Source organism: Bubalus kerabau, chromosome 12, assembly GCF_029407905.1.
Source record: "Bubalus kerabau isolate K-KA32 ecotype Philippines breed swamp buffalo chromosome 12, PCC_UOA_SB_1v2, whole genome shotgun sequence".
Lineage (NCBI taxonomy): Eukaryota > Metazoa > Chordata > Mammalia > Artiodactyla > Bovidae > Bubalus > Bubalus kerabau.
Genome location: NC_073635.1, coordinates 19789910 through 19926809, shown reverse-complemented (window position 1 = coordinate 19926809; position 136900 = coordinate 19789910). Strand labels below are relative to the sequence as shown.

Sequence of the window (136900 nt, the reverse complement as noted above, 5' to 3'; positions counted from 1 at the left end):
ATCAGTCCTGGGTGTTCATTGGAAGGACTGATGTTGAAGCTGAAACTCCAATACTTTGGCCACCTGATGCGAAGAGTTGACTCATTTGAAAAGACCCTGATGCTGGGAAAGATTGAAGGCTGAGAAGAAGGGGAGGACAGAGGATGAGATGCTGGATGGCATCACTGACTCGATGGACCTGAGTCTGAGTAAACTCCAGGAGTTGGTGATGGACAGGGAGGCCTGGCGTGCTGTAGTCCATGGGGTAGCAAAGAGTCGGACACGAGTGAGTGAACAGAACTGGGGATAGGTCTGGTTTCGGCAGTTAAGAAAATTGGTGAGCATGTACCTGAGTTGAGAAAACGTCTGGCTCTGCTGTCTAGGGACTCCGCTGTCTAGGGACTCCGCTGGGCAGCGGGGCGAGAGGGGGAAGCCTTCTTCCGCCCCGCCCCCTCGCCGCGCAGCCCCGCCTCCTCGCCGCGCAGCCCCGCCTCCTCGCCGCGCAGCCCCGCCTCCTCGCCGCGCAGCCCCGCCTCCTCGCCGCGCAGCCCCGCTTTCCCGCTCCCTGCTCGCGGGGCGATCCCAGCCCAGGTGCGGGCAGTCTGCGCTAGGAGTAGGAAGCATGCACGCGGGCGGGGAGCTGGGCGCCGCGGCGGGCGGCTCGCTGCTGCTGTGCGCCTCGCTGCTGGCGGTGGGCTGCGCGCTGGGCCTGCGCCTGGGCCGGGGTCGGGGGGCGGCGGACCGCGGGCTGCTCGCCTGGCTCTGCTTCAACGCCCTGGTGCATTTCGCGCTGGTAAGTGAGTGTCCTCGCCTGGGCCCCGAAAACGCGGGTGGGCGCCGCCTCTCTTGAGACCCTTCCCCCTAGCTTCCAGGAAAGGACGCGGACGCCAGGGACGCCTTGGCCGCCCCGGGCCTTATGGCGGGAGACCCGGGAATCACCTGGAGGCCGTGGTGCCCGTGGCCTTTGGCCAGATACTGCATCTCTCCGAGGTCCCAAGGCCGTAGCGCAGCTTCCTTAGTGGTGCCAGTTTCTCTACCAAATTAAAACTAGACCAGGAAAAGCCGAACATTGTTATCCCTCTATGGTGCTCTTAGTCGGATTGTAAGTTGTCGAAAGGCCTTGGCTTGCTTGACTTCGTAACCTGCACATAGATGTTTAAGATAATTGAGAGTTTTTGAATGACCCAGAGGCAGCAGGGAGGGGTGATGAGGTACGCTGGGGCCTGAACCAAAACCCCAAACCCTCTCCCAAATACTAACCACCATTTATTGGGTAACTACTGTATGCAGGCCCAGTACTGTGTTTAAAATTTCTGACCTGCGAAAACCCCATAAATCACTTATTATTGTCCCTATTTTACAGAGAAAGAAGCCCTGCAAAGTTAGATGACTTCACAGTGCCACACAGCTGGCGTGATTTTCGGCATAACTTTTATTAATTAGTCTGACTCCAAAGTTTGCACTTTATTTCATGCCAGGCTTTAGGAAACTTGTCCTTAAAACTTCAACTCACTTTTTGTATGGCCAGGACGGTTGTTTTTAAGGGAGTCTATTGAAAATGCCCCACTTCCCATGCACACACTCTTCTTAAAGCCTTTTGTTAAACTAGGCAAAATATCTTTTTCCTTTTTTTGCCAATTTGACCTTGGTTAAATCTAGGCAAACCCAAAGCTAATGTGAAGCCAGGGTCTCTACAATCAGTTCTCCTCCCTATCCGGTGGTTTCAATCAACGGAGGATAGAAAATACAAGAAAAAAAAAATTCCAGAAATTTCCAAGATGAATTTGCCCCCCCCCCCCCCCGCAACTCCCCCTCCTCACCCACAACTAGTTACATGGTATTTACCTTGTATTTACAGCTACTTATGTAGCATTTATATAGTGTTGGGTAGACGCTTACTCCTTGGAAGGAAAGTTATGACCAACCTAGATAGCATATTCAAAAGCAGAGACATTACTTTGCCAACAAAGGTCTGTCTAGTCAAGGCTATGGTTTTTTCCTGTGGTCATGTATGGATGTGAGAGTTGGACTGTGAAGAAAGCTGAGCACCGAAGAATTGATGCTTTTGAACGGTAGTGTTGGAAAAGACTCTTGAGAGTCCCTTGGACTGCAAGGAGATCCAACCAGTCTATTCTAAAGATCAGCCCTGGGTGTTCTTTGGAAGGAATGATGCTGAAGCTGAAACTCCAGTACTTTGGCCACCTCCGGCAAAGAGTTGACTCATTGGAAAAGACTCTGATGCTGGGAGGGATTGGGGGCAGGAGGAGAAGGGGACGACAGAGGATGAGATGGCTGGATGGCATCACTGACTCAATGGACTTGAGTCTGGGTGAACTCCGGGAGTTGGTGATGGACAGGGAGGCCTGGAGTGCTGCAGTTCATGGGGTCGCAAAGAGTCGGACACAACTGAGCAACTGAACTGAACTGAACTAAACACCATTTTTACAGGAGTGACTTGAGCTTTTGTGGGTTTTGGCATGCTTGGCAAACAGTCCCTGTCTGAGGGAGGACTGGAATATTGAGAAAGAGCAGAGTTTTGGATAACCACCTAGGGCTGCAGATGTTTTTCAGTTGGATATGTGCACATATCAGATACTGCTGGAGTGGAATGATGAAATTCCTTCTTTCCTAATAGTCAACTTATGGAGGTTGTAGATAGTAAATAGTTCCCTCAACTCCTTTATTTATAGAATTGATTTTTTTTTTTGCTGTGCGGGGTCTCAGTTGCAACACATGGGATCTTTGGTCTTCGTTGCAGCATGCAGGATCTTTAGTTGCGACATGCGGGATCTAGTTTCCCGACCAGGAATCAAACCGTGGCCCTGCATTGGACCACCAGTGGAGTCTCTAAAGAATTTTTAAGCCGTGGCTGAACACAAGGTGTCCAAGGGACAGGGGCAATAAAACAGGTTACAAGGCCCACATAAAGTGTATTATATTTTAGACACACAAAAAGGGTATCAAAACACTAAAACATACACCCACATGTTCACCACCTGGTTTAAAATTAAAGCCTGCTTTTTAAGCACTGACTGCCAGGAAGCACTGGATACATCTCCACTTGGCACCTTGAGGTGTAGCCCCATGTATGCCCCACTCTCCTTTATTCTGAAGGAAATTCTTCCCCACACCACCACCCATGGACCCATCTTGTGCTATTTACCTGTCTCAGCTGCAAAACATCCCACTGTTTGAGTGTACCATACCATACATACCTTGAAGTGAAAGTGTTAGTTGCTCGGTCGTGTCTGACTCTTTGTGACCCCTTGGTCTATAGCCTGCCAAACTTCTCTGTTCTTATAATTCTCCAGACAAGAGTACTGGAGTGGGTTGCCCTTCCCTTCTCCAAGGGATCTTGCCAACCCAGAGATCAAACCCATGTCTCCTGCATCTCCTAATTGTAGGCAGATTCTTTGCCATCTGAGCCACTGGGGACCTGAATACATACCTTGAATACATACAATAATCCCTTAATTCTAAAAGGCACTTTTTTTTTTTTTTGGTAGGTTACAACAATCAGTGGCATAACTACTGTGGGTTGTTTTATTGATGTATTAAAATATATTTAAAAAAAATATATATATATATATATTTAAGCTTCCTTATGGCTTAGTCAGTAAAGAATCTGCCTGGAATGCAGGAGACCCAGATTCGATCCCTGGGTCAAGAATATCCCCTGGAGAAGGAAATGGCAGCCCACTCCAGTATTCTTGCCTGGGAAATCCCAAGGACAGAGGAGCCTCGTGGGCTGCAGTCCATGGGGTTTCAAGAGTCCGACACAATTTAGCTACAAAACCACCACTAAAAAATATTTATTCATTTGTTTGACTGCACCAACTCTTAGTTGCAGCACCCGGAGTCTTTTACTTGTGGGATTCGAACTATTTGAGCAGCATGTGGGATCCAGTTCCCTGACTAGGATTGAACCTGGGCCCCTTGCATGGAGAGTGCGGAATCACAGCCACTGGATCACCAGGGAAGTCCCTGATATTTTATGTCTCTGGAATTAGGTTGTATCTTTCAGTTGATAATGAAATATGATAAATAAAAGCACACCCATTAATAATGTCTGGTTAAGTTGACTATTTACATACAATGCTTCAACCAGCGTCTTGGTACACATATCTTAGAGACTGTGAGAAGGGCTCTTAAGTGGTTGAGGCCTACCAGGCAAATGCATGTCCATATTATCTTTGAGATGATTGGGAGTTTGTTTTGAGAATACCCAGAAATGTGGGTGGACCTAAGATTTGAATAGAAAGACTGAAGGAGGTCTGAAACCCCAGCTCACTTCTTCCCGCTGGAACCTGAGCTGTCTCTCCTCACCCCTTTTGACTTGACTTCTCAAGTTGAGGCGCTGTCTGGGTCTGCTGGCCAGCATAAAATGCCCAGCTCCCCTGTTGCAAAGAGATTCAACCAAGCATTGCCAGAGATGGTTCAGCTCCCTGATGTCCAATCAGACACTGGTTACCTGGGGCTGCAGCTCAGACCTTCAGTTCATCAGTTATGGCTGGGATGGAGGGCTGGTTGGTTTCCTGTCTGATGGGAGCCGTGGTGACATCCATGAAGAAATCAATGGTTTGGCTCACCATTGCTCAAAAGGTGCTATGGGTGTTTCTTGCCCTGGTGCTTCATGGGTTTTCCCTCATCTGTGATCTAAGTATAGCATTCTAGGCATGGCCAGGGGCTTCCCAGGTGGCACTCATGGTAAAGAATCTGTCTGCCAATGCAGGAGACTCAGATCCAGGTTCAGTCCCTGTGTCAGGAAGATCCCCTGGAATAGGAAATGGCAACCTGCTCCCATATTCTTTCCTGGAGAATCTCATGGACAGAAGAGCCTGGTGGGCTATATCTATGAGGTCGCAAAAAGCTGAAAACAACTGAGTGATTGAGCACAGGCGTGGCCAGAGCTGGAGGCAGGGTGTGTATGCCTGTTTGGGGAACCTGTGGAAGTCCAGATTGATTAGAATGGAAGATTTACATAGGGTAAGACTCTAGCAATATGTCTCTAGCTGATGTCTGCAGACCTAGATGATTATCATCGGCTTTGATTTCTCTCTCTTTGTCATGACTGTAGTCCTCTGTCAGTATTTATGGTGGATTGCTTCCATAACCCCCTGGGATACTCAGATCCACACATTCTTAAGTCCCTTATATAAAGAAGGGGGACAAACTGGAAAGAGAACTTGAATTACAGATACGGCTTAGAGTTTTATTCTGTGGAAGGAAGCCATGGAAGTGTTTCAGTCAAGGAAGTAAGGTGGCCAAAGCGGATCTTTCAAAACATAATTTGTTGGTGGTGTATTACGTCACAGGGTAAGGGGGCTGAGATTTTACCTTTTCAGGTGAAGTTAGCCTTGTTGATTGCCCAGGCTCCACAGGACAAGGCAGTGAGGGCCAGATGGTACTTGCACAGGCCGGGGGCGCATTACAGAGAGGAACAATCCCCAGATTAGGTTCCCATCTTCTGTGGAGCTGCTGGTGACCTGCTCCTACTTCTCTCTAGAGAAAGACCTTATCTTTACTCAGGAATGTAAACAGATCCTCTCTGAGGAAGAGGAGGTGAGGGCTTTATCTTCACTACCCTGAAACGTCTCAGGAAGGAGAGGTCTCTAAGCCCTACTACTCTGGAATGTCTCCTTACGTGCATATTCTTTTTTTTTTTTTAATAGATTATTTTTTTTAATATGTTAGTTTTTCTTTTTAGAATAATTTTATTTATTTTGGGCTGTTCTGGGTCTTTGTTGCTTTGCAGGCTTTTTCTCTAGTTGCAGTGTTAGTTGCTCAGTCATGTCCAACTCTTTGGACAGTCCGACCCCATGGACTATAGCTACCAGGCCCCTCTGTCCATGGGATTCTCCAGGCAAGTATACTGGAGTGGGTTGCCATTACCTTCTCCAGGGGATCTTCCCGACCCAAGGATCTTGGTTGTGGCGCGTGAACTCTAGTTGTGGCTTATGGGCGCCAGAGCCGTGGGATTTAGTAGTGGTTTAGTGCTTAGGCTCAGAAGTCGCGGCACTGGGCTTAATTGCTCCACACCATGTGAGATCTTAGTTCCCTGACCAGGGATCAAACCCACATCCTCTGCACTGCAAGGCAGATTCTTAAGCATGAGACCACCAGGAATATTCTTAAACTAGTGTGGATGCCTGTGCTTAGACACCCCAGCCAGACATTGCAAGAATAGGAGATCTTTATGGAAAATTATCTCCTAACAGATGCAGGGTGAATTGGAAAGGATAGTTCAGGGCAAGAAGATCAGCTAAAAGTGACTGCAGTATTTTAAGAATGAGAAGAAAGCTGAGCCTGGGTGGTGATGAAAGTGAAAATGAGGAGGAAAGCGAAATACAAGAGACTTTGCAGGGAAGAATTTTATGAGTCAGAGTAACCAGTTATATATACATCGGGAGTAGAGATTATCTTGGGGTTTAGAATTTGGCTGGCTTGGATAATGTTGATAATGTTAACAAGGACAAGAAAGTCTGATTTTAGAACTGTGAATCTGGGACTCCAGGGTGTAATTGAGGGGAAATGGTTGGAAGGTGCTGAAAATGTAAGACCCGTTGGAGAGGCAGAGTCAGGGTGGAACAGAGAGTTGGAAGTTCTTCACTGGACTGGAGGAGCGTAGGAAGCCCTGGGGAGAGTGACTTCCGAATAAGAGAAAACAGAACGGTGAAAAGCCTGCGGAGGACAGCAGAGTCTTTTGATATTGCTATTGAACAATCAGGAAGAGGAAGATCCAGGAAGAATCTTGGGGGCAAGGCCAAGAACAAGATAAAGTGCTGGGTCCTGGGAGCTAAAGAAGGGAATTTCAGGATCACAGTGAAATGTGCAACACTGTTACAAAAATAAAAAGTTCAAAAAAGGTGAAGGCTGAACCTTCTGGGACCAGCCATCAGGAAGTAGATGTAGATGGCATTGCTTGAATGGGGGCACCAGCAGCCAGGGGCAAGGGCTTAGCAGGTGGGGCAGAGGGGAAGTATATGCCAGACTTGGAGGAGATTTGGTGGTGGAAGGAAGGACAGTGCAGGAGTGTGCCGACTTGAAGAAAAATGGACAGACTTAAGAGCTGTGAGTGTAAGTTGCTTTTTTAAAAAATTTATTTAATATATAGAGGTATTTTTTTAGCTGCACTGGGTCTTTGTTGCTGCGTGGGCTTTCTCTAGTTGCAGAGAGCGGGGCCACTCTAGCTGGCGTGCTCAGGCTTCTCTTACTGGGGAGCTCGGGCTCTAAGCTTGTGGGCTTAGTTGCCCCACAGCACACGGCATCTTCCCCGACCAGGGATCGAACCCATGTCCCCCGCATTGACGGATGAATTGTTAACTGCGGGACCACCAGGGAGGTCTGTGAGTCTAAGTTTTAATTCAGGGACCTTACTGAGGACTGTGAGTGGCCCAGGAGACAGCCTCTCAGGAGCTCAGAAGAAGCTGCCCTCAAAAGATAGGGGAAAAGAAAGAAGAAAGAAAGTTAGTCACTCAGTTGTGTCCGACTCTTTGTGACCCACCAGGCTCCTCTGTCCATGGAATTCTCCAGGCAGGAATACTGGAGTGGGTTGCCACGAAAGAACATATATATGGGTTTTGGCTAGGGAAGACATGCAGTCAAGCACACGTCCTCGATAAAAAAAATCACTGCTGGTCACAAAAAAACAAGATAGCTCAAGGTAACAGTATCAATGCTTGTCCAACCATACATGTGAAGATGCTTGAATCCAGACTCATGAGAATTCCTCCTGAGACGTGCATCCTACAATCTCGGGGGCCTGTTTTTCTGAAGCACAGTGTGTCTCATGCTGCATTTCACCCCGAGTTCCTCTCAGGGAGCGCAGTCCGTCAGCAACTGCAGCCGCTGTTGACTTCATCCTCACAGAGCTGGGTGCTGAGCAACACCCTTTATTCTTCCTTGTTTACAAAGAAAAGTTCAAAAGGTGTGGCAAGAGCCAGGGACTTGGGGTTTAAGGTGGGAAGGTCTGAGCGCATGTGTGAGCAGGAGCCTGGTCCAGGGGAGGGTGGATGGCAGAGCTGTGTGCGGGCCCACGTGTTGCTGGGGTTGCCCAGCCACATGAAGCGAGGGGAATCGGATGGGCCTGACTCTGCCACTGGTCCTCTGCTCAGACCCCTAGGCTAGCCATTCCCACCCTCATGACTGTGGAGCAGCACTTGGGCTTGTCCATCAGGATGCAGGACGGTTGTCACAGAACATCTGGGCTCTGTAGTCTCTCCATTCATTCTGCCTTAACGCCCAAGCGTCATCTTTCTTCAAGAAATCCTGAGGCTGCTTACCTCCCTATTAATTGGTGTATTTTGGACATTACCCTTTTCTGTTTCACGTTGCCATCTGTTCTTTGCCTTCACGGCAATAACTTCAGCCTCTGATCTTGGGACTTTCTAAAATTGTCTTCCTCCCACTACTTTGTCATGAGGTCTGAAGTTGCCTTTTAATTCGCCGTCTGTTGCTGGCTCCTGTTTTCCTTTCCATTTTTGGCATCATTATCTTCATCAGTTTCGCTCTAAGATAGATATCCTCTCTGGTAAATGAATTCATAGTCCTGTGCTGTTGGCTAAGCCTGGTGAGTCACAGGGGTTTAGCTGTGTGTTAAGAGTAATGGTTCACTGGTTAATTTTGTGTGTCACCTTGACTGGGCCATGGGGTGCCCAGATATTTTGACAAACGTTATTCTGGGTGTTCTGTGAAGGTGTTTTGGATGAAGTTAATACGTACATTGGTAAAGCAGAATGCCCTCCGTAACACGAGTGGGCCTCATCCCATCAACTGAAGGCCTGTTGTCGTCCAGTCGCTCTGTCGTTCCGACTCTGCGACCCCATGGACTGCAGCATGCCAGGCTTCCCTGTCCTTCACCATCTCCTAGAGTTTGCTCAACTCATGTCCACTGATTCAGTGATGCCATCCAGCCATCTCATCCTCTGTCATCCCCTTCTCCTCCTGCCCTCAATCTTTCCCAGTATCAGAGTCTTTTCCAGTGAGTCATTTCTTCATATCAGGTGGCCAAAGTATTGGAGCTTCAGCTTCAACATCAGTCCTTCCAATGAATATTCAGGATTGATTTCCTTTAGGATTGACTGGTTGGATCTCCTTGGTGTCCTGACTGGAACAAAAACCTGGTCTTCCCTCAAGTTAGAAAGAAAGCCTCCTACCTGGGAGACATTCACGCTGGGACATTGGCTTTTTACTCCCTTTTGACTCAAACTGAAACAAGGACTTTTCCTGAATCCCAAGCCTGCTGGCCTTTGGACTAGATCTGTACCATTGGTTCCGTCTCTTCTCAGGCCTCTGCTTGGGTTAGAGCTTCACTGGCTTTCTTGGGTCTCCAGCTTGCTGACTCAACCTCAGGTCGTGGGACTTGTCAGCCTTCGACAATTGCTTAAGCCAGTTCCTTATGATCAATCTAGGTAGATACATAGACATACATACACATAACTTTAGTTACAGATATAATCTTCTGGTGGTTCTGTTTATGATGTCAAAGCCTAAAGAATAGCGCCCAGAATGAGCCACTATCCATTATTTAGGGTGGTAGACAGTCCTCGAACTTCTACAGATCAGGATTCAGTCTGTTTTCTAACATGATGAAGAATGTTCCTTAGCAATTGGGATAGCTGTCCATGTAGCCACATCTCAGAATGACATATTGTTCCTCCTTTCCACAAAATTTGAGTGCCTGCTGGGGAACCTGTGTCTAGATACAAACAAATTAGATGACCCTTGTCCTCTCAGAGTTTATGGATTAGCAGATTTTTTCTTATTATTTCATGTGGAAAATAATATTTGTTAATATAAATATTAATAATATTTATTAATGTCACTTGATATGAGAAATTTCTTATATGAGAAATTTCCTTTGCAGATAAGGGCTAGGAGAAGCTTAGTTTCTTTTTAAAAAATTGATCTCTTTCTCTCTGACGGCAAGAACAAAATAAATGTTTCTCCTTTTCACTTTGGCTGCTTGGATGCTCAGAACCATATTTAAGCTCTATAATAACAAAAGATAGTCTACATATGGATGTTTTTATTGTCCCCGATCCAAATTCTTATGTATATTTTACCATTTAGTGGAATGTTTTGTTGTAATTAACCTAAAATCTTTTGTAAAAGGAGAAAGCCTGTAAATATTTCAAAAAATTTTAATGCAACTAAACTTACTTCCTTTGAAATAAAAATATTCCAGGGAAATATCTTTTTTCTTTTATAACACTAAACACAATTTGTAACTGTTTTGACTTCTTCTATCTCGAGAACCTGGCCTGGTGCCTGGTTTGTAGGAGCTATTCTGGAATATTTGTTAATACTGAATGAATGAAAGAGTGATTCTTTTCATTTAATTTTTAGCAGCATCTACCATTTGCATTTTAAGCCTCTGATTGCTCAGATATCTAAAATGTCAGTTCTGGGACTTCCGTCATGGTCCAGTGGTTAAGACTGTGCCCTCCCAGTGCAGGGGTCATGGGTTCGATCCCTGGTCAGGGAACTAAGATTCCATATGCTGCTAAGTCACTTCAGTCGTGTCCAACTCTGTGTGACCCAATAGATGGCAGCCCACCAGGCTCCCCCGTCCCTGGGATTCTCCAGGCAAGAACACTGGAGTGGGTTGCCATTTCCTTCTCCAATGCATGAAAGTGAAAAGTGAAAGTGAAGTCACTCAGTCATGTCCGACCCTTAGCATGGACTGCAGCCTTCCAGGCTTCTCCGTCCATGGGATTTTTCCAGGCAAGAGTACTGGAGTAGGGTGCCATTGCCTTCTCTGAAGATTCCATATGCCACAAGGCAAAAAGAAAAGTGGTTAAAATGTCAGTTCTTTTTCTATGTCAGACAGTCTTTTAAAACAAAATTTGTTTATTTATTTCCACAATAATTGTAAAAAAAATAACATATCTACAAGGAAGAAAAGTTAAAATTACCTAGAGATAATTATTGTTACTATTCTTAAAAATTTATATGAATATATATATACATACAAATATTTTTCAGGATCCTTTTTGAAAAAATGGGATCATATTATTCATTCTTTGTTGCTTTTTTTCCATTTAGCTGTGTTCAGTGGCCATCTGTATGAGTCTGTTGAACTATTAATACCTCATAAATTTAAATAACTGCTTAGGATTCCATTATACTTCATGTATAATCTTTTTCACCAATCCTAAATTGTTGGACTTACAGGCTTTTCCCAGTTGCTGGCAATTATATAGAATGTTCTCTGTACATTTTTATGCACTTGTTTTAAGTGTTTACCCAGAATGAAGCCTGAAAAGTATAGTTGCTTACTCTAAGGGAAGCTAAGAGTTTCCCTGGTGGCTCAGTTGGTAAAGAATCTGCCTGCAATGCAGGAGACCCAGGTTTGATCTCTGGGTTGGGAAGATCCCCTGGAGAAGGAAATGGCCACCCACTCCAGTATTCTTGCCTGGGAAACGCCCTGGACAGAGGAGCCTGGTGGGCTACAGTCCATGGGGTCACAAGAATCGGACACGACTGAGTGACTAAACCAAGGGAAACCAGTGTTGGAAGATCCCAGAAACGTGATCCCCATTTGTAGTTCCATCAGCTGCTTTCCCCCAGTCGTCCAGTAGGAGATAGCAAGATTGTATCAGGTACCTCTCAGATCTTCTTGGCTTCATCTGACCCTTGACTGTTTGCTCTGCTTCTGCCACCATGACGGCTACCAACTCCAGCTTCACCGGGTCCCATCCAGGCAGCTTCTGCTTCCAGCCCCTGCCCCAGGCCCCTCACATGCCACTCAGGTGTGGGGTCTTGGGGTCCCACTTGGCTCCCACACCCCTGCCCACGGGCTGAACCTTTGACAATGATTTTTGGGAACCACAGAATAAATTCTTCCTCCTCACCCAAGAGGAACTCCCCAAAGAAGCAATAGTTCATACAGTCTTTGGACAAGTGTAAGAATGAGACATCAGTTAGCTTGTTACTAAGCAGCTTTACTAAGTTGCTAAACCCACTAAGGTAGCCTCCTACCTGATTCATGCCTCTCCTTGGTCCCATTTCCCATTTCTCCCCTTCTACCTCCTTGGGATAGCGATCCCCGTAAAAGTAGAACACAGTATAATACTTCCTCGCTTAAAGTGAGGTCATGAGCATGGACCTTCTCCCAATAATGACTGGTTCCTTATAAAGGAGGGAATTTGGACACAGGGAGAGAACGCCACGTGAACTTGAAGGCATCGATCAGAGTGAGGCTCCTTCACACCAAGGCACACCAAAGAGTACCATCAAACCCCTGGAAGGTATAGGGGAGAGGGGTAGGAGACAGATTCCCCCTGCAGCCCTGGGAAGAAGCGGCCCTGCTGACAGGTTGATCCTGCACACCAGCCTCCAGAACTGAGGCACAGTTCAGTGCTTGCGGTTTTAAGCCACCCGATCTGTGGTACTTTTCTGTGGCAGCCCAATCCAACAACTACACCGTGCTTCCTGGCAGCTTGACTTTATTCAGAGTGTTGACTTGATCTGGGCCTCTCCTGACCTCTCCTACATACTCATTGTCAGAATCAGATTGGCTTCACGCCCTCTTTCTGAATTGGTGCTCTCGGAGAATAAGGATGTTGTCACGGGCCCAGGTCGGGTCCGTTCAGGTTGTGATGTTTTGCAAGGGCTGCTTCGTAGGCCAGCCGCCAGCCTGTGCGCTGACTGCCTCCTTGTCGCTCCCGATCCTTGGATCCGGGCACCCGCAGCCAAAGGAGCGGCTGTCGCAGTGTAGACCCTGGCCCAGTCCGTGGCGGGCACAGGGTGCATCGTGCCCCACACATCCAGAGGAACGCCCGGTACCGCGTGTGGAAAGTGAGAATGCTGCCATAGTCTGGGAGCGGCGTTCAGGAGCCAAGTAGCCCAGTCTCCCCCTGAAATAGGACTTCTCTCATAGTCCAGACAGATGTCCTCAGGTCAGCCACCTGTGCTTGAAAACATTCAGTGGGTGCCATCTTTCCCAAATGGAATAGCTCTAGTTACAAGAAAATGTTGCCTTATGTTGAGCTGAGACCAGCCCCCTTGAGATTTCTTTGGGTCCTACTTGTGCCGTCTTCTGTAGCCCAAAGGGAGGCTGAGCCGCAGCTCCGCCGTTTCCCACGGCGTGGTTTCCTGGCTCTTTTCCGCCCTGTCACTCACCTTCACTCACACCACAGGCTGCCTTTCAAGTGCTGGTTACTCGGCGCTGTTCCAGAGGAGCTCTGACTCAAGAAGCCTGGGGCGGAGTGGGAAGGCGGGGGGAGCATGGGCTTTGGGGTCCGACAGGTGTGCTGGTGCGGCTGGCTCTGTCTCTTCCCACCTGTGAAATCCTGGGCAGCGCCCCATTTCCTGCTGGAAATCCTTTCTGTGATGCAGAGGGGAAGGAAGAAAGATATGTGCATTATGAAATAATCGTGGTGGTTTAGTGACTCAGTTGTGTCCGACCCTTTGTGACTCCATGGACTGGAGCCTGCCAGGCTCCTCTGTCCATCGAATTTTCCAGGCAAGAGTACTGGAGCAGGTTGCTGTTCCCTTTTCCAGGGGATCTTCCCAACCCGGGGATCAAACCCAGGTCTCCTGCATTGCAGGCGGATTCTTTACTGACTGCACCACCAGAGTATGTGCATTAAATATGTGTGAGACATACAGGCTGAGGAGGCTTTGCAGAGCATATACCGAAAAACCAAAATTCTCACTACAGTGCTTTCCCCTCTTTACTGCTGCTGCTAAGTCACTTCAGTCGTGTCCGACTCTCTGCGACTCCATGGACTGTAGCCTGCCAGGCTCCTCTGTCCATGGGATTTCCCAGCCAAGAATACTAGAGTGGGTTGTCATGCCCTCCTCCAGGGGATCTTGCCGACCCAGGGATCAAACCTGAGTCTCCTGCAGCTCCTGTATGAAAGGCAGATTCTTTACTGCTGAGCACTGGGGAAATTATTTATTTCATTGTTTACTCATACTTGTATTTTGCATTAAACTCTTTTGGCAGCAAAGAGAAATAAAAAGCAAAATAATGTTTTTTGTTTTTTTTTTAAGGGAGGGAGGGAGAAAGGAAACTTTCTTTCTGGGTTTCCTTATTGTGTTAGTCTCTTTAGGCTGCTGCAACAAAATGCCACACACTGGGTAGCTTATAAACAACAGAAATTTCTTTCTCACAGTTTTGGAGCCTGGAAGTCTGAGATCAGGACCCAAATTTGAGATGTCTACCCCAAATTTGTAGACATAAAATATGGAACTAATGTTTTTTTCGAATGGTTGTTGAAAGGATTAAATAAACTTGGTAATTTAGGGCAGGTCTTCTCAAACTTGACTGTGCCCAGGAATCTCCGTAAGTCTGGGCTAGGGTCTGATAGTCCACACAAGCTCCCAGCTGGTGCCTGAGCTGTGGTCTGTGGACCATATATGAATAGCAAGGATGAAGGGCACTGGGCACAGTGCCCAGAGCTTAGCAGAGTTCAGTAAATGTTCATCCTTCCTCTGTCCCTTTTGTGACCCCTCCTCACCATCCTTCTTACTTGGATTAAGTTTTAATTTTCATCCAATCCCTAAGTAATCATGTAATAATACACATGACCAATAACGATGAGCCTTGGAAGGTTTCAAATCTAAGAAGTAACTGCCTCAGCAAAGGAGGGTATATTCTTTAAAGGGGAGAAGTGGTTTTTAAGTCCTAAAGCAAACACTAAGCTGCCATGTTGTAGGAACAATAGAACTTGTGTGGCTGTGTGGTACCCGAACTTCTAAAAGGGCCAGCATGGTCCATTGTTAATATCAGGCAACAGCCCGCCTGCTAGGACCGAATGGAATGGTTCCATCGAATGGAAGTCGTCGCCTCATTAAGCGGATGACAGCTGGGCAGCATATATTTATGAAGTCAATAAACCTTGTCATTGAGGGGCTGTAGGAGGCTGAAGCAGCTGATCCTTCCAGAAACAATGGTGTGTGCTGTTGCCATGACATGGAAAAATCAAGTCCGATTAGGCTGAGGTTTTATGAGTCAGATCAGTAAATGCTAATACATTTGGACAGGATTTATGTATTGATTCTATTCTTACTCCACTTTATTCTCCCATTCTTAATGCATTGCAGTTTTTCTGGCTCTTCATTCAAACACTTTTTTTTTTTAAACTTTGCAAATATATTTAACTATAAATTCAGCCTTTACAAATACAAACACAAATTACAAGAAGAAAATGTATGTTCTCTTTTATTTCTATAAAGCCTATAAAGGCTTATAAAAATTTTTCTTTAAGGGTGAAATGAGTAAATTGAGCATTCTTTACCAATTGGTCATTGAGTTATAAATAGCAGAAACTTGCCCAGCTCAAGCATGTTTTTAAAATCTGAGCTTTGACTTGTAGCTGTCTCAAAGTCTATAAAATGCATTGTTAGAACTACATGTCTGGAACACATTAAGTGAAAAATGAGATGAGACCAGCCTTCCCTCGCCCCCCCCACCCGCCCCCCCCAACTTCAAGGCACGTGAGATCTTAGTTCCCTGACCAGGAATTGAACATTGGAAATGCAGAGTATTAACCACTGAACTGCCAGGGAAGTCTTGCCTTTGTTTCTTAATTTATTTGCCATGATTCATTTTAGCTTTTAAGTTGATTTTGTTAGCAGCTCAATTAGACGGTATAGTCCAGTCCCATTTTGGAGCATTTAATATGAATTAAATGGTTTTTAAACCAAAATTCCTGATACATTGAACTTAAAATCTTTTAAGTCAATAAACATTGTGGAATTGTCCTCATCACCCTCTAGGTTGATAGTAGGAAAACTAATGGCAGGGAGAAAGTATTTTAAATATTTGTAGCTATATAATAACATATACATGAAGAATTTCCTGAAGGCTACCGTGGAACTCAAGCAGTGATGTCTTTGGCAGGTGGGATTGGGGATTGGGAGAGAAAGAGACTTTTACCTTTTACCTTATAGCTTTTTGTAAATTTTTTTTAACTTACAGCACGTATCACTTCAATAATTTTTAATAGTTAAAATGGTAAAGGTACACCACCAGAAAGGATGTCGGAAGAGTAAAGAAAAGTGTGACGGAAAGTCAGCATGCTGTGGGGGTTGGGAGCACCGATGTGGGGCAAGGACAGGTGAGTTGTAACAGGAAAAGAGCCCTTATCAGGGTGAGCCCTGGCAGTAAAGACCTGGCCTGCCAGTACAGGAGATGCAAGAGACGCGGGTTTGATCCCAGGGTCGGGAAGATCCCCTGGAGGAAGGCATGGCAATCCACTGCAGTATTCTTGCCTGGGAAATCCCACGGACAGAGAAGCCTGGTGGGCTACAGTCCATGGAGGCACAGAGTCGGACGCGACTGAAGCGACTTAGCATGCACACACAGTGAGTGGAAGCCCACTCTGCAGCTTCTCTGCAGACTTAACCGGACAACGTGGAGAATTCACTCAGCCTGTCACCCGGAGCCAGGAGGACAGGGGCCTAGCATGTCGATGGCTGTTCGTTCACCAGAAGGGCACAGGTAATTTGAAAAGGGAATGCAAACACCAAGACCGTTTTCCCTTTCTTTTTGCGGTCATGGTCATTGGCTCTCCTTGCTTTTTATCCTTGTGTGTATGTGTGTGTGTGTGTAGGACATGTTGGGGCTGGTGAGAAGTGTGAGGACAGAGGACCTCTGGGACCATAGGGTCCTGAGTCAGGAACCCAGAAACGCAAGGGACAGCAGTTCATTTTTGACAAAGTGCTGTATGTTGTTGTTGTTCAGTCAGTCATATCCTACTCTTTGCAACCCCATGGACTGCAGCACGCCAGGCTTCTCTGTCCTTTACCATCTCTGGGAGTTTGGTCAAATTCATGTCCAATGAGTCAGTGATGCTATCTAACCATGAACAGTTTGAAAAGGTGCTATATATATATATTTTTTAAGTATTTATTTTATGTATTTGGTTGTACCAGGTCTTAGCTGTGGCACGTGAGATCTAGTTCCCTGCTGCTGCTGCTAAGTCACTTCAGTCGTGTCCGACTCTGTGCGACCCCATAGCTCACCAGGCTCCCCCGTCCCTGAGATTCTCTAGGCAAGAACACTGGAGTGGGTTGCCATTTCCTTCTCCAGTGCATGAAAGTGAAAAGTGAAAGTGAAGCTGCTCAGTCATGTGCGACTCTTAGCGACCCCATGGACTGCAGCCCAGCAGGCTCCTCCGTCCATGGGATTTTCCAGGCAAGAGTACCAGAGTGGGTTGCCATTGCCTTCTCCGCTATTTCCCTGACCAGGGATCAAATCTGGGCCCCCTGAGTTGGGAGCGTGCAGAGTCCTAGCCCCTGGACCACCAGGCAAGTCCCATGTATCTTTTTTTAAATTAAGCTCTACTGTGAAAAATTTTAAACATGCACAGATGTAGAGAGACTAGTGTAATGAGCAGGTTTGGTGTTTTCAAATTTTGCTGCACTTGCTTCATTTGTCACCTTTTCCTTTTTCTCCCTCCCTCTCTTCCCCCTGCCCTTCCTTTTTCTTTCATTATTGCTGAAGTATTTTCAAGGGAACCCAGACTTCCTGTCATGTTGCCCCTGCATCCTGAGTGAGTTTCTCTGTAAAAATTCAGGCTGTGCTTCTTAGGGGACAGGTGTCTGCCTCTCAGACAGTGGTAGGAATAATTGCACTCACTCCGAAATTCTTGGCGACAGCCTCAAGCCCAGTCAGTCAGGGAGTCTGCCCTGGGGGCTGCCACGAGCTTGGCCTTCCCGTGACTGATGACCGGTGGCAGGTGTGGGACGCACAGCCCACTCCTACTTGAAAGGCTGGGGCTTAGAAGGCTCTGACCCCACAACCCTCAATGGGGCCCCCTTCCTCCGTGCCTGGCCCTCCTCTGACGGCACTCCACCCGGGCCACCGCTCAGCGAGGTCAGAGGACCAAGTGCCGCACTCAGAGTTTCCAGTCAGTAAGAGACACTCTGCGAAAGGTGAAGATCTAGCCTAATTCTGCTCATGACTCGCTCATTCATTCAGTTCTTCATTCATCAAACATCTGTTGAGAGCTTTACTCTGTTGCTTTCTATCGATGAGGGAGTTGAAACTCAGAGAGGTCAAGGTAGCAGGGAATATAAGAAATAAAATCTGCTTTTTTTTTTTTTTTTTTTTTGCTCACGCTCACCCAGATCTCCAGCCTGCAGCACAGGGTGCTTACCCCTCCACCTGTTCAGGCCCTCCTTCCCAGTTAAGCAACACCCTACTGATGGCCTTTGCTGCTTACCAAGCACCTTTCATCTGGTCCTTAAAATCTCCAGGTAGCTGTTGAGCTCAAACATGAATTTTGGTTCTGGATGGCTAGTTCTTCACCATATAGTATGATTAAAGACTTTTGGAGCTGATAACCTTCCAAGTTTATTCTGCAAGTTAGTATAAATTTCATCTTCCAGAGCCTGGAAATAATTTTAACAGGGAAGAAAAAGGGCTTTGTGGTTCATTTGATATAAAATATGAATTCATGGGAGGAAGTAAGTCTGCTTCCATTCTCTAAAATTCTACAGGTAATTTTGGCTCTTGGCAAATAGTAACTAATGTTTCCAGTGACTTTGATCTTGATCTTAGATCCAGGTCCCCATCCTGCATTTACCCACAGAGTTCCTCCTGAAGAAAGAACCAGATAGGATGTCAGGGTCCCGGTTTGCAGATGGCTCAGTTGAAGAGGTTGCTCGTGGAAGTCATGAGATCAACAGTCTAATTTTGGGAAGTCCTTTATCTCACAGATAGGTGGACTGAGCCCCACAGAGAGTCATATTCAGCTCAGCTTCATTGCCCCTACTGGCCAGTCCAGCAGATGTATTTTTGTCTAGAAAGTTCCCCAGCCATGCCAGGGAAGTGATGTGGACTTCCTATGGCTCTGCTAAAAATAAAAAAATCAGCTGGTGAGAATAAGGAGCTACAAAGTAGACAGGGAGTACTTCTTGTTTAAAAACATTATCTCATGTTATTTTTTTTATCTCCTTTAAGGAATGGGATTTTCATATATGCTCTGAAGTAAACCACACTTACCTATTAGGTAACTTACAGAATGTTAAGAAAAGGGAAAATATAGGGCTTCCCTGGTGGCTCAGTGGAGAAGAATCCGCCTGCCAATGCAGGGACACCGGTTCGGTCCCTGATCCAAGAAGATTCCACTTTGCCGTGGAACGACTAAGCCTGTGTGCCACGGGTGCTGAGTCCACACACTGCAGCTACTGAGGCCCGTGTGCCTACAGCCTGTGCCCCACAACAAGAGAAACCGCTACAGTGAGAGGCCCTCACACCTCCAGAAAGAGTAGCCCCCGCTCGCCGGCAACTGGAGAAAGCCCGAGCACAGCAATGATGACCCTGCACAGCCATAAATAAATACATAAATAAATCTTTTAAAGGAAGAAAAGAGAAGCCAGCTTCAAGCCTCTGTTCAGCAAAGAGTGGAATGGACAAGAAGCTGTAAGATTATGTTAATGAGATGGGGAGAAAGTAGGGTTTCTTCTCTCAATTAGAGAAAAAGAAAGGCAATTACAAACTGTGGCATAAACCAAAATATAAGAAAGTCCTGGCCCAAAGTCGAAGGAAACTAAAATGTAGCATCATTTTGAGAGATGTATGAAGGTAAGAAAGAATATTCCATTTGCCACATTCTTCTTAAGTGACAGAAATACCGATTTGTAGAGTAAGACGTTGTGGCCTCTTCCAATGAACACTGATTATATAATCACCATATTGTCAATAGAGCATTGATTGACTTTTCAGCTTTGAGAATCTACTTAACAGATAAAATGAGGAAGACAAATACATTTACAGAACAAGAATGGAAATGCGATCAATCTCAGCAGTGTACAAAGTGAACAGAGGCTGAGAGAAGTGGGGAGGAGTGGGAGAGAGCTTGCTGGGGGTTCTCATACTCGCCTGATATCACAGAAGTCCATATACTGCACAGCACTGATGAAGGAGTCAGGTGAGGTTTGAAGCTTATTCCTGAAGTTACAAGTTCAGAATAACTAACAGAAGAATTAAAGAGAACTTGGAACACATGTATACCTGTGGCGGATTCATTTTGATATTTGGCAAATCTAATACAGTTATGTAAAGTTTAAAAATAAAATAAAATTAAAAAAAAAAAAAAAAAAAAAAAAAAATAAAGAGAACTTGGCTACAGTCCATGGGGTCGCTAAAAGTCAGACACAACTGAGCACCTTCACTTTCACTTTTCACTTTCATGCATTGGAGAAGGAAATGGCACCCCACTCCAGTGTTCTTGCCTGGAGAATCCCAGGGACGGGGGAGCCTGGTGGGCTGCCGTCTATGGGGTCGCACAGAGTCGGACACGACTGAAGCGACTTAGCAGCAGCAGCAGCAGCATGTAGCTGTTAAAAGAGTTCAGAACACGCCACTCCAAATTATTGCCACTTTGGCACGTTGATGATTTTGAACAGAAGACAATTGAGAACAATAGATGTGGAAGGGCACTCTGATCTCCCCTCTTTCTAGCTCAAATCAGGTCTTTGAATTTCCCTTGAGAAAGGTGCTCTCCCTTTACCAGGAGAAAAAGAACGTTCATTTCACTGGGAACTGGGAGTCAGTGCTGAAATGGTCTTGTGCAAAGAGCCCGACTCAAATAACCCTTGTCTTCCGTTAGTTTCTCCCCATGTATTTCCTGGGGACAGTACTCCTCAGCCCAAGCCCCCTGGACTCTTCACATCCCTGCAGTTACTGGTCTTTGGGTAAAAAGGCGTATGAGTTTTGGGGCCTGACAGCTTATTCAGGTCATTTTCCTTTTGAAGATTCCCATGTACATGTCAACATAGTAAATCAAATGTGTATGCTTTTCTTTTTAATCCATTTATGTCAATTAATTCTTAAACCAGCTTACAGAACCTAGGAGGGGAGGAAGAAGTTTTTCCTCCCCTACATTATCAAAAATTGGATGGAGGGAAGGGAAGGGGAAACAGTATAATTTATATTGTAATTTTTCAGGATGGGCAGTTAATAGTGGGCCTTCCCCAGTAGCTCAGCTAGTAAATAATCCACCTGCAATGCAGGAGACCCCATTTAGATTCCTGGGTCAGGAAGATCCCCTGGAGAAAGGGTAGGCTACCCACTCCAGTATTCTTGGGCTTCCCTGGTGGCTCAGACGGTAAAGAATCCACCTGCAGTGTAGGAGACTGGGTTCGATTCCTGGGTTGGGAAGATCCCCTGGAGGAGGGCATGGCCACCCACTCCAGTATTCTTGCCTGGAGAATCCCCATGGACAGAGGAGCCTGATGGGCTACAGTCCATGGGGTCGCAACGAGTCGGACATGACTGATCGACTAAGCACAAAGAAATAGTAATAGAAATAGTAATGTAAGTATAAAGATTGTTGCCAGAACTACAGTTAGAAGTGGTTAAAACTGGTAGCCTCTGGGAAGTTTTGTACTAGAAGTGAGCTTAGGGTTTAGGCAGAGACACTGTTTGGATGTCATATAAGTGATTGTTTTGGTAAAAAGAAACAACAAAAAAAAAGTTGTATTGACCAGCAACAAAATTTTTTAAAGGAACATCATCAGATATCTTAGAGAATCCTAGTTAATCCAGTTTTTGAAATTTTAGGCAAAGGAACATTTCTCTGATGAGGAAATGCTAAATATAATTGCAGAGATTTCCTTACCCAAAATTTTAAGTATAGCCTGTAAGCATTTTTAATTTTCCTGAATTTGCTCTTATGCAGGAGGAATGATCTAGTTCCTGCTCTGATAGTGAAACTTAAATGCCACGTTTGTTAAGAGAGATCTTGGGTTTTTTGGAGGTGAAACGCAATGAAGTACTCTGAAGTACTTCTGGATTAATCCAGAATTCAGCTTATTTACTATAACATTTAGACTCTTGGACAAAATTTTCAGCTTACTTTTTTTCCCCATCTGAACACACCTCTGATTTTAGAATGCCAGTCACTGAAAACTAGCACTTCCTATATGAACATTCACTTCGGATGGATTCATTTCCAAGGTCAGCCTTCACCCGCCCCCACCCATACACACTGGGATTGCGCGGTGCGGGGCTGAGGGTGCCGGCCGGGACGTGTGCTCCTGCACGCTGGGCAAGGGGTGCTGCCCGCACAGGGGTGTACCTCCGGTGCCATCCTGTGGGTGTGATGCTGAATTAGAGCATGTTTTCCTTTTCTTCTCTCCAGGAAGGCCCTTATGTCTACTTGTCTATGGTGGGAAACATCACAGACTCAGATGCCTTGATTGCTTCACTGTGTGAGTAATGTAAAACGCTGGCACTGCCACATGTGAGGGGTCAGTTCCAAGTACGGCTGTCCATTAAATGAGTACCTATACCCCACGTTGTGTGATTCTGTTTGCATGAAATGTCTGGAAGAGACAGATCTATGGAGACAGATGACAGATTAGTGGGTGCCTAGGGGTGCAGGAAGGGAGCGGGATTTGGCCAGAAATGGGGAATGACTAACAATGGGTACAGGTTTCTTTTGGGAAGTAGAAACTAACATAAAGTGAGGTTGTGGTGATTCAAATCTGGGAATGTACTAAAATTTGTTGAATTAATATACTTTAAACAGATTTAAGAAAAAACAGACCTGGCACATGGGTTCTATCTCAATAAAGCTGTATTTTAAAATGTTTGCAGTGAGTGCAGAGTGAGGAGTCTGCAGTATTTAAACTGGGTGTTTTCCATACCTTTAACATTTATTTGTATATAAATGTATATATATTGTATGGGCTTCCCAGGTGGCTCAGATGGTAAAGAATCTGCCTGCAATGCGGGAGACCTGGGTTCGATCCCTGGGTCAGGAAGATCTCCTGGAGAAGGGCATAACAACCCACTTTAGTATTCTTGCCTGGAGCATTCCATGGACAGAGGAGCCTGGTGGGCTACAGTTAACATATATACATTCTTGTAGATAATCTCCAGGACTCTTCCTGCTCTACAGAGATATTAACTAGTTTTCCTTAGTGATCCAGTGGTCAAGAATCCACCTTCCAATGCAGGGGACACAGGTCCGACGCCTGGCTGGGGAACTAAGATCCCATATGCCTCAGAGCAACTAAGTCGTGTGCTACAACACAGACCCAGCACAGCCAAACAGAAGGACACAGGTTGCTTGGGGTTCTTGTTAAAATGCAGATTCTGATTCAGAGGGTCTGGGGTAAGGCCTCCTGGATATTGATCTGTGGACTGTCCTTTGATTCACCAGGGTGTAGAACTTGTTAAAGATGGTAAGGAAGACTTGATTCCGCAGAGACCACAGCAGTGGGAGAGAGATTGGCTCAACCCTTAATACAGGGACATGTGTTCATGTTCAGTCGCTCAGTCGTGTCCGACTCTTTGCAACCCCATGGAGTATAGCCTGCCAGGCTCCTCTGTCCATGGGATGCTCCAGGTTAGAATACTGGAGTGGGTTGCCATGCCCTCCTCCAGGGGATCTTCCCAACCCAGGAATCGAATTCACGTGTCTTACATCTCCTGCATCGGCAGGCAGGTTCTGTCCCACTAGTTCCACCAGGGAAGCCCCCAAATGGAATTCTCCGGGCAAGAATACTGGCATGGGTTGCCATTTTCTTCTCCAGCGGATCTTCCCAACCCAGGGATGGAACCCAGGTCTCCTGCAGGCAGGCGGATTCTCTACTATCTGAGCCACCAGGGAAGCCCTAAATACAGGGATAGGTAGGGATTTTTAGGCTGGGAACAGGGTCGGAGTCAGTGGATGGAAAATTATTAAGAAGAAACATCAAGGCTGGGGGACTGATGATAGACTCAACAGGATCCTTGCTAAAGGCAGGCCAGGGTATTGATATAAAGGGTGGGGGGTGAGGAATTAGATTCGATATCAGGAGTGATTGGTAATCTACACTTCTTATTTATAGCAGCAGTATCTATTATACAGCAGCCAAGACATGAAACAACCTGAGTGTCCATTGACCGATGAGTAGATAAACAACTTGCATTGTATTTATCCGACTTTTCAACCGCATGGACTGTAGCCCGCCAGGCTCCTCTGTCAATGGAATTCTCCAGGCAAGAATACTGGAGTGGGTTGCCATTCCCTTCTCCAGGGGATCTTCCCTTCCCATGGATCGAACCTGGGTCTCTTGCATTGTAGGTGGATTCTTTACCACCTGAGCCACCAGGGAAGCAGAATATTATTCAGCCATAAAAAGAAGGAAATCCTGCAGTTTGTGATGACATAGATGGACTTTGAAGAACGTTATGCCAAGTGATACAAGCTAGACAGAAAAAAATGAAAACTACAATATCTCATTTTTATGTGGAATTTGAAAAACTGAAACTCATTTTAGAGAAGGATCAGATTTGTGGTTACCAGAGGCAGGGGCTGGGGAGAGGTGGAATTAGATGAAGATGTTCAAAAGGTACAGACTTTTAATTATACAATAAATTCTTACTAGGGATGTAATGTATGACACAGTCAATACAATTAACACTGCTGTGTGGCATTTATAAAGCCGTTGAGAGAATAAATCACTAAGGTTACTCAGCAGGATTCTTGGGCTGAGCCCAGAACCCAAGGTGCTGGGGCCTTTTGGAGAAAGGGTTTCGGAGGAGGCTGACTTGAGTTTGGTTAAGAAAAAGAGTCGCCGCCCCTCGCGTTCTCATCTCTGCCCTGTGGCAAAGGCCGCGGCCGTGGCTTGGCTCCTGGATGCCTCCTCCAGCTCTGCTTGTGCCTCTTTCTCTAAACCTCTGCCCGAGCCTGGCGGTCAGTCACAGGAGAAAGGACGAAGATCACATTAGGTTTGTTAATGCTCTGCTTGTCCTTTCCCTCCCTTTATAGGCGTTGAACCTGCAAAGAGATGGTCAAAGTTAAGCGGTAGATGAGATGCCAGAGGTCTGATCCACTGGGGCGGGCAGATAGCAGGGCCTGCCGCTCCCTTGGCCCCCACTTTCACACGCACGCACGCGCGCGTGCGCACAGACGTTCGCACGCACGCGCACACATACCCTGTCTCCTTCAACTTGCTGAATTACCTCTCGTTTCAGACACACCAAGCGCGCTCAGCCCCAGGCTTTTGCTCAAACTTTTCCCCTGAAACACCTCTCCCTCCCCTATTCAGGGCTCGCCTCCTGTGATTTAAGACCTGAGATTTTTGTTTGTTTGTTTCTCCATTAAATGCACTTTATTTCTGTAATGCAGATTATTTCTTAGCACAAGTTCCATAAGAGGCCGTTTGATTTAGGGAGTGAGAGCTGTGTTTCAGTTCATACACACTTCCGCAAGATGGGGGCAACTGACGCACCACTCGAGGGTCTGTGTGGGGCTCGTGTTAAGTGACCCCCTCCTCTAACTGGCCCTTGAGACTGGACCGGGCACCTTTTGGGACAGAAATGAATGGTGGGCTGGCCACTGCTCTGTGGGGTGCTTATCCTCACTTCATCGCCTTGATTGCTGGCGGTTGGACGGCATCCTCGACTCGATGGACACGAGTGTGAGCAAACTCCGGGAGATGGTGAAGGACAGGGAAGCCTGGCGTCCTGCAGCCCGTAGGGTCGCAAAGAGTCGAGCGCAACTGAGCGACTGAACACCAACAGTGGAAGGTCTGGGAGTACAAGAAGAGCCTGAGATTAAGATCCAGGGTTGCATGTGCCTTGACTCCTGGTAAAATCCAGAGGCCCTCAAATGCCCTCAGCGCACGGTCCCTCCCCACCCTGCTTGCCCATCTAATGGAAGTCTAGACAAGCAGCCCTCACCCCCACGCCCTCCGGGCTCGCGGACCAGCACGGCGCCTGTGTGTTCCTAAGGAGCCGGCTTCAGTGCCCTGCCAGCGCTCAGAATTACTCCAGCAGGCCAGCCACGTTGCCCGTGGGAGCAGGGCTCACCCACCCTTAGTGCAGAGCCCGCCTCCCACGGCCCCTCCCTGTTCCCTCTGTGTCCTGGTGCGGCCCCCCTATGGCCCCCCGTGGCCCCTGTCCTCCTCTCCGAGCCTGTGAGTCTCACATCACCGAGGAGCGGCCGTCAGCTTCATCCGTCCAGGGTCGCCCGCCTGTTGTGTGCTGAGCCGCCCCATGAGCCCAGGGTGGACTCTCTCCCTCCCCTGTAGGGTGAAGAGGAGGTGATCCGAACCCCTCATCTCCTGGTCTGTGCAGTGCCTCCCTGGCCCCATTCTCTGCCCCCATCACTTACTGCGTGAGCCACCAGCAGGCAGACTTTGTGTTCTGTGCTAGGCATTCTTGAGGTCTAGCACAGAGGCGTCTATATGCTACTTCCTGGTGGTCCAGTGGCTAAGACGCCCCACTCCTGATGCCCTGGGTTCAATCCCTGGTCAGGGAACTAGATCCACATGCTGCAATTAAGAGTTCCCGTGCTGCTCCTAAAGATCCTGCGTGCTGCAGCAGAGACTGAAGATCTCTCGTGCCACAGCTAAGACCCAGCACAGCCAAATAAATAATTTTTTTTTTAATGAATGAATAGGGTTATTTTTGTGAATGTCTGAATACCGACTAATCTCTTCGCTCCTAAAGCACTGACCTTGCACTTGTGATATTTTCTTAGATTTTGGGTACGCTAGGAGCTGTATCCCACCTGTTGTATCTCTGTTTAAAGGGAAAACTTTTACTTTCGCTGTTAGCTGTTTTCTGGTGAGGTCACGGCTGGCAGTCAGCTAAGGACAGGCTGGACACCTCTGCCAGTTGCATCTGCCTCTAACAGACTCTCCGCTCAGCGTGTCCCTCTGTGTTATCTCATTTAATAGCTCACTCTGTTTACTGGCCTGTCCTTTCCCTGAGGACAGCCTTTCATCAGAAACCTCTGTCCCCAGCCCCGGAGGGACCCTAACTCTAACCATTAAGAGACTGTTGTTTTGTGCTGTTCAGACCAATCAATCAGATCATGTAGCTAATTTAGGACCATTCATAGCTTTCCTAAGTTATGTGAGAACCATAGTGGAAGCAAAGAGGTGGGGGCTTTGGGGTATTTTTTTCCCCCACTGGTTATGTGAGATCTTAGGACCAGCATGTATTACTTTGGCAAACAGAAAAAGAAAGAAATAAAGACAGAGAAAAAGAGGAGGGAGAGGAGGAGGAAGGAAAGAAGAGAGAAGGAGGGAAGGAAATATGACTTCATGCAAGGCCCGCGGTCCAGCACTAAAAAGACTCTCTGACCTCATGGTGCTTTCTGGAAGAAACCATCCTGATAATGGGGTCTGAAAAGATTTCTTAGTGCACACCTACCCCCGGGTCAGCACAACTGAGGCTTTTGTGGTGGCTGTTGTTAGTGAATACTGTGTCTGTAGCAGACTGAAATGCCCCCTTTGTCCATTTCAGATTCATTCTGTAGTCCAGGCTGTGTTGCTCCCCTCCCCTCCTTGCTGGCCCCTCAACAATCAATTCCTCTTCAGTTATTAATAAACGTGTTTTTATAAACATTTCCTGAACAGTAATTTTCCCACGTCTGACTAATACAAACTTTATATTGAAATTTTAAAGTTAGGAATTATAATGCATCTACCAAGATAATTATTAAAGATTACTTTGCAAAGTCTGACTGTGTCAAATTGGTTTAGAATTCTGCTGCTTATGATGAAAAAGGAGGAGGTGAAGAAGCCACACCTGTGAAAGCACTTTGGAAAATGCGAATCATTTTACAAATATAATGTGATGTTGTTATCATTACTTGTGTCCGGTGGTAATGGGTTTTTGTCTCAGGACCCCTCTTTCATTCCACTAAGGCATCATGAAGATTGTAGGGAGAATGGCAGTTCAGTTATTCTTTTTACCTCCTCCAAATGTGGCAGGGGATGGTCATTTCCACCTACTGTCGTAAAAATAATTGCCAGATGAGTAACAGAGTGTTTTGTTTTTAGGGAAAGAATATGGCAAAGCTGATGCAAGATGGCTTTATTTTGATCCAACCATCGTGTCTGTGGAAATTCTGACGGTTGTCCTGGGTGGATCTCTGGCACTGGTCCTCGTTTATGCCATCGTCAAAGACAAACATTATCGGTAAGTGCTCTTCCCTATCCGGCTGGAAAGAGGAGAAACACCAGCTGTCCCGATGCCAAAGTGACATGTGGAGTGGATGATGACCACCGTTCTTTGTTAGACGAAAAGTGGAGTAGACAATCATCTGATATAGTTTAATTTGGGATCGGTCAAAATAAAAAACACTAGAAATATGATGGTAGTGACAACCTCGATCCTGTATAGACAAGCACAGTGTTAGCAGCTTTGGGTGACTGGCCACCAATATTGTGGAAAATCAAAGAGTAGTTATTTTCATCCTCCACCCCCAAATCATTCTAGAAACTTCTCTTCCACGTGTCACAAAGAGAAGTCTCTTATGTAATTCTGAGCTGGACATGCAAGATAAATAAGTCTTTTCAGAAGCAGCTTATAGAAGGTATGAGGAAGGCAGAAGAGCGGGGAGATGGAGGAGAAAGACGGCAGATTAGCCATCCATCAGTCAGGCCCTGAAACTGTGGACTGTGCCCCCTCCCTCCATTTCCTTCCTCTCCTCCTTAGGGACAGAGTGACCTGGAACGAACAGATTGCTTTCCCGGGAATGATTCCCAGGGAATGGTTTTAGACTCATGTCAGCTGGGCACAGTGGCATTCCATTTTCTACCATCTTGTATCAAAGAAGTCTGTGTAAAACTTCGTCATGAAATTTCAGACTTGAAAGAAACATCAAAAGTCATTTAATCCACTTGCCCCCACCCAATTTTACATAGAGAGTTGGCAGGAAAAATTTCCTTCTGGGTGCCTTGTAGTTGTTCAGTCGCTCAGCTGTGTCCGACTCTTTGTGACCCCGTGAACTGCAGCGTGCCAGGCTTCCCTGTCCCTCACCATCTCCTGGAGCTTGCTTCTGGGTGCCTTACATGTCCACGATCGTGGCTGTGGGTCTGCTACGTTTACCCATGCGTTTGTTATTTCAAACACTTTCACACATACGCATGGCTGAATATGCACCAGCCACAGTGCTTTATCTATATATCTCATTTAATCTCCACAGTATTATTTGAGGTGGTTGTCGTTTAGTCGCTACGTCATGTCCGACGCTACAGACCCCATGGACTGTAGCCCGCCAGGCCTCCTCTGTCTGTGGGATTTTCCAGGCCACAGTATTGGAGCGAGTTGCCATTCCCTCCTCCAGAGTATCTTCCCGACCCTGGGATTGAACCCCAGTCCCCTGCATTGTCAGGTGAATTTTTTACCACCGAGCCACCAGCGAAGGATTATTCAAGGAAGGGTCTATTATTAGCCCTTTTCCAACAGGGGAGATTGGAGCTCATAGGTTCACATCCAGGTCTCTCTTTCGTGACTTCACTAAACCTTCCAAGATACCCAAGAGACCTTCTTTAACTCCAAGCATAATCTAGAGAGGACACTGTTGCTTCTCCAAGGAAAGTGTCTCTTCATTGTGTCCGACTCTTTGTGACCCCATGGACTGTAGCCCGCCAATTTCTCTGCCCGTGGGGTTCTCCAGGCAAGAATACCAGAGTGGGTTGCCATTTTCTTCTCCAAAGGAAAAGGAAAGCATGGGTCTTCATCAGTGATCAACTTGCCCCATCAAGGGAGCTCCGTGCGAAACCTGAGTTCCCACTTGAGGGAGGTGTTCTGCTGTGGGAGATGATGTTGGTACAGCTGGCAGTTTCATCACTGTCTCTTTCTCTCTAACAGGCATTTCGTACAGATAACCCTGTGCGTGTGTGAATTGTATGGCGGGTGGATGACCTTCTGCCCAGACTGGCTTATGGGAAGCCCCAACCTCAACACCAACAGTTGGCTCTACTTTTGGGTCTATCTGGTATTTTTCAATGGTGTTTGGGTTCTGATCCCAGGCCTGTTACTGTGGCAGTCATGGGTAGAACTCAAGAAAATGCATCACAAAGGATCTAATTCACGCAGAAAGTTTCAGTGAATTTTCAAAGTCATAAACACTGTCAGCTTGCTTTATGAGATTGAATCCTTTTTTGTTGGGCCAAAATGGAATGCATTCCAGTCTGTGCTTTTCTTTTTCTATTGTCATTTTGGAACAACCTAATTGATTTCAGTGGAATCAATTTCAAATGGACTGTAAGCTTGACGAATTTTTGCTGTTGTTGTTTTTTCCAATTAAATGGCAATACAGGGAACAGAATAAATTTTAAACAGAATAAAACACATTTAATTATATCCTTTTATGGCTAACATTAATTGTTCTACATTAATAAAGCCAATTATCGTGAAATGCCGTAGAGCATGTTATATTAATTTTTTATTTCAAAGAACTTGTTGCTTCCACTTCTGATCTTCCCACCAGTCTTTTGGTTACTAAAGTGAAACCAGAAATGAAATGAATGCTTCTGTTTTGTGTTTTTACTGTATCAAATTTGTGAAGCCAACAAAAAAGTGACAGTAGAAGGAGTTTATGAGTGGGTTAACTCCTCATGGGTGAACACTGGGGTTTCACTAACAGCTGATTAATTTATATCTGTTCTCTTGCAAGGAGGAAGATTTGAAATAGCTTACAAAAATACGATAAAAAGTAAATCAGGAAATAGGAACATAGGGAAAGTAAGAGTGAGAAATAATAAGATGAAGGTAAAGTTAATATGCAGAAAAGCATGCCATGACGTCGTGTGTCATTGATACAAGTGATACATTTACCTTCAGTACCAAGAGGGAAACACTACCACACGCGTTGCAGGAAACACTTGTTTTGGCAGATGTAGCAGTTCTGTCAGAGGTGGCGGGCGGGTACCCACCTTAACTCGTTCAGCACCTGCTTTTCTTAGAGTCTCGTAGCTCACGGATGTATTCTCTGCCTAGGAGGGTTGCCTGGCACATACGTACGCCGGGCACTGGCTCGGCCATTGTGGATGCTGTCGCTCAGCTCAGCCTTCGTTCTGCCTCTGCCCAGGTTTCCCCTTATCGTGCAGAGAGCTGCAGTTATGGTCCTGGAGGCCAAATTGGTTTCACCTTTGGAGGTATTTGTGAGAGGTTTGAAGGGTGAAACACGGAGACTGTTTTCAACTGTTCCTTTTCGTTGTTGTTTTTCTGTTTTCCGGTGACAGGGAATGTCTATGGAATTCTCCTGTTTAAAATACCTAGAGTAATCGCTGTTTTCTAGGCTTATATCTTGAATGATACTTGACTATGATATTTGTTGAATACTGAATGAATATGGGCAAGTACGCTTGAGGAATATTATATTAGCACATTAAAGACTTTAGAAGTTCTGCAGTAAAGAAGCGAGATTAATTTGTTAAGCCCAACTTTCCCCAACATATATCAGACCACTTTAACAAGTGGGATGGTTGTTTCATGGAACATCAGGTAGGGGGAAGCTCTGAGTAACAGAGTCCAATTTTCATGGGATTAAAAACAAACCAGTAAATAATTAAAGTACCATTTTAAAAAATGTCATTTGGTATAGCATTGTAATATTTAGGGGAAAACAGAAAGATATTCAGGTCTTACACAGAAAACAAAGACAACTATAAAACACTGAGAGAAGTTAAATAAGACCTAAATAAGCAAGAGAGATATGCCATGTTCATGGATTGGAAGGCTTAATATTGTAAAGAAGTCAGTTCTCCCCAAATTGATCTATAGATTCCATGTAATCCCAATTAAAATCCCGACAGATTTATCTGTTTGCCATTTTTTAAATAAGTTGATTTTAAGATATTTTATGGCACTGCAAAGGGCCAAGAAGGCTAAGACAACGTTGTGAGAGCTCAGAGCTGGAGGACTCACTCTACCAGACATTAAGTCTTAGTGTAAAGCTGCAGTAATTATGGCAATGTGGTGCTGGTACGGGAAAACCAGTGAGTAGACAGACCCATGAAGCAGACTAGAGAGACCAGAAACAGACCTTCCTGTATGGACTCTGGATTTAGGACGAAGGTACCACTGTAGAGCGATGGGGAAAGGATACTCTTTTCAGTAAATGGTGCTGGGTCAGTTGCATATCCATGTGGGGAATATGAATTTTGATTCTTACCTCACACCATGCATAATATCAACTCCAGGTGAATTGTTGATTTTAATATTAAAGGCAAATAATAAAGCTTCAAGAAGAAAAAATAGAATATATCCTTTAAAAAGATTCAAAACCAGTGATAAGTTTGACTACTTTAAAATCAAGTGTTGATACTTTGGATTATCAAAATCCACCATTAAGAGAAAAAAAAGGAAGCCAGAAGGTGGAAGACATTTGTAGTACATATAGCTGACAGAAGACCTATCCCAATGAGTAAATCAACTAGACAAAGACATGCAGTTTAATAGAGAAAAGTTGATGAGATAATCTGACTAAATACTTCACAAAAGAGAAGGGATTTGGGGGAATGATAATTAAGGCCACAAGATGTTGCTCTGTGCTGCTGTGGTTGGCCACTCAGTCGTGTCTGACTCTTTTCAGCCCCATGGGCTGTAGGCCACCAGGCTCCTCTGTCCATGGGGATTCTCCAGGCCAGGATACTGGAATGGGTTGCCATGCCCTCCTCCAGGGGATCTTCCCAACCCAGGGATCAAACCCAGGTCTCCCACATTGCAGGCGCATTCTTTACCTACTGAGCTACCAGAGACCTGTTAAAATGGCTAAAAATGAAAAGACTGAAATGATGAGTGTTGGTGAAGACGCAGAACCACTGGACTTCTCATACCCTGCTGCTGGAATGTAAAGTGGAAAACTGTTGTGAAGTGGAACTGAATGTGTGCATGCCCTAAAACCCAGCTTAGGTATGCTTCACAGAAGTGCTTACTCTGTGCACCAGAACGGCAGCATCATTCATTATGACCCCAAACCAGAACCAACCTAAATGAATAAACTGTGGTATATACATATAATGGACTGTAGGTACATACAGTGAAAATTCCAATATGAAAACTTAACAACCTACTTCTCATAATAACATGGATGCATTGCACAAAAATAGTTATAAGTAAAAGAAGCCAGAGCAAGAGAGTACATATTGTATGATTCAACTTCTGTAAGCTTCAAAAGCAGATAAGTAGGGGAATTCCCTGGCGGTCCAGTTGGTTAGGATGCCTTGCTTTCACCGCTGAGCTGGAGGGTTCAGTTCCTGGTCAGGAACTAAGATCTCACAAACCACACAAGGAAAAAAGTGTTAAGAAAAAAGTATAAAAAGAAAAAAGTGTATACATGTCAATTCCCATCTCTATGTATAAAAGAAATAACTAATGAGAACAAAGAACTCTATCTACATAGAAGGAAATCCTGAAAAAGAGGGGATATATGTATGTGTATAGCAGATTCACTCTGCTATACAGCAAAAACTAACATTGTAAAGCAACTATATCCCAATAAGAATTAATTTTTAAAAAAATGGATAAAACTGTGGTATTGGAAATCAGGACAGAGGTTGCCTCTGGGGAAGAGGGTGGAGATAGTGATGGGGAGAAGTCACGAAGGGGCTTCTGAGATGCTGGTAATGTTTTATTTTTTTCATTTGAGTGGTTGTTATAATTTGTGATAGTTCATTCAGCTGTACCTGTATGAATGGTGTACTTTTCTCTATGTATGTTATACTTCAACTTAAAAAGTTTATTTGTTGAGATTACTGGTATAAAGACCTGAAAAATGTCTCTCCCAGGTCCTCGTGAAGAGAATGCTGTGTCCTTGACAGCAGTTTGAGAACGACTAGGGCTGTTCTAACAGTGTCCCCCACATGGGCTGAAGGCAGGATGCCAGAGAGAGTCTGGATCAGCCTTTCTATGAGGGATTACTAGTTGTTTCCAGTACTTTGCTCTCTGCTGATCTGGCTCAAGCCACGGGTAAACAGAATAGAGAAAAATGGACGGGCTTACATATGATGCAGGCAGTCCTAAAAATACAACTTTTCTCAACTGAGCTTTTGCTGAGTATTGGATGGGAGAGAAATGGAGGTTATAGACTCTGACAGGACCTTGGGGGACAGATAACATTTTACTGCCAAGTAAGGACCTGAATCTTTCAACCCTTCAGTGAATGGGAAGGATTGGTGTCCCCCTATGAAGTCTTAACAGGTCACTGAACACAAGTCTGTCTCCCTGTGACGGAGCTAGGGGCACGGTGCCACAGGTAATACTGTATTTCTAACTCTAAGATAGATATTTTCCACCCACATTTTAACATTTTAAAAATGAGAATGCATTTTACAGCTCATGTGTCATAATTGAGTTGGCCGTGTTTTTTGTTTCAAAAATATAATCATCTATAATTGATCGCATCTTGAAAGTGAAAGTCGCTGAGTCATGTCCGACTCTTTGCGACCCCATGGACTATCCAGTCCATGGACTTCTCCAGGGCAGAATACTGGAGTGGGTAGCCATTCCCTTCTCCAGGGGATCTTCTCAACCCAGGGATCGAACCCAGGTCTCCCACATTGCAGGTGGATTCTCTATCAGCTGAGCCACCAGGGAAGCCCTATGGCATCTTAGAGTCAAATAAGTCACTACCTTCAAATTGTTCCTCTCTTCAAGTGTGAATATCTCCAACTACTTGGATTCAAATATGTCTTAAGTCTAAATTTTACTTGGGACCTTAGGAATCATTTACTCCAGTATCTGCCCCACCCCAGCACCCCCGTTCCATCACATTTGTTCCCTAGGAGCTGGCCACAGAAGGCATATTTTGATGATTTGCCTATCAAATGATTTGCAATGAGTTATGAATTGCTTATATTAAAGGCAGCTAGATTCCTGCAAACCCTAACCCTAACCCTTTCTCAGTGTTTACACCATAAATTTCCTATGCTCACTCTTCCTTTCCATGCTGAGGCAAATATCAGCATAATCCATCCAAAATCAGAGTCTAAATGATGACGTTTTCTTGTATTTAATTATGTCAGCTCTACAATCCTGAAGTGCTAGCCCTGAGGCTTTAGGAAAGGTCTACAGGCTGCAGCGTTGTTCAGTCGCTGAATCGTGTTCGACTCTTTGCAACCCCACAGACTGTAGCCCACCAGGCTCCTCTGTCATCCACTGTCTCTGAGATTGCTCACGTTCACGTCCATTGTGTCGGTGATGCTATGTCAGTTCAGTTTAGTTGCTCGGTCGTGTCCGACTATTTGCAGCCCCATGGACTGCAGCACCCCATGGGGTCGCAAAGAGGCTATCTAACCATTTCATAAAACTTTGTCCAAAAAAGGCTTGACGGAAACCAAAATGCACAAAGTTTGGAGAAGAATCCTTTGTTTTCTTTCTTTTCAAAGTATTCTTAAAATCCATGTACCGTTGTTCGTTATGAAAGCTTGGATCTAAAAATAATTTTTAATGAGAATAATTGGATAAAGCTTTGAATGAGAAAGGTTAACTGTTGCTGTCCTTACTCTTGTAAAACTCCCTCGAGGTCAATAAACACCCTGGCAGGCCTCCTCTACTCACTGTCCTTTTAGAAACTCTACATCTTCTCTCCCTTTCCACTGCCTTGACAGTCCGGCTGACCCAACATAACAAAAACACTGCTTCACTGTAGGATGCAGATTACATCCATTAATTCATATTAAGGTGCTAGTAACTGATAGTGGTTAGATGTATCATCCTTCCCAGATGTTTTTGCATTAAAAAAAATACAATTGATCCATGCCTGTTGATAAAAATGGAAAATCCAGATAAGCAAAAAGAAAAATAACCCCCAGTATCATCAGACAGAATTGCTATTACAAATTTAGTTTCCATTTCTCAAGCTGTTGCCTGTGCATGTATTAACATAGGTGGGAGAGGATACTTTTAACATGTGAAGAAGGGTTTTAACCTCCCCGCTCCCTTCCTCTCTCTCCCTTGCCCCAGATTTATCATCCAGGAACTAGCAGGATACTATACTTGTCCACACAGAACCAACTGGATAGAATTACAGAACATGCCCCCATCCTTGAGAAATTCATGCGCTCACAGAGGCTGATAGGTAGCAGTTATCATTTATTTTTGGAAACCAGTTTCCTTAGATGTTTATGTCCACACAGATCAAGTTGACATCTTAAAATATTGGATTGGCCACCTCCCAACTCTTCAAGGGAGGGATCAAGTGTGCTGAGTGTGCTGCAGTGCTGGGTTTTAGGTGTTTAATCCCTTCCCCTTTGGAAGCCTCTCTCAGTCCCCCAGTCAGAAGAGGAGGACTCTGCGTTCTTGTAGCCCTTGTCTGTGTCACTTAAGTGGCCTCGTATTGTTTTGTTATTTTTGATATCCACCTTCCCAGCTGCACATGGGCCCTTCAAGGCCACGCTTAGAATCCTAGAATCATATATTGTTTAAAGGGGCCTTGAGCAGGGAGTAGGGGAGGATGAATTGGGCGATTGGGATTGACATTTATACTCTTCTATATATAAAATAGATGACTGATGAGAACCTACTGTGTAGCATGGGCAACTCTACTCAATGTTCTGTGGTCACCTAAATGGGAAGGAAATCTAAAAAATGGATGTGTGTATATATATGTGTGTGTGTGTGTATATATATATAACTGAATCACTTTGTTGTACAGCAGAATCTAACACAACATTGTAAAGCAACTATACTCCAATAAACATGTTTTAAAAGGGGGGTGGGGCCTGGGTAGGTTCAGTTCACACACAAGGAGACTAAGGCTCAGAGAGGTTGGATAACCTGCCCAAGTCCATATAGCTTTTTAGTGAACTAGAACCTAGGTCACTTAAAAGTACTTTTAGGGACTTCCCTGGGAGTCCATTGGTTAAGTCTTCACCTTCTGATGCAGTGGGTGCAGGTTTTATCCCTGGCCTGGAGCTAAGATTCCATGGGCCTCCTAGAAAACATAAAATGAAGCAATTTTGTAACAAGTTCAACAAAGACTTAAAAGATGCTCCACATCAAATAAGTACTTTTTCAAGTCCAACCTGTTAGACATGTTGCTGGAAGCCTGCAAGCTATGAAAACCGTTCAGTTGTGTGGATTTTTTTTTTTTAAACACTTCCAAATTTTAGTCCCAGTTTTTTTTTTTTTAATTTAATTTTATTTTTTAACTTTACAATATTGTATTGGTTTTGCCATATATTGAAATGAATCCGCCACAGGTATACACGTGTTCCCCATCCTGAACCCTCCTCCCTCTTCCCTCCCCATACCATCCTTCTGGGTCGTCCCAGTGCACCAGCCCCAAGCATCCAGTATCGTGCATCGAACCTGGACTGGTGTCTCGTTTCATATATGATATTATACATATTTCAATGCCTTTCTCCCAAATCATCCCACCCTCTGGATTTTTTAATGGTCAAAAAAATTCAACCTCAGTACATTTTTGATCATCTGGGTCTATTCATTATACTTGAGGAGCCTCTCAATTTCATTGTTCTGTGTTTGCTGATGATGCATTTTAGTTAAAAAAATAAGTATTTTGTCTTGGCCTATCATTTTCTGATTTGCTGTTTTGTGCTGAAAGGAACCATGCACAGATTTTTGGCATTTCTTGGTTACATTCTGGGGGTCGGACTGCTTTTGGTCCCAGGGGTGCTGGAGGTGGGGTTGGTGCGATCTAATCACTAACAACTGGAAGCAGGGTCTCACCCAATTGGGTCGCAGGAATTGGGTGGGTCTCATGTGCATCTGAGCGCCCACAATTTGAACTGTCTCGGTAAAGTCATTGCCTGTAGGGAGATGGGACTGCAAATTCATGCTCCCTGCAACAGCGACATCTGGTGGCCGTGGGGTAATTTGAGGGGCTGATCTGTGGGTTCTGACGGGATGCCCTGATTGTATTTATTAATAGTAAAGCAATTGTCGCTGTGGAAGCCACTGCCCTTTCCCAGGGAACCCCGTTTCCTCCCATGACACGCCCACCTCTAACCACCCCACACCCAGGACGCACCTGCAGCAGCTTCCTGCCTCCTGGGGGCCTCTCTCCTCCTAGCCCCACTGGCTGCCTGGGTGCGAAGAAGTGGACTTGGGCCATCTGGCAAGGGTCAGCCGCCCACAGCCATGGTAGGCCAGGCCTGGCCTGCATTCTGGAGCTTGAAGGCCAGTGATTTACTGCCCACTTGGGCATCAGGTGGCTGGGGTATTTTTAGTGTCCCACTCTGGAAAGTGTCAGTAGTTCACTAGCCCGAAGCTCTGTGTAGAAAGGGTTCCGTGATCATGACTGAAATCTGTACACTCTAATCCTGCCTGCCTTGCTTTTGTTGTTCCGTCGCTCACTCGTGTCCGACTCTTTGCGACCCCATGCACTGCAGCATGCCAGGCTACCCTGTCCTTCACCATCTCCCGGAGCCTGCTCAAGCTCATGTCCATTGAGTCAGTGATGCCATCCAACCATCTCATCCTTTGTCGTCCCCTTCTCCTCCTGCCCTCAATCTTTCCCAGCATCAGGGTCTTTTCCAATGAGTTGGCTCTTTGCGTCAGGTGGCCAAAGTATTGGAGCTTCAGCATCAGTCCTTCCAATGAATTTTCAGGGTTGATTTCCTTAAGGATGGACTGGTTTGATTTCCATGCAATCCAAGGGACTCTCAAGAGTCTTCTCCAACACCACAGTTCTTGCTTAAGAGCCTGGCTATTCCTGTCATCATATTAAGGGCTTTGAGATGTCCTGCAGTGGAGAAACCTGTGTAATTTCATTAAACCTAACACCTCCCAAGCTTGTTGGACCATGGAACCCTCTTTTCAGGCCAACAGCCCTTCACAGCCTTCAGAACCGGTGGTTTACAGATCCCAGCTTGGGGAGCGCTGGCCCACATGCCACAGCCACATCGTGAGAGCTGTCAGCTGCCTTGACTCGTGGCTGCATCCGCACCCCAGATGGCATCTCCTTGGACGCCAATTGCTCCCAAAAGTGAACCTGAGCTCATCGTGAGTCAGCCCTGCCTGGACCATTGCCCCAGTCCTAATCCCGCTCCGCCCTAGCTCTCCACCACCTCCCAGCCTGCCTGGTAGCTGAACCATTGGGAGGCAGCAGGGGAGAGAGGGGCCCCCCCACGCCTCCACATCTGTTGCAATCCTCTTCCTCGTGCCCCCCTCCCTGCCCCCGCCCCAGATCAGCACCCAGAGGGTGCTGCTTGCTTTGAGGCCAGAGCCCCTTAGACAACAGTCTTGCTTTTTCTTGCTTTCTGCCTTCCGAGTCCTCATCCTGTGTTCCCCAACATCTGCTGGGAACGCCCTGGGCCTGGGAAAGAAAGTGAAAGTGTTAGTTGCTCAGTCACAGCTGACTCTTTGTGACCCCACGGACTGTAGCCCGCCAGGCTCCTCTGTCCATGGGGATTTTCCAGGCAGGAATACTGGAGTGGGTTACCATTCCCTTCTCCAGGGGATCTTCCCCACCCAGGGATCAAACTTGGTTCTCCTGAACTGCAGGCAGATTCTTTACTGTCTGAGCCACCAGGGGAGCCCCTGGGCCTGGGAGGAGACTTTTATTACGTGACTCAGTCCCACAGTCCTGATTTGGAAGACTTCAGCCCTGGCTACCCTGGCTGGCATTCTGAGAATGTATTACCCTGTTGTTTTTTTTTTTCCATTAAATCCAAGCAAGATGTGAACCACAGCCTTTGAATCTGTGAACTGGTCCTTCATCCCTGGTTTCCCTCCTCTTCACATCCCCAGACCCCCATGTTTTTGGTTGAGTCCCTCCCACTTGGCAGCCCCATTCCAAGCAGAGATGGTTCTTCAGGAAGAGCGAAGGTGGTTTGCTACAGGACTGAGTGCGATTAAATCCCAGGGGTCCTCAGCTGAGGTACATTCCCCCTCTGCTGTGTGCTGTCTTCCTCCTCTCTGCTTTGATCAACATTGTATAGGAATCTCTGTTTCCAGAACCCATTGCCTGCTCTCCATTCTTAACTAAAACCTGCTCTCAGCATAGCATCTAATCTGTATGTTCACATTAAGTTAGAATCAACTGAACACCCACAAGATGGAAGACAGTTTTATGGCCAGGCACTCCTCCTGGGAGCATGTGAAATCGGAAAACCAAGGAATCTTAAGAATTCCAAAAAGCAGTTTCACACAAAACTGAGAAGTAGCCGTTATCACTGCATCTTCCCTCTCAACATCCATATGCCCCGGGCGTGACCATGTTTATGTCAGACTGTCCTCTGTAAAAATGTCAAAGCACACGCCAAGTTCGTAGGACATTTGTCATCCACCACCCCTATCTGAGGTTAGTTCTTTTCTTAGCTCGTAAATGATTCAAGACTCAAGCTCTTTTTATGATTCGACCTTGGGATACCACCCTTGAGCATTATTTTATAAACCAGTGAAATCATGGTATAAAACTATAGATAGGTGGTTTCCAACATTTAGTGCCTGTATTAGTCACCCAGCACCACAAAGCAAAAACACACAACAGTCTTCTTAGTGGCATGCAGTGGTAAGCGTTTGTCTTCGGAGCCCTGTGGGGGACCAGAATCTGGCTGATCCCAACTGGCCTCAGCTGGCCATCTCTGCTTGGGCTGCAGTGGCTTCAGGTCTCTGGACTACTTAGTAGGTTTTTGTTTGTTTCAAAATTATTTTATATTTGGCTGTGCTGGGTCTTTGTTGCTATGCTCAGGCTTTTTGCCAGTTGCAGTGAGCAGGGGGTACTCCCTGGCCGTGGTGTGAGGGTTTCTCACTGCGGTGGCTTCTCTTGATGCAGAGCGTGGTCTTGAGGGCACAGGCTTAGGAGTTGTGGTCCATGGGCTTAGTTGCCCCTTGTCATGTGGGATCCTCCCGGAACAGGGATCGAAGCCACGTCCCCTGCATTGGCAGGTGGACTCTTAACCACCAGGGAAGTCCTTGGCGGTTTTGCTCTCCATGCTTCTCATCCTCTCCTCCTCGGACAGCAGGCTAGCTGAAGCTTGTTCTTCTGATGGCAGAGTCAGCAGAGGGAAACCCCCGCGTGCAAACACTATTCAAACCCCTGCTTGTGTCTATCTGCTGACAGCCCATTGGCCAAAGAAAGTCACATGGCCAACCCCAGTGTCGACAAAGGACACTCCATCCACGATGAAGCCATAGCAAACGTGTGGATGGAGAAAGGAGTGAAGAGTCGGGGCCAAAAATACCACCATGCTCACCGGTGGCACACAAGAAAACGATAAAGGGCTTCTTCAGCCAGTTGCTGCCAGCAGCGTTTTGCAGCAAAGGTGCGTCAAGGAGCCCAGCCAGTCCTGAGAAACTTCTGAAGGTTAAACAGCTCACAGGCTCCCTGTGGTCAGAGAACCAGGTGACCACCCTGCTTAATCCAGGTCAGCTTCTGGTGGGAGAGGGCAGCCCTGGAGGCCAGATGAGGAGGGAGCGGTCAGCAGAGGTGTAGAGAACAGAGCAGACAACCAAAGAACTCTTCCACGGCTCAAGGGTGTAAACCTGTATGCTCTGAGGCATGGAAAAGCAGAGGAAAACAGAGGGCAGAGTCTTTGGGCCAGCCAGGTGAAGGTCAGCGCTAGCCGAAATCTGGACAAGAAGGAATACCAAATAGGCAGGGTTAAGACCCTGACTCGAGCCCTACAGTTAGTTGGGTTTAGATGCTTAAATTAAGTGGCTGACTTTATTTTTGGGGGCTCCAAAATCACTGCAGATGGTGACTGCAGCCATGAAATTAAAAGACACTTACTCCTTGGAAGGAAAGTTATGACCAACCTAAACAGCATATTAAAAAGCAGAGACATTACTTTGTCAACAAAGGTCCGTCTAGTCAAGACTATGGTTTTTCCAGTAGTCATGTATGGATGTGAGAGTTGGACTATAAAGAAAGCTGAGTGCCGAAGAATTGATGCTTTTGAACTGTGGTGTTGGAGAAGACTCTTGAGAGTCCCTTGGACTGCAAGGAGATCCAACCAGTCCATCCTAAAGGAGATCAGCCCTGGGTGTTCTTTGGAAGGAATGATGCTAAAGCTGAAACTCCAATACTTTGGCCACCTCATGTGAAGAGTTAACTCGTTGGAAAAGACCCGGATGCTGGGAGGGATTGGGGTAGGAGGAGAAGGGGACGACAGAGGATGAGATGGCTGGATGGCATCACCAACTCGATGGACATGAGTTTAAGTAAACTCCGGGAGTTGGTGATTGACAGGGAAGCCTGGCGTGCTGCAGTCCATGGGGTCGCAAAGAGTTGGACATGACTGAGCGACTGAACTGAACTGAACTGAAACAAAGTTATCCGTGATGTTCTGGTTGCTCTTGCCTTATTTAGTATTTAAAATGTAGTTTTCATTTTTATAAAAAGCCATACAGGTGTCTAGTTTAAGAAGTGAAATAAAACCCAGAGGCCTATAATGGAAAACAGCAGTCTACTGCTTGGGGCTTCCCTAGTGGCTCAGACAATAAAGAATCTGCCTGCAATGCAGGAGACTGGGGTTCGATACCTGAGTTGGGAAGCTCCCCTAGAGGAGGGCATGGCAACCCACTCCAGTATTCTTGCCTGGAGAATCCCATGGACAGAGGAGCCTGGCGGGCTGCCGTCCATGGGGTTGCAGATAGTCGCACATGACTGAGCCTCTAACACACACAGTCTCCCAACAAAGTCTTAATTACTTCTCCCCAGAAGCAGCTATTTTAGCTGTGTCTTGTCATATTTTCTATTTTCCCCCAAATTTATGTTGCTGTTCCTTGATTTTTCAACCTTACACATCTTTGGAAGAGAATTATTTAACCCTCTCACACTCTCCCCCATGCTCCACCCACACACATATTTTCCTTCCTCCATCCTCCCAGTAGAGCCATTTTGGTTAAATGAATATTTTAGTACTTATATTATTACGACTTCCATTGAGTATACTATATTTCCTTATGGTGCAACTTTTGTTTCCCCAAGATTTTTTTTTTTTTTTTTTTTTGGTCTGTTTGCTTGGTTTTCTCTTGATAAATGCTTATCAATAATACAGCCCTAAACTGTCAGAGCTGTGGATTTCACTGATGCGATCGAATAGATAAGAGGAAGCCACTGGGTTTTTTGCTAGGTTTATCTGCAACATCCTTCTAGGAACCACGCATTCTCTCGTTCCCTTCTATACTAATTGCTCTGGAGGCCATCACAGAGCTGGTTTCTCAAAACTCCTCTGCTTCCCTCTGGTGGTGAATCTCACAATGCCTACATCCCTGGTCTTCATTTCAGGTTATTCTCTTGAAGGAGCGTGACGACCAGTACCCTTCCAATAAAAGACGCACGCATTCTCGTTTATCTGAAAATGACATTCTGTCCTCATAAATGATTGATAGCTTGATTGGGTGTAAAATTCTAGGGGGAAATAATTTTCCCTCTGTTTTCTCTTAACTTTCCATTTTGAAATAATTTTCAACTTACAGAAAATTGCGTAAACATTACAGAGTTCTAGCTAACGCCTTTACCCAGCTTCCCCTGATTCTAAGATCTTACACAGCCGGGATGCACACCAAAGTCCACATCCAAAAAAAAAAAAAAAAGGCAGCTAAGCAATTAACTTCAGTACACTATGTTAACAAAGTGGCAGACTGTGGATCTCACCAGTTTTTCCAATAATGTCGTTTTATTTTCCAGGATCCAATCTAGGACCTCACGTTATACTGAGTTGCTACATCTTCTTAGTCTCCTCCATCTGAACCGGTCCTCAGTCTGTCTCTTTCATGATCTTAACAATTTTGAAGAATACTGGTCAATTATTTTATAAAATGTCCCTCGGTTTGGATTTTTCTGATGTTTTATCATGATTCGGTTGAGCTTATGGACTTTGGGCTGAGAATGCCACCGAAACGACGTGCCTGTCTTCCTGCCTCATGTCAGGGCTCCATGCTGATGCTATACTCTCTCCTCAGGATGCCCACCTTCATCACTCGGCTAAGTAGTTCATGCTAGGCTTCTCATTCTCATTATTATTTTTCCTTTTATAGTTAGTAAAAATATTGGTAGACATTCTCAAAGATAACACAAATATCCTGCTTGTCCTCAAACTTTCTCTTATCAAATTTTAGCATCCACTGGTGAATCTTACCTATAAATAGTTATTAATATAATGTACTTAATAGTAATTTTCTATTTGCCTCATTCCTTTTACAGTCATTAATGAAATTCTGTTGTAAGATGAAGCTGTTCCTTCTCCTCCATGCATTTAGTCATTCATTTAGTTATCTGTCTCAGCATGCACTCATCGATATTTCTTTGATCCTGGGGGTTATCATACCATTTTATTGTTCAAATTGCCCTCTGAATATTGAAGGCTTTGTTCCATTATCCTTCCGGTTTCAGTATTGCTGTTAAGTTTAATGCTATTCTGGTTCTTGACCTTTAGTATGTGACCTGTCTTTTTTAGGATGTTCTGAAATTGAACAGTATTGTGCTCATGTTTATAACATGCATTTGTATTGGGCAACTCCTTAGACTTTTTCAAGCTGGAAACTCATGTGTTCTGAAAAATGTTCTTGTTTTATTTATTTATCTGATAATTCACCTCTCTGCTTTCTCATTCTCTCTGAGTTTTCTGGGGCATCATTATCCCGATGCTAAACTTTGAGACTAATCCCCTAGTTTTCTTATGTTTTATTTCCCAATTTTTCCTCCTTTATCTTTTTGTTCTACCTTTTAGGAGATTTCTACTTCTACTCTGTCTTCCAACTTTGTATTGGATATTCAGTGTAGATTTCCAAGAGCACTTTCTTGGTTTCTAAATGTTTATTTATAGCCATCTTGCTTCATGGATGTGAGATCTTCTCATATTTCTAAGGAGATTTATCATTTGGGGGAAGTTTTCTTTTACTTCCTGCAATGATCTCTCTCTCCTCTTTCCTCTGAGTTTTTTCCTTTCTCTCTCTCATACTGGAGACTTTTTCTCAGATGTCCTGTCGTCCTTTATTATCTGTTCCTATTTGAGTAAGGCATTATCACTTCTTCCCACTGGAGCGATCCATCACTCACTGCCTTCAGCAAGAGATGGAGCTTTGCTTCCTCACTAGTGAGATAATCAAACGTTGTCCCCTGATGAGATGCAGCATGAAGTAGAGAATGTCACCTCCCTGTGTCACCAAAAACATTTGATCTGAATCTCATCGCACCTTTAGACCTGACTTCCACTTGACAGCATTTACAAGTGATATGGGGACCAATTAAATGATGCACGACACAGTCAGACACATCAGCTCTGAGATGCTTCTTTAATGAATGACCTGGTCCCTTCAAAATGTCACCATTGTGGGGCAAACAAATGGAAGGAGGGCTGTTCTAGGAAGGAGAATAAAGAGACATAATAACCAGATGCAATGATATTCTAGGGACAGTGCTGGATTGAATATCAGAATGTATTTGGGAACTATTTTAAATTTTCTCAGGTGTGATAATGCATGTGGGTTAGAGCTGATGAGATCCTTATTCTTTGAATAGAGATACTGAAATACGTATAGGTGAAATATAATGTCTGCAGTCATTTTCAAATGGTTCAGAAATATACTATATGTACATACCTTTATCTAAAGATGAAGCAAATATGCCAAGGTGTTAGCAATTGTAGTACTTAAGAGGTGGGCATATGGGTGTTCATTATAGTATTTTTTTTTCAGCTTTTCTGTATGTTTACATTTTCCATAATAAAAATGCAGGTGGAGGAAAGAGAAAGATACCAGAAAGCTTCCAGAAGCTCGTATGAGTCCTGGCTCATGGGAGGCAGGGCTGATCAACTGGTGAGCCAGCTGGTTCATCCGGGGACCTTCAGATGCCAATGCTGTATCTTCTCTCCAGCCAGCCAGTTCCGAGAGGGGGGCTCCCAGTTCCCACTTCCCTGTGTAAACCTCGCTGCCAGCCCCTGGGCACTGGAAGCGGGAGGGTCAGGCAGCCTCACTAGTCCATTCACACACTTTCAAGGAATTTTTGAATAGATGTCTCATCTCATCCTCAACTGGTAACACCTCCAGAGAATAAACTGAAAGCATCCAGTTGTCCAGACTGAATAAAATAGCAAAGGAGTCTGAGGATATATCTCTCCATACAGACTTTCCACAAATTATGTTCCCTTTGTTGCTTCATGAGAGCCGAAGTCCTGAGATGTCCTGGGGTTTGTGTCAGAAGGACTTGCTTGTGTGAGGCTGTGTAGACCAAGGTTTCTGGGCCACACTTCTGCAGAGGTTCAAATTCTGCTGTGTGACCTGGGACAAGTTGTTTAACCTCTCTGTGCCTCATCCCCCAGATCAGGTTGGAAACTCTCACATTGTTGGGGGATTATGTAGGTTAATACACCTTCAACACTTAGACCAGGGCAGTACAGAGTGAGTCCTTCGACTGAACACACACACACACACACACACACACACACACACACATACATACATCCCAACCCCCAGCAACTTATATTTCCACTTTCTTTGGTCTGTGAATCACTTTCTGTCTTCTGTAATCTTAGTGCTACCTCAAGCCTGCCAGATTCACTTCTGCTTTCTTTGTCCCTATGGGCTTTGGAGTTTAAAAAAAAAATCCCTTTATTGTCCCTCCTGTCAGGTATGGGGAGACAGTAGAGTCACGTGTCTATGCATTTCACAACGTGGAACCACAAGTCTCAACAGCTTGCTTGCTTTCTTTGTCTCTCCTGAAGCAGCCCCCCCAGGTAGTACATTCGTCATAGTCTGGCCTGAGCTCCGAGTGTAGCAGGCAGAGCCGGGGGAGCAAATGCCAGGCTTCTTACTGATGTGGATACAGCTCTTAAAGTTCTGTCTAGAAAACGCTGAGAAGCGCCTCGGGATGAACCTGCTGGTTGCATGTCCCATGAGCTCCTTTCTGAAATCCCCTGAGTCAACAACACTGACTGAGGGGAAGGAAGGGTGTGTGATGGGTCCAGCCCGAAGCTTGTGTAAAAACCTCGTGACCCATGGCTGTGACAGAACCTGACAGCCAGCCATCTGCTCCGCCCCACCGCCCAGAGCTCCTGATTCCTGGGGATCACCTGATCGACCCAGAGAACTCGATCTTGTCTTCAAAGTAGTAGAAAGGGGCACCTCTGCACATGACTTCTTGAGGAGTTTGGAATGCTCTTTTAATAGAATTTCTCCCCAGGCAGGACAGTTGTTAAGTCACTAAGTCGTATCTGACTCTTTGCAACCCCATGGACTGCAGCACGCCAGGCTTCCCTGTCCTTCACTGTCTCCCGGAGTTTGCGCAAACTCATGTCCATTGAGTTGGTGATGTTATCTAACCATCTCATCCTCTGTCACCCCCTTCTTCTCCTGCCTTCAATCTTTCCCAACCTTGGACTTTTCAAATGAGTTTGCTCTTCTCATCAGGTGGCCAAAGGATTAGGCCCACAGAATTTTGATCTTTTTCTGCTTGGGTCATGACGTTATCCTTTTACACGCAGAAGCCCTGCTCAAAGTGTACGATGTGCTAAGTTGCTTCAGTCGTGTCCAACTCTTTGCGACCCTCTGAACTGTAGCCCACCAGGCTCCTCTGTCCTTGGGATTCTCCAGGCAAGAGCACTGGAATGGGTTGCCATGCCCTCCTCCAGGGGGTCTTCCTCCCACTCACTCAGGGACTCTCCCATCTTGGCTCAGCCTCTGCAATGAGAGGCGTGGCCTGAACAGTCTCATCATTCCTGCTGTCTGACTTGCATCTGTCTGTCTGCAGGGGCGGGGGCTTCTGTGTGGGTCTTGAGTTGCATCAGGTGGGCTCTGAAGGAAGACAAGTCTTTATAGAGGCAACTGCACCGCATGACCTGAGGTTGCAGCTGGGACGCTGGGGGTGGCAGAGGATGAGAAGGAAGGCAAGATCCCGGCTCATGCATGTGCTCAGAAGGGGGGCCTGGCCCACTTTAGAGGACACAGCTGCCCCCAGCCCCAGCAGGAGGAGGCGAGTGCAGAGATCCTTGAGGATGGACAGCCCCAACCTTAAAACTCAGCAGAACCAAATCAAAACCCAACTCCCATGGTTTGTAACTTTCACCGAAGGATCACTTCTGTCCAAGAGGGGAGGGAGAAACATCTTCAGAATCTGAGTCAGAGAGGCTCCCCTGACGACTCATTGGTAAAGAATCCACCTGTCAGTGCAGGAGACAGGGGTTTGATCCCTGGCCTGGGAAGATCCCTCCTGTCTCGAAGCAACGAAGCCACAACTGTCGAGCCTGTGCTCTAGAGCCCATGATCCATAACTAGAGAAGCCCTGCAATGAGAAGCCCGTGCACCACAACTAGAGAGTGACCCCTGCTCACCACAACTGGAGAGAAGCCTGCGCAGCAAGGAAGACCCAGCACAGCCATAAATAAACGTAAAAATCAGTGAGTCAGAGAGGGAGAAGCTCAACCCATATTCAAAGAGGTAATCGGCTCTCCAACATGAAATAAATCTCACTGTATACAGTGTTTGCAGAAAGAAAAAGTTCATTTATATATAAGAAGGCAATAGACATGTGCTTTTCAGCCATATCAGCTCCTGCACCTCCTTACTCCTGCTCATGGGTTAATGGAAGGCAGGTGGATCTGAAAGGTGTGGGTGATTTGAAACACGCAAAATACCTCTCCCATAAGGAGAATACCTTTTAAACAACAAAATAAAACAGAAGGCACAGTTTGTTTTTTCCTAAGGTTCCCTGTGTTGTAGCTCTGTGGTGTAAGTACATGTATATACCCATATGTGTATCTGAGCAGAAGATCAGGAGGGAAGCCCCTCTGTCTGCCCTCTCCACGTCCCTGGTGGGCTCCAGCCTGACTTGGGAGGGGAGCCAAAGGCTGAGGCCATCCGACTGGCCACACTGCCCCACCTTCCAGTTGCCAGCAACCAGGAGAGTAGAATCCCCAGTCCTACCGGCAAGATTCTAAAGGAAGAGGGGGTTCCACCCTCCCTCCAGACCCGCCATGGTTGGAATGGAAGCAGGGGGAAAGATGGGTAAACCTGGAGAAGGCAAAGCCAGCCACCACCTGTGTGCCTTAGGCCATCCTGCTCTCCTCTCAGCCTTTACTGGGACCCTGGCAGGTGCCTAGCAACATGGCAGATGTTTTCCACTATGGAGTCATAAGTGTTGGGTAAACTGTAGTCAGAAAAAATGTTTTAATGTAGCCTATCATTGAACATTAAAAAAAGAGAGAAATCCAAGTGGTAGAAATGAAGGGGAAAAACCATAGCCAAAGCAGTTAAGTGAAGCCTGGAGTCCAAGAGCATCTTAGAGAAGCCAAACCGAGATTCTAGGGACTGGGCTGCAGTCGTAGCATCTGCATGGGGATGGGAGATGTGGCCTCACTCTTGTTTGGAGGGGAGAAAATTTTGCTCTGAGCTCAACAGAAAAGCAAGAGCATTAAAGTGGCACCCACCTCTTAAAAGGAGATTAGAAAAGTCTGCTCACCAGCTCAGCCAGGCATGTGAAAGCAGATGGTCTTATCTTGGGATATGAATGCAAAGAAAAACAGTCGTCTGTCAGAAACTTCATCTCTGGGGCCTGGCTTGTGAATGAGTAGAGTTCAGATTTCTACTGCCTGGGAGGTCTGTGAGCCCTAAGCGGAGAAACTAACATAATATCTGGTCTCAAACAATCAAAAGCCCCAGCATCTAGTAGACAGCTGATGGGGAACCCCTCTGTGTAGAAACCCTGTCACAACCCAGAGCACAAGGCAGTCACATGGGAAAAGCACACCCTGCTGAAGATGAGCTCACAATGAAAACAGGACAAATCACCTGAGGAGATGAGCTTCCATGAACAGAAACCAGCAGATACCTCCAGGGGGTCCTGGGTGCCCCAGGGTCTGCAGATAATGACAGTGTGAACAGAGCTATAAACACATTCTGACCCAGCAGAGCCCAGCGGTTCTGACCCCTTCACAACCTGCTCCTCCCGTGTCCACCTTCTCAGTTCATTCCAATCCCACCTGCCACATAGGCTCAAAACCTTGAATGTCTTCGAGTTCTTCCTCTCTCAGCCTTTTCTCTTAAAAATGGCTCTCAGTGTTCTTGTCTTCCTCTCCTCTGTGACTATGACAGGCACCCACCGGGTTTCCCTGCCTCTCCATTCCCAGTGTTCACGCTTCTCTTTGTTTCACCCCTACACTGCCACTAAATTAGCCTCTTAAATGGAAGCCAGACAGTTTCACTTCTCTGAGACCAACTCCTGATGATGAAAGTCTAAGCCTTCTCGTGTGTGTGTGTTAGTCACTCAGTTGTGTCCAGCTCTTGGTGACTCCCTGGACTGTAGCCCACCAGGCTCCTCTGTCCATGGAATTCTCCAGGCAGGACTACTGGAGTGGGTTGCCATTTCCTTCTCCAGGGGATTTTCCCGACCCAGGGATGGAACCTGGCTCTCCCACATTGCAGGTAGATTCTTTACCATCTGAACCATCAGGGAAGCCTTCTCAACTTGGATCTGAAATTTCTCTCCATTAAAAAAAAAAAAAAGTAACATGTATTCATTTATTTGGCTGTGCCAGGTCATCGTTTCAGCATGTGGGATCTAGTTCCCTGACCAGGGATAGAACCTGGGCCCCCTGCATTGGGAGCGTGGAGGCTTAGCCACCGGACCACCAGGAAAGTCCCTCCTTTTGGTTTTGTTTCCTTTTATAATACATACCACCTTTCACCCCCAACCTCCTGTTTCTGTTTTGTTTTGTTTTGTTTTGGCTTATTCCTCATGCCTCCAAACAATCTCTTTCCTCTGATTAGACTGCTCCCCCATCTCATCTGCCAATCAAATGTCAACCTTGGCTTAAACCTCCTAGAAGCACAATGTCGTGGAAGAACGCAGGCATCATCAAGGGCTAGAACATCTGGTTCAAATTCCAAAAGTGTCACTTAAGAGCCATGCCTCAAGCAAGTCACAACCTCTTCGAGCCTCAGTGTCTAATTCTATAAAATGGGAAGGATACCTACTTGGCAGAATTGGGAGAGTTAGAGATCATCTCTTGTAAGGGACTGAGCACAGAACTGGCCCCAGCACATGCACAGTAAACTCCCATCCTCACCTTTTCAAGGGAATCATGTCCTCTGCTTCCCCACCCAGAGCTCCCTGAGCCTGGAGGTCTTGTTCCCTTTCTCTTTGCATCTTTGTACTTTCCTGTGTCCAACACAGGAAGTCTTGAAACACATCAACTGGCAAGAGGTGGAAAAGGCCAGGCGCATCTAAGCTGCTGTTAGAAGGGGAGACTTTGGGTAGAGGGACCTCTCAGACATCAGAGGGGTGTCGAGGGCCAGTTGTCACGTGTCATTCCACAGGGGGCAGAGCCACTGTCAGGAGCTCTTAGGAGTCTGATGGAACCCAAGAGGGAAAGAATATCCAACATTTAGAGCTGTTTAACACGAGAGCAGGTACCAAATGGAAGCAGCTTGCTTTTAAAAAACTCAGATTATAGGAAGTATTCCTGGGTTGGATGAAGGATAAGACCAGATTGGTGCTTCTTACCTTAGGGAGTCACAGGTGCCTTTGAAAATCTAATGAAAGTTTCTGATCTTTTTGGAAATAATTTCAGGAGCTTCAAGGATCCTAGGTAAAGATCACCACCCCCTCTCCGAGGACCCTTCTAGGATGCTATGTTCAACTTCCTCTTTCCCTGTAAATAGGGAGAGGTACATTGCTGCTCTTCATATCTTCAGAATTCACGCCTCCCATCTGGAGGCCCCGCTTCATATCTAAAACTCATTGCCCTTTGCCACAAATTCCATGCTCGACATATTTTTGATTAAGTGAATGAATAAATGGATGAATGAAACTGATTGATCTTTAAGGGAATCTATACAAGACAAGGAGAAGAAAGAAGGAAAACAGAAAGAAAACAACGAAGGGTTCTGGAAAAAGACCAGCACAGGATAACAAAAAGGTGGAGAAGGGCTGTGCATCCATGCATTCATGCTCAGTCGCTTCAGTCATGTCTGACTCTTTGCGAGCCTATGGACTGTAGCCCGTCGGGCTCCTCTGTCCATGGGATTCTCCAGGCAAGAATACTTGAGTGGGCTGTCACGCCCTCCTCCAGAGAATGACTAGTCAGGGTCAGAGAAGGTGATTGATTTTGGAAGGTCTGAATTCCCAGCCTCTGTCCAGGGCTGAGTGCCCCAGCCAACTTCTAACCCGAGGTCCTTTGGAAGCAGGCTTGACCCTGCTGGCCCTGACTGCTTGCGATTTAGGGGGCTACTAAGGACAATAACTCATAAGATCGTGAACATGTCCAAGTCGGATATTCTGATCTGATTTTGAAACCTCTTTCCCTCTGTGAATTTAGGTCTTAATTATTCGGCAGCCACTTGTTCTGTTATTACAGTTTCTCAGTTCACACGTGGTAATGATGAATTACTAAACAAATTATGTTGAGGTATTTTTTTTTTCTTTGTTGTCGTTTAGTCGGTAAGTCATGTCCGATTCTCTTGTGAGCCCATGGACTGTAGCCCGCCAGGCTCCTCTGTCCACAGGATTCTCCAGGCAAGAATACTGGAGTGGGTTGCCACTCCCTTCTCCAGGGGATCTTCACGACCCAGGGATCAAACCCATGTCTCCTGCGTTGCAGGCAGATTCTTTGCTGCTGAACCACCTGGAACACTTAGAGTATCATTATTCCAAGAGTAGCTGATTTGCAACAGAAACACCGGTGACAATAAGTCCCAAGACTTAAATATTGTGTCTGAGCCTAGGAGGGTTCCTTGTTTGATAAACAGAACTTGAGGTTCTCTCCAGGATTAGCTGGTGTTCCAGTCTGTAAGAGCAGAGAAGACAGGCTGCTCTGCCCAGATCGAGGCTCTCAGGTCTCCCGACGGCCGCCCCCTGCACTCACCTGGAGACTCGGGGGGCTGCGGTAGCTCAGGAGACGCCTCAGGCTCCCCAGGGCCTCGGGCAGCCCCTCGCCGGTGAGGGCACTGCAGGCCCGCAGCTGCCAGCAGAGTCCCGGGAACCTCTGCAGGCCTAGCCTGTCTCGGATCTCGGGCAGCGGCAGGGCGTGGGGTGCCTCCTGCTTGTTGGCCAGCACCAGGAGGGGGACGCCGTCCAGGTGGGGGTCCTCCAGGACCTCCGTGAGCTCAGCCACTGCCTCAGGCAAGCGGGCCTCGTCTGTGCTGTCCAGCACAAACACGAGGACGGCCGCACCCTCCAGGTAGTCCTTCCAGCTGGTCCTGAGTGAGCTCTGCCCCCCGACATCCCAGAGGGTGAGGCACACCTGCCCGGGGGCCTCGAGGGGCTCCACGTTGAAACCCACGGTGGGCAGGGTCTCCACCAGCTGGTGGCCCTTCAGTTTGTACAGGAGCGTGGTCTTGCCGGCCGAGTCCAGGCCCATCATCACCACCTGGGCTTCTGCCCTGTGACTTCGGGAACTCACAGACCCCATGGGGGCCACTGCCAGACCCTAGGGGAGAAAGGCCAGGTGCACTCGTCGGAAGGAACACAAATCCGTGTGGGCCATGGGAGAAGGGCTTCTACACCCAAGGTAATGTCCACAGTGTCATCTTTCAAACCCCCGGAAGTAGGGCTGTGTGAGTCGGCATCAGCTGACCTATCTCTGGGGGTCGGGGGGGAGGGGTGCCCGCTGCAGAGAAGAGACCAGGGTCTCCCCCTGAAGACATGGAACGTCAGCTCCCATTCCTATGTAGTTAAGGCAAGGAGGCACAACCCACTTCTGTTAGACAAACCTGGTTGAGTAGAAGTGACTGAAGGATGTCTTCGATTCTTGCTGGTCCGTGGCTTCAAGCCTCTGGTGTCCACCTGGAAGCCTAAACCCCAAGGGGAAGTTATCTCGGGGTCAGTGCACTGAGAAAAGTGGGCAGGGGGCTGGTGGTGACTTCTGCAGCCTTTGGAACATCCGTGCCCCCGCCCCACCCAGGACCAGGCTGCCACCCCGTTAAAAGTGCCTATTTATAAATCCTGCTGACTGCAGGCAAAGGAAGCGGTCAGAGCAAAGTGGTTTCCTCCAGTGGCTTACCGACATAAATCACCTCCAGAACATTACACACGTTTTTGAAGAATCTCAAGTGTTAAGACCAAGGCCTGTCCCCACCTTAAGTCCCAGGAAACCTTGGCTGGAACAGGGGAAGGGACATCTCAGGCCCAGGAATAGATTTCAGCTGCCCCGTGGAGGAAAATGAGATGCCCTCAGTTCAATCCTCAGGCCAGGGGTAGAAGCGTAAAAATGACAATTACCTCAGAGTTTCTAGGCTGCCCCTCTGTGTGGTCCTCCCAGGGCAGCGGCTTTCAGTCCTGAGAGGCTAGTTTAGTGTGAGAGGATGGGCCGGTTCCCCTTTTTCTTCTTCCTTCCCCTGGGGGGCGGGGGCGGGGCCGGCTCTGAGCCCCTCCCCCGGCGCTGGGGCTCCCGGAGCTTGGCACCCTGGGTGCCGCCAGGATGCTCTCTGCCCTTCAGCTCTGCCCTAGGAGCCCCGACGCAGCTCCCGCGTCTCTGCAGCTCAGACTCCATAGGCAGGAGGGCGGGCGCCTGGCTTGGAACCGGGTCGTGTTCAGCTGCTTCTCTCCTGCTCTTCCTCTCAGGATCTCAGATCCCCTCCAAGCAGAAAGCTGAGAACTGGACCTTTTCTTTCAGCTCATGCCTCCCTGTGTTTCTGGTGCCTGGAGATTCTTTCGTTTGCTTGGAACCATATGTGCTTAAGAACTGCCTAAATAGTATTAAAACAGTCTTAAAAAATAGGTCTAAAGTGTTGAAAGTAAACCTATATATATATATATAATATATATATTTAAATATATAAAATATAAAATTATATACCTATAATTTATATAATATAGATATATAATTTTATGGTTTACCTTATATGTGAAAGTGTGAAAGTGTTTAGTCACTTAGTTGTGTCTGACTCTTTGCAACCCCATGGACTGTAGCCCACCAGGCTCCTCTGTCCATGGAATTCTCCAGGCAAGGATCCTGGAGTGGGTTGCCATTCCCTTCTCCAGGTTTAACCCAGGGGTTAAACCCGAGTCTCCTGCATTGGGGGCAGATTCTTTACTATCTGGGCCACCATATATATATATATGCATATATATATAAATGAGTTTGAGCAAGCTCCAGGGGTTGGTGACGGACAGGGAAGCCTGGTGTGCTGCAGTCCACAGGGTTGCAAAGAGTCAGACATGACTCAGTTACTGAACTACTACTACTATATTAAAGTTAGAAGTTTAAAATTTTATTTAAAAATTATAAAGTTAAAATTAAGGACGATTAAGCAGCTTTTTTAATTTTTTTTTTCCTGAACAGTGTCACTATATTTTTCCCAGTAGAAATGATGCCCCCGGAAAATAGAATTTTCAAAACATTGGCCAGTCAGAAGCCCTTGCTTCTGTAGCAGATCCTGATTTGGATCTGGAGCATCAGTGATTTGGCTCTCATAATGGGTGACAACTCGGCTTTCCGGCACATTCTTTCATTAAAATGTCAGGAACCAAGCTGGGGGTTGTGAGTCTCTCATCTTACCAATGAAGAAACAGGCTCAGACGGGATAAATAATTCGCTCATGATCTTGCTGAGGTTTATAATTCATCTCTTTCTTTTTTATCACATCGTGTTACTCACCAAGGAAGTGCTTTGTAAATGGCAAGCATCTTATTGTGATGACTGATGTCATCAGGCTGCTCTATTTAATAGGAGGAAGCAACTGGGAAAAATGAGAAAGCTAGGCAGCACTGTGTTGTTGAGGTTACTGTTGTTTTGTTCGTTTGTGAGTCTGTGGTTGTGGCTACCGTGGTCTTCATGGGCTGTGTGTGTGTGGTAAGGGGTACCACACCTTCCTTGTATCAGGAAGGAAATACTCCCCCAAAGCCTCCCAGTCAGTTCTAATATCTCATTGTCCGAGAGAATGAAATGACTTGGTTGGGCCAGGCAGGGTTCACCTCTGAACATACTGTCTCTGTTTCTCAATAGCTGAATAAAGTTGCACTATTCTAAGCAAGAAGGAAGTGAGAATAGTGTTCAGTGAGCAGCAGTGTCTGCTGTATTTCCCCAGCATTCCACGGTAGAAGGTTGTCTTCTTCCAGCACATGCTTTGTTCCAAGATTGTCTTTAATGAGAATTATCAGTGTGTGTGTGCGGGGGGTGGGGGGAGGGCATGTCCCAGGTGCTCATACTTGGTTGCTTAGGTAGCTCGGTCGTCAAGTCCAAAGAAAAGAAATCAGAGGAAATGCTGCAGTAATTCTTGCTTGCTGTCTAGCAAATGAGAGAGAGCAGAAGAGTGAGCCTGGAATCGTGAGGCACCATCATATAGTAGGAAGAAGGCAGATTGATGAACTAGAGATCTGAATTCGGGGCCCAGATCTGCTGCTTCTATCTATGTTGCCTTGGGTCAGTTATTTAATCTTTCTGAACCCCATTTTCTAATCTGTAAAGCAAAAAGGTAGGACTAGGTCATCTCTAAATTTCATTCTGCTCTAATATTCTATAAATACAGTGCGATTTTTTGAACTTTTTATTTTACATTGGCATGTAGGTGGTTAACAATGTTGTGATATTTTCAGGTGGACAGCAAAGGAACTCAGCCATATATATACATGTATCCATTCTCCCCCAAATTCCTCTCCCATCCCGGCTGCCACATAACAGATTCAATGCAACACTTTACTGAGCAGCTATGAGCAGTGCTCTGTATAGTCTATCAGGGTTTTTTTTTGTTGTTTTTTTGGCTGTACTGTTCAGCATGTGGAATCTTGGTTTCCTGACCAGGGATCAAATCCAGGCCCTTGGGAGTGAAAGCATCCTAACCACTGGACCGCCAGAGAATTCCCCAATTAAAAAAAGTAAATCTTTCAAAATGCATCTGCATGCTTTATGAATGGGAGAGGTCAATGTTACTCATGCTTATGGAGACTAGGATATCATATAATAGAATTAGATACAGAGTATAATATTGTAGACTCTTTAAATGTCTGTATTTAGCATCACAAATTGTACTTTGAGTTATTATCACTTTGGCTGACTTGTGTTTTACATTTACAGCACAGCTCATCTTCCAGACCTTTTCCATGTTTCTAGTTTCCATTTTACTGAAAACACCATCTCTCCACCATGGTGGAGCTGGGGGAAATTTTTGTGCCTGTCTCTCTTTGCTCTCTCTCGTTGGCTCTGAACAGAAATAGTATCTTGGCAGTGGATCTTTGTCACTTAAAAAACACACAGGAAAAGGAAACAGCAGTGGGTGATCTGCTCTTTGAAACTGAGAAAGATCCGAAGAATGTTAGCTTTGCACTCAAGCTCCTTCAGCTTCTGCTTTTACAATATTTGCAGGAAGTTTCCTGACACAGTGGCCAGAGGCTGTCTTGTGAAAATACACAGGAAGGCTAATGTGGAGGCCAAGAGAGACGTGTGTGATAAGCTTCAGCCTTGTTCAAACAGGAACTGATGACAGGGAGGTTTTGCTACTTTTCTTCTAAGGTTGTTTTAATATGCAAAGTAGGTCCTTGGCAGCAGCTGCTATTCAATCAGCCACATTTCCTGAACTGGCGAGTGTATTTTTAGTTGGCAGGAAAAAAATCACTTGATTAGAAAGGAGTGTGGAAGGTCACTTCTCAGAAACTCCAATCAGCACTTGAGACTTTTCTCCATTTCCCAGATGACTTTCTGTCACTCTGGGCAGTAAGCAGCAAAGTATTTACTTCGATTTTCTTCTTTCTTAAAAAGCATTACCTAAGTGATGGTGAATATATTCTTCTGTATGAGAGTCAAACAATATAAAAGTCTACAAGGTGTAGCTCCTAAATTCAACCCCCAAATCACTACTCCCCTTCTCAGAGATCATTAGAATCCGCAGTTCAGTGTACGTTTTTGCAGTTATCTTTCTATGATATGCTTATGTGTTTTGGAGCACACTTCTATTTTATTATTTATTTTTGTTTGGTTGGGTCTTTTGTTAAATGTAATTGTGATGTCTGCAACTTATTTATTTCATCTAACAGTGTGCCTGTGATTTCTCCATGTTGGTACATGTACCTAATTATCTACTCGTTAGTCCATATACCTAGTTGTCTGCCTAATTATCTTCTGTTATTATTTTAAATAAGAATTTGTTAAATAATGAGAAGGCTGTAAGAAGTATAAGACGAAAATGCAGGAGAAATTATGTGACTCTGAGATTTGCTTGTCAAAGGAGAAGAAGTGGCTTGGAATATAAATATAACAAGATTGGCCATAAATTGAAAATTGTGAAGCTAGATAGGTCAGGGGTATACAGTATTAGTCTTTGCATTTTGCATACATTTGAACTTTTCCATAGTAAAATATAAAAAAAATAGAAGAGGTATAAGTTATATAAAATTATATAAGAGATACAAAACCTCTGATTCTGCCATAGCTCAGAAGCTTCTGGGACCTTGTCAGTCTCACAGTTTTTTTCTGCAAGAAATTGAAAGTTGCCCTGTCTGGAAGCCTCTGTTACCTGGGCAGATGCACATTGCCTTTGCTTTTCCCTCATTGTGCTTTGTATGTACAACCCTAAACACACACAGCATAGTCACTCATATACTCACACCTCAAAGGAAACATCGTCTTAAACTGAAGTTTTTTAAAAAAGAGGTATCACTGATTAAGCCCCTCACCTGTATCATACATGATATCTACATTAGTTTATGAAACAAGCGCAGATCTCACTAAGAAGGAACATAGATGAGGGCTCCCAGGGAAAGATGAGCTATGGAGTTTCTGAACCTGACTTTAGCTCCCTTGGGAGTTTTGTAAGAGCCCCTTCTGGGGCAGCTGGTGGGCACAGCCCTTCTTGGGAAGCATACGACTCACTGTGGTTGGGGTAGCTGGCAGGCCTTAAGTACTGGTCATCCGTGGTCACTAGGAATGGACTGCTCTGTAGTTTGAGTTCTCAGGAGCTGGCGAATCAGAATGCCTCTTGGGGTAGGTCCTCAGGGAGTGTCCTCAGCTGATCCTGCCTGCGGGGCGTAGAGAGAAGAGGAGAGAGACTTCATCAGCACGCATTTGAGCCTAACAGGTACAGACATGAATCTGAGCCAGGGTGGCCTGGGAGCGTTTTCCTCCAGGTAAAGAGAGTGTGATGGCTGCAGAGAGCTTGATGGAAACAGCCCTCACTGAGCCTCTAAGTAACGCCACCTCGGTTGAAACTGGTCACTCTCCACATGGTCCACACATGCTCTGCGAGATCCCCTTGAACTCACTCCTGTGTTAATCCTCTGCTTTGGATTCTAGGTTTTCCCCTTTCTTGGGTCAAGTCACTCTGTTGTCTTGATGGAGCACATTTTCTTGGATGCGTGGGAGGTACCATTTTATGAGACCTTGAATCTCTGAAACTATCTTTATTTTACTCTAGCAACCGATTTGACAGTGTGTCAATGGGTATGAAAGTCTAGGATGGAATTATTTCTTCTCAGGACTTTGTTTTTTTGGTTTTTTTGTTTGTTTGTTTTTGGCCACGCTGTATGGCATGTGGAATCTTAGTTCCCTGACCAGGGATCAAACCTGCGCCCCTTGCATTGGAAGCAGAGTCTTAACCACTGGACCACCAGGGAAGTCCCCCTCTTAGAACTTTGAAGGCATTGCTTCTTTGTGTTCCGGCATCCACTGTCACTGTTGAGAATCTGAAACCAGACTGACTCTTGATCCATTAAGTGTGACCAAGATCCATTAAATGTGACTTTTTTTCTCTCTGGAGATTCATAAAATCTTCTCTTTGTTCCAGGAATTCCAAGATTTCATAATCGCGTCTGGTGATATGAGTCTCTTTTCATCCATTACACGGGAAACTTAGCAGGTCCTTCACTCCGCTACCTCCTCCTACAAGTGAGTTACTCTTAGTTCTGGGACATCTTCTTGAGTCTCCTCGCCAGTTTTTATGTCTCTTGCTGGAAATCCTATTATTTAGTTGTTGAGCTCTGACTTATTCTCTAATTAAAAAAAAAATTTTCCTTTTCTACACCTTTGCTCTTTTTTTGGCCGTACCACGTGGCGTTGGGAATCTTAGTTCCCTGACCAGGGATGGAACCCGTGCTCCCTAAAGGGGAAGCTCGGAGTCTTAACCACTGGGCCACCAGGACAGTCCCTTACACCTTTGCCTTTCCATTCTACTTCCAGGAAGATTTCTTCAACATTATCTTTTAACCCTTCTGTTATATTTTCTGGTTTTATCCATGATTTTTAAAAATATTTTCAAGGGCTCATTTTTGTTCTCCAAATTTTTTAAAATAGCGTGCTTATTTTGCATCATCTCTCTGAGTTCCCATGGAACCAAGCAGAATGACAACAGGAGACCCTGAATCAGAAGACAAATGGGGTAACAAGCAGAAGGATCATGTTCTTATTTTTTGAGTTGGGGTCTGATTCCTTTAAGGGAGCATGCAGTCTGTTTCCTAGCAGGGAGCCTGCTTCTACCTGGATCCTATTTGCCACTTTGGAGCAGAATGCTGTCTTGCCAGTATGTACAATAATTGCATGCGGACCAAGTGAAGGAGCACAGAACGCTCACCAATGTAGCCTCTATGGTGGGCTATTAGAAAAGTCTCAATAGTTATAAAAGAATTGGAGGCTTCCCTGGCAGTCCTGCCTGGGAGAAGGCAATGGCACCCCACTCCAGTACTCCAGTACTCTTGCCTGGAAAATCCCATGGATGGAGGAGCCTGGTAGGCTGCAGTCCATGGGGTCGCTAAGAGTCGGACACGAGTGACTTCACTTTCACTTTTCACTTTCATGCATTGGAGAAGGAAATGGCAACCCACTCCAGTGTTCTTGCCTGGAGAATCCCAAGGACGGCGGAGCCTGGTGGGCTGCCATCTATGGGGTCACACGGAGTCGGACACGACTGAAGCGACTTAGCAGTAGCAGCAGCAGCAGCAGCTGGCAGTCCAGTGATTAGGAGTCTGCACTTTCACTGCCGAGAGCCTGGGTTCAATCCCTGCTCTGGGAACTAAGATTCCACAAGTTGTGCCTTGCAGCCAAGAAAAAGATGATAAAAGAATTGAAATCACACTGAGTATACTCCTTAGTGTGACCACAGGGGAAGTAAGGTAGCATTCCAGGTGGCTTAGTGGTAAAGAATCCACCAGCCATCGTTCGATCCCTGGGTCGGGAAGATCCCCTGGAGAAGGAAATGGTAACCCACCCCGGTATTCTTGCCTGGGAAACCCCATGGACAGAGGAGGCTGTCGGGGCTACAGTCCATGGGGTCACAGAAGAGTTGGACACAACATAGCGATTGAACAACAATAAGAAAGTAATGGGCGGATATGTAGAAAAGCACCCCCCCCACCCGACATTTTTGGAAATTAAATAATACACTTCTGGGACTTCCCTGGTAGTGCAGTGGATAGGAATCAGTCTGATCCCAGATCTAGGAAGTTCCCACATGCCGAGGAGTAACTAAGCCCCAGCGCAACCACTTCTGGGCCTATGCTTGTGAGCCTGCAAGCCGCAACTACAGAAGGCCATGAGCCCAAGTCTGCTCAGCAACAAGAGAAGCCACCGAAATGAGAAGCCCATGCACTACAACCAAGAGTAGCCCCTGCTTGCTGCAACTAGAGAAAAGCCCGCGCAGCAGTGAAGACCCAGTGCAGCCAAAAATCAGTAAATGAATTTTTTAAAATGGAAAATAAATAAATAATTCTAAAAAACCCATGGACCACCTAAGAAAGTGCAAAAGAAATTAGAAAATATTTTGAGCCAAATGAAATACAATATATCAGGATTTGTGGGTTACAGCGAAAGCCTTGGAAAACTCTTACACTTAAATGCTTATATTAGAAAAGAAAGAAAGATGTACAAATCAGTGATCTGAGTGCCAATCTCGAGAGAAAAAAATAAAAGCAAGCTAAATACAAAATAAGTAGGAGGGATAATAAAATTAGAATGGAAATCAATTAAATGGAAAAAACAGAAAATTGAGAAAGTTGAAAAGATTAATAAAGTAAATAAATTGCTGATAAGACTGATGAAGAAAAAACAAAATTATGAGGAATGAAAAAAGAGACATCACTGTAGATTTTAGACATTAAGAGAACTGATGAGAATTTTTTCTAATTTATTTTTAATTGAAGGATAATCCCTTGGGCTGCAAGGAGATCCAACCAGTCCATTCTGAAGGAGATCAGCCCTGGGATTTCTTTGGAAGGAATGATGCTAAAGCTGAAACTCCAGTACTTTGGCCACCTCATGCGAAGAGTTGACTCATTGGAAAAGACTCTGATGCTGGGAGGGATTGGGGGCAGGAGGAGAAGGGGACGACAGAGGATGAGATGGCTGGATGGCATCACTGACTCGATGGATGTGAGTCTGAGTGAACTGCGGGAGTTGGTGATAGACAGGGAGGCCTGGCGTGCTGCGATTCATGGGGTCGCAAAGAGTCAGACACGACTGAGCGACTGAACTGAATTGCCTCACAATGTTGCGTTGGTTTCTGCCACACATCAACATGAATCGGCCATTGGTATACATATGTCCCTTCCCTCTTGAAGCTCCCTCCCACCCCATCCCACCCCTCTAGGTTGTTACAGAGCCCTGGTTTGAGTTCCCTGAGTCATAGAGCAAATTCCCACTGGCTGTCTATTTGCATGTGGTACTGTATATGTTTCCATGCTTCTTTCTCCACTCGTCTCACTCTCTCCTTCCCTGCCATGTCTACAAGTCTGTTTTCTATGTCTGCGTCTCCATTGCTGCCCTGCAAATGGGTTCATCAGTACCGTCTTTCTAGATTCCATAGATCTGTGTTAATATACGATATTTGTCTTTCTCTTCTGACTTACTTCACCCTGTATAATAGGCTCTTGGTGCATCCACCTCATTAGAACGGACTCAAATGCTTTGATGAGGAGAATATTATGGACAACCTTATGCCGATAAAATCAACAACTTAGATGAGTTGAATAAATACTATTTAATGAATAAGCTCTCTTTTTTTCCTGGCTAACTTAAGTATCACCTTTGCTGCTGCTGCTGCTGCTAACTGGCTTCAATTGTGTCCGACTCTGTGCAACCCCATAGACAGCAGCCCACCAGGCCCCGCCGTCCCTGGGATTTTCCAGGCAAGAGTACTGGAGTGGGTTGCCATTGCCTTCTCTGAAAGTCTCTATCGTTTTCTAATTCATATATTGACATGGAAACATGGGTTTGAATGTTTCTGCCTTCTGTATTCCATTCCATCATTTGATTTCTTCCAAGACCCAGAGTTCCAGGGAACAAGTAGGCAGCTGTATCACCCTTTCTAACCCAGCCTGAGAAGTCACACTAGGCCACTTCTGCTTTTTATTGGTTACAAGCAAATCATAAGCCTACCCAGTTTCCAAGTGAGGATACACAAACTCCATCTGTCCATAGGAGAGGTGCAAAAACATTTGTAGCTTTTTTTTTAAATCCATGCTATCTTTAGTGGTAATACATCTAATGTTTTCATTCACTATAATATTTTCTGTCAGTTTTGCACAAATATCCTTTTAGTAAAAAATGGAGGACCTCTCAGATTAGATTATGGTCAAATATATACATAAAAATGGTTATCATTTGTTTTTCTCATAGAGAAGTTAGCGTAATTCACAGAGAATAGGTTTTTTTAACCATCTTATTTATTTATTTATTTTTGGCTGTGCTGGGTCTTTCCCTAGCTGTGGCACGTGGGGGCTACTCGCCAACTCTGGTGCTCAGGCTTCTCGTTTTGGTGGCTTCTTTTGTTGCAGAACACATGCTCTAGGTACACAGGCTTCCGAAGTCGCAGCTCGTGGGCTCAGTGGTTGGCGCTCCCTGGCTCCAGAGCATGCAGGCTTCAGTATTTGTGATATATGGGCTTAGTTGCTCTGATGCATGTGGATCTTCCCAGAGTGAGTGAAGTCACTCAGTCGTGTCCGACTCCTTGTGACCCCGTGGACACCAGGCTCCTCCGTCCATGGGATTTTCTAGGCAAGAGTACTGGAGTGGGTTGCCATTTCCTTCTCCAGGGAATCTTCCCGACCCAGGGATCGAACCCAGGTCTCCCACATTGCAGACAGATGCTTTACTGTCTGAGCCACCAGGATCTTCCCAGACCAGGGATCAAACACTGCACTGGCAGCCCAGTTCTTACCCACTCTACCACCAAGAAAGTCCTAAACAACTTTAGATATCATTTTTTTAGATATCACTTTTATTTTGATAAATGCAGGGACAGGGCAGGGAAATGTCTGCTTGGCGAGTTACAACATATAAAGCTTGTATACTGCTAAAACTCTAGGAAATGGTGAACTCTGTCTAAATTCTGGCATTCCTTCTTCCTAGGGATGTGTTATCCATATTCAAAGAGTCTTTAGAAATCCCCATTGCATGATCGGGAATTCTGTCTTCTGATCTGGCTCATCGATTCACTTCTGAGTTGTTGTTGTTCCCTTGCTAAATCGTGTCTGACTCTTTGCGACCCCATGGACTGTAGCACACCTGGCTTCCCTGTCCTTCATCATCTCCCAGAGTTTGCTCAAACCCAAGTCCATCGAGTCGGTGATGCCATCCAACCATCTCATCCTCTGTCGTCCATCCCCTTTTCCTCCTGCCTTCACTCTTTCCCAGCATCAGGGTCTTTTCCAATGAGCCGGCTCTTTGCCCCAAATGGAGTAGACTGAGATAAATTTTCCTAGTTGTTAAATTTGTTTCTTTGTTTGTGAACACCAAAGTAAGTAATCCTCTTGTGAGAGTGCCTAGGCCATGTTTTAAAAGTTGGTCACCCCTGTGGTAGGATCAGAAATATTGCAGTGGTTTTTAGAATTGAATGAAGAAATGTATCCCGAAATTAAAAAGTACTTAAACCTATAGCATTGACAGAGCTGAGTGTGAATTTCTTATCAAAAGCATCATCAAATCTAGGTTGGTTAAATAAACTAGAAGCAAACACAGTACATGGGAATAAAGTGTTTATTTAACAAACGTTGAGTTTGGGCCCGTGCCACACGGTGGCAGGCTTACTCTGTGTTATACTTCCTGTTCATGAAGCAAATCTCAATGTTTGGATTTAAGTCCAGGAAACCACATCTTCTGGAGAAGGCAATGGCAACCCACTCCAGTACTCTTGCCTGGAAAATCCCATGGACGGAAGAGCCTGGTAGGCTGCAGTCCATGGGGTCGCTAGAGTCGGACACGACTGAGCGACTTCACTTTCACTTTTCACTTTCATGCATTGGAGAAGGAAATGGCAACCCACTCCAGTGTTCTTGCCTGGAGAATCCCAGGGACGGGGGAGCCCGGTGGGCTGCCGTCTATGGGGTCGCACAGAGTCGGACACGACTGAAGCGACGCAGTAGCGCAGCAACCACATCTTCTAGGAAGTTAACTTTTAGAAAGAATGGCATAAGTTATTGATTTGTCAAGACTATGTTTTCTTATAAAATGTTCTTTACAACCTTCCACAGGACATTCCGCCTCTAGACCTCAGTTTCTTCATCACTAAAAGTATGGGTTTGGGTTACTTACAGTTCTAAAATCATCCTTTTCTTTTCTTTTTTTTTAAGTCTTCATTGGATTTATTCAATATGGCTTCTGTTTAATGTTTTCGGGGGTTTTTTGGCCACTAGGCATGTAGAATCTTAGCTCCCTGACCAGGGATCCAACCTGCACACCCTTGGAAGGCAAAGTCTTAACTGCAGGACCACTAGGGAAGTTCTAATCAATTGCCTTTTAAACAAATGTAGATACCTTTTTTATTTTGATAAATGCAGGGAGAGGGCAGGGAAATGTCTGCCCTTTTATAACCTCTCTTAAAACTAAAAATAGCCTAAACATTTTTAATTTCATCCATATTGTCATGGGGTTCTCAAGGCAAGAATACTGAAGTAGTTCGCCATTCTGGAAACAGTGACAGACTTTCTTTTCTTCGGCTCCAAAATCACTGCAGATGGTGACTGTAGCCATGAAGTTAAAAGATGCTTGCTCCTTGGAAGAAAAGCTGTGACCATTTTAGACAGCATATTAAAAAGCAGAGACATTACTTTGCCAACAAAGGTCCATCTAGTCAAAGCTATGGTTTTTCCAGTAGTCATGTATGGATGTGAGAGTTGGACCATAAAGAAAACTGAACACTGAAGAATTGATACTTTTGAACTCTGGTGTTGGAGAAAACTCTTGAAAGTCCCTTGAACTGCAAGGAGATCAAACCTGTCACTGCTAAACGAAATCAGTCCTGAATATTCATTGGAAGTACTGATGCTGAAGCTGAAGCTCCAAAACTTTCGCCACCTGATACAGAGAACTGACTCATTGGAAAAGACCCTGATCTGGGAAAGACTGAGGTGAGAGCAGAAGGGGACGACAGATGGTTGGATGGCACCACCGACTTGATGGACATGAGTTTGAGCAAACTCTGGAGTTGGTTATGGACAGGGAGGCCTGGGGTGCTGCAGTCGTGGGGTCGCAAAGAGTCAGACACGACTGAGTGACTGAACCGACTGAGCGACTGAACTGACTGAACTATGTCATTTATTAACTGTGAGATAAGGGACCTGGCCTATCAAAATTCCAGCTTCCTCATCTTTAAAGGACTATAAATTATACTCCTTTCGGGTGGATTTGTTAGGATTATATGGGGGGAAATGTATGTATGGCAGAGACTGGGCAAACTGTTCATTAAATCATTCTTTTTGTTCCTGGGCAACCAGCTAAACCACATTTCACATCATCACCTGCAGTTAATTGTGGTTGTATGACCACATTCTGGCTAATGGAATGTAAGAGGAAGAGGTTCCTGCTACTTCTAGGCTCAGCTCACAAAACCTCCCATTGTGATCCTCACTGTACTTTCAACTTCTGCAGTTTCCAGGAAGCTACTTCTTAGATGACAGAGCTATCGCCTTTAGGAAACGGGAGGGAACTTGGTCCTGAAACGGCGTGGAGGAGCGCTTCATGCCTATTACCAACACTCATTAAGGACTTTACGTGACTGAGAAATAAACCTCGATTTTGTTCAGCCACTGATATTTCTCTAATCTGGCAGCTGTCATTAACTAAAATAGCACTTAAAGCACTTATCACAATACCTGCTTAATTAATATTCAGTTCAGTTACTCAGTCGTGTCCGACTCTTTGCAACCCCATGAACCGCAGCACGCCAGGCCTCCTGTCCATCACCAACTCCCAGAGTCCACCCAAACCCATGTCCATCGAGTCGGTGATGCCATCCAACCATCTCATCCTCTGTTGTCCCCTTCTCCTCCTGCCCTCAATCTTTCCCAGCATCAGGGTCTTTTCCAATGAGTCAGCTCTTCGCATCAGGTGGCCAAAGTATTGGAGTTTCAGCTTCAACATCAGTCCTTCCAGTGAACACCCAGGACTGATCTCCTTTAGGATGGACTGGTTGGATCTCCTTGCACTCCAAGGGACTCTCAAGACTCTTCTCCAACACCACAGTTCAAAAGCATCAATTCTTCAGCAGTCAGCTTTCTTTATGGTCCAACTCTCACATCCATACATGACCACTGGAAAAACCATAGCCTTGAGTAGACAGACATTTGTTGGCAAAGTAATGCCTCTGCTTTTTAATATGCTGTCTAGGTTGGTCATAACTTTCCTTCCAAGGAGTAAGCGTCATTTAATTTCCTGGCTGCAATCACCATCTGCAGTGATTTTGGAGCCCCAAAAAATAAAGTCTGACACTGTTTCCATTGTTTCCCCATCTATTTCCCATGAAGTGATGGGACCAGATGCCATGATCTTCGTTTTCTGAATGTTGAGCTTTAAGCCAACTTTTTCACTCTCCTTTTTCACCTTCATCAAGAGGCTCTTTAGTTCTTTTTCTCTTTCTGCCATAAGGGTGGTGTCATCTGCATATCTGAGGTTATTGATATTTCTCCTGGCAATGTTGACTCCAGCTTGTGCTTCCTCCAGCCCATCGTTTCTCATGATGTACTCTGCATATAACTTAAGCAGGGTGACAATATACAGCCTTGACATACTCCTTTTCCTATTTGGAACCAGTCTGTTGTTCCATGTCCAGTTCTAACTGTTGCTTCCTGACCTGCATATAGGTTTCTCAAGAGGCAGGTCAGGTGGTCTGGTATTCCCATCTCTTTCAGAATTTTCCACAGTTTATTGTGATTCCCACATTCAAAGTCTTTGGCATAGTCAATAAAGCAGAAATAGATGTTTTTCTGGAACTCTCTTGCTTTTTTGATGATGCAGTGGATGTTAGCAATTTGATCTCTGGTTCCTCTGCCTTTTCTAAAACCAGCTTGAACATCTAGAAGTTCACGGTTCACGTATTGCTGAAGCCTGGCTTGGAGAATTTTAAGCATTGCTTTACTAACGTGTGAGATGAGTGCAATTGTGCAGTAGCTTGAGCATTCTTTGGCATTGCCTTTCTTTGGGATTGGAATAAAAACTCACCTTTTTCCAGTCCTGTGGCCACTGCTGAGTTTTCCAAATTTGCTGGCATATTGAATGCAGCACTTTCACAGCATCATCTTTCAGGGTTTGAAATAGCTCAACTGGAATTCCATCACGTCCACTAGCTTTGTTCCTAAGGCCACTTGACTTCACATTCCAGAATGTCTCACTCTAGGTGAGTGATCATCACACCATCGTGATTATCTGGGTCATGAAGATCTTTTTTGTACAGTTCTTCTGTGTATTCTTGCCACCTCTTCTTAATATCTTCTGCTTCTGTTAGGTCCATACCATTTCTGTCCTTTATCGAGCCCATCTTTGCATGAAATATTCCCTTGGTATCTCTCATTTTCTTGAATAGATCTCTAGTCTTTCCCATTCTATTGTTTTCCTCTATGTCTTTGCATTGATCTGTGAGGAAGGCTTTCTTATCTCTCCTTGCTATTCTTTGGAACTCTGCATTCAAATGGGTAGCTTTTCACAGCTATTTGTAAGGCCTCCTCAGACAGCCATTTTGCTTTTTTGCATTTCTTTTTCTTGGGGATGGTCTTGATCCCTGTCTCCTGTACAATGTCACTTACCTCCATCCATAGTTCATCAGGCACTCTGTCTATCAGATCTAGTCCCTTAAATCTATTTCTCACTTCCACTGTATAATCATAAGGGATTTGATTTAGGTCATACCTGAATGGTCTAGTGGTTTTCCCTACTTTCTTCAATTTAAGTCTGAATTTGGCAATAAGGAGTTCATGATCCGAGCCACAGTCAGCTCCCGGTCTTGTTTTTGCTGACTGTATAGAGCTTTTCCATCTTTGGCTGCAAAGAATATAATCAATCTGATTTTGGTGTTGACCATCTGGTGATGTCCATGTGTAGAGTCTTCTCTTGTGTTGTTGGAAGAGGGTATTTGCTATGACCAGTGCGTTCTCTTGGCAGAACTCGATTAGCCTTTGCCCTGCTTCCTTCTGTACTCCAAGGCCAAATCTGCCTGTTACTCCAGGTGTTTCTTGACTTCCTACTTTTATTAATTAATTTTATTATTTTTAATTTATTTTATTAATTAATATTAGATATTATTAATATCATGACTCTTAATAATCGACCAAGTGGATTCAGGGGAGGAAGGGGAAGGTTCTTCTGGAAAATGCCTTTTCTTGGCTCCAACATTTGTGATATTTTAATGCTTTTGCTCATGCCTATTCCCAGTTTTCTCTAATGAAATGCTATCTATCTTAAAGTCCAGATTAAATGTCGCATATTCAGTCAAAGACTTCCAAGGCATCCTGGTTGGAAATGATCCTAGTTACACTGAACTGTAACAGTTATACAATACAAGCCTCTTCACCTTTGCTGTCTTCTATAGTAGGATGGCATCACCAACTCGATGGACGTGAGTTTGAGTAAACCCCGGGAGTTGGTGATGGACAGGGAGGCCTGGCATGCTGCAGTTCATTGGGTCACAAAGAGTCAGACATGACTGAGCGACTGAACTGAACAGTAGTGTTCGGCATCCCTGGTGGCCCAGTCAGTAAAGAATCCACCTGCCAATGCTGGAAACATGGGTTCCATCCCTGGGTCAGGAGATCCCCTGGAGAAGGAAATGGCAACCCACTCCAGTATTCTTGCCTGGGAAATCCCATGGACAGAGAATCCTGGCAGGCTACTATCCATGGGGTCGCACAAAGTCAGACACGATGTACTGACTGAACCTCTACCACCACAGTAGAGTTTATTTTCAGGTGGATTTATATAGCTTCAGTTCAGTTCAGTTCAGTCGCTCAGTCGTGTCTGACTCTTTGCGACCCGATGAATTGCAGCACGCCAGGCCTCCCTGTCCAACACCAACTCCCGGAGTTCACTCAGACTCATGTCCATCGAGTCAGTGATGCCATCCAGCCATCTCATCCTCTGTCATCCCCTTCTCCTCCTGCCCCCAATCCCTCCCAGCATCAGAGTCTTTTCCAATGAGTCAACTCTTCACATGAGGTGGCCAAAGTACTGGAGTTTCAGCTTTAGCATCCTTCCTTCCAAAGAAATCCCAGGGCTGATCTCCTTCAGAATGGACTGGTTAGATCTCCTTGGAGTCCAAGGGACTCTCAAGAGTCTTCTCCAACACCACAGTTCAAAAGCATCAATTCTTCGGCACTCAGCTTTCTTCATAGTCCAACTCTCACATCCATACATGACCCCTGGAAAAACCATAGCCTTGACTAGACAGACATTTGTTGGCAAAGTAATGTCTCTGCTCTTCAGTATGCTTTCTAGGTTGGTCATAACTTTCCTTCCAAGGAGAAAGCGTCTTTTAATTTCATGGCTGCAGTCACCATCTGCAGTGATTTTGGAGCCCAGAAAAATAAAGTCTGTCACTGTTTCCACTGTTTCCCATCTATTTCCCATGAAGTGATGGGACCAGATGCCATGATCTTCGTTTTCTGAATGTTGAGTTTTAAGCCAACTTTTTCACTCTCCTCTTTCACTTTCATCAAGAGGCTTTTTAGTTCCTCTTCACTTTCTGCCATAAGGGTGGTGTCATCTGCATATCTGAGGTTACTGATATTTCTCCCGGCAATCTTGATTCCAGCTTGTGCTTCTTCCAGCCCAGTGTTTCTCATGATGTACTCTGCATATAAGTTAAATAAGCAGGGTGACAATATACAGCCTTGACGTACTCCTTTTCTTATTTGGAACAAGTCTGTTGTTCCATGTCCAGTTCTAACTGCTTGCTTCTCCCTAATTAGACTATAAACTACCTGGTAAGAGAGACTGTGTTTTTCTTTTTTCTTTTTTTTTAATTTTGTATTGCCACCAGGAAAGAGTAGAGTATTGTGCAAATAATTATTGATACTTGACTCATTGGTGAAAAATAAAAGCCCCAAGTAGTAAATGAGATTCCTTCTAGCATTTTTGTTTTCTTTTGGCCACTGTGCAGCATGTGGGATCTTAGTTCCTGGACCAGGGATGGAACCTGTGCCCCCTGAATTGGGAGCATGGAGTCTTAACCACTGGACCACTAGGGAAGTACCCCTCCCCAACATGTTAGTATATATCTTTCATGGAGTTTTATAAGAATGAAGAACAACAACTGAGCACTAATTCATCGTTCAGGGACAATAGTGGCAGATGTGGGTATTTTATGGTCAGTGGTTTTGGTTAGAGGAAATTTATAAAGAATAAATTAGTACCTGATTTTCCATTTTGAAACAAGGATGATTTTATATATAATACTAGTTAAACTTATTTTGGTTATTTGTGGGGGTTTTTTGGTCATTTTTTCTTTTTTTCATATTCGCTTAAGATGTTTTCCTTAAAATTTTTTAAAGTTATAGGTGAAATTAAGATTGTATATGCATCATAAGGAACTTAGAATATTTAATTCTGAATCCGCCTTTCATCTTCAATTTGATTGCTGTGTAATATTCTAGTTTCACCCTGTGCTTTATCCTCTAAAAATTAGTAATTTTCTATAAGTATTGTTCACTTGATTTACCAATGTAATCTACTAATTTCTTTACTCATTATTGATTCTTGTATTCGAATCCTTCCTCCTCGATTTATTTTTCTTCTTTTTGCAAGGGTCTGTGAGTGGAAAATTTGCTTAGTCTTAATTTGAACGCGTCTGTAGTTTTTTATCTTTATTATCTCCCTCCTCACTGTCAATTATCACCTGTGAAGGTTTAGGTGACTTACCCAATGGAGGGACTCAGACTCTCAAAACTCATGAGTTCCTGTTACTGTTTATCACACCCTTCTCAGGCTGTACCCACTGCTCTTGTCCATTTCTTATCAGAATTTCCCAGGACAGTAGTAAGAGAGGTTCAAGTTGATTATCTGGGTGCCCCAGTACAGGCTTCCCTGGTGGCTCAGACAGTTAAGAATCCGCCTGCAACGTTGGACACCTGGGTTCAATCTCTGGGTTGGGAAGATCCCCTGGAGAGGGGAATGGCAACCCACTCCAGTATTCTTGCCTGGGAAAACCCATGGACAGAGAAGCCTGGCGGGCTACAGACCATGAGTCGTAAAGAGCGACTGAGCAACTAAGCACAGCACAGCACATTGTGTAACAGCAGAACACTAGCTCCATTGCCTCTTGGTGATTACTTACCCTCACCAGGACCTTACTCTTGCCTGCTGGTCCCTGACACAGGGGCCCAAAGTGCCTGAGCGGTGGTGTAGCTTAAAGATCAATGAAGACTCTTGCTGTGTTCCCTGGTAGAAATGCTCCCCCTCTGGGAACCAAGACCTTCAAGCCTGTAGTTACAGTTGTGAGGATGAGAAAGCAGAAATTCCCCACATGGGTCACCAGAATCAATGGTAAAGAGGGCCACTCCCTATTGGATCTCATTGGATCTCATTTCCAGGTTTCCTATTGAGGATAACAGCACCATATAATGGTGATTGATTTAGAGCATTTTACATCCTGGAGGGGGTAGCACCCTGTCCTCATAGGGTATCATCTCCAAGATGGCAACTCAGCCAAGCTTTTGGCTGGCTGTTCTGTTGTTGACAGAGTGCTATACCATGGGATAGGTCCACTGGATTCCATGCCCTTGTGCCTGCTGGCCCGCCTCCTTGGCTATAAAGTGGTTCCTGGATTGGATTTCATATTTAAGAAGCTCTTTCATCTGACTAGGGACAAGGAAGAAATTCTAAACAGTGTGTTGGGTCACTTGTATACGCAAAGGTGATCTTGTGTGGGAGTGGTGTTGAGACCACGAGAGCAGCAGTCTCACGCCTGGCCTCATGGCTGGTCCAGGGAGCGAAGCAGGTTTTATCTTTTTATGCCACCTGTTCAGCAAAGCATCTGCTTCAGCACAGGGGAAGATATGAATCAGGGGAGCCATCTCCTTCAGCCAGGGCTAAGGTGCTTGTTTGTTTATTTAACGTGTTTGCGTGAGAGTCACAGGGAATTCGTCTGGTTCCTGGGGTGAGGGCGAAAGGGAATTAGAATTAAAATTCTTTTCCAGGTCTCCATTACCACTTCTCTCAAGCTTTTCTCCCCATTGTATGCCATGTTTTTTCATCCCAACTGTAAGAGCAGAAATTATCCCCAAGGTAGTTTGATCAATAAGGACTGAGGTTGTAGAGCTTGTTGTCACTGATCACATTCACCTGCTTGGTTAAGCTCATTGAAGAATCTCCCTCTAGATAAATTCTACCTTTTATTACATTTGCACAATCCTAGAAATTATGTCATCTTAAGTCTCAAAAACAATGATGTTGAGAATGCCAGACAGATTTTCTGACTGTGTATTATATAAACAGGTAAGCAATCTTATATAGTGATCTAAATGTTCCCTAGTTAACCTTTATAAGAGTTGGTGGTTCTCTGGTTTATTTCTCTGAATCTTGACTAACCACGAGAAGAGAGAGGGGCAGAGAAGAAAAGGCGGAGATGATCTGAGTGCTCCCAGCTGTTTTCATTCTCTCAGGAGAAATAATATTCAAGTGTTTAAGGAAGTAAGTGAAATCCCTTTTAATTTTGCTTGCTGAATATCAAGAACTTCCCAGTGACCTGTGAAAGACACGTATCCACCTAGGGAACCTTTAGAAGACTTCCTTGGCCAAGAAAATTGTGTAAGAGGTGCATTTAGTCATGCATTAGATAGCCCAGCTGAAGGAAGTGGGGCTGGTTTGGCTGACCCACGCCTGACCCAAATGACACTTGGAGTAGAGAAGCACAGTGGGGGGAAGGGGGTAAACGAAAGATGATGTTCGGAGTTTGCATTTACCGAGAGATTAACTTTTGAAATGAAATTCTGCAGCCTCCGAGAGTGCTTAGAATGGCTCTCCTACGTCCCATCCCACCTTAAACCTTACATTAACTATATTTCATTAGTTTACTGACAGACACTTCTTATCAGCATAGTCCTATATTAGCACAAACACCCGGAAGGGGTATTCCCCCCTGCCCCCACCTCTGGAGATAAGTGCCCAGTTTCTTCATTAAAGAACTACTGGTAAATGGAGTTCTTTTGCCCTGCAGGCAAATTTAGAGGGCCCTAAGATAATCTCTTTTGGAACAAGTAATTTTGCTGTTTTTAGATAACAGTTACAGAGAGCTTTTGGAGCTGGAAAAAAAGAAATCACCCAGCAACAGTGCACAGGCTGATTTTAGGTGAAAAGACTATAATTTGTCTGATGGAAACTTACTCAATCCAATAAATAGTCCTAATAAATATCTGATTCTTTCAAGTACCTTAACGTTAACCTAATTAGGTGTCCTTTGTTCCGGGTGTAAACAAGGTCATTGAGTCCAGCTATGCAGGGTGACTTGCTTTTCTTAAATAAATAACACAGTTTCAGGCCTCCCTATCTTTGAACACATTGCTCTCTCTTCTGGAAGGGCTTTCCTTCCCTTTTTCATCTAACTACTTCCTGTCCACCTGAATTTGGTCAAACTTTTTTATTAACCCCCTGTCTAATTCTTGGTGCCTCATTTGTGTTCATTTAGCATTCCGTATCACACTTTCATCTTGGACTGGAATAACCAAACTACACCTTCTTTGAGATCCACAAGTGGTCTTACTAAACTTTTCATTCTCCAAGATTCTGCAAACACAGCATCTGGCCCATGATAAGCAGTGAGTGCTCAGGAAATATTGATAACCCAAACCCCAAACTCCCATTTTTTTCTCAAACACGTTTTACATGAGAAACTGACTTCAGGGTCTTTGAGGAAAGTAGACCTCTTTTAGAACACTCACTGAGTGGCTGCTACCTTGGGGTCAAGCCACTTCATTCAGTGCAGATTGAGGGTCTTTATATAAACCTTCACTCCATGGTATTGAGGAGCTACCACACTGATCATCACTCAGGGGATACTGAGGGCATCAAAGTAAGCCCAGAAGTCTTGTTTTAAAAGAGTTTATAATCTAGGAAAGAAGATAGGGATAGATAATTTACTTCTTACCAGAATTGAATGAAACCTTCCTGAGCAATGTGAGATGTACATATCAGAATAGGTACACTGTCCTAGAAACTACAGCTGACACCTCTGCGTGAACTTCAGTTGCTGCTTCATCAGGGGGAGGATGCAGGGTAGGAAGACAAGAGTGGGTTTTGACCTGGATTTTGAAAGATGAGTAGGAGACTGATACATACTGATATGGGTTGTTAAAGATAACAAGAACTGGACGGTGGTTAAGGAAGTAAGAACAAGAGTTTATTCAGCAACTACTGCAAAGCGGAAAACAAACCTCACTATAGAACTGGACTCAATTCCCTTGTGGCAATAGCTTGTGATCAAAATCTGTTTTTACTTCTTTAACTACTGTTGGGCTCTGGTTTTCTTTATGGGAGGACAGGGCATTCAGGGCATCTCAGACTGAGGCCAAAGAATGAACAAACAAAGAGGAGTAAAGCAACTTGGGGAAAAAAGTAAGTAATCCAAAGAAAATTGAGCAGCCAAGGGAAGCAGGAATTCTCTGCACCCAGAGCATGCCGTCCTGTTGAGTTAGCCCCGGAAGATGAGGAAAAGTAGGCATCTTTTAGTAGATTAGCTGAGCTGTTTGGTGATGCTTAAAAAATGGTATGTTTTCCTATTTAAACGGGAAAAGTAAGTTTGAACAAAACTGCTTGAAAAGTTATGTTGTGCCAAGAAGTTGGGACTTTATATTGTGGAGCCAGAGAGTTTCCCCAGAGCTGCACAGTACTCTGTAAAGGTGACTGCAGTCTCCATGCCTTTCCAGGTGGCTCGGTGGTAAAGAATCCGCCTTCCAATGTAGGAGATACGAGTTTCGGATACCTGGGTGGGGAAGATTCCCTGGAGAAGGAAATGGCAACCAATTCCAGTATTCTTGCCTGGAAAATTCTATGGACGTGGCAGGGGTGGGGTGGGGGCTACAGTCCATGGGGTCACAAAGAGTCGGACAGTCTGAACTACTGAGCATGCACGCGCGCGCACAAACCACAGACCTGGTCACAACGGATGACAGGCTGGATGGAGCAGCAGGTCGCATACTCACTTTCGGCCTCAGTTTTTTTTTTTTTTTTTTCATTTATAACAAAAATAAACAAAGAGACATTTGCCATCTTAGGTCCCTTCCCATCCTGACAGCCTGCATCCGAGGTACCTCTGCCTTCCTTCCATTACCGGGGCCCTGTACCTCCTCCCTCCCTGCTTCCTTCTGATCTTGGTGCAGGGGCCACTTTCTCTATTCCTGGGCCTTAGGTGCTTGTCCACCGGTAGATAAAATGAGAGACGGATGTTCGGGGTTTGGGGGGTGCGGGGGATAGACATCTCTGGCCTTTTGCCCCTGGCAGCACCCCTAAGTAATGCCCCCGTGGGCAGACGCGCTTTGGGGCCGGGAGAAGGGTTTCCAGCCGAATATGCCCTTCCTAGGTCCCTTTCGGGTGGCTGGACGGCCCCCTCCCCACGGCCAATATCCAGAGCGAGGGCGGCGGGAGCAGAAAGGCAGGACAAAGCCGCTGACAGTGCCGGGACCGGGACTCCCCGCAGAGCCTGAAGGCCCCACTCGGCTTCTCGGGGAGGCCCCTGCCCGCTGGCCCGCGCCGAGAGCTTCGGGGCTCCCAGCCCGCCCGGATCGCGGATTTGCCCGAGGCCGGCGGGCGGCGGCGTCACGTGAGGCGGCCCGGGCCGCGTGACCCGGCGGCCCGGCCCCCGGCGCCCCCTCCAGCTCCGCCCCTTCGCCCGCCACTCGGCGGAGGTTCTCGGGCCCCGACGTCTCCGAGGTCCTGGCGGCTGGGCCTGGTGGGACGGCGCGCGGCCGCGGCTGGCCTCCCAGGTACCCCGGCGGAGCGGGGAGGCTGGGCGCGGGCCCGAGCGCACGGAAGCCCCTTCCCCTCGCTTCGCCTTCCCCGAGGGCCCGGCCGGCGCGCCCCGTTCCTCCTGCGCGCTCCCCCCGGCCCGGGTCCCCAGGCGCCCGGTCCATCCGGCGCTGCGGCCAGGCGGGTGATGGGGCGGCCGGCTCCGCGCCGTTAGCGCCTCTGCTAGCGTTTCATCCGAGGAGGAGGAGGGACGGGGTGGGGGAGAAGCTCTGGAAAGTTTTCCCGGGTCCCTCTCTTTCGGGCGCTGCGGAGACGACGTTTTGCTCGGAGCTGGAGTCTGGCACTGCTCTGGGCGCTGGTCTACGCGAGAGGAGACCTCCCCTCTGACTCTCCCGGTTCTCCCTCGGCCCTTGCCAAGATCTTCGCATCTGCTTCTAAGCCTCAGTAGGTCGCCATACTCTGCACCGTCTCCCTTTCCTCCGCAACACGGAGTCCACCAAAGGGGTTTTATTTAATAGGGACTTTGGTCCAGGAGTGCGATGAACTGAGTGAAAAGACATTTCTCTAGTCCTGCCTCGGTTAAGCTGCCTGCTCTATTTAAAATGACCGTCTAGGCACTCTATTCTGCTCTTGTAAGTGACTTTTTATGTTTATTTGCACGTGAGACACTCCGAAATCATCTGCTGCAGAACTCTGCATCTGAGGATTACAGTTTTTTTTTTTTTTTTTTTGATTACAGTTTTATAAAGCAGTTTCATAACACTTAAGAAAACCCAGATTCATAGTCTTATTTGGTTTGGGCTTATTCTTTTTGGAGGGAGGATTATAGCTCTCGGAGGCAAAAACTGAGTTTCTGAAGCTGGTGTATGTTGTGGACTAGAACATGAAAATATCGAGGTGTATAATGCTGAAAGGAATGGGGAAAATGATTTGAACCTGACAACAGTGTGTGGTGTGCTTTAAATTTTAGCAAGTGTCTGTTTGTAGTGAGCACAGGTGAATTTCATCTCTTTGGATTGCCTTCAGGGTTGAATAGGTATATTTAGAGTCTGTTAATATGGCAGTTAATCTGTGGAATGGATATCTTTTAATCCATTGTGCAAATACCAGTCCATTTATTAATACTTCTAGACTAGTCCTTTTTTCCTACCCTCCCGGCGTTTCTGTTGAAGAGGAAGGGTATTCATCTTTAAAGAGATTTCTTCTGCAGTGATTTTTATGTGATCCAAACGATCAAGTTCTGAGAACTTCAGAAAGCAGGTAGCTATAAAAATCAGTGCTATCAAGTTTGCGGCTTAAAAAAAAATTCTTTAAAATTGTTTAAAGAGTTGCCTCTGTGTTCTATGTCCAACAAAAGCTTGGCTTCATTTTAATAATCAGCAGTTCAAACTGGGAAGTCCAAGACAGTGTCTTCCTTTATCTGAAAGTCAGAGTGGGAAAAATGAAACCGAAGGGAAGTGAAAGACCTTCATTATCATGATTACGCTGTTTGTTCTGTGTGTACTGCATTAAACAGTAAGACAGGCAGGGAAAACAAGGTTTGGACCCTCAAGGAATGTCGAGTGCAGGCAGACATTGAATGTACATTACCTGTAATTCATATCATCTAAAGAGAACAAGTTAATATTTGGGGTGTAAGTCCTTTTAAAAAAAAAAAAACTTTTTTTGAAGTCTAGTTGCTTTATAATGTGGTGTTAGTTTCTACCATACAGCAAAGTGAATCAGCTATATGTATACATATATACCCTTGTAAGTTCTTTTTACAAAAGAGGTATACTGGATTGCTCTGTTCAGATAGTGAGATTTCATATTGTAAAAGGTACTGTGATACTCAAATTGAGTCCATTCCTGAGCCTAGAAGAGCCAGTAGCAAGGTTGAGTATTGAAGTACTTAGCCAAATCTATTTGATTCTTAAGTTTGGATAGAAAGAGTTAAAATAGCTGAGGAGACCTCTCTTCATATATATATTTAGTATAGATATGTTTTTAAAAAATGAGATCGTACCCATGCATAAGTAATATATTGTAAGTTGTGAAATGACTTCAGAAAATGATGAATCCCATCCAGGGAAAATTATACTCAGACCATTCCATAAGTCTGATGGTCTGTCTCCATCCCACAATCCCAGAAGAGGAGATTCCATGGCTTTTGTGAGCTTAGCATCCCAAGGGGGAAAAAAGAATATTTTTGCCCCAATATTCTTTTTCATGCTTAAGAAAAAGTTTGAGTTTTGGAAATAGATAAAGTCTGTATCCTCTCTAGTGCTTCAATCCTGAATTCAAGTGGTATCTTGAAAACATTCAGTAATACTGTCTACAGCTGTGGAAGAGTGTTGCAGAGGTGACTGCCAGCAATTTCTCCCATCCCTCCACTACTGCCCCTCCTCCCCTCAAGAGATGGAGTCTGTTTCTGCTCCCTCTGAACCTAGGCTTTCCATGTCACTTGCTTTGACCAGTAAATGTGGTGGAAGTGCTGTGAGTCAGTTCTGGACATAGTCCTTAAGAGCCTGGCAGCTTGAGCATTTACTCTCTTGGGGGCCAACAGCTGGTATAGAGACTTGAGCTAGACTGGGTGGAGAAAGACCACCTGAGAAGGTTTATGTGAACAAGGCCTGGCCTGTTTCAACCCTAGTTAAGCGCCCAGTGCCTGCGATCCCAGCTGAGCCCACTTAAAACACAGAATTGAGTGAAATAACAAATTGCTGTTGTTTTAAGCCACTGAGTTTTGGGATGGCACATTACTCAGCAACAGATAACTGAAACAGCGTAGCACCTTGTGCAGTGAAACCCTGGGTATGGATCCGGTTCACGTGGAAGGCCGTCCCAAGATGGGATCCATGAGCACACGATTGTGGTCAATATATGCAGTGGCATGCTTTAAAGATAAGTCTCTCAATTAACTACATCTTTCTTTCATATTACATAGGGATGCACTAGTTGAATTAAGTACAGTTTAATGAAGACTCTGGCTATGTCTGGTTGCTCAGCTGGTAAAGAATCCGCCTGCAGTGCAGGAGACCTGGTTCAATTCCTGGGTTGGGAAGATCCCCTGGAGAAGGGATAGGCTACCCACTCCAGTATTCTTGCCTGGAGAATTCCCATGGACAGAGGAGCCCGGTGGGCCACAGTCCATGGGGTCGAAAAGAGTCGGACACGACTGAGCCACTAAGCACAGCACGGCACCTGGCTGGCTATGTCTTGTACTCTCCTAGATGATGGTTAAGTCAAAAGACAGTTTCTTTTGTGTAATTGGTTATTATTTGTATGCTGCTGCTGCTAAGTCGCTTCAGTCCTGTCTGACTCTGTGTGACCCCATAGACGGCAGCCCACCAGGCTCCCCCGTCCCTGGGATTCTCCAGGCAAGAACACTGGAGTGGGTTGCCATTTCCTTCTCCAGTGCATGAAAGTGAAAAGTGAAAGGGAAATCGCTCAGTTGTGTCTGACTCTTGCTGCTGCTGCTGCTAAGTCGCTTTAGTCGTGTCCGACTCTGTTCGACCCCATCCCTGGGATTCTCCAGGCAAGAACACTGGAGTGGGTTGCCATTTTCTTCTCCAGTGCGTGAAAGTGAAGTCGCTCAGTCGTGCCCGATTCTTCGCGACCCCATGGACTACAGCCTACCAGGCTCCTCCATCCATGGGATTTTCCAGGCAAGAGTACTGGAGTGGATTGCCATTGCCTTCTCCAATTATTTGTATATATGATTGTTATTATCAGTCTTAAGTTAACACTTGGTGATAGCAGTGTCTGACATGTTTCAGAGGAACTGCCCATTGTTGAGATGTCGGATGTGTGGTGTTCCTTGAAGTTTGCCACTTGATGAATGTAGCATCATCATCATGATTGTAGTCCTAAGTGCAGATGTAAGATCTGCTGCAGTGAACACAAGTCTGGGAAGTGCTTTGCTTTCAAGAGTCAAGCAGAGTGAATTGTATGCAAGCTGTCATTTCTAATGAATATGATATAGGACTTCAAAAAACCACAGATGGATTTTTCAGGGGCAGTTCTTACTGCCTTTTAAAAAAATTATTTATTTATTTGGCTATGCAAGTTCTTAGTCTTGGCATACAGGATCTTAGCTGTGGCACATGAAATCTGTTAATAGTCCCCTGACCAAGGATGGAACCCCAGTCCTCTGCACTGGGATTGGGAAGTCTTAGCCACTGGACCACCAGGGAAGTCCCATTATTGTCTTTAAAAAAAATCATCTGAGCAGCTTTTCATTCCATTTCTGATTTAGTTAAAAACAAAAAAATCCGAAAAACCCTCTCTTCTGGAGAAGAAAATCTCATTGGAGATCAGATGAGTGCTTTTATAGACTTAGAGTCTCCACCTCCGCTGGACTCTGTATAGCATCTTTTTAGGTTTCCCTGGTTAGTGTTCTTTTCCATCCTCCCCCCTCCCCTGCCCCTTTTTAAAACATTTTTTAATTTTTTTGATGTAGACCTTTTTTTTCCCTTAAGTCTTTATTGAATTTGTTACAATATTGATTCTGTTTTATGTTTTGGTTTTTTGGTGATGAGGCATGTGGGTCCCCGGCCAAGGATCAAACCTGCACCCCCTGCATTGGAAGGTGAGATCTTAAGCGCTGGACCTCCAGGGAGGTCCCGCCCTTATTTTTTATTGGTTTGCTCCATCTTTTGTTGCTACCTCCCCTCTTACTCTCAACAGAAAGCCTTCCCTCTTCGTTCACAGGGAGAATTTATGAAAGAGAATGCGCTCAGATACAAATCAAACCCACAGTGAGATACCACCTCACACCCACTAGGGTGATTATGATGACAAAGACAGACAATAAGATGGAGAAACCGGAACCCCCTACATTGCTGGTGGAACTGAAAAATGCAGACTCTCAGTAGCCAAGAGAGAACAATAAAGAAGGAAATTACCTCCAATTTTTTAAATTCCTTTTCATCAGATCTGTCCTTCACTTTTCACATGCTCTCAAACTGTTGCAACCTGGCCTCCCTGAGGCTTCTTCTTAGAGTTGCCAATAATTTTTGGTAAATGGAACAGACGTTTCTCAGTCCTCACCTTGTTTGGCCTCTCAGCAGCATTTGACCCAGACACTGCCTCCTTTGTGTCCCTAGGCTCCCGTGACACTCTTCTCTTGGTTTTCCTCCTGCTCTGCCTCTTCCTCCCGCCTCTGTCACGAAGCCCTGCTTGTCCCTTTGCTGTTGGAGTTCCTTTGAGTTCTGTCCAAGACCCTCTTCTTACTCCACACGCTTTTTCCTGAGTGATCTCATGCCAGATTTCCAAGTCTCCAATCCAGATCTCTTGCTTTTTAAAATTATTATTGTTATTTATTGAAATAGAGTTGATTTGCAGTGTTAGTTTCAGGTGTACAGCAAAGTGATCTGGTTATACATTTGTGTACATATCTATACAGCTCTCTTTCTTGATCTTCAGATTTATGAATCTGTCTATTCTACATACCCACTTTGATATCCTACAGGTAGCTAAAATGCCCAGAGTAGAATTCCTCATCTCCCCCTGTAACTTGCTGTGTTCTCTCCCATCGTGAGTGGTTGTTAAGGATCCCCCACTGCCTGAGCCGAGCGCCTGAGTGTGAGCCTTGGCCCTGCCTTTCCCTTGTGTCGCTTCCTCCTCCCATTCAGTCAGTTGCAGAATGCTTTTGAATCTGTCTCTGGGTTGTTTTCTCCACTTCTGTTTACCTGGCATAGACTTCCATTCTTTCTTCCCTGGTTACTGCAGCCACCTTAGGCCCTGGGTATGTCTCCTCCGTCATCCCCATCTAGTCTCTGCATTCTGTCGAAGTTTCCTTCACAGACACCCATCTGATCGTGCCACTTCCGTGCTTAAGTTCCTTTGGTAGTTACTTGTTGCTCTTTGGATGGACTAAGCTTTTTGGCCACACTATACGAAGAGCCGACTCATTGGAAAAGATACTGATGCCTGGAAAGATTGAGGGCAGGAGGAGAAAGGGATGACAGAGGATGAGATGGTTGGATGGCATCACCAACTCGATGGATATAAGTTCAAGCAAGCTCTGGGAGATGGTGAAGGACAGGGAAGCCTGGCCTGCTGCAGTCCATGGGGTTGCAAAGAGTTGGAAATGACTGAGTGACTGAATAGCAACAAGCTTTTTGCAGCAAGCATGGCCACGCTGTGGTTAGCATCTATTTCTGTGCCTCGAAACCACCCCCCCTGCCGCCCTGATGCCATGAAGTTCTGCTGGGGGCGAGATTGGCTCTATGTCTTGTTTACCTAGAGGACATCCAGTAAACACTTACAGAGTGAATATAGTGTGCTTCTGCCCATCCATTGCTGGAATTGTAGTTTGGCTTTAGGCCATCACAGGGCACAGGGATACTCTTCATGCAGTGGAGAGTAGTCAGTGAAATCATTTTAGAGATGTCCCCGGAGGAGGGGTTCATGACACCAGAAATAGATTTGAACTTGGGCCCATCCATTTTTTTAACTATTCACGTGTCTATTTTTATGTGGCCTATTTTGCTAAATCTGCATGCTTGATGCAACAAAGAATAGAAGCATAGAAAAAAATTATTTGTAGTCATGGAGATTTCTGGTTTCCTTTTGAAAATAAAAGTATGTCATAAAAGCAGCATAACTTCACAATCCTGAAGTTATCCTCTTTTGTTGCTAGTGCTGTGTCCACTTGGTTGGTTTGCTTTGCTAACCTGAGCATGTGGCTTCTGTAAAATGATTTCTTCACTTACAATGAAGGGGCTGTCAGATTCCCAGGTGTCCTAGAAATGCCTCAAGCTTCTGTGCAATGACATGAATGCAGCCTCTTGGAGGATGAAGCTTAAGAATCGCTTCCTGAGGCCATTATTGCACATTGACCTTCAAATCAGGTAACCTGTTGGTAGGTGAGAAGTAACAGTTGTCTTCTTCAATGAGTAATGGACTTGAATGAAGCTGATGAGGCCAAAGGGAATTGCAGTAAGTGTTAGGAAATTGTAAGAGAGCAGTCGAGCGGCCTTTCAATGAAGGTAGGAGGATTACCGTGTCACCTGCACAGAGGCATCTTGATGAGGGATGGCAGAAACTCCTTTGGAGAACACTTCATTCTTAGGGTCCCATAGTCTTTGTGGAATTTATCAAGTATTCGGGGCATTCTTTCTTACTCTCATTCGTGAGTGAGAGTCACTCAGTTGTGTCCGACTCTTTGAGACTCCATGGACTGTAACCACCAGGCTCCTCTGTCCATGGGCTTCCCCAGCCAAGGATACTGGAGTAGGTTGCCATTTCTGTCTCCAATTTTCATTCTTGCCATACAGTAATACTGAAGAAAAGAGAAGGAACGACAGTTGTTCCAGCTGTTTCAGTATCAGTGTCTCAGCCAGTCTCTGAAATTTTGCTGTTTTGCAAGACTTATATCAGAGAATAGATGAAATAGTTTAAAAGTGTATTTTTTTAAAGGGTGAAGTAGTAAAAAAGAATACCAATTTATTATTTTAGAATTGTTTTTAATTTCTTATTAATTTGACTTATTAATTAGCCAGTGCCCTTTCTTTCCCAGGATCAAGGCACCTGGGAAAGGTAATTATTAATGTTTCTTATGTGTATTATCTTGTTGTATAGGGTTTTGTGTGCAAATAAATTTGTGAAAATCTGAGTTAAATGATTTTAAGTAACTTTTTTTTCACAGAAGTAAAAGATACTTAACCAGTTTTCATCAATTAATAGCCAGACAAAAAAGTAAAAGGTAATTACAATTGCAAGCCATGATGGAAACATGATTAACCTAACAGTATAAAATAATTGCATAACAAAAGTGTTTTTTTATTTAAAAGATTTTTGAGCTCATTCTCTGGAGGCTTGTCTGGACCTGGGAAATACATTTGGTGTCGAGATCAGTGTTGTAGCATCTGCTGGGTCTCAAAAAGCTCATCAGAATAAGTGCGGAAGAAAACAGTAAGAGTAACATGGGGCTCTTCTCTAACTTGAGAGGTTTTTTGAATTGCTTGTGTTGTAGCATAGCTATAAGACACAACAAGTTATAAAATTGTGCTTTAGAAAATTTTACCCCGAGCCCTAGAATTCCTCTGTTAGAAAGTCTTCCTTGAGTTGAAATATAATGTACTCCAAAATGGGGAAAGATGGCCACGCCCTAAATCTTTTGTGTTCAAATGGGAACTTACACCGATGACAAAAGGAGGCTATAAAAAAAACACTTGTTCCTGCAGGAAACCTGGGTGAGCTTCACTGAGGAAATGCTTTCATGTTGTCATGCGCTGGAGAGAATTTGACTTCTGGAACTTCATATAACTGGTTTCTGGGAGATGTAATTTTTATATAGTTGTAACTGTTGTGCGCATAATTTTTTTCCATTTACAGGTATCACCTGGCCTGTGTGTTGGCATGTTTGTCTCATTGCTTACTTAGTTCTTCCACTTATATTTGCATTTTAGTTTTCCACTTACTAGGATTGACTTTCTGTTAGTCCTAGAGTTTCTCAGAGGCAGGGGTCATAATTGTATTGCTTTATGATCTTCCCCAGCATTATTGGTATGTGGGGTCAGAAGAATGAATATATATTATCATTTTGTTGACATTATCAAGTGGTAGTGCTTTCTTGTAAGACATCGTAGACTTTATCAATAGCTCATTAACTATAAATAAAGCCCTATTTTAAGATGGCCTAGCAGCTAAACTTGGAGAAGGAAATGGCAACCCACTCCAGTATTCTTGCCTGGAGAATCCCAGGGACGGTGGAGCCTCGTGGGCTGCTGTCTCTGAGGTCGCACAGAGTTGGACACGACTGAAGCGACTTAGCAGCAGCAGCAGCTAAACTGATAATTAAAATCATTACCCATCCAGTTTATGAAAATAGAGAAACCTTTACTAGGGATCTTCAGTTTATATTATAAGCGCTCTAAAGTTTTTTCAGTTAAAAAATCATTTTTCGTATTGGCCATGACTGTTTCTGGATGTTGTCTAAACCTGGCTATGGCTGGTATGCTGAGGAACACATAGGGCATTTTAGATGGATTGTTCCAACACTCAGAGTCCTTCCTGTTTCCTGTGAGGATATCAGCTTCCGTGATAAAGAGTGATACAGTCTCACTTCATGCCCCGAGGATGACACCAGCCAGAGGAGTCAGAGTCTAGGAGCTAAGCAGTTCTGCTGGGTGTCTCACTCTGTTATAATCTCTTTGCCTTAGCAAGCTTTCGGGTGAGCAGAAGACGGGTTGGGCGGGGTGAAGTCCCATCGGTGACATCAGTCTCTTTTGTGCCAAATACATCTGGGTAGAGTTCGGGGGGTGAGGTCTTTGTGGACGCCAAGGGCTGGCTTACAAGGCGACCCTAAATTTCTGGTATCGTTTAGTATTGAGACCATTATTTGATCAGAAACTTTCAGTATGAAAGTTTTCCTGTATTATTTTCCTCCATTTCCTGTTTTTAAAAAAAACTCTGAACATTTTCAAATATATTTTTGCTAGATCAGTAAAACAGTGCCTTCCCCGCACCCTCCCTTAACACTCGGTTCTTAGGAGGATCAGAAGATTGGCTGCTGCATACTCCTCAGTCTCCAGGTCTAATGCAGGTTTCTATAATTGGAAGGTCTGTGTCTGTCCTCTTGATTGAATTTGCTTTCAGAGAGTACAATGAAACAACCTTTTCTTCCCCATGCCACCAACTCTGAGGGACAGTGCCAGTTGCTAGGAGAAGCCAGCCCAGGGAATGTGATACAGATCTGTGGTCCTCGTGCATACAGAGTCAGTCTGTGGCAACACAGGATGTATATTCGTGTTTTTTTTAGGATGTATTTTCTAGTGGCAGAGATAATACAGAGATCTGTGTGGGTTGGCATATTATCCTTTGAGAGTGTGAAAGTCGCTCAGTCGTGTCTGATTCTTTGCAACCCCAGGGACTATACAGTCCTTGGAATTCTCCAGGCCAGAATACTGGAGTGGGCAGCCTTTCCCTTCTCCAGGGGATCTTCCCAACCCAGGGATCAAACCCAGGTGTTCCGCATTGCCGGCGGATTCTTTACCAGCTGAACCATAGAGGAAGCCCTTGAGAGGGTTAAACTCTTTAATAATCTCTGTTTCCATTTGTCTTTTTTGTTCTTTCATGTTTATTTTATATCCATATAGCAAAAAACCCCCAAAACATTGATTCACCTATTAATGTACAATGAATGGTAATTCATGCTGAACATATCAGTGCTATTTATGAGACAGTATTTCCTAAAGAAAATAATGGCTAAAAATAATGTTGCCAAAAAAATCACTATCTTGTTGAACTTCATGAGTAACTGTTTAGCATAACGGGCATGCTAATTACAACTCATTCTTTATGATTATCAGTCAAGTCCTGGAAGGACCTGTTCATCATAGGAATTAGTTTGGTCTAGTTTGAATTGCTGTAAGTACTGGAAAGTTCTAAGGTTATATTTCTTTTATGAGTAGAAATGTTCCATTCAGAATTTCCCTAATCTGAGCTTGCTTTCCCAAGACAGAATTATGACTATACTTCTCCTAAATTATTTTTTAGTTCTGAAACTCTTCTACATTTAACTTTTAAAAATAACATGCTTGAGTTTATTAATACAGGCTTGGTAGAAGCCCATGGGACCTTTCTTTGATTTTTGATTTTGAAAATTGTGGTTAAAATATGCATGACATTAAATTTAGCATTTTAAAACCATTTCTGAGTATACAGTTGAATGACATTAAGGCCATTCACGTGCTCATGCCCGTGTCACCATTCTCACTCTCCAGAAGTTTCTCGTCATCTCTCCTGAAATTCTGTATCCTATTTACTAACACCCCATACCCACCTCCCCCAGGCCTTGGCAACCTCTTTCTACTTGCTGTCTCTGAATTTGAGTACTCATTTATTCTTTTGTGTCTAGCATATTTTGCTTAGCATAATGTCTTAAGGGCTCATCCTTATTGTGTGTTAGTATTTCATTTTGAGACTGCATAAAATCCCATTGTATCCATGTTTATTCATTCCAGTGGGAACATATTTTGTCTATCTGTTCATCTGTTGATAGACATTTGAATTTTCTATCTTTTGGTTGTTGTGAATAGTGTTGCTTTGAACATTAGTGTACAGCTGCCTGAGACCCTGCTTTCAAATCTTTGGGGTATACCCTAGAAGTGGGGTTGCTACATCATATGGTAATTCTGTGTTTGATTTTTTGAGAAACTTCCATAATGTTTTCCATGTTGGCTGTTTAGTCGCTCATTTGTGTCTGACTCCGCTACCCCATGGCCTGTCCACCACCAACTCCTGGAGCCTACTTAAACTCACGTTGGCTGTACCATTTCACATTCACACCTTCTACACTTAAGTTTATATTAAAAATTCATTTTACAGATTTGCCAGAAGCATTCTGTCCCCCTAGGTAGTGAATTGAAGGTACAAATACCTCTTAAAACTTGTAACAGATTAGGAGGATAAACATAGTTAAGATAACTAAACTTTTATTTTCATTTAAAGTGCTTGTTTATTTTTTGTCACAAAATATGTATTACAGAAATTTGGAATATAGTTAAGCCAAAAAAAAAAAAAAACCTCTTTCTAGAGAAGTACATTATACATGATACTTAAAAAATTGTATTCTTTTTCTATATACATTATACTTAAAATTGTATTCACATAGTACATATTGTTTTATTATATACCTAAGTCTTCCAGAGTACTTCTGGTTTTTGTGGGTTTCTTGGTTTGTTTTTGTTTTTCTCTTGGAAAAAAGCACATAGTTGAGCTTTTTGTTAGCATCTTTCCTTGTAGTGCCCACTAACGCAGGACGGAAGAGCACTGGACTGTTGGCTTTAAGACACCTGGTTGTCATGGTTGTTCAGTCACTGAGTTGTGTCCAACTCTTTTGAGACCTCTTGGACTGCAGCACGCCAGGCTCCTCCGCTGTCCCAGAGTTTGCTCAGATTCATGTCCACTGAGTCAGTGATGCTATCTAACCATCTCATTCTGTCATCCCCTTCTCCTTTTGTCTTCAATCTTTCCCAGCATCAGGGTCTTTTCCAGTGAGTAGGATCTTCGCACATCAGGTGGCCAAAGTGTTGGCACTTCAGCATCAGTCCTTCCAATGAATATTCATGGTTGATTTCCTTTAGGATTGACTGGTTTGCTCTCCTTGCAGTCCAAGGGACTCACGAGTCTTCTCCAGCACCACAGTTCGGAAGCATGAGTTATTCAGCGCTCAGCCTTCTCTATGGTCCAGCTGTTACATCTGTACATGGTTACTGAAAACAACGATAGCTTTCACTAGACGGACCTTTGTCAGCAAAGTGATATTTCTGCTTTTTAATATGCTATCTAGGTTTGTCATAGACAAGGAGGAGGTAATGGCAACCCACTCCAATATTCTTGCCTGGAGAATCCCATGGACAGTAGGAAAAGGCAAAAAGGACAGCCTGGCTAATCACCGCTGAATACTTACCAAGGTACATACTATCCAGGGTGGCTTAGGTTGAGTGGACCTAGTGAACCTAATAATGTGTGAAGATTCTTCCCTGTTAGTGTCACATCTTCAGTACATTCATTGGTAGAATAACTTCACAAGTTGCTATTTGAAGCATTTAATTTGTTTTTGAAAACTCCAGAGTGATGATTTAAATGAAACATAGTTAAACTATGTTTATGTTTCTCTACAGTGAAATCCATACAGTTAGATGAAAACTGTTAATACTTTGCTTCACATTTAGGCACAGTTAGTAGATGTCATAGGACATCAGCATTGTTCTAACTAATTCCACTCTTCCTGTGATGGATCCTTGTATTTCCCAGTCATTGAAAGTCACAGGGTTCTTCAGTCTGATAAGTGCATGGGTGCTAAGTTGCTTCAGTCATGTCTGACTCTTTGTGACGCTATGGATTGTAGCCCATCAGGCTCCTCTGTCCATGGGATTCTCCAGGCAAGAAGACTGGAGTGGGTTGCCTTGCCCTCCTCCAGGGGATCTTCTGACCCAGGGATCGAACCCGTGTTTCTTAGTCTCCTGCACTGACAGGCAGGTTCTTCACCACTAGCGCCATCTGGTATGTCTGATACAGATTTCATAAAAAGTTAACTGGTTAATTTTTAGTGATTCTGCCTGCTTTGGCTTTTTGGATTAACACTTTATAGTTTTGTGATAGAGGGTGGAATGTTAAGTCTTTGAAGTTGATAGAATTATGCTTCTTAGTATGATTTTCTTAATAACCAGTGAAGATACCACTGCCCCCAGGAAGAAGAGTAATTAAATGTCTCACCACAGTAATCTAACTAATGACGACGGTGGTCATTCTGAGCTAATCAGAAAATTCTAGTGGTATTTATATTTGCATTGCGCTGCCTCAGTAAAGACACACCCCGAGCCCAAGCTCAGGACTGATTTGTGTCATGGGCAGCACAGGACAAGTGCTGGGTTTTGATAGCTCCACAGAGCTCTTAGAGAACCTTGTTTCGGTTCTGAAGATTCATGTTATCAGTTGGCCAGGTTGAGTCTAGTCTAATGAAGACCCACTCCGTGCCTTGGTCCACAACCCAAGAGTATACTTTGTGTCACATGCTCTTGTGACCTCTCTGAGGATGAAGGACACATGTAGTCTTCAGGGCCTGCCTTCTCAGTGGTTTTTGGGAGAATGAAGGTACCAATGACATTCCCAAGGTTTAACCAGGTAAATCCAGACAGAGGCATTTTGGGGAACTGGGGGATGGATTTTTATTTTTTATTTTTTGGAGGTAAATTTCTTTTATATTTGAGGCATTTTGAAAAGATGCTGGTGTACATGTCTAAGACAAGGTAAAGTCAGAAGGAAGCCGTGTTGGGAGCAGTTCAGCCTTTGAAGGACTGATTGATGTTCTCTGTAAGAAGAGTCTCAGGAGTGGGTGTTGAATCCTGACTGCCCCGTAACCTGGGGAAGTCATTTCACCTTTGAACCTCTTTCATTACCTGGTAAGCGTGGATTATGGTCTCTTCCTTGTGAGGAAATTGTGAAGATTAAATGAAGTAATGCCTGTGAAGCTACCTAGCACAGAGCAGGTCCTTGATCCTTATTAGTTTCTGACTCCCTGCTCTTGCTGGTTTCATTACCAGGAGTAAATTGCTTGCTTGGCTAGTGTCACTGCCTTTGTTTTCTCATGTGTTCAGAAATCCCTGGAGCTTATTCTTTGCATCTTGAACTGTAGATTTTTGCAGAGCAGCTTTTTGGAAAACCCAGGCTTAGTAAGGTTATCACATCCCATGGATTGATTAAAAGTAAACCTGGGACTAGAACCCAGGCCTCAGGGCTCCAGTCCTTTGCACCAGGCCAGGGTTATTGGTAATGCTTTCTGCTTTCCTGAGGAGTGTGGGCATGGAAGATATATGCTTTGACTTTTTTATTGGCTCTCAAGTTACCAGCATTTGGAGCAGTATCTCATAAAGCTTCAAGTCATTTAGCATGCATAAACTCAGTTTGTATAATGAGCTATCATTATGCACGTTAGCTTGATTTTTTTTTTTTTTTAGCAGATTACCAAACCCTTAGGGCAGAGCTGCCTGTAAACTGATTAATGACTTCAGAATAATTGCGCTGCTGTCAGGAAATTGTATGACTTTGAATGGTAACATCCTTTTGTGTTATAATTTTAAAGGTGGTGAATCATATTTTTGGCTGATATAATAATTCCCCATTTAAAATGTAATTGTATGTTACCATAAAGTATTAAATTTTGACACAGTTTGATAAAGGTTTTGATTTAGTTCATATTCTAGAAGAATGGTGTTTGGATTTTCTTGGAGTTTATGTACCTGCTTGTAGATATCCCCACTGTTTCATTTCTTGTGTTTTCTCCCCTTATTTTGTAAGAGGCACAAGGCAGACCATTTGGGGGGGCATCTTTCTGTTACTTCTAAAAGCCTTTAAGACTGTCTTCTTGACATGCAAAGAACACTTCTAAATCAGGAACTAAGAAAAGAATGACAGTCCAGTAGAAAAAATAGTGACTTTATGTAATAGGATGACACCTGGTCTCTTAATCATATGAGACCGAGAGGTGAAGGGTGCACACGCTGGCTCCGGGTGGCATGATTTCAGGTCCTGAACTTCCACTTACTAGTTTGAGCAAACTCTTAAAATCCCTTTGTCTCCATTTCCTTGTCTATCAAGTGAGGATTAAATGAATTAATAAATGTAAAATAACTTGGGACAGTATTTGGCACACAATACTCAACAAGTGTTAGCTGTTGCTATGGTTGTGATTATTTAAAAAAAAATTGTCCCAACCTCACTCATCCTAAAAGAAATTCAAGTTTAAACAAAGCTGAGACACGTGAAAACACACCGTGAGCAAGGGTGTAGGTGAAGGGTGGTGCCGTACATGGATGACTCTTTTATATTAATATATTGGTACTGCTTTCAGTTCAGTCAGTTGTCGTGTCTGACTCTTTGCGACCCCATGAATCGCAGCACACCAGGCCTCCCTGTCTTATCACCAACTCCTGGAGTTCACTCAAACTCACGTCCATCGAGTTGGTGATGCCATCCAGCCGTCTCATCCTCTGTCATCCCTTCTCCTCCTGCCCCCAATCCCTCCCAGCATCAGAGTCTTTTCCAATGAGTCAACTCTTTGCATGAGGTGGCCAAAGTACTGGAGTTTCAGCTTTAGCATCATTCCTTCCAAAGAACACCCAGGACTGATCTCCTTCAGAATGGACTGGTTGGATCTCCTTGCAGTCCAAGGGACTCTCAAGAGTCTTCTCCAACACCACAGTTCAAAAGCATCAATTCTTCGGTGCTCAGCTTTCTTCACAGTCCAACTCTCACATCCATACATGACCACTGGAAAAACCATAGCCTTGACTAGACGGACATTTGTTGGCAAAGTAATGTCTCTGCTTTTGAATATGCTATCTAGGTTGGTCATAACTTTCCTTCCAAGGAGTATAAGCGTCTTTTAATTTCATGGCTGCAATCACCATCTGCAGTGATTTTGGAGCCCCCAAAAATAAAGTCTGACACCGTTTCCACTGTTTCCCCATCTATTTCCCATGAAGTGATGGGACCAGATGCCATGATCTTCGTTTTCTGAATGTTGAGTTTTAAGCCAACTTGTTCACTCTCCTCTTTCACTTTCATCAAGAGGCTTAGTTCCTCTTCACTTTCTGCCATAAGGGTGGTGTTGTCTGCATATCTGAGGTTATTGATATTTCTCCCAGCAATCTTGATTCTAGCTTGTGCTTCTTCCAGCCCAGCGTTTCTCATGATGTACTCTGCATAGAAGTTAAATAAGCAGGGTGACAACATACAGCCTTGATGAACCTCTTTTCCTATTCGGAACCACCATATCTACTACTGCGGGCAGGAATCCCTTAGAAGAAATGGAGTAGCCATCATGGTCAACTAAAGAGTCCGAATTGCAGTACTTGAATGCAATCTCAAAAACGACAGAATGATCTCTGTTCGTTTCCAAGGCAAACCATTCAATAGCACGGTAATTCAGGTCTATGCCCCAATCAGTAATGCTGAAGAAGCTGAACGGTTCTATAAAGACCTACGAGACCTTTTAGAACTAACACCCAGAAAAGATGTCCTTTTCATTATAGGGGACTGGAATGCAAAAGTAGGAAACCAAGAAACACCTGGAGTAACAGGCAAATTTGGCTTTGGAATATGGAATGAAGCAGGGCAAAGGCTAATAGAGTTTTGCCAAGAGAACGCACTGGTCATAGCAAACACCCTCTTCCAACAATACAAGAGAAGACTCTACACATGGACATCACCAGATGGTCAACACCGAAACCAGAATGATTATATTCTTTGCAGCCAAAGATGGAGAAGCTCTATACAGTCAGCAAAAACAAGACTGGGAGCTGACTGTGGCTCAGATCATGAATTCCTTATTGCCAAATTCAGTCTTAAATTGAAGAAAGTAGGGAAAACCACTAGACCATTCAGGTATGACCTAAATCCCTTATGATTATACAGTGGAAGTGAGAAATAGATTCAAGGGACTAGATCTGATAGATAGAGTGCCTGATAAACTAAGGATGGAGGTTCGTGACATTGTACAGGAGACAGGGATCAAGACCATCCCCATGGAAAAGAAATGCAAAAAGGCAAAATGGCTGTCTGAGGAGGCCTTACAAATAGCTGTGAAAAGGAAGAGAAGCGAAAAGCAAAGGAGAAAAGGAAAGATATAAGCATCTGAATGTGGAGTTCCAAAGAATAGCAAGAAGAGATAAGAAAGCCTTCCTCATCTATCAGTGCAAAGGAATAGAGGTACTGCTTTAGCAGAGGATGATTTAAAATAGCTGTTAAAGGTAAAAGAGCTATTAGATTTTGACCCTGCTGTTCCACTTTTAGGAATTTATCTTAGAAACATACATTAAAAAGACATGTATGTATGCAAGCAGTAGTTTCAGTGTTGTTTATGTTAGCAACAGACTGGTAGTGACTTATTTCTGGTGGGAGACATTTAAATTGTTAAATTCATATAATGAAATGTGCTTGTGGAACCACTGAAGAGAGATGATGTACATGTGTTTATGATTCCAAAGATGTACTATTAAGGGGAAGGGGGAAGCTTTTACCCCCACACCTGCCATGTAAGTCTGCACTGTCTCTGGAAGGAATTAGAATCAACTGTGGTAGCGGTTGCCTTTGAAGAGAGGGTCAGGGAGGGGTGGTAGGGAGACTGACTTTCCTGTATCCTTTGGTACCATCTGGAACAGAAAAATGTTAACATGCCTAAGTGTTAGTTTTTCCCCTCTCTGAAGTCCTTTATGTGCTCCCACCAACACACACACACACACACACGTGTGTGTGCATGTACATATACCCTCATGCACACTTTTCAGAACAAATGTTAGTCCAGGGGTCCGACTGTGCAGAGATAAGAACCAGCCTGTGCTGGTGGTGGTTAATGCTTACTGAATATGCACTGTGATCCTTGGGGCATTGCAAGCATCTTACCCTTCTCATCCAAGCAGGTGCTGATGAGAAAAATCTCCCTGGGTGGTGGAAACTGAGGCCCTGGCTAAGTAAGCCCAAGACCCAGGGCTCTCCTATAGTTGCTGGCAGAGGTGCTGGGGCCAAAAAGACCTTGACTCATGTATCTGTTTTTAGAGACCTAAGAGAGTGAGTTGGAAGGACCATCAAGAGTTCTGAAAACTCATTAGAAAACCCTGGATGTGTCTATCAACTCTTTGATTCTATTTCAGTTTCCAGAGGCGAGAGCCAGAATGGAAACTCACCTGGCTTGATAGATTTTTGTGCTTCGTGCAGCCCCCTGGAATTTATAGAAATACTTTTGAACCCTCAGAGGATTGGAGCTATGACCAAGATTCTTTGTGTGAAACTTCTTGAACAGATCAAATGTAGAGTTTTACGGAAATTGGTAGATATCTCGACCTTGTATAGGATGCTCTCTAAGCCAATTGCTACTTGCCTGAAGGCTGTAGTTATCAACTCTGACGCCATGATGAGGGTGAATTGGCTTATCCTTGTGTGTGTAACATTTCTCAGTGTGAAATGCAATGTGGTCTGTATATATGTAGAAAAGGTAGTCATATAACTTATGCATCAAATATGGTACTTTTCTTTTATGGTTTCATCCAGTAAATCTTAGGCTACTGCTTCTTCATATTTTTGCCACTCCAGGCTGTTGAGGGATGTTCCATTTCTATCAGTAAACAGTGGCTCATTGGGGCAGTGGTTTTTCTACAAGGGACCCAGGGGTCTTTTAGGGTATCCTGGGGGCTGTAGTGGAGAGTGGGAAGGTAGAGATAAATGATCCTGATTTTTATAACACACACACACACACACACACACACTCACTCTCCTAGTTGGGATGAGAATTAACTCTCTTAGCCAAATGAATATTGTAAGCTTTAACTTTATCTCATTACCCTGGAGGCAGAAATACCTAATGAGACCTTGATTTCGCTGGTTGGCATGTCTTCTCTTCATTTATATGCTGTCAGATTGCACGTAAAACATGTTCGTGACCAATGAGCCCTGACTTGTAAGCAGGCACGACAGACAGCTGGTTCTAGCCGGTGGTTCTTCTCGTTACAGGAAAAGGCACAGCTTTGAAGGTGGAGGAAGGATTGGACACGGTGCTGGGGAACGTGAGCCGTCCATTTAACCGAAAGTAGGTGGTTTATTCCGAAATCAGCTTCTGTTTCTTCTTTATCAACGTGGTCTTTTTCTGTTTCGGTGAGTGGCTGTTTAATCTCTTCTGGAACCCTCTTTGTTTGTTACAGCAGAGATGTCGGCTCCTTTGTAGGAATTACTTGAAGTCAGAGTCATGGTGGACGTGGGAAAGTGGCCCATCTTCACTCTGCTATCGCCTCATGAGATCGCGTCCATCCGGAAAGCTTGTGTCTTCGGCACCTCAGCCAACGAAGCGCTCTACGTCACTGACAGCGATGAGGTGGGCCTCTCCCAAACCCCAGAGCTTCCTTCTAGGGCTTTCTGGGAGGTTGAGTCTGCCATGTTCAGACTGAGAGAAAAGGAGGGCAGAAGGAGAACCTGAAATCCAAAAAGATGCTGTGTCTTTGATGTAATTTGTCTTTTCCTTCAGTTTCTTGATTTAATACCCCTCATCCCTGCTGCCCTTCGAGTTTCATTGCTTGTTGTTGCCCAGTAGCTTAGTCACGTCTGACCCCCTGACTGCCACACGCCAGGCTTCCCTGTCCTTCGCCATCTCCCGGAGTTTGCTCACACTCATCTCTATTGAGTCAGTGATGCCAACAACCAACCATTGAGTTTCATGGTACAGCCAAATATTATAAAACTTAAGTAGGCAGCAGCAGTTGCATTTTAACAGCCGTATCAGTCTCTACCTATCTGCTGAGCGGTCAAGCTGAGCTGAAGCGCGTCTTATGTTCAGGGTGGAGAAGGGACGCTTTGTGTAGCTGAAGGCCAAGTGACTCAGAGAGAACTGTTTGTCTCCCAGGTCTTTGTATTTGGACTGAACTACAGTAGCTGTTTAGGAACTGGAGATAACCACAGTACACTTGTACCCAAAAAGCTGGAAGCCTTATGTGGAAAGAAGATTAAGAGCCTTAGTTATGGGAGTGGACCCCATGTTCTTCTCAGCACCGAAGGTAAAATGGCAACAAGTTCAGCTTCTTCAGTTTGTGGGAAATTGAACGGTTAATTGTAACCTAAGAGGAGGTAGGGCTGTGCTACATACTGAGTTTCGAATGCTTTGTTTCTTAATTTCTGAGAGGAAGTACATAAAGCAGGTGAAAGTTATTAAACACTTCAGGCTCCCCCTTGGAACAGCCGTCGGATGACTTTGATTTTAAGCAAACTTCTGAGGTTTTAGACGACTTCCGTAAAGTTGTGGAAGATGACCCACAGCAGACGAAGTGGTCCTTCAGCCCAGTTTTTCAGTGAGTTTTGTTGTAGCATGGCAACGTCCAGGTTTTACTTGGTACGTTTTTATAAACACAGGTGATACTGGTTTTGCTTTACTAGTGTCATTTCTGTATCTAGAATTCAAGAAGCCTCAGTTCATTTCCTGGCATTCATGTGGCCGCCATATAGAGAAAAGCTGGGGTAGATTCTTTGTGCCTCCCTGAGACCACCAGAGAGGCCTCTGCGTTCTTCCTAGGCTGTTGATCTGCACCGTGGGCGCCCGGAGCTCCCTGAGTCTGTCATGCATAACCCGGCCTCTTTCCTTCATGTTTTAGGCACATGGGTTCCTGCTCTCTAGCTGTTTGTTGGGTAAACTAGGGTGCACGCGGGTGCGTTTGCGTCCCTGCCTTTCTGTCTCTAGCCTGGGGAATCACGGCTTCCTTGGGTGTAACCACTGGTCTTAGTATTGAGCTTTTTAGTTGCCTTTGACTGCCATTGGAATCCAGCCGGGTTCTCGGCATCTTCCTCAGGCTGTGAGGTCCAGATGCGAGCATGACTGTCTAGTAAGAGTGTAACTGGCATGGAGCATAATGAGGTGATTATTCCGCCTCTGAGTTGTGTGATCCTGCCTTCTGGCATCACGTGGGCCCTTTCAAGCAGCTGCTGCTTTGCTGGCTGGCTCAGCTTGTCATCCATTGTGACCTAATGGTTTAATGTTTTTCTAACACATTAATTTTTTAATGCGGCAGTTGACTTCCTACCATTAAGTACTGAAGCGTTTTTTTTTTTTCCCCCCCCAAAAGCAAGCATATTAAAACATATGCATGACCTTGGGAGACTTAACATTTGGAATTATTTTTGGAGTTCAGATCCTGCAGTTTTAAATATCTTGAATGTTATAATTAAGATATAAATAAGCAGAAAGCACAAATATAAGTAACTGATTTTCTTGTGGGAGTGGTCTTCTTTTTGTTTTTAATTCAGTTTTGATTGTTGTAGTACATTGTACATAACATATATATGATACGTGATATATAGCATGTCTAATGTATGTATAATATATACATTTGTGTGTATTTTGTATCTATTTCAAGTAGTCATATAGTTCAAAAACAATTTAACACTTTAAACCATCAAACATTGTATGACTTTTAGTAAAAACCAGCACGCAGCTTCATCCATCCTTACTCTTAAAAACCACTCCTTTTTAACTCCTTCAGGTGTGTTTTTCTGACTTTTAATCTCATGTTTTTAAGTTAATATGCTTATGCTGTTGGTTTTGAATGTTCATTTTAGGCCTTCTCCTGTGACTTTCTGTAGCAGCAGATGGCATTGGCACTCTCTCTGATGAGCCTGATCAGCCTTCCCTCTGCTTACCCTGTCAGTATAGTGATGTCACCACGTGTCCACGTTCAGTTTTCACATTCCCAGGACTCGAACAGTGTTATTCACAGCTGAGCCATTCTCCTTTCTTCCACAGCTGTCTGCTTTCCTGGGCTTACTTTTCTCCCCATCTGTCATTAGCACGAGCTGGAACTCCGCTGTGTCGCAGCGTTGCTTCTGGGCACCTCTGAGCCCGTCAGGCCGCTCCAGGTCACCCTGTCCCCCGGCTCCAGCCTGGACTGGTCACTCTAAGCTGCTGCACACCTTTCGTCCTAGATCTTCATTTCACCGTCATCCTTGGAAGTCTCTTCACCTTTGTCCTTTCTGAATCGCCTACGTTTTGTTTCCCGTGTCTTCCTCCTTGGATTATACCCTCATATGGGTGAGACACATTTTCTAGTAGCTTCCCAAGAAAGGGATATGAGAGAAGTCTTTGAGACACCGTCTTAAAACGCCTTTATCTTCCCCAGGCAATTGATCCCTGACTTGTCTGCACAAAAAAGACAAAACAACAACAAAACAGCATTTTCCATGCCAATCCTTTAATAGTGTTTTGAGCATTTGCCTCTACTACCTGGTAGGCAGAGCTCAGTCCAGAGTAAAGGGTCTCTTCCTGGTCAGATTAGATCAGATCAGTCGCTCAGTCGTGTCCGACTCTTTGCGACCCCATGAACCGCAGCACGCCAGGCCTCCCTGTCTATCACCAACTCCCGGAGTTCACCCAGACTCACGTCCATCGAGTCAGTGATGCCATCCAGCCATCTCATCCTCTGTCGTCCCCTTCTCCTCCTGCCCCCAATCCCTCCCAGCATCAGAGTCTTTTCCAGTGAGTCAACTCCCATTTATAGCCCTCGAGGCTGCTGGCATTGTTCCAGTGTAATCCCCTTGCCAGCTCTGTTCGGGGGCATTTTTCCCATAGCCTTGTAGTCTCTCTTCTTGACAGAATGGTTCTTGTGCCTGCATTTTGTGGCTCTCAGGTGCAAGAGGAAGATGTCTAGATTCAACCTGTCTCCTCATCTCTGCAGGCCCCAACACCCACTCATTTCATGGCCCCAGGAGGCCACTCCAAGAGAGTGCACCAGAGGTCACTTAGTGGTTCCCATCACCTTCTTGTGATGGGCATTGACACGTCCTACTTTAATGCGCCTCTTTAATTCCTAGAGTGATCGCTTAGGGCCATGCCCCATGTGGGCATCCCTTTTCCAGTCCAGTTTCCATTGCCCATCCACCTGACCACACAGCCAGGCCATTGGTTGCAGCCGGTGAGTTGGTAAAGACCCAACCACAGGGGCTTTTCCGATTGCTCAGTTCTTGCGTCACTGCTGGGAAAACAGCCTGCAGTTCAGCCACTGAGCTGATTGTTCTTACCTCCTTCAGTCAGTCTTGCCATCCACTGGTTTTAATGTGGCCACTTTCCAAATGGGAGAGTGTCCATTTGCCTTGGAACTGTGTCTGTAAGGCCAGAAGCTCTTGGTCGCTTGGTTAGAGCTTCACAGGGCACGTCCATAAGGCAGTGGGTTCTAGCAGCTTCTCAGCCGGCTCCAGAGTTGGTCCTCGATGAACAGAGGCTGCCTGCTTCATGATACAGAAGGCACCTCCCCACCTTACCCCAGCAGTATGCCCCCCGGGTAAAACATTTCTGTTTTATTATGAAACCCTCTGGGCACTGCCTTCCTTACTAGAGTGCTTCTCCAACGCCACCCAAGATGTTGTGGGTATCTCAAGTTTCATGATTATTTTATGTCCTTCAGTCATTGAGGGAATCTCAGTTACCGCCCAGGCTACTGATTTCCTCTCAAGTGGTGGGCAGCATCTGGGAAATTTCTGGTCTGAAATCCCAGTGGTCACTGCTGGGAGGTGCTCCAGGTTGGCTGTAAGCTCCTGGTGCAGAGTGCGGGTGGCGGATACTCTCAAGGTCATGTCTGAGTCAGTGCCTTTCCACCTTTCAGCAATGGGAGAGCTGCCACCCTCTGCTAACTCAGACATACCTGCTCTCATGCAGGACCCCACTTGGATCCAGCTGTCTTTCGGGCAGTCTTACAGATGGGGCTTCCCTGCTGGCTTAGTAGCGAAGAATCCGCCTGCCAAGCATGAGATGTACGTTCAGTCCCTGGGTTGGGAAGATCCTGTGGAGAAGGGAACGGCAACCCACTCCAGTATTCTTGCCTTGGAAATCCCATGGACTGAGGATCCTGGTGGGCTACAGTCCATGGGGTTGCATAGCGTCGTACATGACCAAAGTGATTTTAAAAAGCCTGCTGTTAGTCCCCAGAAACCATCTGCCTTTCCTGCAGGCCACTGGGCAAGCTTCAATCATTCAGCAAATACATTGGTCCCAGCGCCCCAGCTTGAATTACAGTGGTGAGCTCTTCTTGTCCACGGGGTGTTCTCTCTTTAAACACCTGTTTGGGCTCAGGCAGTTCTAGGGGTTCCCAGCCAGCGCCCAGTTAAAACTGGTCTGAGGGTGGATTTCCACGCCTCATGTTTTAGGTAGGGGAAGCAGTCCCCAGTCAGAACTAATATCCATCCAATAATACCTTCAGGTAAGAGAGATGACACCACCTCACCGAGTCTGTTCCAAAACCCCAGTTTCCATCCAGACTGTCACTTGACTCCTGTCCACTGTTGCCCGTCTGCATCCTCCATTCTAAGCTTGGCTGTTAAGACTTTACCCACAGGCTTTGGAAGCACAGTGCGCTGGTCCTCTCTCCCCCTGGCTGTTTCACCCACACAGGTGCTTATGCCTTTGGGTGCCTGGCCAACGGTGGGGCCAGAAGATCCTGGCCTTTAGGTCAGTCTTTATCGTGATCATCTTTCTTATCCTCACCCCAGGGCATTCCGGATCAATTTTCTTATCTTAATCATTACCTTCTAGCTTTTTGAAAAGTGAAAAGTTGCTCAGTCGTGTCTGACTCTTTGCGACCCCATGGACTGTAGCCCACCAGGCTCCTCTGTCCATTGGATTCTCCAGGCAAGAATACTGGAGTGGGTTGCCATTTCCTTCTTCAGGGGATCTTTCCGACCTAGGCATTGAACCCATTGGGATTGAATACAGGTGCCTCCTGTATTATAGACAGATTCTTTACCATCTGAGCCACCAGGGAAGAAGCCCTTCTAGCTTTTTAAATGCCTTTAAAACTGGGATAAATAGAGTTGACTTGTTCGGGGCCCTTCGGTGTTAGAGACCAACATGGGGTCCCTTTGCTCCACCAGACTGTGACAGTGCCATGGGCGTCCCTTGGCTTCAGTTCCATCAACATCTCTCTTATTGATCCCACTCGGTAATTGAAGACTTTTATTCTGCTGGGTTGGGTCCCTTGATGCTCTCCCTTTGTCTTTCTCCATTTTCATAATTCCTTTCATGTTCTCTGTAAGATCCATATGAGGAAGTTGAGATAGCATATTGGATAAGGCATCTCAAACTATTTGATTTTGTATTCAGAGGTGAATACCCCAGGTATCGTAAAGCCAGTCCCACACGGCTTGCATCTCAGCTGCTTCATGTGGGATGTTCCATTTGCCATTAGTAGGGGAGTTGGGAAATCCCTCTTCTCAGGATAAACACACTACTGTGGCTTTTATCCAGTCCACCACCCTGGCAGTCTCCTTGGGAATAACCTCCTGGGTCACGCACAGCCACGTGTGATGGTTCAGTAGAGAGCAGTAGGTCCTGCCTCAACCCACACGTGCTCCTCCAGCCTGCAGTCTTGAAAACCACAGACACAGCTCTTATGTCAGTTGCACGCACAGCCCGTGTCAGTAAAGGTTCCTCAGGAAGCCCGAGACATCAGCCCTCAGAATGAGCCAGTTCCTGCACGCTGTACCCCCTGCCTTCGGTTGTTTCTTGGTTTCCCCTTCCCCTGCTGCTGCTGCTAAGTCACTTCAGTCGTGTCCGACTCTGTGCAACCCCATAGACAGCAGCCCACCAGGCTCCCCCGTCCCTGGGATTCTCCAGGCAAGAACACTGGAGTAGGTTGCCATTTCCTCCTCCAATGCATGAAAGTGAAAAGTGAAAGTGAAGTCGCTCAGTCGTGTCCGACTCTTAGCAACCCCATGGACTGCAGCCTACCAGGCTCCTCCATCCATGGGATTTTCCAGGCAAGAGTACTGGAGTGGGGTGCCATTGCCTTCTCCGCCCCTTCCCCTACGTTAACTATTTTCTCAGTTGACTCAGAGGTATTAGAGGTAGTTTCTGTTGCTCCTGCATAATTTTCTTGGCAGCTTTGAGGGAAATGGCTGAAGCTCAGATTGACCCAAATCTGAGCTTGAATCAACATCAAGGGCCCAACCCAGCACTTTTATTTTCATTTTGGTTGTTATATATGAAATAAGCCGGAAATTGTTCATTTAGCATGCTGCTTATTTTGCATTTCCTTATGTATCTGTTGAGCCAGTAGTTCCTTAGGAGTTGGCTCTACTCCCATTTCTAAATTGCATTGGTAACTTTGACCTTTAGTAACTGATCACAGCATGGCTGCAGTCTCGTACCACGGTGACTAGGTAGCTATCCAGGAGTCAGAGTTTCCTCGTTCTTTGCTCTTTAATCTCTTTGTCTTCAAAAAACAAATGTCTGTGAGCCATTTGCAGGCTGTTCTGCAAATCCCATTCCTGATATCAACTAAATAGAGAGTTCTTGGTTGCAGCATGTGTGTGAGAGAGAGACAGGCAGAGAGAAGGTGTTAATTAATTCCTAGACCCAATCTGTGTGTGCGTGTATGTATATAGGCATTCCCACACCAAGAAGTTCAGTTCAGTTCAGTCGCTCAGTCATGTCCAACTCTTCGCGACCCCATGAATCGCAGCACGCCAGGCCTCCCTGTCCATCACCAACTCCCGGAGTTCACTCAGACTCATGTCCATCGAGTCAGTGATGCCATCCAGCCATCTCATCCTCTGTCGTCCCCTTCTCCTCCTGCCCCCAATCCCTCCCAGCATCAGAGTCTCTTCCAGTGAGTCAACTCTTCGCATGAGGTGGCCAAAGTACTGGAGTTTCAGCTTCAGCATTATTCCTTCCAAAGAAATCCCAGGGCTGATCTCCTTCAGAATGGACTGGTTGGATCTCCTTGCAGTCCAAGGGACTCTCAAGAGTCTTCTCCAACACCACAGTTCAAAAGCATCAATTCTTCAGCGCTCAGCCTTCTTCACAGTCCAACTCTCACATCCATACATGACCACAGGAAAAACCATAGCCTTGACTAGACGGACCTTTGTTGGCAAAGTAATGTCTCTGCTTTTGAATATGCTATCTAGGTTGGTCATAGCTTTTCTTCCAAGGAGTAAGCGTCTTTTAATTTCATGGCTGCAGTCACCATCTGCAGTGATTTTGGAGCCCCCAAAAATAAAGTCTGACACTCTTTCCACTGTTTCCCCATTTATTTCCCATGAAGGGATGGGACCGGATGCCATGATCTTCGTTTTCTGAATGTTGAGCTTTAAGCCAACTTGTTCACTCTCCTCTTTCACTTTCATCAAGAGGCTTTTTTTTAGTTCCTCTTCACTTTCTGCCATAAGGGTGGTGTCATCTGCATATCTGAGGTTATTGATATTTCTCCCAGCAATCTTGATTCCAGCTTGTGTTTCTTCCAGTCCAGCGTTTCTCATGATGTACTCTGCATATAAGTTAAATAAGCAGGGTGACAGTATACAGCCTTGACGTACTCCTTTTCCTATTTGGAACACCAAGAAGTAGTGCTTGGATATTATCAGGGTGTCTAGGAATTGCACACAATTCTGATGCTATCTACTGAGAGATAGAATCAGATTGCACAGGTAAGAGGCTCAGTCCCACGACACCACCCTCCACTTGAGATGCTGGTCTCGAGCCCAGGTTGTTACCTGTGCTTCTGATTAACCTGCTGCAAATCCCAGGTTCCCTCCATCTCTCCTCGGGCTTTGTGGGTTTTTGTTTTCCACCATGCCATGTGGCATGTGGGATCTTAGTTCCCGACCCAGGGATCAAACTCAGGCCCCCTGCAGTGGAAGCACAGATTCCTAACCACTGGACCACCGGGGAATTCATGATTTGGATTGGATTAATTCTCTGGAATGACTCAAGGAACTCCAGAAAATCGATTTACTCGCTAGATGACTGATTATTATAAAAGGATATGAATCAACAGCCTGAATAAAAGAGCCTCCATCCTTGTAAGGCTTGGTGTCTAACACAGTGGCATGTGTAAGTGTTCTGGTTCTTCAACATGGAAACACTCTGAAAAGGGGCCAGAAAACTGTCCCCGGAGGTTCTTACGGAGGCTTCCTTACATAGTCATGACGGCTAAGCCATCGGCATTGGCAGTTGATTCAGCCTCCAGCCCTCTCCCCTCCAACCCACTTACCTTGTGGTTGGTTCTCCTGGCAACAGAGATGCCAGGAGATAATGTTCTTGTTATCAAAAGACACCCTCATCATTGTCAACTCTAAGGAGATTCCTCCGGTTTGGGGAGCTGTGAGCCAGGGACTGTGGATGATGACCAAGTATACAAGAGCAATGTATTTTTGTAATCTGGATGACCAAATTCATATTTCTTACAAATCACAATGTCACTAAAAGAAGTAAAGGTTAACACGAGTTGTACAGAGTCTGGGAGGAAAGTTCCGGGTCGGCTGTCTCTTCTCTGAGCTGACTGTGTGTGTGTGGCCTGCCTTGTGTAGACGGAGTTGTGTATGCCTGGGGCCACAATGGCTACAGCCAGCTTGGGAATGGGACGACCAACCAAGGCCTGGCACCCATCCAGGTCTGCACCAACCTCTTGATCAAGCAAGTGGTTGAAGTAGCTTGTGGCTCGCATCATTCAATGGCTCTGGCAGCTGATGGAGAGGTAAGTGCTCTGCTCTTATGCTTTATTGTTACTTTAATTTTGGGGGGCCATTCCTCAAGGTATGGGAGATCTTAGTTCCCTGACTGGGGATCATGCTCCCTGTAATGGAGGTGCGAAGTCTCAGCCACTGGACTGCCAGGGAAGTCCCTCGTTCACTTGCCTGTAGCTCGAAGGGTAAAGAATCTGCCTGCAACGCAGGAGACCTGGGTTTGATTCCTGTATTGGGAAGATTCTCTGGAGAAGGAAATGGCAACCCATTCCAGTATCCTTGCCTGGAGAATCCATAGACAGAGGAGCATGGTGAGCTACAGTCCATGGGGTTGCAGAAAGTTGGACATGACTGAGCAACTAACACACAGAAAAGACATGTAAAAGTTACCGTCTTAACCATTTTTAAGTGTTCGGTTCAGTGACATTAAGTATATTCATGTTGTTTTGCAACCATCACCGCCATCCATCCACAGCACTTTCATCTTGCAGAACTGACCTCTGTGCCCATTAAACATGAACTCTCTCCTTTCTTTTAGTTCCAGCCCCTGGCAACCCCCATTCTGCTTTCTAAGAATTTAACCCCTCTAGGTACCTCATATGAGTGGAATCACACAGTACTTGTCCACTGTGACCACCTTATCTCACCTGATATCCTCAAGGCTCATCCATGCGGCCGCATGTGGTGGATTTTCATCCCTTTTTAAGGCTGACACTGTTTCATTGTTTATCTGTTTTGTTTATCCATTTGTCTATTGATGAACATTTGGATCATTTCTGCCTTTGGCCATGTGAAAGTGCCTTGCCTTTTTATTTTTTTTTAAAGACCATATTTGTACTTGAACTGAATATCATGTGAACATAGCTGCCCTGGGTACATAGCTAAAACCACCGTGAGAACAAGCTCCTTCTCTAACACAGCCTATGTTGTGGGGTCTGGAGCACTCTTTTGAAGACAGTAGACTGAATTCTTAAGGCAGTTAAGTCTCTTGCTTTTTGCTCAGATTACAAATCAGATGTATATGACAGCGTTCTGTACTGTCGTTTTTTTAATGACCTCTACCTGCACCCCACCCCCAGGTCTATTTTGTTTTTCAGTAAATGTAGTGATGTCATAGCATCACTACCAACATTCCAATAGGTTCTGTACAGCTTGATTTCCTGTCCCCCCCGGCCAAGTTGCATGCATATCTTAAATGTTACTCATCCCGCTGGTTCTATCGTCTGGTGTCTTGTGTCATTTCATTCCTCTCCATCTCTATCACCTTAGGTCAGGCTTTGCCATCTCCTGGACTGCTGCCATGGGCTCTTCTGTTTCATAGCTTTTTTTTCCTTTTTTAAAATATTTATTTATTTATTTGGCTGTGCCGGATCTTAGTTGCAGCATGCAAGGACTTTAGCTGGGGAATGTGGGATCTAGTTCCCTGACCAGGGATCAAAGTCAGGCCCCCTGCGCTGGGAGTGCAGAGTCTTAGCCACTGGCCCCCGGGGCAGTCCCTATCCCATAGCTTTTACATTGGTCTACACGGTGCAGTATAACTTCTCTGTCCACTGTGTCCTTGGAAATAAAAGTCAGATTCTGTTGTTCCCTGTTTAGTCCTTCAGAGACTTTAGAGTGATTTCACTAAGTGGGGTGAGCAGCTCGGTGAGATAAAGGTTTCGTGGCTGTGATGTGCTGGAGCCAGGCCTTGCACACAGCCCTGCTGCATGGAATCTACTGTTCCCAATCTGTTTCTTGGTCAGTGGAACCCCAGTCCCCATTTTTTAAAAAAACAAACGGCAACTGCATTGGAAGAGAACTTGGGCTATTTGAAAAGAAGTGCAAAAGAGTGACAGTTGAAATTAGAACTTGCTAATTGTGCAGCCTGCTTTCCTGGTTTATTGTAACCTTAAGCATATGCTACTCTGGGACACTGGTAAATATAAATATTTACACTAGCTGGTCCTGTGAATCCACTTAGTGAAGTGAAGTGAAGTCGCTCAGTTGTGTCCGACTCTTTGCGACTCCATGGGCTGTAGCTTATCAGACTCCTCCGTCCATGGGATTTTCCAGGCAAGAGTGCTGCAGTGGATTGCCATTTCCTTCTCCAGGGAATCTTCCTGACCCAGGAATTGAACCCAGGTCTCCCGCATTGCAGGCAGACGCTTTACCGTCTGAGCCACCAGGGACGCCACTTAACAGAGTGTAATTACTTTTCTTTCTGTGCCTGTGAAATGAACCTGTGCCACATGTACTTTTTAAGATATCAGTGTGAGTTTTCAAGACAGTCCATGGGCAGCCTCAGACATGTGATCTTAGGTAGAAAATGCTGACAGAGGAGAGAGAACAGAGACTCATGGAAGCCAGAACTCAGGATGTGTGAGGACCGCTTGTCACAGGCAAGTGAGGGGGTGAGAGGGTTCCTCACAGATCTTCCTAGTGATGGAGGAAGTTATCTCCTCTGCTGCCAATATCTGCCCTCTTGGCTCGTTCTTCTCTCTGGCCACACTCTTGTTTGACAGGCTCAGTTAATAATTAACTTGAAGGGATTTTTCATTTTGTTTTTCATCTTTAGCTTAGAGATCCATTTGTGTCTCTCTCCATTAGAAATATGGTTTTCAGGCTGTGGCTGATCACAGGCAAAAAGTAAACAGGATGCAGTTGAGGAGGGGAGCTGCTTGGAGATGACAGCCAGTGAGGACTCAGAAAACATTATCAAGCACAACTCAACATTCTAGAGCAGCAGTCCTACAGTTAAAAATAATTAAAAAAAAAAAAAGAATTTCTTAACAACCCCATGTCATTCCTGTAGGGAGAGGCATCTCCTTAATACTTGTGAGTGTGACTGTGTTAGGAAGTGGAACTGTGATTAATAATTGTAATGATGGTGGGCTTGTGTCATCAGGAGGGGTCTATAGTATCGCCCACTGGTGATTAATGAGATAGAGGAAAATAAGTATTGTTTGAAGGATTTCCATGGGGAAAAAAAAAAGACTACACCCAAAGAGTTAGGCTGATTTTTGTTCATATCACTGATACTTACGTGGCACATACCTCATTTCCTTTGGATGCCAGATTTAAAAACCATAAAGAGCTACTAAAATTATTGTGGCTGTGTAACAGTGTGGAGAGTACCGCTCGACTGCTTGGGTTCATATTAGTAGTAAATCGTACTTACTAGCTGTGGAATCTCAAGCAAGTCACTTAACCTCTCTGTGTTCCCATCTACGTGTATACAGTGGGGATGATAATAGTATTAATACCGACCCCAGGGTCGTCTTTCAGGCTTCCTGTGAGGGTTAGATGGGTTCCTGTGTGTGAAGCGCTTAGGACCATTAGCACACTGTAAGGACTCATCCAGTGGGTTTGTTTTGTTTTATGATGATTATCGTGTGTGAGAATTTTCACCCTTACTCTTCTTTCTTCTTCTTTTATCCTTCTCTTGTGTAGGTATTTGCTTGGGGCTATAACAACTGCGGCCAGGTGGGGTCAGGGTCCACTGCAAATCAACCAACTCCTCGGAAAGTGACGAACTGTTTACACATTAAGAGGGTGGTTGGCATCGCCTGTGGTCAGACCTCGTCCATGGCTGTTCTGGACAATGGTGAGGTGAGCGGTCTTCGCACCCCCCTTTCTCCTGTCCTTTTCTTTATGAGGTACGGGCTTAGATCATGGAAGGAAGAGTGCTCTGATTTGATGGCTCCATGGATAGTTAACTGATAGAGGTGCAACCACAGGCTGTTCGCTCCTCATTATGAATTTTTAAGTTCCAAGGTTTATCTGCAAGTAGAAGTTGAATGTGTTTTTGCCAGGTCCACATAGCCCGATGCTTACAGGCATTTGTTTGTGATTTAATGTAGTAGATGAAAGAAGTTGATGTTACCTCTTCTAATGAAAGAGGACTCTTTTTTTTTTTTTAAGTGAAAGCTGGTTTATTTGGAGAGATACACATTCCATAGACAGAATACAGCCTGTCTCATCGAAACATTCTGCAGACAGAGTGCGGGCCATCTCAGAAGGTGAGAGGCCCTGTGCGCTCTTTAAAGTTAGCTCATGGTGTTTATAAGCACTGATGCTAATGGGCATGAAGGCTCTGTGCCTGCTGGTGTCTGCAATGCTTGCCCCTAAGAAGAAGCAACTTGCAAATGCAGAATTTTTCATCCTGATGGTTATTAGCTACTCTTAAAAAACCCACCTTTCAGTGATCCTCGACCACGGTCACCTTTGAGCTGATGGTTATTTCTATAAAATTGTTCTGGTTGCAGCTTCTACTTAAATGGACCTGTTACCACTTGTGTGTGTCCCAGTGCACAAACTTTACTCCAGGATACTTCTCTGAATGCAAATGTACGGCATCCTGCATCGGGGTGTGAGGGTGATGTAGAGTTTACTGAGTACTCAGCTCTCTTAGCTGACTTTCTGAATCAAGCCTGATACTATGCTGGATGACTTCTGAATTCCTTGAGATAGTCATCTAACATCCTCCATCCCAGTATTTTCCACTTTTTTATTTATTTATTTTTTGAAACACTTTTTTAATTTTTAAAAGTAAATTTAATTTAAAAATTATTATGTGATTATTTCAACAAAGGAAAACAAATAAGACACATGAAATAAAAAGTGAATGCCTTTCCCTCAGTTTTTTAATGGCTTGATGTATATCCTTTTGGACCTTTCTCTATAAATAGTTACATACGGGTGAGTATAATTACCTACCGCTCTTCTCTGCCAGTCTGCACCTTTTCTGCTTAACAGCATAGATGTTTTACCTGGATCCATTGGCAGACCATTTATAGTTGCTTCCATTATAACCATTATAACAGTTGCTTAATTTTCTTTGTATGGATGTTCATTTTCCATGACCCATATCCAGAACTCTTCTGATGGGCATTTCAACTTTTTTTTTTTCATATTTGGCTATTAAAAACACTGTTGCACTGATTTTCTCTGTTACTGTTTGTGTGTATATCTTTGTACACACAAGTATTTCTATAGAATAATTTTCCAGAAATAGGGTACATTTTTTGATAGCTCTTGCCAAATTTCTCCCCAGAAGGTTCAAGCCTGTTAGACTTCCGACACTGAACGTGCTTTTGGCCATCTCTTGCTAGCACCCTGAGCTCTTTGTCCCCTTTTCCCCTTGTCACAGGGGCGTGGAAGGCCCTCAGCCACGCCCGCTTGCCCTGCGTTGCCCTGGGGTGTGTTGCCACCACACCGTGTGTTTCTGATCTGAGCCAGGCCTTCTGTCTGTTCCTGGCCAGGACTTCACCCTTCACACGCTGGCTGTTCTCAGCCTTTAACACTCGCTGTCAGACCTGCCCGGCTCTGCTGCTTTGAGCGGTGACCCCTCTTGCTGCAGGCATCTGAGGGGTCCCCACATTCTCCCGTGTCTCCTCCTTACACCTCTTTCCTCTGTCCCCTCTCCTGTGGTCCTGCCGGCACTGCCTTCACTGGACCCCCATCAGAGCTCACGGTCTGCCAATGGGAGATGAGTTTATGTCTTTGAGGTTTTCCTGCCTCTGGTCTTGCTCACCACAGTCTGCAAGATCGCTCCAGAATACAACTTTAATCATGTTAATCTCTGCTTTGGTATAGGAATATTTCAGTGGCAGATCCATGGATACATCTAATGTTCCTTGGTCTGTGTTTGGGCACTTCATCCCTTGGCCCTTACTTTTCCTTCTGGTCTTTTCCCTACCACCACCCAAGGTGGGTCCAGCCAGCCCACCTGCTTGTCTCCTGAACCTACCTCTCCCTGGGATACCTTCATCCCCATCTACCCTTTAGCCAGATCTGAGCATCTCCCCTGCTCAGATTTCTGCTATCTGAAAAAATCTTTCCTTAACTTTCTTCCTATGGCTAAGTCTTTTCTCCTCTCTACCTGTAGTGCCTTGATTATATCTCTACCCCAGCACTTGCTGTCTGTCTGCAGAAAAATTGCGTATGTCCATCTCCCCTGTTCAACTGCTTCCAAAGACTTAATTCCTAGTACTTTTCAAAAAATCCTGAAATACAGTAGGTGATTAATAGTTGTTAATGAGCCTTAGGTTCCTTTTGTAGCAAGCAAGAATTAATGACTCGCCCAAGGCTATCCAGCTAGTAAGCTCTGGAGTAGAAGCTGCCAGATTCTGTCATCCCCACGCCTGAAACATCTTCTGTTTGGAGATCAGTTGTAGGACCTCATTCAGTAGAATATGAGTGTTGGAAGTGAAAGAAATCTCTCGTTTAGAAGGATTTCATTTTTATCTCTTTCCTCCTACCAGCAGTTTTAAAACCCTCTTCTCCCCCTTTCTCTAAGGTGTATGGCTGGGGCTACAACGGCAATGGTCAGCTCGGCTTGGGAAACAATGGCAATCAGCTGACTCCCGTGAGAGTGGCAGCTTTGCACAGTGTGTGTGTCAACCAGGTACGTGTGGTGGGCTCCTAGCTGCTGCTCCCCGTCTGTCTTCCCTGCTCCAACTTGGAACATCTGTGAGAATTTAGATCCTGGACCAGGGATTGAACTTGTTCCTCCTGCAATAGAAGCATGGAGTCCCAATCATTGGACCGATAGGGAAGTCCCAGAGATTCACTCTTTTAATCAGACTTGTTGAACAGTACCCTGTGCCTTCATCTGCCACATTTAATATTCTATCCTCCCTAAATTCCCATGATGAGAAGCAAGACCATGGTGCTGGCACACTGGTCTTGATAATTTGAAAAGCTACTGGGAAAAATCCAGTAGTCTCAGGTATAGGCTTTTCTAGTGCTTTTTTAATGTTCCAGAGAATGTCAGTCCATACCTGATGATGAATTGGCATTCTGCAAGAGCTGGCTGTAATCTTGAAGTTGATGTTTCCCCTGCCCTTCCTGTTCTCCTGTTGATGGTAACCATGTAAATTTACTTGCAGATTGTCTGCGGCTATGCACATACTCTAGCACTAACCGATGAGGGCTTGCTCTATGCCTGGGGAGCTAACACGTATGGGCAGCTGGGAACTGGCAATAAAAATAACCTGCTAAGCCCAGCACACATCATGGTGGAGAAAGAAAGGTAACTTGGCGGTACCATGTCTTGGGATTGTGTGTGCATGGGGACTTGGGCCTGTGTGCTGGAGCGCTGGTGTTTGGCTTTGTAGCTCTTCCGTTCATTAACGTTCTCATTGTGAACAAGAGTGCTGTACCAGTCAGCGTGAACGTGAAGTTGACATGATTCTCTTGCAGCTTTCTCAGATGACCATCCGACATAACCACCGAAAGGCATTCATGCATTTTGGTGTATTGCCTGCAGACTTCTCAGTAGGGTCTGTCCCCATGTTGAAATTTAAAACCTATTATTTTCCCTTTGGGCCAACTAAATTTTTAAATAAAATCTGCCCTTGAAAGGCCATTATCTGTTTAAATATTGATTTGATTTAATGTGTGTTACTGGAATAGATGCTTAAATGTTTGTTGAGCCATATTGTGAGTTCTTGCCCACTAAAGCTTTAGGATGTTGACTTCTAATTCTGGGACGCCACTTAAGAAGCATGCAGAGAAATGTAGTAAGTTTGGCTTGATGTCCCTTTGGATTGGGATATTCAGAGTCCATGACCCCTGGACCACTGCTTAGTCAGCCTAATGAGCGTTCTGAGCCCCAATTGGGGGAAAGAGAAAGTTGTATGTGTAAGGAAATGGTTTATTGAATACAGGATTTTTTGCTACTGGGTAAGCCCCCAGAACTGCCAGGACATTTTTTTCAGTGTCTACTTTACTCATTTACTGTGGTTGCTAGTCCGTTTTCCCAGGTTTTCCTCAACAGTATGCATTACTTGTCCTAACTTAGAATGAGCTTCGGGTGAGAACGGGGCACCAGGATGAGCGTAACCCAGAGCTGTTGCTCCAGTCTTTTGGTTTTGTCCGTATGACCTGACAGCTAACTTTCCTGGATCCTGGGCTCTTTGAGGTGTTCGGAGCGCAAAACTTTTACTTACCGTGTGTGGTGCGCTTGGGCTTCTGCGAAGCAAACATAACGTGCGTTTTTCTTAAAACTCTCCAGGGTGATAGAGATCGCGGCCTGCCACTCGGCGCACACGTCAGCCGCCAAGACGCAGGGCGGCCACGTGTACATGTGGGGCCAGTGCCGCGGCCAGTCGGTGACCCTGCCGCACCTCACGCACTTATCCTCCACCGACGACGTGTTCGCCTGCTTCGCCACGCCCGCCGTCACGTGGCGCCTCCTGTCTGTGGGTGAGAGAGAGCTCCGGCTGCCCGCCCGGACGAAGGGCACCGTCAGCGGAGCGCTGTGCCTGCGCGTCTGCTGGCTGTGGGCTCCGTCCGCTTCAGAATGCTTTATCCTCCTTCAGCTTTAAAACCCTTCCCCCAGTTAGATTTGCATGGTACTGTTTATTAAAATGCTGTGGAATATTATATGAATTTATTATTTCCTCCTCTTGGGTGTTTTCGGTTTGAGGTGAAATTCACATACAAAAATCAACCATTTTTAAAGTATACAATTCAGAGGCATTTACTGCCTTCACCATGTTGCTCAGCCAGCATTTACATCAAGCTCTGCAGCATTTCATCACCTTAGAAGAAACCCCTATACCCATTACGCAGTCACTCCCCATTCTTTCTCCCCCCCAGCCACTGGCAACTACCAGTTTGTTTGGTTTGTTTTGTTTCTGTGGATTTACCGGTTCTGGATGTTTGCCTTAAGTGGAATCTTACCATGTACAACCTTTTGTGTCTGACTTCTTTTACTCAGTGCTTTTGAGACCCATCCAGGTTGTAACGTAATACATGTCCAGTACTTCTTTTTATGACTGAATAGGAGAAGGACATGGCAACCCACTCCAGTGTTCTTGCCTGGAGAATCCCAGGGACGGCGGAGCCTGGTGGGCTGCCGTCTATGGGGTCGCACAGAGTGGGACACGACTGAAGCGACTCAGCAGCAGCAGCAGTGTCGTATTATATATACAGACCACAGTTCGTTTGTCGTCTATCTGTTGATGGACATTTGGATGGTTTCCACTTTTTGTCTATTGTGAATACCTGTTTTGAACATTCATGTACAGATATTTGAGTGTGTACAAATATTCTTAAGGGCTTTTGTAACACTGAATTTATTATATAATTTAACGTGAACTTAAAAAAAATGAAGAACTTGTTAACTTTGTGGAGTTAATTCCACTTTTTTTTCCTCCTTTTTTCCTTTCAACCAATCTCAAAGTTTTTTTTCCTTGGAGGAGAGCTAAGGAGAGATATTATGAAGGATAGTGGGGGACTTAGCTGGTAGTTAAAGACTCTGTGCTCCCACTGCAGGGGGCCCGGGTTCGATCCCTAGTCAGGGAACTAAGATCCCACCTGCCACACAGTGTGGCCTGAAAAAGAATAAAAGGATAGTGGAATTCAGGGTGATCTTTGGTTACGTCCGTCCCTTTTCTGAATACTGTCTTCCTTCATGGGCCTGTTGTTGATCGAAAATGTGAAGCTGTCATCAAGCTGAGTAGCCATTAGCAGGATAATCTTAGTCTCTTTTTATTTCTTTTTTGTACCTTTTGGCCAGTGTATTTCTTCTTTTTTTTTTTTTTTAGTGTATTTCTTCTAAATGTATTTTTTCTAAATTGTTCTTTTGTTTATAATGCAGAGGGAATAGTGAGTCAGGAAACCCTGTGCTTGAAAATGAACACAGCTGTGACAGCATGGGGTTCGGGTTGCTCAGCAGTTGATACTGAAGGTCTTGTAATACACGTCCGGCTCAGGTGTGTCAGGCGGCTGGGGCTGTCCCATCAACAGGTGACCCGTCTTTGTGGTCACGGGGGCAAGATGTTTAGGAAAAGTAAAGCTGCTGCTCAACTTAAAGAAATGGAACCTTTCCAGGTTCTTTTCCAGGTAATTCAGTGATTGTTTGCAGTGAATGTTGTGATTAGAGAAAATTTAGTTCATAGGACGGGACTCCTTGGCCATACTCACACATATGTATAGACCTGTACACATCTTCAGAGTCTCATATACCTGCCTAACCTGGACCTGTTTATGAAAGGGTTCTTGCATCTTAAAATCCTCATCTTGAAAAGATGTTCTTTTCAGACCAAATGTCCTACCATTTTCTATTAAGTTTGGAAAAAGTACAGTCACTAAGTATATCTCCCAGGTGACCTCTTTTCCTGTCCACCCTCTAAACGTCAGAAGTGTTCGTTTCCTCGCAGTTTCTGATCTCAGCAGAGTGCTGGGAAGAAAGTCAGAGGACGAATGGGTGCCTCTGAAGAACAGTTTCTTCTCTGGAGGGTGGTACTAGTTGCCAGAAACCAAGGTGGTCAGCCCTTAGGACGAGATGCAGGAGTTGAGGCGCTGAGAAGAACTGTGTTCTGGGTGGGGAGGGTGGGTAACAATCTAGGCTCTTGGACTCTTTGCCCATCTTAGTTATTTCCCGTCTTTTCATTCACTGGGGATTCAGATTACAGGGTCAGATTTTTGAGAGAATATCCACCTTTCCTCCACAGCCAAGAGAGCTCTGCATCATCAGGGTCGGAGGGGAGGCTGTAGGTTAGAGTAACAGGACTTAGGCAAATGGTATTTCCTTAGGAGAGTCTGATAATAGAGCTCATGGAAAGCTCGTTGTTAGGTTTCAGCCTAGCTTTTAGCAGTTGTCCCTCTGTAAGAGTTGCCCTGGTAACAGCAGCTGCTGCGAGTCTTGGGGGAAGTTCTCATGTTGGGGGAATTGGAAATGGGTCTCCTGCCTCAATAGTACCTTCATTCAGCAGTGCCAGTGAGGGTCTCTGGAATTTGTAAGTTTCCCTGTTAGCCAGCTTCTTCCTCTTTTCCTTTGTTCACACATGTAAAGCACAAGAAAGTGTTGCATGAGTTTGTACGGATGCCTTTTGTTTTCTTCATGATGACACGGTTCTACTTACATCTAAGAATTAAATGTCCTTGCATCTTTTTATCGGGCAGTGTGACCACGGTTTTGTAACGCCACTCCTCTTAAGTACACATTCCTACTAAGTAAATTTGCTCTGCTTTTAGATAGTGTGTGAGGATTATTGTTTGTGCAGCATTAATTTTTAAGGTTAAGAAGGATGTTTAGATGCCAGGGAGGGAGGGAAAAGGGTCACCCTGGGAAGGAACACCACTCCAGCATGACCACTCAAGTGAGGAATGTGTTTCTTGGGACTCCTTGAATTGAATTTACCAACTCCTTGAAACTACCCTAAAAGCAGAGCAGGTGTCCGAAAGTGCTTCAGTGGAGGAAAACTGATCAGTTCTCAGCCTTAGATGAACACTGCTCAAACTTTGGAGAGAAGAGTTTAGGTAAAATGACAATCTATAACTTTTTCTTTTCAAAAAGATTTTTTTTTTAAAGTGGACCATGTTTAAATGTGGACCATGTCTTGATTGAATTTGTTACAACAGTGATTCTGTTTTATGTTTTGGGTTTTTTTGGATTTTAGCTTCCCGACTAGGGATCAGACCCACACCCCCGAGCTAGAAGGTGAAGTTTTAACTACTGGACCAGGGAAGTCCACAGAATACACATTTCTAATGTCTAGCTTAGTTTGGAAGACCGGTTTTTGGCCTTTCCAAATATACATTTTTTAAAAATTAATTTTTTTTATTGAAGGATAATTGCTTTACAGAATCCAAATATATACATTTTTTTTCTTATAGTTTATACACTTGGTGACATTTAGGTATCACCAGCTGCTGAGACTCACCTTCTCATCTCGGGACATCAAGTTATCTCCTTTGTCTGCAGTACCTTCATTCAGTGCTGACGAGGGCCCCTGGAATTTTTTGTCTCCCTGTTAGCCTGTGAAATTTAATTTCTGTGACATTGATTTTAATACTGGAAAGTTGATTTGTCGAGTAAGGTGTGAACTCTTCTGAGAAAAATCTAATGGAATTATCCATCATGCTAATCACTATCTTTGTAAAGTCTTTCAAAGCTTGAGCACCTGTGTTAATGTGCTTGCTTCCTTCAGAGCATGAAGACTTTCTAACAGTTGCAGAGTCACTGAAGAAAGAATTTGACAGTCCAGAAACTGCCGATCTGAAGTTTCGAATTGATGGGAAATACATCCATGTCCATAAAGCTGTTTTGAAAATCAGGTATTTTCTCATGAGTTTAGACTCATCAGTAACCTTACTCTTTTGCAGTCTCCATTTCCTTGTTATTCCACACAATGGAGACTAATAAGAACTAATCTTGGGAGTAGAGTGAAACAGCACACTTAATAATTTTGCACGTAGTATCAGTCCACTCATTATTGAAAAGTTTTGCATGTATGTTTGTGTGTGTGTGTGCGCGCGTGTACACTCATGCGCCTTTTAGAAAAAGCATAATGTGGGAGTATTTTTCTGTATTTTTTGTTAAATGAAGTAGCTCGTACATAATTATTTCCATCAAAAAAATTGTATATAGCTTTAAGAAAATACAAAGGCCCATCAGTGAAAAGTGTATATGTCTTCTTTTAGTTAAAACTTCCAGAGAAGGCAGTGGAAACCCACTCCAGTACTCTTGCCTGGAAAATCCCATGGACAGAGGAGCCTGGTGGGCAGCAGTCCATGGGGTTGCAAAGAGGCGGACATGACTGAGCGACTTCACTTTCATGCATTGGAGAAGGAAATGGCAGCCCACTCCAGTGTTCTTGCCTGGAGAATCCCAGGGACGGGGGAGCCTGGTGGGCTGCTGTCTATGGGGTCACACAGAGTCGGACGACTGAAGCGACTTAGCAGCAGCAGCAGTTAAAACTTCATTTTCCACAAGCAGAAAACTTAGGAATACTGGACTTTCTGGTCCTGAGAGACATCTAATTCCCGGTTGAAGAAACGTTCTCTAAATACGGTGCATGGCAGGAGTTCTCTGTATAAATGTGAGGGAACTTGTGTTAATTAATAACTGGATGATTGGTCACCGAGGCTGCCATTCGAGAGGGAGGCACACAAAATCTGACCATTGAGAGGTAAACTGGCCATTTACGAGTCTTTTTTCAAAATTTAGTTTAACATCTATTTACAAAACAACATGTTTTTAGGGAACTAAAATGCTGTGTCATTCATTACTTTAAGGGAGTAAGTGTCTATACCAAAGTAGTCATTGAAAAGGTGAAGGGGAATTGTTTCTGTCTGAATACCTGTGGTCAGCCCATGCATAGTGTTCTGACCGAGTTCATCTATTAACCCTTGCCTAGACAGTAACTTTTTCCCTCCCAGACAAGGTAATTTCTTTTGTAAGTGGAGCCATTCTTTTCAGTATTCTGAATGGATATTGAACATATATTTGTGTTTTTCTACTGTAACTCATTTTAAAAAGGATTTGAAAAGATGATTTAAAAAAAATTATGAAGTATGTTACACTTAAAGAAAATCAAATATTCAGAAATCAGTTCCTCATTTAGGTGTATCTGTATATGTAAATACAATACAAAAAGACCTATTTAGTTTTTCTTCAAATATGTGACTATCCTAGTGAGTGTCACAAATAAATTGGTAACAGGCTTGGAAGGAGAAGAAGGGGAGCAGATGAAAGAAAAGGAACAAAGTTGGGACGGTGGCTGTTTTGAGGATGAGTCAAAAAAGAAGGAAAGTTGTCATGTACGGTAATGGAATAAAAATCCTTTTGAACATAATCCAGTTAACTTTTAAAACCATTTTAAGAATGTGCCGATTACAAAAATGCTGATTGCAAGAATGTGCTGGTAACATACAAACACTGAATCATTTGAGTGGTATTGATACATATCGATATGGCAATGGCAACCCACTCCAGTACCCTTGCCTGGAAAATCCCATGGGCAGAGGAGCCTGGTAGGCTGCAGTCCATGGGGTCGTGAAGAGTTGGACATGACTGAGCGACTTCACTTTCACTTTTGACTTTGATACATTGGAGAAGGAAATGGCAGCCCACTCCAGTGTTCTTGCCTGGAGAATCCCAGGGACGGGGGAGCCTGGTGGGCTGCCATCTATGGGGTCGCACAGAGTCGGACACGACTGAAGCGACTTAGCAGCAGTTAGCAGCAGCAGATACATATCAAAAGTTTGAACAGTCACTTTTGAATTTCTTTTCAATTTCATTGTTTGAAATGCCCTTCTGTATAACATCTTTTAAACAAAACAGGTAAGCAAAAGCCTTAATCTGAAATGAGGTCTGTCAGATGCAAACAGTGGTACTTGTTGAAGCGCTGGCTACTTCGAGGCTATGTATAGGTCTTACTGTTTTAATAGGCAATACCTTAAAGAATGAAAGTGAGTGTACGTAAAAGGTGAATATAAAAACCCTTGCATGTGGAACATATTTTGGTTCTTGTACGTGGAATGAATGTACTACTCAAATAGAGTAAACATCCCTGTAATACTTTTTTATCCTTGCTTCCACCGACTTAAGCAGGTGAGTTTTGCTGTTCTGTTTCAGGTGTGAGCACTTTCGATCCATGTTCCAGTCTTACTGGAATGAGGACATGAAGGAGGTGATAGAGATAGACCAGTTCTCCTATGCTGTGTACCGTGCCTTTCTCCAGTACCTCTACACAGACGCAGTGGACCTGCCCCCTGAGGACGCCATAGGTACCAGCCACGCTGGGACTGGCCAAGGCACAGGGTCAAAAATATGTCTCCCCAACTCTTACTGGGCTCACCTTGTGACTCAGCTGGTTAAGAATCTGCCTGCAATGCAGGAGACCTGGGTTCCATCCCTGGGTTGGGAAGATCCTCTGGAGAAGGGAAAAGCTACCCACTTCGGTATTCTGGCCTGGAGAATTTCATGGACTGTATAGTCCATGGGGTCACAAAGAGTCAGACACAACTGAGCGACTTTCCCATACTCTTATAGTTCAGTTAGTTGCTCAGTCATGTCTGACTCTCTGCGATCCCATGGACTGCAGCACGCCAGGCCTCCCTGTCCATCACCAGCTCCTGGAGTTTACTCAAACTCATGTCCATCGAGTCAGTGATGCCATCCAACCATCTCATCCTCTATTGTCCCCTTCTCCTCCTTCCTTCAATCTTTCCCAGTATCAGAGTCTTTTCCAGTGAATCAGTTCTTCGCATCAGGTGGCCGAAGTATTGGAGCTTCAGATTCAGCATCAGTCCTTCCAGTGAATATTCAGGACTGATTTCCTTTAGGATGGACTGGTTGGATCTCCTTGCAGTCCAAGGGACTCTCAAGAGTCTCCTCCAACACCACAGTTCGAAAGCATCAGTTCTTTGGTGCTCAGCTTTCTTTATAGTCCAACTCTCACATCCATACATGACTCCTGGAAAAACCATAGCTTTGACTAGATGGACCTTTGTTGACAAAGGAATGTCTCTACTTTTTAATATGTTGTCTAGGTTGATAATAACTTTTCTTCCAAGGAGCAAATGTCTTGTAATTTCATGTCTGCAGTCACCATCTGCAGTGATTTTGGAGCCCCCCCAGATAAAGTCTGTCACTGTTCCCATTGTTTTCCCATCTGTTTGCCATGAAGTGATGGGACCAGATGCCATGATCTTAGTTTTCTGATAGTATTGAAGGGTAAAAGGTTTCAGATTTACTGGTTTTTAACATGGTTTTTAAGAATGATTTAAAGTAAATGCCTTTAGAAATAGTATTGAATTTGGGTGAGAGATAAACTTCCAGTTTGGGGTTAGTAGATGTAAACTATTACATACAGGATGGATAAACAACATCCTAGTGTATAGCACGGGGAACCATATTCGAATGGAAAAGAGTGTAAAAGAGAATACCTTGTTCAGTCGCCAGGTCATGTCAGACTGTTTACAACCCCATGGACTGCAGCATGCCAAGCTTCCCTGTCCCTCACAGGGAATATGCATTTGTCTTATGATATGCTCCAGGAGATGGTGAAGGACAGGGAAGCCTGGCATGCTGCAGTCCATGAGGTCGTGAAGAATCAGACACAACTGAGCAACTGAGCAACAGGATGGTAGAGTATATAAGTGGGTAACGGAGTCGCTTTGCTGTGCAGCAGAAATTAACACAATATTGTAAGTCAACTATATGTCAATTAAAAAAAAATTCAGAAAGTATATATAGATATCACAGTTAATAATTTTGGACACAGTTAATTTATGACTGTGGTCTTATTTTACTCTTTTAATCTTGAAGTATAAATTGCTAATGAATTAAGCATATCATTTTGGAAACACGGGACAATTCGATTTTTTCCTCTTCCTTTGTACTATAGAAGAAATTGTATAAACTGAGTTTAGGAGAGGTGTGTTTGGGAGGTGGGGAAGGGACGAACTTAGAAAGAGAATTTATTTAGTAAGATTGAGAGTACTGTTCCCTAAGAAGCTCCTGCTGACTTATCTGTATAACTCTCTTCACCAAAATGAAATGTCTGTAGATGGTTGGAAACTATTATGAGCTCCATTAAGCATCCCATACTTTACTTTCAGGTCTTCTGGACTTGGCGACATCCTACTGCGAAAACAGGCTGAAGAAACTTTGTCAGCATATCATCAAGCGAGGAATCACCGTGGAGAACGCCTTCTCACTGTTCTCCGCTGCGGTCAGATACGATGCAGAGGTAACGTAAGCCAGCGCGCAGAAACACGCCGCCCATAACTCCCCGTGGGCACCTTTCCCCCTTTTTTTCTCATGGGACAAGGAACATGATGAGTGACTTCACTTCTGTTTAGGGAATCACTGAATGGACTGACCCCTAAAAAAATGAAATCTGGCTTGCTTTATTCTCTGTTTACAGCTTCAAAAATGGTTGTTTCTCCTGTTTCTACCTAAGATAGGAAACTGGAGTCCCAGCAGCCCCACTGCAGGTTGGAATATAAAGAGCCACATCTCATGGGACTAGCAGACGGCATGTGATATTTCAAGTATTGCTCCAGGCGAGCGTAATATATTTTTTCTCAGGACCCACTGTGCTTTTGCCCCACCGTTGCCCTGTCATAAGCCAGGGCTGCCCTGTGATTTATCCCTGTGTTTGCTCTGAAGTTCTGTCATCATCTAATTGTCACTCACGGTTATTCATGGATGAAGAGCCTGCTCTGGACTCCTTTTTGTTCGGTGGTTTTTTATACAGGATTGATTCATGGATCTCTGGAGAGTCCCTGAGTGAATGGGCTGTTGGGAGCCTTCAGTTCTTTGTGTGCATTTTCTGGAAGTGAAGAGCCATGGTACCATCAGAATGTCAGCTCCCTCTGTACAGGAGCTGTATTCCATTCATCTGTGTGCCTTGTGCCCAGCACATGGGTGGCCAGTGTTTGTTGAACTGAGTGAACACGGGAAGGATGCATTAAGGATATTTAGGGAACTGAAGGCTGAGATGGTTGGTTTTATGTCTTCATGGAGAATAAAAGTCAAAGAGCAGTAGCTTTGGCATTTGAGGTGTCTAGCTAAGGTTTGCACCCGAAATGACACAGTCAGTCTTTCATTTTATCATCATGTGACCAGGGAGATCACCTGGTGTCAGAATTTACCAGACTCATGCAAAGATCTGCAGCCGCGGCCTTGGAGATGTGTCAGAGGACAAACTGCATCTTTGCCGCATTTGGGGATCGAAATGGACCATTATGTCTTGGGTTTTCAAAATGCATCCTATTTTTATTTGAGATTATATTATGATTATAAATATTTGATAAAGTCAGATATAGCTGATTTTCTCTGTGGCCTTTTCAACAGATGGGATGATGATCAAAGTAGATCATTTCTAATAGGAAATGGATGTCTAGTTTTTTTCCTACCCTTTCTTTGTCATCATGAACATCTCTATTAGCAACGCTGTTGCTTCAGATTTTATTTCCTCTCAGTGATACAATTTTAAATTGGTCCATGACTTTTCACTTCATTTGGCGATTGACTTTGAACCTTCTGTGTCTCTCCATACTCCTTCTCAGTGCTAATGAAGTCTTTGTTCTTGGGATAAGGAGCTTGCTGACCGAAACCAGTCAGGACCACCTGTACTGTGCTACGTTGCTTCCGTTGTGTCCGATTCTGTGCAACCCCATGGACTGTAGCCCCAGGCTCCTCTGTCCATGGGATTCTCCAGGCAAGAATACTGGAGTGGGTTGCCATGCCCTCCTCCAGGGGACCTTCCCCACCCAAGGATTCAACCCGAGTATCTTTTGTCTAACCTGCATTGGCTGGCAGGTTCTTTACCACTAGCACCACCTGGGAGCCAGGACCACTGGGGCAGCAACTCGACTCTCGTTGCTGGAAAGTTCTTTCTCACCTTCAGCTAAAATCTACCCCAGAAAGTTTACGGAAGGTGCCTTATGCCTACCCAGGCCAGGTCATTTCCTTCACTAGTTTTCACTTTGCTGACATCAAGCACATTAGAAGCTGTCCCTTGTTTGAGACCACAAACGTGCTTCGCCAGAGTCGGTCCCATTGCTGGTGTGTAGTTGGCACTCGGAAGTACATGCTGAGTTAAGGGAACAAATGAATGTGTTTGAAACATGTCACCATAAAGTTGTACTTTAAAAAAATTGTTAAACAATAACTCATAATCCTGTAAATTATATGTATTCAATGTAGAGAAATTAGAAAATAGAAGGCAAAAAGCCTTCTTTTTAGGTTGAATTATTTTTTATTCTGTTGGGAGTTATATAATTGACTAATGTACCTTTACGTTTTATTTCCTTAATACTGTAGAATGTAGAAAGTAAATAAAGCTTTAGAATATAAAAATGAAGCCCACTTACTCTATCTGTAAGTTGATGGGAAGCTGCTGCTAAGGCAGATTGGAAATTAGCTGCAAAATCTGTTATTTTCAGTAATTCAGCTTAGGGACCCTATGTGACTTTTCTTTCATTCTGTGAAAATGGGAGGGTGGAGACTCCCTGCCTCTCATATTTCTTTTTTCTATAAAAATTACTGTGGTTCCTCCACGCTTCCTTTTGACAAGAGAATTTTGAAGCAAATGTACATATGTTAAAAGAACAAAAATATATTGACTCAATAGTTGTGACGATTTTTGAAAGTAAGCTAATTGTTGTGGAACCCTTATATTATAGATGCATTGTGAAATTTTCTGCAAATTTTTAAAAAGTAAAGAAGGACTTAGAGAAAGAAGACTTAAATATTCCTATAGTACAAACCTGAATGAGTATTGATATCAGGGGAGAAAATGTGTATAAAACATTGTCTCGTGATAGTCCTGATCATGTTTTAGGTATAAACATTTTGAAATGCTTCTATTTATACTGTTTCTTTTCAGGAAATTTTTGTTTTCTGTGTCTGGTTGAACATTAGAAGAAACAGTTGGGGAGTTTTTTTTTTTGTTTGTTTAATCAGATTAGAGAACTTTCCAGAAAATACTACTTTCTGAGCAGCTATGTCTTAAAATTTTGCTTTTGGTGGGTAGAAATAAATATGAGCCAAGAATCTAATTACAGAACTGATTTTGGGACATGATTTTTTTTAAAACTTAGTGCTAATGCCAGATGGTCAGCATTTACTTCTTTTCTTAGGAGGTTAATTAAACATTTTTGTGATCAGTAGACTACAGAATATTTTTTGAGTGTATGTTCAGTCACTCAATCATGTCCGACTCTTTGTGACCTCATGGACTGCAGCTTGCCAGCCTTCCCTGTCCTTCACTATCTCTCAGAATTTGCTCAAACTTGTGTCCATCGAGTCGGTGATTCCATCCAGCCATCTCATCCTCTGTCGTCCCCTTCTCCTCCTGCCCTCAGTCTTTCCCAGCATCAGGGTCTCCTCCAGTGAGTTGGCTCTTTGCATCAGATGCCCAAAGTATTGGAGCTTCAGCATCAGTCCTTCCAGTGAATATTCAGAGTTGATTTTCTTTAGGATTGACTGGTTTGATCTCCTTGCAGTCCAAGAGACTCTCAAGAGTCTTCTCCAACACCACAGTTCCAAAGCATCAATTCTTCGGCCCTCAGCCTTCTTTATGGTCCAACTCACACATCCATACATGACTACTGGCAAAACCGTAGCTTTGACTCTACGGACCTTTGTCAGCAAAGTGATGTCTCTGCTTTTTAAGATTTTTTTCCAATACGGTGAGACACTGAAATACTTTCTAAAAAAGAAAATCAAAACCCACTTTGATATGGAATGTTTTTGTACTTGATGTACAGTTGATCCTTGAACAGTGCAGGGGTTAAAGGTGTATAATTTACAGTCAACCCTCCATATCTGTGGTTTGTCCAAATCCCTGGAGTCAGTCAACCTTGGATCCTGTACTGCAGTTAGTATATGCTGTTGAAAAATATCACCCTGGCCGAGTAGTCCTTCTGCAAAATGTCTTAGCACTCATGTATTTTAGCCTTGGGCTGTTAAGACTGGATAAGAACTCCATTGAAAGCTGCAACATCATTTTAAAATGTGGGTTTTAAGACTGTCGATCTTCCATGTTTTGTTACTAAAGAAAATCTGTGGAAAGAAAAACCAAGTTATTTTCAGAGTGTGTACAGTGATTGGAATAATGGGATGTTTAAAGATTGAAAATGAATTTATAAATGTAGAATAGCAATATTGTATTTGATCTTCCTTCCTAATTAGAACAAATCTGCTATTTGATCTGCTTCAGATCGCTTTATAATAATTCCACCACAGACAGTCATAAACATGGACTTTGCTTTCTGAAACACCAAGACTACCATAATGAGATTCCTTGAATTTACACCCTTGCCCACTTTCATATTCCATAGGCTTGAGAAGGCACTTAGGAATTTTTTTTACCTCCTGGCCAAATACTCCTTGTCCTTCTTAGAATTTTTTTTTTTTTTTTTTTTAAGTCCAGCAGTCCTATTATAGTTGACTTATTGGGTAAGAGTTGCATTTTTTTCCCTAGGTAATTGAAGATCTGATCATTTGCATATTGAGCTGAACAAATCATGTACGTTCTTACACTATTTAAGAATTCTCAGAAGGGCATTTTTCTAATTTTTCTAGTTCACATATCACCATCAGCAGCACACGGGCTCAGGTTGCTGATTGAATCTGCTTGACTGTGCAGCTCTCTGGTTCATGGAAGTGAACGTGCAGATTTTAATTCCGCTCTTCAAGTGCGTTCAGCGCTTCCTTTTCTGAAGATCTGCCTTAACCACAGTTTAATTAGTTATTTAGACAACTCAGATTTAGATTACTTTCAGTATTCTTTGGAGAGGGCAATGGCACCCCACTCCAGTACTCTTGCCTGGAAAATCCCATGGACGGAGGAGCCTGGAAGGCTGCAGTCCATGGGGTCGCTGAGGGTCAGACACGACTGAGCGGCTTCACTTTCACTTTTCACTTTCATGCATTGGAGAAGGAAATGGCAACCCACTCCAGTGTTCTTGCCTGGACAATCCCAGGGATGGGGGAGCCTGGTGGGCTGCCGTCTATGGGGTCACACAGAGTCGGACACGATTGAAGTGACTTTGCAGCAGCAGCAGTATTCTTTAGTTAAGCCTTTCAGCGTTTGAAACTATTAAACATTTGTTGAATGCGGCTGACCCTTGATCAACGTGGGTTTGAACTGCATGGGTCTACTTATACATGGATATTTTTCAATAGTAAATACTACAGTACCGTTAGATCCGTGGTTGGCTGAATCTGCAAATATGGAGGGCCAACTATAAATTATACTTGGGTTAACCCCTATGTCGTTCAAGGATCAACTGCACTGAGAAATCTCACCAAACTAAATGGAGGGGAAGACAAAGCAATTTGATAAAACTATTTTCATAGAGTTGTGAACTGACAGTTTAGAAGCCCCATTTGTATACCTGGGGCTTCCCTGGTGGCTCAGACGGTAAAGAATGCCTGCATTGTGGGGGACCCAGGTTTGATCCCTTGGTCTGGAAGATCCCTTGGAGAAGGGATTGGCTACCCACTCCAGTATTCTGGCCTGGAGAATTCCATGGACAGAGGAGCCTGGTGGGCTATAGTTCATGAGGTTGCAAAGAGTTAGACATAACTGAGCAACTAACACTTTTCACTTTGTATGCCTGTGCTATATAAAAAAGTTCTTAACAGTTTATACCCCAGGTAATCTATACAATTGATAAACTGAATAAACTCACTTTTTCATTATACTACAAAGATCTTTAATTCCAAATTAGCAGATACAGGAGAGGTTAAGTTTTTTTTTTTTTTTTGGACTTTTTATTTTGTATGGGGTTATAGTAGAAGGGAGTGGCAGAGGATGAGATGGTTAGATAGCATCACCGTCTCAGTGGATATGAATTTGAGCAAACTCCCGGAGATATGAAGAACAGAATAGCCTAGCGTGCTGCAGTTCATGGGGTTGCAGAGAGTTGGACACAACTTAGTGACTGAACAGCAACAACAAATAGCCGAGTAACAAGCGATGCTGTGATGGTTTCAGGCGGACAGTGACGGGATTCAGCCATACGTGCACATGTATCCATCTCTCCCAAACTCCCCTCCATTCAGGCTGAGAAGTGGTACAGTTTTGCAGTGTCAGAATTTAATTTCACCTTTGAACTTGAAATTGTATAATTAAAATTTAAATACCTAAAGATCCATATCTGATACATGACATGGTTTGAAGGACTTTTTATGCTATGACTGGGTCCTTCTTTCTCATTTATATGTAGATAATAAACGTTACATATTTTTGATAAATTAAAATGTGATTTTCATCTTTTTATGGAATGTAATTTAGTCCCTAGAGCTGTTTATTAACCACTGAGTTATAATACCAGGAGTAGTGCTTTTTCCTGAATAACAATGTGAGAGAGAATGTTTTATGTTGTAGGGCATTCAGCTGTCCATTTAGCTCACCAGGAATCTCTTACTTTAAAGCAAAACAAAACCAAACCATGGATCCAGAGACTGCGCTAACAATCTAAATGTGTTTTCAGTTATCTGGGAATAGAACTCTGGCAGCAGCTGGCTGAGAGACTTAAGATGTGGTTTCTCTCTTCCTGGTTATATGACTGGAGAGCCTGCTTCTTTTAGCAAGGGACAGAGAGACTCGTAGAACGAGGAAGCATTTGTTTGCAAGGGTCTGAAAGGGGCATTTCTGTGTGGAAAGCAGCCCTTCCCCACCCTGCCTGATATTCTCATTTGGTGGGAGCTGGGATGCAGGAAGCCAAGACCCTACAGTTTAACTGTTGCTGGGATCCTGGTCTGGTAGAACCCTGAATATTGACCTTCAGTATTGCTGGCCAGGTTACAGAAACCGAGCTGTTAGACTTCACCTTTGTATACATTCCAGGTTACCTAATTGATGTAATAAATGTATGTTCCAACATTTGAAGGAACAAGGTCACAGTAGCATTTTGCTGGGGGTGAAAGCATGTCTTAGCACAGGCAAAAATCGGTTCTTAAACTCTTGGTTTGCCACTTGTGTATGAGACTTCCCCTGTGAATGTTGGTAGCTGGTGACTCTTCTCCTCTGATTGACTATCTGAGAAATTAGTGTGGTGGAAATTATAGTGTATTACTCCTTGTGGCTTTAAAAATGAAGACATTTTTATATAGGAGAGCATGAAAGTGATTTTAAGGTCTTTGGAATTTTTATTTAAAATTTTTTAAAATTGTTTTTTTAGAATTTTTATTTTTAATGTGTCACTTTAGGTTGATCATTTCATCATTTTTCTGTTTCTTAAAAGTCTTTTCTTCCCTTGAACCAAATGACCCACATCTTAATGCTTTTCCCTGATGCTTGAATGTAGTAAAACATATTATATGGACTTAAGTTGCTTTCAACTTTTTAAAACCATGTCTTCAAGTGACTGGATTATGTGATAATTGTGAAGAAACTGCACCCCTACATCCCACAACTCTGTGTGTGTTTTGAAGAGTCAGACCTGAGTAAGGGAACCATTGCTTTTACTGTGTGATGAGAAAATAGTTTGTATTTTTTCTGCCTTGTACCTGTGGTCATGTGTTTGCCTAGTTTGAGGTTTCTGGCCTCAAATCTCTTCTAGGGGAGGGTGAGAGCTTTGGGGTGAGGGATCTGGAGAGAAGGAATTCAATCAAAGTTAATTAAAAAAAGGCCTCTTCTTGTTTTTATTTTTGTTGTGTGTGTCCAGGATTTAGAAGAATTCTGCTTTAAGTTTTGCATCAATCATTTGACAGAAGTCACACAGACTGCAGCATTTTGGCAAATGGATGGCCCTCTCCTAAAGGAATTCATTGCTAAAGCCAGTAAATGTGGAGCCTTTAAGAACTGAAGCCCAAGACTGCTGGGTTTTGTGTGAGTGCTCTGGGGCTGGTGAAGGCGTGTCGTTTGTGCTCTATGAGGGATGTAATTCTGCAGGTAAAAAATAACAAACCATCACATGTCGTGCTCACATTGGGATACAGTTCTCTGTGTAGGGATATGTGAAGAGTGCACGGCTCTTCCTGTACCCATTTTAAACTATTTCCAGATGTGTGTATTTTGAATGTGACCTTAACATTTGGCTGGGACATTGTAAAGGGGTGAAAGTTTTGCTGGTTGGTTGTTTTTTTGTTTTTGTTTGTTTTTGATTAGAGGAACTTCTAAAGTTGGAAAGTGGACGTTTGTGGCAACTCTCCTGGCTCATGTATCAGCAGCCCTTTTGCTCCCAGGAGTTGGGATAGTGCACGAATTGTGAGACCTGTAGAGGCCCCCCCCACCCCCCCCCAGAATGAAAGGTGCTGACTTGGGACTTGGCTGAAGAGCTGCATTAGTTGCCAGGTCTGTAGCCTCACTTTGAAGGGATAGTTAAGATCGTTTGAGGTTTTGTTTGTGTTTTTGCATCATTGATGACTTTTTTTAACTTCAAAGTGATATTCAATTTAATATAAACCTATTGAAATGGTAATTACACGAAGACGAATTTCTCGGTTAGTCAGGGTTTCTCTTAAGGCTTAAGTACATGCAAGAGTAGTAATGTAGAACTATATGAAAAATTAATAATGGAAGAAACTTCACTTGGGTGAAGGTGAATATTTTATAAATCAGAGTCTCCTAAACACTTCTAACAGTGTTTTATTAAGGTTAAATTTGAGAACCCAAATTTAAATGCCCCCACCTTTTCCCCTATAAATGCTAATCATGTAAGAGGATAATAGTGATATATTCATCATTCTCTTGCTTCCTTAATCATGGTTGCTGAATCATCAGATTTGCTATGTCTGACTCAAATAAGTAGTTCTTAAACCCAAGTTTCTTACAGGACTTAACAGAGTTTGTTTTGATTGGTTTTTATCTGTGCCAAATACCACCATACATTTTGCTTATTTGAAATTTCACCAGCTTTCACATTTGACTTTCCTTTTGGTTGTGTTAGGTATAATATTTAGCACAACTTGACTTTGAAGAAGGATCTAAATTAGGGGGCGGGTGGTCTGGTTATGAAATGTGGCTCTGGGAGTAAGAGTGTTCAGTGTGTGTCTTTGAAGCTTGCTTCATGTGTGTCTGTGGAGCTTGCTTGGAGAGCAAGGCTTTGTTTTTCTCTCTGGCCAACAGATTCATTTCTCTCTGTGGAAGCTCCCCTGGTGAACTGTTTGCTGTTTGGAAGCTCTCCCATCTGAATTGAGACTAGATACATTTTCAGGCTCAAATGAACAAGAGGGTGAAGAGATGCTGCAGCTACTGTTTTTAGCAAAGTTTCTGTGTGTGTGTTGGCGGGGGAGGGCTCAAAGATGGAAATTCATTGATGGGGGCAATAAACACAAGCCCAGAAATCCCAGCCCCCTTTCCTTGACCGTGTTGCAAGTGATCAAAGCCCAGTGAGTTACTACATTAGGATTATTACTGCAGCATGATAGAATTTTCTTACTAGGTTGAGAAATGTACATTAATTTGATTATTAGCCATGATGGGTAGTATTTATAACAGTCACTGTCAGAGGTTATGATCCGGGCAAAGCAAGAACTTCAGTGTATTTACTATTGCTCTTACTTGAAAAAAAAAAACACTTTAACAAAAGCACAAATTAACGTAGTATATCCATTTCCATAGATAGTTCATTCATTCAACAAATATTTGCCGAGTTCCTAATAGGTGAAGAACCAATTCTCAGATTACTGAGTTATTTGTATGAGTATGTATTCAGTGAAGAGACCAGGAAAAAGTCCTTCAGAAAGTACTTGTGTGTATGTGTTTTTTTTTAAATTATGCTCTCTTATTTTTCTACCTGGTTTTGTTAATCACGGCAGGAGACAAAAACTATTCTTTGAGTTGTTTTCTTCATCAGACATAATTATGAAAGCCGAAGTATTTGTATTTCTTAAAATAGCCCTAAAATGTACTCTTGAACTTCTTACTGGAACATTTGATACCCTAGTTATACAGGTTGTATTTATGCAGTGTTTAGAGTGACATGTTAATAAATAAAGCAGTCTGTTAAAATGGGCATCTAGAGTTATCTTTTCCCTCTCAAAAATCAATAATATGCAGCCTTAAAAAGAAAGAAATTGTGACACATGCTGCCACTTGGATGAACTTTGAGGGTGTTACGCTCAGTGAAATAAGCCAGTCACAAAATGACAAGCCCTGTATGATCCCACTTACATGAGATCCCTCAAGCAGTCAGGGTAGATGGTTGTTGCCAGGAGCTGGGGGGGAAGGGGTCCAAGGGGTGATTACGTAATAGGTTCAGAGTTTCAGTTTCGTAAGATAAAAAGTGTCCTGTGTGCAGATGGTACACAACAATGTGAATGGACTTAATGCTGCTGAACTTAACCATGGTTAATACGGTAATGTGTATTTCGCAATGAAAAATTTTTAAAAAAGCAGTACTCTGATTCTTGGATATTAGGCTAAAAGCAGGTACCACGGTGAGCATTTCCCAGGTAAAGCGTCTGCCTACAGTGCGGGGGACCCGGGTTCAATCCCTGGGTCAGGAACATCCCCTGGAGAAGGAAATGGCAACCCACTCCAGCATTCTTGCCTGGGGAATCCCCATGGACAGAGGAACCTGGTTGGGCTACAGTCCATGGGGTCGCAAAGAGTCGGACACGACTGAGCGACTTTCACTTCAGCATGAGCATGCTGTGTCTCAGCTATGCCCCAACCCCAGAAACAGGCTCTAGTTTTATTCCTGCTGAAAGACACTAGAGTTGAGCCATCACAGCGGAAAAATATTAATATATCCGGATCCTTTGGGGGACTAATAAATGAGGGGTGAGACATAGTCCCTGTCCTCAAGGAATGTAAAAATTGTTAGAGAGGAGCGAGATTTAGGAGTAAATACCGTAACATTTAGAAACAGCTTCTCCTAAGTCATTGAGAAGAAACCCAGTCGGGTTAGTGTGCGAAGTACTCATTCTGAAGGCCCTGTTGGTGCGGCACGGGGGCACACACACACTGTCCTTTTGTCTCATATCCAAAACAGGTGAGCGGCCCAAGCAACAGCGTAGAGGTGGGGGCTAACACACCTTCCAGAATGTTACCGTAAGCAAGCTCGTTTGGTCAGAATGGAGAAAATAAACCAGGCCTCCTCAGGCAGCAGTGTTGGCAAGGGGAGGGCGTGTGGACACGTGTGGTGTGTGTGCACGTGTGTGATGTGGATGAGAACAGTTATTTCCCACGATGCCAGGCCCTGTGCTTCACAAATATTTTGTTTTTGTTTTCTGGCTGCGCTGAGTCTTCGTTGCTGTTCGCGGGCTTTCTCTAGTTGCAGCGCGCGGGAGCCGTTACTCTTGGCTGCGGTTGCACGGGCTTCTCATCACGGCGGCGTCTCTTGTTGCAGAGCCCGGGCTCCAGGCGTGCGGGCTTAGCAGTTGGGACACTGGCTTAGTCCGGCGTGTGGAATCTTCCCTGGCCAGGGATCGAACCTGTGTCCCCTGAACTGGCAGGCAGATTCTTATCCAGTGCACTACTAGAGAAGGCCCCTATGTTTTCTTTTTTAATGCCCACATTTTTGTACCATAGACTAGGCAGAATTAGGCTCAGATTAAATAATTTTTCCAGCAGTAAGTGACTCTGCGAAAGTACAAACCCAGGTTCTGTTTTCACTTGTCCAACATTTGCCACCTGATGGCTGGCTCGTTCTTGTTGCTCTGTTGTGCTGAGTTACCACTGTGAATGCCCAGTGAAATCTGAAAGTAAAGTGGAGGCCAGAGGGTGTTTTAGAAATAAACGTCATGACATGAGAACTGTTCCTCGGATAAGCTCTGCTATAGGATGTAACATCGGGGAGGCAAGCTGAAGTTACAGCAGCATCTAGACCGGGGGAAATCTTTCTTCAGCAGGTCTAAGACGGAGCCTTGGCTTTTTTATTCATGTATGCTGCTGCTGCTGAGTTGCTTCAGTCATGTCCGACTCTGTGCAGCCCACCAGGCTCCACCATCCCTGGGATTCTCCAGGCAAGAACACTGGAGTGGGCTGCCATTTCCATCTCCAGTGCATGAAGTGAAAAGTGAAAGGGAAGTCGCTCAGTCGTGTCTGACTCTTCAAGACCCCATGGACTGCAGCCCACCAGGCTCCTCTGTCCATGGGACTTTCCAGGCAAGGGTACAGTTGATTTATAATATTAGTTTTAGATATACAATATATTGATTCAACATTTTTATAGCTTATACTCCATTTATACTTATTATAAAATCTTGGCTATATTGTGGTACAGTGTATATCCTAATAGCTTATTCATTATAAAACATAATAGTTTGTAGCTCTTAATCCCCTAACGCTGTGTTGTGTCCAGCCCCTTCCCTCACCCCACTTGTAACCTCTAGTTTGTTCTCTGTACTTGTGAGTCTGTTTCTTTTCTGTTAAATTCACTAGTTTGTTTTAATTTTTAGGTTCCACATGTAAGTGAAAACATTACAGTATCTGTCTTTTTCTCTAACTGATTTCACTTAGCATAATACCCTCCAAGTCCATCCATGTTGTTGCAAATGTCAGAATTTCCTTCTTTTTGATGGCTGACTAGTACACACACCTCCCCCCTCCCCGCCACAACTTCATCTGTTCATCTGTTGATGAACACTTAGGTTTCTTCCATATCATGGCTGTTGTAAATAATGCTGCTGTGAATCCTGGGGGATTGAACCCGGGCCATGGCAGTGAAAGCCCAAGTCCTACCCACTGGATCAACGGGGAACGCCCCTATTCATGGTCTTGAGGATAGCCATTCCGACAGGTGTGAGGTGATACCTCATGATACTTTTTGCATTTCCCTGATGAGTTAGCGGTGTTGAGCATCTTTTCGTGTGCCTGTTGGCCATCTATCTCTATGTCCTTTTTAAAGAAATGTCCCTTTTGGTCTTCTATTTTTCAATCAAGTTGGGTTTTTGTGTTTTTTTTGATGTTGAATTATATGAGCCATTTACATGTTTTGTATATTAACCCTTTATCACTCATATCATTGGCAAATATTTTCTCCCATTCTGTAGGTTGTCTTTTTGTTCTGTAGATGGTTAATGTGTCATTTAAGATCAGTGTTTCCTTATAGACTTTCTGTCTGGTTAATCTGACCATTGATGTAATTGGGCTGTTAAACTTCTCCACTGTTATTGAGCTGTTGTCAGTTTTTCCCTTTATGTCTGTTAATATTTGCTTTATAAATTTAGGTGGTCCCATGTTGGGTGTCTATATTTCCATTGTTATATCTTCTTTGATCCCGTGATTGTTACGTAATGTCCTTCTTTACCTCTTTAACAATCTTTGTTTTAAAATCTATTTTGTCTGGTACAGTATTGTTTTCTTTTGATTTCCACTTGCATGGAATGCCTCTCCTTCTTTTAACTTTGTCTACATGTGTCTTTAGATCTGAAATGACTTTCTTGTAGGAAGCATGTTGTTGTATCCATTCAGCCAGTCTCTGTCTTTTGATGAGAGCATTTAATCCATCTACATTTGTAATTATTGGTATGTTTGCAATTATTGCCATTCATTAATTGTTTTGTAGTTCTATTTGTAGACTGTTTTTGTATTTATTTTTGTTTTTTTTTTTCCTTCTTTTGTTCTCTTCCCCATGTGATTTGATGACTATTTTTAGTTTATGTTTGAATTTCGTTCTCTGTTACTGTTTTTTGGGGTTTTGGTTTATGGGTACCATGAGGTTTTTGTATAAATGCTGCTGCTGCTAAGTCACTTCAGTCATATCCAACTCTGTGTGACCGCATAGGCAGCAGCCCACTGAGCTCCCTGTCCCTGGGATTCTCTAGGCAAGAACACTGGAGTGGGTTGCCATTTCCTTCTTCAATGCATGAAAGTGAAAAGTGAAAGTGAAGTCGCTCAGTCGTGCCCGACTCTTAGCGACCCCATGGACTGCAGCCCACCAGGCTCCTCCACCCATGGGATTTTACAGGCAAGAGTACTGGAGTGGGGTGCCATCGCCTTCTCCTTTTGTATAAGCAATGTATGTATATGTATATATGATTATTTTAAATTGTTGATCTCTTAATTTCAGATGCATTTTAACAGCCCTCCAATTGTACTCTCCTCCCCTCATGATGACTGTTTTTGACGTATATTTTGAATCTGTTTGTCTTGTCTGTCCCTTCTTTTTGTAGGCATAAATGATTTTACTGTTACTTTTGTCTTTTCTGGAGAAGGGCATGGCAACCCACTCCAGTATTCCTGCCTGGAGAATCCCAGGGACAGAGGAGCCCGGCGGGGCTACAGTCCCCGTGATCACAAAGAGACAGGACTGAGCAGCTAACACGAACACTTTCACTTTTTGTCTTTTATCCTTCCTGCTAACTTTGTTCATGAATGATTTACTGTCTTTGCTGTATGTTTGCCATTACCAGTGAGTTTTTTCCTTTTATAATGTTCGTGTTTCAGTTGTGTGGCCTTTTCTTTTCCACTAAAAAGTTTCCTCCAGCATTTGTCGTAAAGTTGGTTTGGTGGCACTGAACATTTTTAGCTTTGGCTAGTCTGTGAGACTTTGGATTTTCATCAGATCTGAACGAGAGCCATGTCAAGAGGAGTATTCTTGGTTGTAGGCTTTTCCCTCTCATCACTTTAAGTACGATCATGCTACTCCCTTCTGGTCTGCGGAGTTTCTGCTGAAAAGTCAGCTGATGTCCTTATGGGAGTTTCCTTATAAGTAACTTGTTGTTCCCTGTTGCTTTTAATATTCTCTCTTTATCTTCTGTTTTTGCCATTGTAATTACAGTATGTCTTGGTGTGGTCCTCTTTGGGGTGATCCTGTTTGGGACTCTGTGGTTCCTGGACTTGGGTGACTGTTTTCTTTCCCAGGTTAGGCAAGTCTTTAGCTTCTGTGTCTTCAGATGTATTCTCGGGCCCTTTCTCTCTTCTCCTTCTGGATTCTCTATAATATGAATGTTAGTGTGATTGTTACTGTCTTAGTGATCTCAGCTGCCCTCTTTCCATTCTTCTTTTCTGTTCAGTGGCAGTGATTCCCACTACTCTGTCTTCAGCCCATGGACCTGTCCATCTGTATCATCTTAGCCTGCCATTGATTCCTTCTAGTGTGTTTTCAGTTATTGTATTCGTCATCTTTTGGTGGTTCTTTATGTTTTCTCTTTTTTAAGAACTTCTGATTTCTCACTCTGTTCATTTATTCTTATTCTCAGTTCTTTAGTCATCTTTATGATCATGACTTGGAACTCTGCCTCTGCTTCGCTCTAGGATTGTATCTTTCATCTGGGATGAAGTGTTCCTCTGTCACCTCATTTTATTTAACTTACTGTGTTTATTTCTGTGTATTGGGGAGATTGGTTATGTTTCCTGACTTTGGAGAAGTGGCTTTTGGTAGGGGGTGCCCTTCTGTGTGGGTCTTTCTGCTGTGGCAGGCTGACCACTGAGGGCTGTCTGGAAGGTGTGGCTGGCCTCTGGTCTGATGGGTTGCCAGGCCCTGCCTTGTACAGAGGCAGCTGACCACTGCTTGGCAGGTGGGTCACGAGGCTGTGGAACTCTGTGAGGCTCGCCCAGGGGCTGGTGCTGGCTCATTGGAACCAGGAATTGGGTCCAGGAGATTCTGGAGCTGGTCCTGCCCCCTG

At 44.5% G+C, this 136900-nt stretch overlaps 3 protein-coding genes and 1 long non-coding RNA gene across 29 annotated transcripts; 3 read left to right on the top strand and 1 right to left on the bottom strand.

Moving 5' to 3' along the window:
• The first annotated feature begins 535 nt into the window (after positions 1–535).
• Positions 536–30037, top strand: EBPL (EBP like). Its single transcript, XM_055542192.1, has 4 exons — positions 536–772; positions 22083–22152; positions 27727–27865; positions 29543–30037. Exons 1-4 carry the CDS (start codon positions 602–604, stop codon positions 29781–29783), a joined length of 621 nt encoding a protein of 206 aa, XP_055398167.1. The 5' UTR covers positions 536–601; the 3' UTR covers positions 29784–30037.
• An 18344-nt stretch (positions 30038–48381) lies between these two features.
• On the bottom strand, positions 48382–53906 carry ARL11 (ADP ribosylation factor like GTPase 11). Its single transcript, XM_055542191.1, has 3 exons — positions 53802–53906; positions 53294–53374; positions 48382–53010 (listed from the first exon to the last, which is right to left on the bottom strand). Exon 3 carries the CDS (start codon positions 52990–52992, stop codon positions 52414–52416), a length of 579 nt encoding a protein of 192 aa, XP_055398166.1. The 5' UTR covers positions 52993–53010; positions 53294–53374; positions 53802–53906; the 3' UTR covers positions 48382–52413.
• A 4502-nt stretch (positions 53907–58408) lies between these two features.
• LOC129624086 (uncharacterized) lies at positions 58409–62437 on the top strand. Its single transcript, XR_008700738.1, has 3 exons — positions 58409–58591; positions 59297–59397; positions 61644–62437. It is a non-coding gene; the product is annotated as an uncharacterized LOC129624086 (long non-coding RNA).
• A 10915-nt stretch (positions 62438–73352) lies between these two features.
• Positions 73353–136649, top strand: RCBTB1 (RCC1 and BTB domain containing protein 1). 26 transcript variants are annotated; one of them, XR_008700907.1, is made up of 14 exons: positions 76550–76679; positions 95662–95737; positions 95850–96019; positions 96545–96695; positions 104986–105152; positions 108571–108729; positions 111419–111526; positions 112011–112153; positions 113138–113328; positions 117063–117189; positions 119492–119643; positions 121480–121610; positions 129049–129677; positions 130452–131340. XR_008700907.1 is itself a non-coding variant. In XM_055542183.1 (14 exons), exons 3-13 carry the CDS (start codon positions 95894–95896, stop codon positions 129187–129189), a joined length of 1596 nt encoding a protein of 531 aa, XP_055398158.1. In that variant the 5' UTR covers positions 76550–76679; positions 95662–95737; positions 95850–95893; the 3' UTR covers positions 129190–129212; positions 133178–136649. The 26 variants fall into 26 exon arrangements, 24 of the variants coding, with proteins under 24 accessions (XP_055398156.1, XP_055398145.1, XP_055398158.1 ...); XM_055542183.1 differs by lacking the exon at positions 130452–131340 and adding an exon at positions 133178–136649 and having other exon boundaries at positions 129049–129212; XM_055542182.1 differs by having other exon boundaries at positions 129049–129212.
• Positions 136650–136900: the final 251 nt, after the last annotated feature.

Coding starts and splice junctions, on each gene's coding strand:
- EBPL (XM_055542192.1), top strand. CDS start 602: ATGCACGCGGGCGGGGAGCTGGGCGCCGCGGCGGGCGGCTCGCTGCTG. Junction 773..22,082: donor CCCTGGTGCATTTCGCGCTG/GTAAGTGAGTGT, acceptor TCTTCTCTCCAG/GAAGGCCCTTATGTCTACTT. Junction 22,153..27,726: donor TGCCTTGATTGCTTCACTGT/GTGAGTAATGTA, acceptor TTTTGTTTTTAG/GGAAAGAATATGGCAAAGCT.
- ARL11 (XM_055542191.1), bottom strand. CDS start 52,992: ATGGGGTCTGTGAGTTCCCGAAGTCACAGGGCAGAAGCCCAGGTGGTG.
- RCBTB1 (XM_055542183.1), top strand. CDS start 95,894: ATGGTGGACGTGGGAAAGTGGCCCATCTTCACTCTGCTATCGCCTCAT. Junction 112,154..113,137: donor ATCATGGTGGAGAAAGAAAG/GTAACTTGGCGG, acceptor AAAACTCTCCAG/GGTGATAGAGATCGCGGCCT. Junction 113,329..117,062: donor GTGGCGCCTCCTGTCTGTGG/GTGAGAGAGAGC, acceptor TGCTTCCTTCAG/AGCATGAAGACTTTCTAACA.